This window comes from Tribolium madens, unplaced genomic scaffold (genome assembly GCF_015345945.1).
Source record: "Tribolium madens isolate multiple individuals breed KSU strain unplaced genomic scaffold, Tmad_KSU_1.1 Scaffold_2;HRSCAF=44;Tcas5.2_LGX, whole genome shotgun sequence".
Lineage (NCBI taxonomy): Eukaryota > Metazoa > Arthropoda > Insecta > Coleoptera > Tenebrionidae > Tribolium > Tribolium madens.
In genome coordinates, this window is record NW_025400995.1 from 3,824,035 (window position 1) to 3,968,213 (window position 144,179).

At 32.7% G+C, this 144,179-nt stretch overlaps 11 protein-coding genes across 16 annotated transcripts in view; 4 read left to right on the forward strand and 7 right to left on the reverse strand.

Moving 5' to 3' along the window:
• The window catches only part of LOC123006557 (vitellogenin-like), a 5,784-nt gene extending 5,136 nt beyond the window's left edge, over window positions 1-648 (forward strand). The window contains exon 5 of the mRNA XM_044401130.1: window positions 1-648. This exon is cut by the window's left edge and continues 438 nt beyond it. Within this exon, the coding sequence (XP_044257065.1) occupies window positions 1-557 (557 nt within the window). The 3' untranslated portion in view covers window positions 558-648.
• Window positions 649-5,044: 4,396 nt separating this feature from the next.
• Window positions 5,045-73,782, reverse strand: LOC123006258. Its single transcript, XM_044400607.1, has 15 exons — window positions 73,660-73,782; window positions 22,567-22,871; window positions 20,885-21,046; window positions 19,253-19,436; window positions 16,353-16,496; window positions 13,070-13,185; window positions 10,192-10,375; window positions 9,889-10,017; window positions 9,452-9,591; window positions 7,502-7,685; window positions 7,206-7,447; window positions 6,654-7,157; window positions 6,481-6,609; window positions 6,291-6,435; window positions 5,045-6,239 (listed from the first exon to the last, which is right to left on the reverse strand). The coding sequence occupies exons 2-15, from the start codon at window positions 22,679-22,681 to the stop codon at window positions 6,023-6,025; spliced, it is 2,595 nt and encodes an 864-aa protein (XP_044256542.1). The 5' UTR covers window positions 22,682-22,871; window positions 73,660-73,782; the 3' UTR covers window positions 5,045-6,022.
• A 9,596-nt stretch (window positions 73,783-83,378) lies between these two features.
• LOC123006449 (lysine-specific demethylase lid) lies at window positions 83,379-91,089 on the reverse strand. Of its 3 annotated transcripts, none has more exons than XM_044400940.1 (12): window positions 91,071-91,089; window positions 89,648-89,907; window positions 89,371-89,448; window positions 89,179-89,317; window positions 88,971-89,128; window positions 88,788-88,922; window positions 87,908-88,063; window positions 87,580-87,858; window positions 86,955-87,532; window positions 86,656-86,893; window positions 84,350-86,605; window positions 83,379-84,299 (listed from the first exon to the last, which is right to left on the reverse strand). In XM_044400940.1, exons 2-12 carry the CDS (start codon window positions 89,879-89,881, stop codon window positions 83,826-83,828), a joined length of 4,725 nt encoding a protein of 1,574 aa, XP_044256875.1. In that variant the 5' UTR covers window positions 89,882-89,907; window positions 91,071-91,089; the 3' UTR covers window positions 83,379-83,825. The 3 variants fall into 3 exon arrangements, with proteins under 3 accessions (XP_044256875.1, XP_044256874.1, XP_044256873.1); XM_044400939.1 differs by lacking the exon at window positions 91,071-91,089 and adding an exon at window positions 90,347-90,474; XM_044400938.1 differs by lacking the exon at window positions 91,071-91,089 and adding an exon at window positions 90,338-90,371.
• Window positions 91,090-91,740: 651 nt separating this feature from the next.
• On the reverse strand, window positions 91,741-92,202 carry LOC123006703 (vicilin-like seed storage protein At2g18540). The gene is made up of 2 exons (XM_044401386.1): window positions 92,126-92,202; window positions 91,741-92,055 (listed from the first exon to the last, which is right to left on the reverse strand). The coding sequence occupies exons 1-2, from the start codon at window positions 92,141-92,143 to the stop codon at window positions 91,741-91,743; spliced, it is 333 nt and encodes a 110-aa protein (XP_044257321.1). The 5' UTR covers window positions 92,144-92,202.
• A 282-nt stretch (window positions 92,203-92,484) lies between these two features.
• Window positions 92,485-98,994, reverse strand: LOC123006288. Of its 3 annotated transcripts, none has more exons than XM_044400663.1 (10): window positions 98,884-98,994; window positions 97,866-98,067; window positions 97,504-97,585; window positions 97,204-97,308; window positions 94,571-96,801; window positions 94,219-94,473; window positions 92,977-93,174; window positions 92,862-92,926; window positions 92,653-92,810; window positions 92,485-92,602 (listed from the first exon to the last, which is right to left on the reverse strand). In XM_044400663.1, the coding sequence occupies exons 1-10, from the start codon at window positions 98,908-98,910 to the stop codon at window positions 92,524-92,526; spliced, it is 3,402 nt and encodes a 1,133-aa protein (XP_044256598.1). In that variant the 5' UTR covers window positions 98,911-98,994; the 3' UTR covers window positions 92,485-92,523. The 3 variants fall into 3 exon arrangements, with proteins under 3 accessions (XP_044256598.1, XP_044256600.1, XP_044256599.1); XM_044400665.1 differs by lacking the exon at window positions 98,884-98,994 and adding an exon at window positions 97,416-97,441 and having other exon boundaries at window positions 97,866-97,917; XM_044400664.1 differs by lacking the exon at window positions 94,219-94,473.
• Window positions 98,995-100,833: 1,839 nt separating this feature from the next.
• Window positions 100,834-110,396, reverse strand: LOC123006786 (chromodomain-helicase-DNA-binding protein 1). Its single transcript, XM_044401557.1, has 16 exons — window positions 110,258-110,396; window positions 109,070-109,161; window positions 106,740-106,887; window positions 105,661-106,683; window positions 105,494-105,607; window positions 105,260-105,424; window positions 105,064-105,206; window positions 104,873-105,010; window positions 103,849-104,818; window positions 103,335-103,793; window positions 102,366-103,286; window positions 102,130-102,308; window positions 101,968-102,079; window positions 101,782-101,912; window positions 101,442-101,726; window positions 100,834-101,392 (listed from the first exon to the last, which is right to left on the reverse strand). Exons 1-16 carry the CDS (start codon window positions 110,264-110,266, stop codon window positions 101,173-101,175), a joined length of 5,109 nt encoding a protein of 1,702 aa, XP_044257492.1. The 5' UTR covers window positions 110,267-110,396; the 3' UTR covers window positions 100,834-101,172.
• On the reverse strand, window positions 109,357-116,618 carry LOC123006787 (SHC-transforming protein 1). Of its 2 annotated transcripts, XR_006412832.1 has the most exons (8): window positions 116,115-116,618; window positions 115,937-116,007; window positions 115,650-115,884; window positions 115,437-115,597; window positions 113,123-113,388; window positions 112,835-113,070; window positions 112,601-112,781; window positions 109,357-112,518 (listed from the first exon to the last, which is right to left on the reverse strand). XR_006412832.1 is itself a non-coding variant. In XM_044401558.1 (7 exons), exons 1-7 carry the CDS (start codon window positions 116,199-116,201, stop codon window positions 112,653-112,655), a joined length of 1,185 nt encoding a protein of 394 aa, XP_044257493.1. In that variant the 5' UTR covers window positions 116,202-116,618; the 3' UTR covers window positions 109,357-112,652. The 2 variants fall into 2 exon arrangements, 1 of the variants encoding a protein (XP_044257493.1); XM_044401558.1 differs by having other exon boundaries at window positions 109,357-112,781.
• Window positions 116,619-121,287: 4,669 nt separating this feature from the next.
• Window positions 121,288-125,814, reverse strand: LOC123006374. Its single transcript, XM_044400805.1, has 4 exons — window positions 125,657-125,814; window positions 123,882-124,031; window positions 121,739-122,090; window positions 121,288-121,587 (listed from the first exon to the last, which is right to left on the reverse strand). The coding sequence occupies exons 1-4, from the start codon at window positions 125,727-125,729 to the stop codon at window positions 121,401-121,403; spliced, it is 762 nt and encodes a 253-aa protein (XP_044256740.1). The 5' UTR covers window positions 125,730-125,814; the 3' UTR covers window positions 121,288-121,400.
• A 780-nt stretch (window positions 125,815-126,594) lies between these two features.
• Window positions 126,595-130,152, forward strand: LOC123006631 (FK506-binding protein 5-like). The gene is made up of 4 exons (XM_044401253.1): window positions 126,595-126,697; window positions 127,321-127,400; window positions 127,840-128,097; window positions 128,598-130,152. Exons 2-4 carry the CDS (start codon window positions 127,328-127,330, stop codon window positions 130,019-130,021), a joined length of 1,755 nt encoding a protein of 584 aa, XP_044257188.1. The 5' UTR covers window positions 126,595-126,697; window positions 127,321-127,327; the 3' UTR covers window positions 130,022-130,152.
• Window positions 130,153-130,684: 532 nt separating this feature from the next.
• Window positions 130,685-133,006, forward strand: LOC123006633. Its single transcript, XM_044401255.1, has 3 exons — window positions 130,685-130,828; window positions 130,879-131,142; window positions 132,567-133,006. Exons 1-3 carry the CDS (start codon window positions 130,762-130,764, stop codon window positions 133,004-133,006), a joined length of 771 nt encoding a protein of 256 aa, XP_044257190.1. The 5' UTR covers window positions 130,685-130,761.
• Window positions 133,007-133,259: 253 nt separating this feature from the next.
• On the forward strand, window positions 133,260-135,723 carry LOC123006632. Its single transcript, XM_044401254.1, has 5 exons — window positions 133,260-133,381; window positions 133,444-133,645; window positions 134,839-135,075; window positions 135,124-135,216; window positions 135,264-135,723. The coding sequence occupies exons 2-5, from the start codon at window positions 133,513-133,515 to the stop codon at window positions 135,575-135,577; spliced, it is 777 nt and encodes a 258-aa protein (XP_044257189.1). The 5' UTR covers window positions 133,260-133,381; window positions 133,444-133,512; the 3' UTR covers window positions 135,578-135,723.
• Window positions 135,724-144,179: the final 8,456 nt, after the last annotated feature.

A 144,179-nucleotide genomic window follows, 5' to 3' on the forward strand; every position in this document is an offset into this window, starting at 1 on the left:
GTGTTCGCGCCAAACTCGAAATCACTGATGACAAATTCCGCGATGCATCCCGTGGCATTTGCGGCACCTTTACCAACGAGCAAGAAACCGACTTTACCCACCCTGGCAACTGCATCATCCACAACCCTGAAGTCTTTGTCGCCACTAACACCATCCCTGAAAAACAACGCACAAAGAGGATGAACGAAATGATGATGATTCAAGCCGAGGAGAAAAAATGCTACCGCAAATCCGTGCAATATGCTAAAATTGTTTCAGCACAAGACTCTGGAATTATGGGTGGTGAGATGTCCGCCCGGAGTGGAGTCATGTATAGGACGCAGTATGCGCTATCAGGGGGTCAAACCTGCTTCAGCATTTTACCACTTCCGGTTTGTAAAGAGGGATACAAGCAAGTCGAGAGTCTCAACAGACCTGTTCCGGCACACTGTGTGGAATCATCGCAACTTGCGAGGTCGCTGAGAAGCCAGATCGATCAGGGTGCTAATCCTAGTTTTAAATCGAAGCCGCAACATAGGGAAGTTATGATGCAGATGGCGAAAAGATGCGAAGCTTAGATGGGAGAGGCTGGAAAAATTGTAGATAGATATTTATATGAGCATTCCTAAAATGTAAAAAAAAAATAATAAAAAAATTTTGGACCATTTATGTTTTTGTTTCTTTCATCACAAACAAGATAAACTTTCACGACCAAACCAAATTATGTTTACAATTAAACATAACTCACTAAAAATCTTATTAAGGATACCACTTTAAAAAGTGGAATTAGAGACGTTAAAACCTAAAATCATTATTCAACTACGGATTACGATTCGAAAATTGAAAATTAACCTATTATACTTGGCAGAGGTGCAGCGGGGGGTTCAAAAATTGAAATTTTGTATTCAATTATTTTCGAAGTTGTCATGTCATGTCGAAGTTGACATATTTTCCTTTTTCTATTTTGTAAAATGCGGCAAAACTGTACCTTAAACGTTATAATGTTATATAACACATATGTATGCATAAAATGTTCCGAGAAATCGATTAGCGTTGCGAAAATTGCAAGATTCTTGATCGTTTAGAAGTTATAGTTGAGTTAATAACTTGGATATTTTTGACTTTATCATATTAAAATCATCTTTAATGACAATTAAGCTCACACCACATCGTGTTTTTTGAAATCACGTTTAAATGTGTGTCCGCAATATTTTACATAGGTAACTACCTCCTGTAAACTCTATCTCTGGCTACGCTACTGATATTTCGAATTTCTTAATAACTAAACTTGATTTTCGGTACCTGAAGCTAATAACTCCAAATCTATTATCAATAGCTCCTTTCTGTTGTACCATTGGAAAGTATAATTTCATATCATATAAAAAAGATCATTGTTTTCAATAAATTTTTATTGAGAAAATCTGTAGTGAAAGCTAAAATAATCAAAATCTACAGTATGTTTCCGGATTGAGTTTACAACATTATTTATTATTCTGAAAAGTTAATTTTTCTTTTGATTAATTTTTTTTCTAATTTAAATGAATTTAAACTATTTTAATTTTAAAAACTCATTACTCAATAACTATTAGGCTGATTTCCTTCAAATAATAACCATTCTAAAGGGATGGCCTTGCCCTTTAGGGTGATATGAAATTTGAAATTAAATATTGGCAAACTTTTCTTCGAACAGTGTTCGAAGAAGTTCGATGTAAATCGAAATAATCTAAGAAAAACCCTACGAGTAATTTTTTTCATCATTACCATCGTGTAGAGCATCTCTTTATTAGTTGTAATCCAAATTTTGAAAAGAATATACCGAGTAGTTTTCAAGATATGATTTTTTGAAGTTGATCAGTGATCATTTTTAGAACAAAAAAACTCTTTATTTGCATTAATTAGTACGCAGACACTCTTTGTTTCTTTTAAGTAAACAAACAGTTTTTGGTTATTCTACTTAGAACAAAGAAGGTGCAATTGACCATTTTTAAGCAAAAGAAGAGTCTTAAAACAAATACTTTTATAAAAATGCAATTTTAAGTAAGATTAACATGCATTTCTCCTACATGGCGCAATACCTGAACAGCAAACCTTAACTTCAAAAAATCATATCTTAAAAACTACTCGGTATATTATTTTAAAAATTTGGATTCTTATTAATAAAAAGATGCTCTATACGATGGTGACAAAGAAAAAAAAATTACTCGTAGGGTTTTTCTTAGATTACTTCGATTTACTTTGAACATCTTCGAACACTGTTCGAAGAAAAGTTTGCCAATATTCAATTTCAAATTGAATATCATTCTAAAGGGCAAGTCCATCCCTTTAGAATGGTCTTTATTTGAAGGAAATTGGCTTAATAGTTATTGAGTAATAAGTATTTTAAATTCATTTAAATTAGAAAAAAATGATTTAGTTCAAAGTATATGAACTTTTTGAAATTTTTTTTTAGTGCATGAGATAAATCTCACTGAGACGAACAAAATGATGATCAAGTTGTCACGAGATGACTTCTTTTTTGTCGCCCTGTGTTATTAAATCCTATCACATTGGCGGTTTTAATTATTTGACAACTATATGTGTCACTTAATTAATTTATTAATTGATAGTAGGTACTTGTTAAAAATGATTTTGGTTTTTATCTTAAAGTTGTTTCTTTGAGTTGTTATTTATTAAAATTATGCTTTTCACAAACATTTTTGTTATTTAACTTCCGTAAACTCTTTTGTTAAAGTGACATCATTGTCAAAATAATAAAACCGCCAATGTGATAGGAATTAAAAAGCAGAGAAAAATTATTTTAAGTCCAAAATCAAGAGAAAAATGAGGTTTTCTTTTCTACCGAGTTAGAATAATGAAATTTTAATTACAGATTTGCTCGTTTTAAGTAAAGCAAAAAAAAAGTTTTTCCTTTGGAGTTTTGGCGTAAAATTAAAGATTTTTTTTTTCCTCTTGTAAACTCAATCCGGGGTCATACTGTTTACTTCTAAACGAAGAATTTTGTGGAAAATATTTCCGATGAATAAAGCTTTCATGCTTTTATGTTTATGCTCTTATGCGCTTATATTCTCTCATTATGCCTATTCCCCTATTAGAATTCGAGAATAACTGCTGATTACCTAAGGTCGAACCGAATCATCTGCCTGCCGGAAGCAAGAACTTAAATATTGCTTCAATCTTAAATATTGGTTTTAATGTGGAAAGGGCTAGTAATGTTTGACCACAATTCCCACATGGGAACTTGAGCCGATCTTTATTTATTTAAAATGATTTTTTGATTTTATAGCTTTTTTGAAGTTATTGTTCACATTGATTGTTCTCGCTTCTATGAAATCAAGAGCTGTGACTCGAGACCTCATTTATCCCTAGTGTGTGTAACCTAAGTTTCATTTTAGCAAGCCCTACAGCGTATCTCCGGTAGAGGCAAGGGACCATAATAATCTCTCGCCGATTCATAGAGTCTGCTGTTTAATATACATGGCAACAGACAACAGTTCGCCCTTCCGTGACCACTATTAGTTGATAGGATAATTTAATTAAAAATTAGTTGTATGCTCTGGCCGGCTAAACCTAATTAAATAGCGAATTTTGTCACGTATGTCATCCCTTTTTGTAAATAAGTTTGGGGAGTAGCGTAGCCGCAGCGTAAGTAAAGGTTCTCAAGGCTGCTTTTAGCGGCTGTAGCAAATCTACGTGAGCGATCTCAGGAGATCCGTTAAGTTACTACGCTACCAAAAGAACGCTTACAGCTCGAGTTTAGCTAGTATAAGTCTTGTTTTTTGCACCGGTTGACATTTATCTCCCCATTTAGACACCAACCGAGAAATTCGAACAATAAATTGCTGAAAAACTTAGATTGACAAAAAGTAAAGTTGATGATGATAATCCTTGAGCCGAAGGCATGTGACGAATGCCAACACGTAATTCATTACACCGCAGGGTTAGAATAAATGAAAAATTTACAAAATGGGCGCACTTATTAATCATCGCGACGGCGCCGAGTAAATTAGAAACGAGGAAAATTTAATTTTCAAACTATCACTGGCGAGGAAAACTTAGGGGCTTGTGAACATTGACGTGATTTATTCTAAGAATCGCTCAAATCTAACATTCGTGGAAGAAAACGAAGGTTGATAATAAGAAAACTATCAATAATCAAAAGCCAGAAGGCAAGCATTCAGACCCATTACGTCTCTGACAGGTGCATTACTACCGTTATTTACGGTTTTCTTCGAAACACGTTTAAAACATGACAAGTAGCGGCACTTCCTAGAAATAATTAAAAAAAAAACAAAAGTGCACAAAAATAAATATTGATTTTGTGTCTTTCAAAACGAACTTTTTAGCATGTCTACAACTCTGTTTTCTTGGATTCCAGTTTTAATCAATGAATTAAGGAAAAGTAACGCTAATCATTCCTTTAATGTTTCTCAAAGTTAGTGGGTGAAGAACGGTAAACAGACTAATCCCAACTGTCGGCTTAAACTGGATTAAATCTTCTTAAGAAGGGTTACTTCATGTCGGTAGATTCGCAGAGGGTCTATGGGTGTGCAATTTTATAAGAAAGTAAGTTCATCTCATTTTCCGGAGTATTTAAGAAATTTAAAAGAAGCGATCACGAACCTTAACCCAAATTCGGCTTAAAAACAAAGTACCCATTTTTAGTTGTAGTGTGAGAAGTATAACCGGTTTTAGACCAAAAACCGGTTTTTGAGTGCTAATTAGAACCGGTTTACCAATTTTGCAATCTTCACCCCTCTGATATTCTCAAGACTGTTGCATTCGTTTTGGGGATTTGTGGTTGAAAATTCGATCAGTTGTTTGCAGTTTCGTCCATTTTCGAAGCAACGCAAGCAGAATGGCAACATTGACATAAGACAATGCGTTATGCTAATATTATTATTGCGCCTTTGTGCAGCGAACATGTAAATTTGATCGTAACTGAAAATATCTTGTCGTTTCGACTTTCATAAGGAATATTCAAATGGTGTGTCACCTGTGGGATATAACTGTCTCAAAATCAGGAATCACCCGTTTTGACACTTTTAGGGGTAATGAAATAAAAAGACAGGTTGCTAGTTGGGTTTATTGCAAAACAAATGCATTTTCGAAGAATGTGTTCTCATATAATATATCTCATAATTGACACAAACCTAATAACATTACAACAGAATTGTGCAGTGCTATTAACACATCAACAGCTGCTCAATTTGTAACAAAAACGGCACAAAAAATAGGCTACAATTTCAAGATTATATCGCGATGTTTGCCTTTTTTAAGTTTACTTATGCTAATGTCGCGTACAATAAGTGGCATGCGAATTTAAGCTCCTTGTAAATACTTATAAAATACAACAAAAAAAATATAACTAAGTACTTAAGTACATTTTTTTCATACTCTAGTAGTAAGCTTCTACCGATAATGATATAATTCTAATAACTAAAAATTCACTAGAGATTACTAAAATGCATCAAAATTGAAATTTTTGCATTTACGTTATACTAGTTGACCTGGAAAATCATTGTTTTATCATTCTTTTCCTATTCATCCAATTTTTTCCAATTTTGTGTATGATTATTGCTTTACATTTACTGATTTTATGTGACCGTAATTTCAAATAGTTATATCACAGACAGATGAATAGACATATGTCAAGAATGAATATCATTCTTTAGAGACATCATAGACATTTACACATCCAAAATTCAATAAGAAAATAAATTGAAGAAAAAATGTGAGTTTTGTAGGAACTTTTACCACAGACATTCGGAGATTAAGGTAGGATAAATAACGTATTGGACAGCCCTGGTATTGGTTTATTAAATTTTGGATGTATATTGTTTGGCATTCAAATTGAGCAGATGTTTAGAAAAATACAGCCTCAAAGGCATATTTTTCGTTTATATACAATATATTTAATTAAAATAAGTACAAAATCTGCATGGTAGTCTACATTGTCTAGGGTAGATGTTTATTTCTGAATAACATTAATTCATCATGTGCAAATAAATACGATCACTAGAGCGTTGTTTTGTCGTTGCAATGTTCATCTATTTAATCCACTAGGTCCACACCAAAAACACAGTTTGCTTAGGATTAAAAGCATATATAGAAGGCCCATAAAATTAGGTTCAAGGTAGTCTGTTGATGACACAGCATTGGGTGCAGCAGATGGCGCTCCAACAAATCGCGTATTGGCGCGGACCACTTGCGATTTCCATTTTATCTTGAATTGGGGTAAAGTTCTACTTAGCGTAAACAATCTGAAAAGATTAAATAAGCAAGTGGAAACAAGATCCAAAAAAAACACAAACCTAACAACAACCGTGTTTAACTTCCAAGGTAATAAATAGAGCTTGTGGTTATCCCTTGAGCAAAATGTGTGGATTTGGTCTCCTAAATGCTGGTTGTTTGTCGGGGAGTACTCGTGGATACTGATGTTCCAAGCAGTGCAAGGACCTAAATGAAGAAATCAGAACCGGTTATGCGACCGGTTTCACTTACGGTTTTGATTGGAAGTAATATCTAGTTCTAATTGGCGTTCCACGTTGGAGTGCAGAGTCCAAGTGCAGCTTTGCTGATAGAAGTGGTTTAAGTTCTCCGGTGGTGTCAGATTTTTCATCGTAATTTCACCTGTGGAGGGAATTTAGTTTCGGTGGCGAGTCGTCGAGACGTACCTGAATGGATTGTGTAGATATGTTGACCGCAAATCGTGTCGGTATTGAAAGTATAAGACGCGGAAAATCCGAATCCCTTTTTCGTCCAAGTGTAGTGGGCGACCGAGTAGATTACCGTAAGTGAGCCCCACGTACGGGCGCTCACCGGCAGCCCCTCGCTCTGAAAGCTGCCACAGAGGCAAGCGATGTTCAAATTGTTATCGGCGAGGAGCATGAGATGATCAATAGTTTTCAAGGGGCTGCTTGAAACACAGCGACAGCCATTATCGCCGCATTGTGTCACACAGCTCGGCTCTTTCGACATCTTCTCGATACTTTGGACTTTTATGGTGATGCTTTGGTTGCTGCTAGGAACAAACTGTTGGCGGCATGATAAAGGACCGTCAATATTCCAGTATAAGTGTTGAGTGCCCGGATTATCTATCATGCCCGCAAGAGGACTATTAACTCCGTTGAATTTCACGTCGCATAGACCGTTAGGCTGCATGGTTCCACTAATTTGTTCTGAAACACACCAGCTACAACACCGCTTTAACTTTACGAATATTCTACCATCGTGAAAAAAATAAGCGCCGGCCAAAAATTCCGCCTCGTTTGTTGAGAGTGGCGCTGTGGGTCTTTTAAATGTGATTATCATAGTGTTGCCCGTTGATAAGTATGTCTTTTGCTCGACAGAACGGCTGTCATGATCTCGAGCTTGTTTCACGACGGGACTACATATTCTGTCCATGATGCTCCTCTTGTCTTCAACTTTATTGTCTATTATTTCGATTACGGACTTACATAAGGTAGTCCTAAAACGTTTCTGACAGATTAATGGTGTCCCTTCTAGCCCCACAATTTTTTACCTTAATCGATAATTAAAGAAAGAAACATGAACCACGTCGGTTTGACGGCCTTGGAATACTAAACGGCAAATTGGATGCCATTCGTGTTCCCTTGTATCGAAATGACCAGACCTCGTGTTATTTCCGGATATAAGAATGTCACAGCCTGAAGACTCCGGAGTCGACATTACCGTCTCGTTCAGCGCTAAAATTTTGCAATTGTGGAAAATTTTAATTTTGCCTGTATTCAATCCATTTTGTCATATAGCGAGGGGCCGTTATCTTTGGAACTAGTTTCACAAATTTTGGAATTTAATCGGAATTGCTTGGTGTTATTTGGAATTACTGGAATTATTTAAGAATTACTGTAATTCTTTTTAGAAATACTGGATTTTTTTCTGGAATTACTAGAATTCTTTTAAGAATTATCGGAAATTACATACTTAGAAATGACTATTATAATGATGGCGCAGTTGTACTTGAGTCTGCTGCGCAGGCGCTGTGCACCATTTTACCGAAGCCGAACGATAAGCTGGAATACAGAGATTGTGACGTCATAGCTATCAACGAGTTAATCATATGCCATGATGGACAAAAATCAACAAATATCAAATTAACGTTAATTTCACTTACCAATTAATAAAGTAAAAATCGCTAATAATTTTTGTAATTTTTTGTGTGAGATTTTATTTGTAAACGCTTTTTACTAATTTTGCCATGAAATATTAAAAAATTGTGATACAAATTTTTTACCTAATTTGTTAATATAATTACCACATTTGGCGCACGTTTCTAAAATTTTGTGATTTTTATAGACATGATACAATTTTTTTATCAGCTATCGTTGATCTTTACATTTTACAACTTTGATAATGTTCGCCTATTAAACTCTTGAATTTTCAGTCACAATGAAATTTTTACGATGTATGCTTTTCATCCATTTTCTTTTTAAATTTTCACCTTTAGGAAACTTAAAACATGAGGGCATATTCCAATACCTATTAATTCATTGAGTAAACTTTAAAAATACAGAATGTTATAGATTTGTAAAGGAGACTAGCGAGTGCGAATTGCACCAGAAGATATTTAAAAAACGCCAGAGACTACAGATGAATATGTGAATTCCTTGAACTAAAATATCGACCACAGAAAAAAATAATATTTATTTTAATGTCAATAAAAGAATTAGCCTCATATCAATAATTCGCAGTAAAACAATTTTGTTTGAAATAACTAATAAATATTTTTTGATTATTTAATTTTGTAAAATGCTTATTTTAACAATAGAATTTATACATTTGGGCACTATTTGTAATTAATTAACAACTTAATTTGTCATTTCTGACAAAATATAATCCTGAAAAATTTATTAATGAGTGAACCTTAAAAATAGGTGCTTGTAATTTCTTTTCTAAATTACGTTGAATTTCTTATTACAACTATCAGAATTATTTTGGAATTACAGAAGTTATTTTGGAAATACGAAAAATAAGTTGGAATTATACTAACTAATTTAGAATTACAGGAATTAATTTGAAAACAATGGAATTACTTGGAATTACTGGAATTTCTCTAGATTTTTTTGGAATTACTGGAATTTCGATGGAACTATTTTGGAATTGGAATTAGTTGTAAGCATTTCTTTCAAGTTAACGGCCCCTCGTCATATGGTAATGTATGATGCTTTAGCCCAGAAAAGAATAGGGCAATGTTATTTTCCAAGGTAATTACGTTTCCACAACGGAATAAAATATGCCACAAGGTTTAGTTTCTCGCTGTTATTTACATTTCACAATTTGGCAACCTGCTGGCAGGATAATGAAGGGTGAACGTAGACGTATGAAATGAAGGTTCCTACATAGTTAAAGGTAGGGTTTGAATTTACTCAACTGAACAATAGAGACAACCTGACAATATTCTGTATGAATAAGCATAGAAAGATTTCGTTCGTGTTATTAAAAAATTACTCACGAAGAATGAGATTGGACATGGTGGTCCTTACGGTGGAGTGAGTGACGGTGGTTGGAGCCTCCGTGGTGTGCGATTTCTCGAAAAATTTCAGTGTGGCAACAAATCCGTTATAATCAAAGTGGGGTTTTTGTGGTCCGGACCTGAAAAGAGTTGTATTTGAAGTTGTTTAAAATTTCATTTCAAGATTAAGAATATGTGCAAGGGGTCGGCTCAGTGATCCATAATACGTGCAATATCAAGTGCGCCTTCAGACAGGTTTGAGATAATCGATGAACCGCGAAGGAAAGTGTTGGTTCGAAATTAAAGTGAAATTAAATTTGAACGTCGTCAGTTCATTTCGGGTCGACTGTACAGTTTCATTTCCGGTCGGGAATAGTCATAATGAAGTCGTAAGAGCGCCAACTAAAATAATTTCTACGTCCCATCTAATAGTTTACCTGAACTCTATGAGTAAATTTAATCCGGAATATTCTAAAGTTTTGCGTTGGTTACCACATAAAGTTGTAAGCAGAGGACTACTTGTTGTCGAGCCTTGGTAAATCGATATGTAATCTGTTTTGCAATTCCTGTAACAAGTTCATTTTATTATTAATCTATTTTAAGTCTCCGCCGCCAAATCTGGAGCGCCTTTTCGGGAAAAGTAATTAAACAAAATTCAACTGTTTTGGTCAGTTTGTTTCTATTAGCTGCGCAAATAAAGGCCCATGTGAAGTAAATTGATAAAACTTGTATAAACTTACTGCGGTAACAGTAGTGCTGTGAAACTAATGCGTACTTGAATGTTCTCATTGCTAGTTGTGATGTGGTATTTGCATTGTCGATGGGGTGGATACACTCCGGGGTAACTCGGACTTGCCAATACACAAGGGTCTCCTCCTTGCTCAGACTTGTTACAAGCAAAATCTTGATACAACCAGTCACAATCTGCAAAATTCAACACATGCTCTTTTTACTCATTTGCTATAATTAAATAACGACTCTCTAGCTGATAACTCAAATGTGACCCGAGTTTATAACTCTGTTTTCTCATTCCGACAAAATGCCTTTTTTCAAATACTCACACCGCAACATAACTTCACACTCTCTGCTCTAACAACAAATAACAAACTTCGGATAACCGAATTTTGGATAAAACACAAAAATATATAAAATCGTCATTTATATCTAACGTCGAAGGCGTCAAACTTTTCCTCTTATTTTTATAAGCACGTGCCGCACCCTCTACACCCTGTGCCAAAAATAACGAGAAAACTATTTGAGATATTGCTGCCGAGCAAAATTTATATCTTATAAAAGCGAACGATTTTCTAATTCCCAAACACTTGGTATTCTCAAAATAAACGAATGGCATTTGATTTTAACTTAGAGTAACATTAGACGAGTTAATCTGTCAAAGTTGAACGTCGGTAAGTCCGAGGTTAGCAACTGGTACTGTGTGATGAGATTTTTAAGTGGTGAGTGCCACTTTTAAAATTTATAGACGAACTAAACTGTCTTCGTCTAAGTTATTGCGATCGATTTTGTCTTCGGTGAAACTTAAAGTGTTGTCTTCCGACTCCTAACACCCCGGTAGTGATACGAAAGGGGTGCAATTGTTTAAGCGTAAATACATAGGACGTTGCGTGGAGCGCAATGATACGCGCTTTGTCTTGCTTGTATAGAACGGATTGAGCATGAACCGTTTATCAACTTGTTCAAACTTGCGCTATGTAAAAAATAGCATCAATCACTTGAAATGTTGGTGTAAGTTTATGAGGAAATAAAAGCTCTAGTCATTTATAAACACTTGTAGAAAATTTCATAATAAGAAATATATTAAAAACAAACATCTCGGGCTAAAGGCGAGTAAAGTGAGTTTTAATAATGAAAAGAGTTTTGAATAAGAAGTTGTGAAAACTTAAGGGTGCTACAAATGTGGTCTGAGTTGGAGAAATTGTTCGTTGTGTAAGAGGAAGTTCCAACAAAGGAAAACCGACTTTGCGGTGTCAAGCTAATACTCGGTTATAACAATAATTAACTCTACTTATTACTGTTTGATTATTTGTTAAAACTAATGTATTATCTAAATATGAAGAGTTATCACAAAGTTTCGAGTTGAAAAGCAAGCTTTGAATTCTGCTTTCTCTGTTCGATTTCTAATCCAAGTCACCCACGTAACTTTAGTGACAGTAATAAATTGACTATGAATTTTCAAAAAATTAATAAAAATAATAGAAGTAACACATTTTTGTCAGCATTGAGAGTAAAAAAAAACTAGAAAGGGCTTTGTTTGCAGAGAAAATGTGCTGATTGTGGTTTAATTTGGCGATTCACGTGTCGAGCTGCGATTACATTTTCCTTTGGTGCGTAGAGTAATTGTTTTATATAGTCGGAGAAGAAAGCTGAAAGATTTAATCAATTGCTTAAAGGCCGGATGCATAAAATTTATTTCAATGATGCTTTTGTCCGGAAATAAATTTAACAAATTTAATTAAACCGAAGTTGGAACTAAAACGAAATAATTTGTTTGAGAGGACACGCCATCCTTTCAAAGGGTTGCCTCCAATATCAACCCATACCGCAAAAAACAAACAGAAGGGGAAAGCAAATATCAACCAAAAGAATACGATTATAAAATAGAAAGTAAAAAAATATTTAGGTAGCGTTTCGCACGTGCGAAGGTGAAAGCTTGAAACACCTGGCGCTTTTTTCAGAGACATGGCTTTAATCTGAACACACTTGTACTTCTCGTTTGCAAAGTGCATATGAAAAATGATATTCGCGTAATAAAAGAACGACACGTTCTTACCACTAAGGCAATATTTACGACACTCTCTTTAAATTGAACAAAAAGAGTTTTTTTCCGCTCAAGCAAAAGTGCCATAAAATTTGAAATTGATTCAAAAACGTTTAGTATAGACACTTATTAAAAAAAAATCTATTCGATTTTTTAAAAAGCAACAAGAAGCTGAACGAGAAGATCACACGAAATAAGAACCTTAACGATCAGAATGAAAAGAAAACATTTTTTCTTTTCACCAACATTCAAAAATCATTGTTAAAAAAGGATTGATTCGTTATATTGTTATATGATAAGTTTGAGGTGTGGTTGATGTAAACTAGCAAATTCTTTATTGCAGTTATTTCATTTAGTGATTTTTTCTGTTGGCGGGTGTTGTGTGAGGAAATTAAAGGAGCACCATGAAATGCTTTGAAGATAAATATTGTGAGTATCCGATAATTCCAAAAACTAACTTTCTCATATCTCTAATGACTTCTTTCGAAACTAATCTAAAACTCAATCACAACCAAAAGTTTCGTTCAATAACAACGGCTGCTCGAATCGAGTTTAAAACAATTTCGGTGTAAGCTGCGGAATTATTGCAAGGTATAAGTGAAAAATTAAAAAGAGGAGAAATTGAAGTTGGCCCATCTCAAGAAATGCGTAAAATTTCATGAAGTAGCTTGTGCTTCCTCACCTTGGAAGTTTCCTCAAATGGCGGTGTCTTTTAAATAAGATTATTATAAGAAAAAGCTCCTTATAATAAATTAACATATAAATTACGTAACAGCTCAAGTTTGTGGCCGAAATTTGAAGGAAGTTAGGGGCAAACAAGGAATATTAATATTTTTGCTTACCTGTATTTTGGAGCTTCATTCCTCCTCGCGGTTGGTACCCCAACCCGTCGCTATTATTTATTGATGTAAAACTAAAATATGCCAAGAATTGGGAACGCCTAGTCTTCTCTGTTATCCTGAAAATAAAATCCCCAAATCGTTAATCACTCAAACATAAAAAACTTATCCTTCACCAACATGTAAATGTTGGTCTTAAGCCCCGACTTTAATTACTTCTTAATTAAACTAATGCAACATATATATTTGCCGGCGTAAATGAAAGTAATTAAACTGAAGTAACATTGTTTTAATTTGTAGGCAATTAGGCCGCGCAAAAAGGATAATTACTTAAACCATCCGAACTTTACCTTCTCTTTCATTACTCTATATTCGTCGAAACTCGACCATTTGAGGTATTCCATTTCCTTTTATACAATTTTATTATAATCTAATAAAAAGTTCAAATCAAATTATTAAGGGACGGGGAATTTTGATTAGGGTGACAAATTATCAAAAGCAAGAAGTTATAAATGCTATTTGAGACAAGTTTAGCTCCCAATTGCACTCAATCATTTCGCACAAATCGAGTTTTCACCCTCGTTAGTAACCAAATCGGTCTTCTCCACAACAAATAAAAATATCTGTATGTTTTCTTCACACATTTGGTTCATTTATTTATAAAGGAAACCCTCTAAGTAATAAGTTAAATTATTTTTGAAACAACGTTCAGTTCATAAAAACCATTTTAGGGGTGTTCTGTTCACTTTGTCGTAAAATTCCTCATCTACTAAATGGGAAATACGTGTTTTAAAATTTATTTTATTATAAAGACTAGTACATAAAGCTTTTAATTAATCGAACAAAATAAGTAATATAAATATTAGGTTTAGTTTTAGATTAGTGTAGAATGCAGACGACAGTCAACAGTCATTAATAGTTTTCTCTCTTTCTTTTTATTCTTGTTTTTGCTGTAATAAGAGATAAAAAAGGTATTTGTGGGTGATCACTGATCAGTAATCAGTAATCATCCTTATTTTAATTTAAAATCACGCATGGCAATTGTTTTTTTATTTACACTAGTAAATTGTTTATTTCTTTTCCCGGTCAGATAAGGTCAGGGAGTTGGAGGAAACGTTGAATAAATTAGGTCAATTATATTCTGCTCTGGTGTACTATAACGCTCCAACTTCGTTTAGGCTTTAAAAATTTAGGAATCTTTTAAGATGGCAGTTATTTGCATACATTTTACACTTTGTATTTGATAATTTTTTATAGAACCAGATAAACAAATACTTGATTCACTGTTTTAAAAAAATTGTATGATTTTTAAAGAATGCAATGCAGTGCGACCATAGTGTGTTAGTAATTATTAATGGGTTGGCTGGTCAGTATTGCAACTGATTGAAAATAAATGAAAATATAAATGTAATTTGCTGTCATTTAATTATTTGCGTTTATGGGTTTTTCTATTTATTTAGCCGTTTCGCTATTTGAGCTTTATTCAATAGTCGTGTTCTTTGATAGGATGTAGTAATGTAAAAGTAGTAAGACTCCTAAACTAGATAGATACATTTAAGCCAACTACAGAAATTATGTGCCTTGCGGGATAAACAGAAATTGGATAAGGAAATTAGCAGCTGCAAAAACATACCGCCGCTACGTACACTAACAAAACAGCAATTTCACGATAGATAGAAAGTACCTAAAATAATAATTAAAAAACGCAGATCTGACGTAAATAAAATACAAAATTGCACGTAATGAGATAATAGCAAATTTATTTACGTTGGGGGATACTAAGGAAAATTCATTATGATGCAGTTTGCATTGTACGCCGTGGACAAAATGCGATAAAAATTGTAGGAAAGGGTCAAGCGAGCTTGTAATTAGTTTTGTGAGCTTGCGAATTCGCAACGTTTTCTATTTCTCCAACTTTGTATTTTCGCCAAACTTTGGAAATCGTTGCCGGATTCTTCGAGCTCATAACGAAATCTGAAAAGTTTGTTTTTTCGCTTGTGCTTTATCAAAAAATTTTCATTACGACAATGTTGAATTACCCCAATTTCATTAATGGCTCTGCGAAATATTTATTATATCGATCACGTTGCGGATTCAGAGGACCTCATTAAGAATTCAAGGTAAATTAGGGCTTTATTGCTGAAGAGCATTCAAACCCAATAGTCACACCAGATGCCCTAGCTGAACAGAAACACATTAACCCCGAAATTTGCACCCAGTTTGGACCATAAAATTATTTTCAATTAGTTTCCAAGCAACACTTCGCTGTGATATTTTTGTTTGCGTGCTTTTTCACATTAAAGTCAAATTTCATCTAAGGAATCTCAAATGCCGCAAACAAAATAATAGCAAATTCACATAAAATATATAATAAGGACAACAATTACTCAAATTTCCACCGACATGAATATTTCAATGCGTTATGCTCTCGTTTAATTTTTCGTTTTATGATGTCATTGTTTTACGGCAGCGAGCAGCTTCAAGCACTGCAGTTATTTTGTATCTACTTTGTTTCTGACTTTATCTTGCCAGATTATATTTTAGTATCAAGCGGTGAACGATTTAAAATCGTTTATTTTAAATCATTCGCCCCACTCTTCTCGTCTCAACCCACACTACCCCACGATATTTCAACAAATGGTGGTGGGAAACCGTATATATATAGCTACCACTATCAAAATCCGTTCAAAGTAAATTTTTACCAGATTTTTTTAATACTAGATTGCCTGTCGGCCGCTGACATAAATATAATTTTGTCTAAAATGTGATTCCGCATTTAACAGTTGAATAAGCGAACAAAATTAAAAGATAAATTTTAAAACGCAGGACATTGTAATTTATGAGCGTCGATGATTTGTGGTTCGAGGCACTGTAAAAAATCTCAATTTCCATTATTATTGGTAATTTTGAATTAACAATTGTAGAAAATGTGGCAAAAAAATTAAAAATCAGGTTAAGACAGTTAAATTAAAAAAGTCCACCGCACAGTTTAAAAGATATTTTAATCAAGATTAGTGTTTTTTACGGATCTTCTCATTTTTCCAAATTAAGGTTTTAATATTGCTGTTGTCACGTTTTAAAGAATGCTCGAGTTTTTCCAAGATTTTTTCTAAAACGACGATATGATTTATCTGGTGATAAGGCGAGCTCAGGGCAACTTGTTGACTGTTTAAAATTTTGTTGAGGTTTATTTATGCTCCGAGTAGCTGTTTCCTATAAAGTTGGCCTTTGTTTTTCCACTATTGTTTCGAAATATAATTGTCTTGGTGTATTAAAAGCAACTTACTGGAATAATAACGTAGCCAATCCATCGTCAGCGAAGAAAACGACTGGCGGAGCATATCTTTCGTTACTCCCACAAATCTGGTTGTCACCGGGGCTATATTGTGGCTCGGTCCCTCCGGCAAGTTGCAGAAAACCACCCACACAACTGAAAAAAATTACTTTAGCCAACGAATATTTAATTGGAGTCGCGGTCTTAAGCTTTTACCCGAGAGTAAAATACTCAAATCGGGATTAAAAGAGAAAAGTTTATTTTCCAGGATTGTTGCGAACGTCTCCCAAATTGTATTTGTTACCTATTATAGAATAAACTTTTGAATGCGTCACAACAAAAAGCATTTTAATCTAATTCTACTTAAAAACAATTTTAACTACATATTTATTTTTAGTTAGAATCTGTGTAAAAAATTGTTCATGCGGAACCCAGAATACCATTTTTGCCGACTTCCTTTTCTGAAGAAATGTAATTATCACTGGCACGGCAAATTAATGTATTTGCACTTTAAGTGTTTCCCTCGAATAAAATCAATAATTTTTACCTAAAAATAAATGAGTGTAGTACGATAGTGCGAGAGTTGTTGAGTGCAAAACGCGGCATCTTCAACCCTCCTAAAAAACTTATTAAATATATCCCTATCTCGAGCAACAATACAATTTCCTGTGGGATAGCAACGTGTAGTAATACGATATATTTCAAATATTTATTTATTGTCTCCCAAATTGAGACGTGAATTTTTCACCAACTAATGTCTATTACAAACAAATGAATACCGGAACTAATTACTTAGTAAATTATTAAAACCGGAAACGACAAGTGTACGATAACATCAGACATATTTTTTAAATATTAGCGAACTGAAATATATCATCCAAAAGTAGACTTTCTTGTCATATATATCTTGGTATTTCCTTCCTCTGAGAAGAGCTTTAGGAAACGCAATAACTCGAAGAATTGTTATGGGCTTTGGAAGGTGCAAGGTTAGAAAATGCGGTTACTGAAAAAGAGGAGATGAGACAAGGGCGGGTCGTTTGCCTGAAAACTGAAACATACTTGTCTCGTTTAAAAGGCGGAGACAGGTTGATAACGTTGGCCAATATAAGGGTCCTGGTGAAAGAGATCACCGGGAATTTTAAAAATGTGTTTTTGCTCAAAACTATTTTATTTAAATTGGATTTCTTACAAAAGTCTCGACAAAAGTTTAAACTGAATTAGCAGGTACACTATTTTCAATGTTTTTTTGTAATTTTAAAACAGTATTTATTGCAAAAATATTTATTTTAAATCTTGATAAGCGATTGTAAATTTAAGAAATGTCTTCTTTGCGTCGCCGAGATGTTTCGGTTGACCCAGAAAAATAACGAGGCGTAAAAAGAAATTCTTATCACTGCGGTAAAGTGTTTAATTAAAAAAGCTCCCGTATTGTGTAAGTTGCGCCCTCTAAATCAAACAATGGTGGCTCACCGGAAGCCAGAATTTTATGGCAGATCATTATCCCCGAGAAAGTATTAAACATGCCATTCATGATGCGAATTCACTCTTCCAAATGGCAAAGCTTTCTAAAGTTCATTTGTGTCATAAATAAAGTTTTATTGTAAATTTTAAACCATATGCTAATTTGAAACAACACTTTTCATTGTTTCCATTTTATGAAATTTATTAAGAATGGAGCAAATAGAACTTGAGTGAAGTTCCGTTTATTACCGAATTCTTTACAGCTAGTCAACCAACGAAAACCATCAAAAAACAATGTGTTTGCTAGATTTACGCTCTTTAAGCTTGCACCTGCTCGCCTCTAAGTAATTTCTGAGCGTTACAATTAGAAAAAGGCTATATGTTACACTCTGAGAGAGCAAAATATGGTCAATTTTTTTGCTCATCTCGTAAATTACGACGGAAACACTTAAAATACTGGAAACAATTGTAAACTTGAAAAGTTTACGAGAAAAATGCTAAAGTACTCAATGAAACTATAACTGTATCGGACGCGGAAATTTTCAACATTCTACTTTATTAGAAGTTTTTTAAATTGTGGTTTGCAAAATTAATATCTGTTACAACTTGTATTGTAATTACTATTGTATTTGAAACTGAATAAATATTTAATATGTAACAGTAATTTAAATTGAAACCTTGATGTTTAATAAACAAAATGTTATTTCCTCTCCAACATAAAACAAAAGTCAACTTTTCAATTCGTTTTCATTAAAATGTTTAATAAACCGCTGATAAAATTTTCAAATTTTAAGTGCTTTAAATGTGTCAGATCATTTGGAAAAAACGAAATAGACATCAAATAACGCAACAATTTTCTAGTTTTAGAGTGAAATGTGTCGGTCATTTTGTAAATACATAAACACACTCTTTTCAAAACACCCTTCCGGCTACAAACATGTTTACAATCATTTGAAAAAAAATTTTGTTTGCCAAGGAACTTACCTTATAACTAAATTATCGACATTTACAAGCTTTCAAATTTTTGATTTTAAGACAACAAAACATAATTTATATTGATGCAAAATTAGTTACTCAAGTAAATATAAGAGCCTGGAGGCGAGTTGAAATGTTTATATGCAACAAAATCCCTAACGTAACACTAAAATAACAAAATGTATTTATTATTTTAAACTCGGGCTCGTGTACAAATAAAATGTTCAAATAAACTCCCGGCGCATCCACCATTTGTGAATCAAATCAAATAACCTGTATTAAAAAGTTTAGAATATTCCAGGCATACCGACATAAGATTTGTATCGGTATGCCGCTAAACCTGAAACTAAACTCACTCACAACAATTGGAACAATCCGAATTCGAAATATTCGCATTCGCGACAATTTTGGTTGAATAATATGTTAGCTAACTTTGTAACACCATGTGTTATAACAGTAAAATTTATTTCTCTGACCTGGTGCCGTTATGTTTCCCAGCATTTACAAGTCTATAAATCTGAACTTCTATTCGTTGAGTTGAAGATGGAATAAATGTATACCAACAGGCGTCGGGGCCCTCCAATGAGGGCGACTTAATCTGGCCGAAAGTTTTGCCGGACCTTGCCATCAATTCGCTTGAAATTATCGTCACATTACACACTGAAACAAACAATTCACCAATTAACCACACACCACAAGCCGTTTACTACATTTTGACAAACATAATTAATTAATCCCGCATTGATAGTTACATTACACGTACGTGCGCTACAAATAATCCGCCTTTTTATTAATGACAAATTAAAAATAACACAAACAATAATTCAACACTGATTAACAACGCGGAAATTCGAAATATAAAGCCCTCGTGACAACACTGTACCGGAAGTCCATGACAGGTTTTACACCCTTCCTAAATATTCCTATAAAATATTAAATAAAAATTATGAATTTTTTTTGAGTTAAGAAAAGCAATTAATTAATTATATCAAACATAGAGCTGAGTTTTTAACAATGTGTAGAGTTGTATTTTTCTATAATTAATAATAAATATGCTAGAACTTGAGAAACATGTTTTTGCGTCATCCTGCACTTTAATTATTCTATATTTTATTTAGAGTGTTTACTCGTTGAAGTTGCATTAAAGCACTTAATAATTTCAAGAAACAAATTCCGTGTGGTTTAATTTAAAAACGTGTTTACCTAGCGTTCCTCAAGAAAATTTGAAGTGGGATAACGCGTTTTCGTGGCATTAATCTTATTTCTTGCGTCTTTCGGTTTCCGATTCAGCAACTAATTAATTGGTGTCAAGTTAGGGTCTTTGCCAGTATGCTGTTTGAGGAATGTCTGAATGATTTTGATTGAGTCTTCGCTGGTACCTAGATCAATGTGAGCCTTACGCTATATATTAATTTAGCAGCTTATTAATACGAATGTGACATTTCTAGATAATACCGTTAATTGACATTTAGGGTTGATCATTAATTTTCTCGGACATTACGTTACAAAATGTTTGAAGTTACTGAAAATCAAAATTGATTGCTACTAATTAATGCCATAACGAAGTATATAATTAATGCTTTTAATTAATATACCGGGTAGTTCAATGAGTGTTTTTAATGGAAACGAGAGAGCTTGTGAGTACACAAAATGGATATTTGCACTGATGCACGCCCCCATACCGCCCACAACTTGTCACATCATTTTATAGCCCATTTGATGGGGAATGTATGTATAAGAGAACACCAAGCTGCTAAAGGCTTTCATTCAACCCCTGATGATTAATTAAACACCGACACTAAACTCTAGCAAAAACTTTATTAAAAAGTATATAAAGCTACAAACTGGACCAAATGAAATCGTTAGCTAAATAATTATTAAAAATTTTGTGTGGTGTATTTGACAACCCGGTTTTAGAAGGTGATAGAGCTTGGAGTTGTGGCTTCCAGCTCATATAAGAGAACATAAATTTCTCGTTTCAGCGTAAAATATTCAGAAAGACAGAGCAATTTTATGTTTTGTTTTTGTGTTATTGCAGGAATTTATTTCGCGTGCCATTAAAATTGTTAAAAAATTGCAAATATCAAATTAAGGGTGATGTTACATACTGTGATTGCAGTGTTCCTCCAGACCACATTGTGTGCAGCGATTTGGGGCACTTTTTCCACAATGGCATCCCCCATCTGGCACGCAACAAGCACATTGGTGGTCGGTTCGGTTCCAGGGGCACGAACAACCCTTCGCCTCTTGCGTCCATAAATCTATCTGACCTGAAAAAAATTGATGAGCATATTAAAATTGGTCTTACATCCGAGTTTAAGAGGATCGGTGAGCGCAATTTAGATTGTAAGAGTTCTGCTGGAATGTAACAAATTTATTGGATAATATTCCAAAATTTGATTAAAATTCAAGCAATTTAATACTGCGCCAGCTAGTGATACTACTGCAAATAAAAGAGGCAATAAAGAAACGTAGAATACCTTTCCTTTCAATTTCGTAAATTGTTCCAATCTGATTTTTTCAATAATTTAACTTCTTATATCCCCTTGTCAAACTTTAAATAAACTTTTTAAATTTCATTTATGATTTACAAATCTCTTTCATTAGGGGAAATTGCCAGTGATGGATCGGAGTGTCAAGCAATTTATGTTGCGATGTAAGGGCTATTTTTCAACTAAAATATGCCAAAAAAAGAAATCTGCCTCATAAATAACATCGATGAAAAAATCCTGAAAGTGACTCAATAAAAATTACTTGGAAATTATTCCTAAATTTGCGCATTAATAAGTCATTTTAAGACAATCCATGCCGACGAGAGGGGAAAAACAACAAAAATTGAACGCATGAAATACGCAGAAAGGACGAGAAATAAAATACGCTAAAACCGGAAATAAATTTACTTTGAAAATTTATTATATGCATGCATAAAATATAGATTTTGGTTTAATTTTTTCAAAGAGATCAGTTGTTTATTTACATGTCAGCGACATTATTTAGTGCAGTGTGAGTCCGAAATAAATAAAAATTGACCTCAGATTTATAAGTAGTGATTAGATAATAACTTAGCAAAGTATTGGGTCTGCTGTTGAAGGCAAAGATGAGGAGTCTGTTTGTCATGATAATGACATCAGAGTCCAGTTGTTCCGATAACTAAAGGAAATAATAGTCTAAAGGGAGGCTTAATTAATTGTCCTAGGAAAAACAACAAATGCTCTCTTTATACATCCCTAGGGCTACTGACAATAACAGACGCTCCAAATATTGTTAATTAAATTTATTATTTGTTGGCATTGAAAAACCTCTCGCACTCGTACATGCTACACCACTTCTCTGAACGTTTTATTGAACCATATAAGTGTAAATGCTTTTCTATTATGCTATAAATTTATCTAACACACTGATAAGATTTTGATAGTGCATTTGCCTTTTTGCCTGAAATTTATGCTCACTTTACGACCATGCTATGATTCGTAAAGACCCGGCAAATGTTCCGTTATTTCGTTACGTCATTTATCATGCAACTGAGACAGTTTCCTTACTCAATTAATAATCAACCACCCCATATGTAATGCCTGTGACAGACGCTAGCTTCATTCCAAGCCCATCCGCTAGATAATTCCGCAAAATCTACCCATTTTTCCCCTACCTTATTAATAATATATAGGGTGTTCTATCTAAAAATACGAGCTGAAATATCTCGGAAACAGAGAGGGGAATTAAAATTGCATAAACGCGTCTTTCTGACTTTAAAGGAATCATATTTATGTACATTGCTAAAAGCTTTACTTACTGTTTCCGCCTACGTATATGGGTGTCCACATGAGTTGGGCAGAAATGGGCGGAAGATTTTGGAACCATAAGAACCATAAAAGGAGTGCGTAGCTTGCCGATGTTGAGGAAGCCATGAGTGGCTTCCTCCTTATTTTCAAAACTTCACACTATCTTCACTCCTCAAAAAATGCCATTTTCTACAATCCCAATTTGATTTTGACATTAGACAGGAAGTCCATTGTAAAACAACATCGACACTTTTCGTTTGACGTGATTTCCATACAAAACCTTTGATGTTTTACATTTCCTTTCAATAAAGCGAACCTAAAACAGAGAAAACATGCATAGAGAAAGATTTACTCGTAACAAAAGAGATTTAAATCTATGCTATTATCCGTTCGACCCTCGCTTCTACATTCCAACATTGATCTCCCGTATCACCAAAATAATTACTTTTGGTCTTGGTTGGAAAGTGCGTCGACGCACAAAATGCTTGAGCTTTGCTTTTACAAATTAGTTAATAATTATGAAGTATTCAGTAATTGTTACGACGAGAAAAAGCTCCTTTGTCAAATATTTTACTAAATAACTAAGCCGACAAAACAACAAACGTAACTGACACAAGATGAAATCTACTCAAATTTCTGCTCTAGTAATATTTCAAGAATAGATGAATTATTATTACGATCTAGAATCAGTCAAACAAGTTGATTAGTCTTCTGTTAATTTGCAATAATTAGTACAAAGCAGACTAGTATATCAAAGTAACGAGCTTTGTGATTAAAGCTCTACACCAAAAAAATTGTGTGCGGTCAACAGTATTATTTGAATTGAATTGAATTATTTTTAGTGCGTGGCATAAATCTTTTTTAAAAAGTTAAACAAGAATTCCTAAAAATAATGTAGAAATTAAAAAATCTGGTAAAAACATTCAGACTTTATACTCGGAAATTTGATAAATATAGGTTTAATTTAATAACATAAAATTGAAATTGCCTATATTGCATCCAAAACTACAAATTTCGCCGTAAGTGATAAATTTACAAATTTTAAAATATTTTTTCAAACCTATATGCCGTATTGTAGAGGAGTGTTTGTCGTTGGTCACAATGGTGTTTCACTTTTTGCAAAAACTCCTTTAGTTTCGCCGTAATCGGCGGTTTAGAAGTTTAAAAAATAATTTGGAGTTGAAACCTAAGTCACCTTCGCTTTTTTATAGTTTTGCACAACAAAAAAATTTACTAAATAACTTATTAAATAAGAATATCTGACAAACCTGATTAGGTTTTGTTGCATATTTTGAATTCCAAGTGCTATTAGTGGAACTAATTAGTAATTAATCTGTAGGAAACCGCATAAACGTAGGATTTGCGTAGTCCTCGATGTGATGTTAGTTTGTCAAAGTCAAACAGTTGGTTACGCTACTAAGCATTCTGTAGTTCAAATATTTGTGAGAACTCTTTCAAATCATAGTTAAACTGACCTATTTACTACCTTCATTGGTGACTTTGTCTGTAAGAAGATCAAGCTGGAAGCAGAGAGTCCTATTTTGAAATTTGACAAAGTTGTATAAGTTAGAGTGCGCGACATCGAGTCGTGACAAATTTGTAGCTTGAGGCATTTGCTTGATAGTTATATCTCCCTCGTAGAACCTGAACTTTCTGTTTAAACAATACACAAAATAGAATTTTATTTGAAAATAGCAATCCGATTTTGAATTCATGTTTTCACACAGGTTATTAAAAAATAGCTGAAACTGTTGCAAGTTCAGTAAATCCAAATTAAATTGATTTCCACTTGAACCTGTCAGAGCAGATGAAACAGAATGCAAATGGCAGTTAGTTTAGTACACTTTTTATTCCGTTCGAGTTTGTTGCAGTGAAGTGAATTCGGAGATAAACAAGTAGGCAGTGTCAGACTTAAAACATTTTATTATGATTTATGATCGTGTGTATACCATCTTTTAGTCTTGAAAGTATATAAATTTTTTGAATGTCTCCTTAGTCGGATATCTTTAGCTTTTGCGGACACATTGTTTACATCTTATATGTTAGGTTTTCAATGGCATTTTCTAATTGCGTCTTAAGGCAACACATAAATTGAGGGTAATAATTCTCGTTCTTTTACTGTTAAGTCCCATAAAGTCGAAGGAGGAAGGAAGGATGTTTCAAGTTGCGAAGCAAAAGGACCATTAAAACTAGGTGAACTTTTTTATCCTCCACGCGATACTTTTATATTTGATAAAATCAGAGCCACCCCAAAAGTTTTAATCCAATTCGGATGAATATAATGAATTGTTGACCAGAAAATCTCAACCAGACTGATATTTCTTCACCCTTTCGTTAGTCCGGAATTGTCTTAAAAGGGATTACGAATCATCTAACTCGAATCTAAATTGAAATTTTCCGGATTAGAGTAAGAAAAGTTGATCAATAAACTCCGTGTCAAATAGTCACCATGTCAGTGATATGTTGATATTAAAAAGAAGATAACATCGACAAAAACCATGTGACATTTTCTGTAATTTAGCTTCGAATGAAATTAGTGTCATACGTAATCGAGTTATTGAATGGGAGACAGAGATCTGCAGATTGCGGATTTTTGCATGAATGAATTGGGACGTGAAAATAGATGACAGGATTATATTTGATGATATCTTGATAATAAATCAGCTTTTTTCACGAGGGGCAAAAAATATTTAGCACGACATGCCCACAATGCAGCCTTATAACAACACAACATAGGGATTCCCTTAGAAGCCACCAAATAATTTAACTGAGATACACGCCGTATAATTTCCGCTTCCCTTTTGCAATTATGGAACTTTTAGTTGAATCTTTTCCCTGAAAACGGGACGAAAAACATACACGTTAAGCGGAAACTATGAGCGCTTTGGAGAATTTTAATACAATTTTTTAACGTCTCTTTAGTATTCATAGATTCCACCACTTATGCTTCACGTAATCTGTCATATTCCCTAGCCTAGAGACATAAGACGGTGCAGAACATATATAAATATTTTACAACAAATCCAATTATTCGAAACAATTATAAACATTCTGTCTTTCAAGTTTCAAATCGAATCATTTGTTGCAAAAATGAGAAAAATAACTCAACCCTTGCAGTAAAATCCCCCTTTATTTTTTGAATCTGTTTTTCCGCTTTGTTCATGTAAAGTGAAAAAGTATGTTATCTAGACCAAAGGTGATTGACACTTTCAAACTAGAGAGCTATTGTTTTGAAATACGTCTACCCTATTTATACCGTAAGGTGGTAACATCGAGCACCCTTGGTGTGTTTCGTGCTGTGACAAATTCCTTGCTCGAGGCTCGAGGCTCGAGGTTTGTGTAGCGTGATTTTCTGCACGTACAAGTCCAACAATATGTAATTATTCGACATTTCACCTGAAAAATTTGTTAAATGCACGACTCTCCTATTTTTATTAATAGCTGGAAACTAGCGTTGAAGGAGATTTTTCAAATGATTGGAGTCTAAAAATGCTCACGCAAGAGCGTAATTATCATCACAATTGACTGTAAAAGCACCTTGAGCCATTTCTTCTTACTCTTAAAACATAATATGCTGAAATTCTGAACAGACAGATATTAAATTAATTAGTTATAAAGTTTTTTTGATTTTTTGAGATAATTTTTTCCTCCTAAGTGAAAAACTACGACATGGATGGTAAGACTGTCTATGTCACAAACTCCATTTAAAATATTTTTTCTTAAAAAGTTTTGAGAGCCCTATAAAAAACTTCTGATTCTTTCCAGTTAATATTTCGGGGAATTCGCCTAGTTATTATGATAGGATTCGAGATGGTAAGATAAATTATAGTCGTATTATTTGAAAAGGCAGAATAACAGCTAGTAAATGTGAAATTTATTCATCGGCTATAGTTAAAGTGGAGTTCGTGATTGTTTATGTGTAAAGTTATATTGAAATTTGATTTTGAGATGTATTGTCTTAGCGTTGTCGATCAATGTTTGTGTGTGTACATAGTGTTGGGTTTAGATTTAGTATCCAGTTAGATGTGCAAAGTTTTCATTAAATCATGTAGAAAAGATGAATACTCAGAATACTGTTTTTAGGAGACTGAACTCTGTAAGAGTATGTTGGAATAAATCCGATAAAATGAGTTTTCGAAATACGTGAGTTGGAGTTGGTGAAAGTGTTGGCAGATGGAATTATGTTTTACTGAATGTTCTAAAAATAAATATTTTTCTACTGCAAAAATGTATAAAAGGTGGAAAGGTCGTATTTATCGCACGTGTTTTTAGTCGATAAAGTCTTTTTACAAATTTTTCGATGAAAGAAAGTATACACAATACCGAAAAAATATAAATCAAAATTTGTTTGTCCCGTGGAAAATGTAAAAAAGCTATTATGACTTCTGCATGGTGATTTCTTTTCAAAGCTTTAAAGAACTGATCAAAGGGATGAAAGAACAAACAGTTTGAGGCAAAAGAGGATGAGTAGAAATCGGCATGAAGCTTACACAATTGCGGGTCATTAGATGATTACCTGAAAACAATTTAAGTTCTGTTTGAACGAAAACTTCTGCTTATGAAAACATAAAGGTTGGAAGTTTTCAGTTTTAATAATTAATCTGAATTAAGGTTTCGACAGGAGAAGTTTGCGGAGTATTTAATGTTTGAATGTTCATTGATTTTGAGATGTGGTGGGGGTCTGAAGTTGGCGGTATTGTTGTCTCGCTTCGCAAATTCTTCGGTAAATTTGTTTGTCTCGAAATAGTCAATTAAAAGTAAAGTGTTTTGTGATGTGTCGGCTTAGAGTGCCTATTATGAACTTGTGTTAATAAGTCTGGTATTTATTAATGAAATGAGGAAGGTAATAGTAACGAAAAGGAGATTGTTCAAATTAATTGATATAGAAGTGTTACATTATAATCAAGATAAATTAAAGTCATTAAATTTAAATCAAAACAGGGAATATGATTAGGTGTTAGAAGATGCAGGATACATTGTGTCAAGGACAAAATGCGTAGCTGCTTTGCTAAATTCCCCCGGCATCAGTAATAAGGAAATTTTGCTCTAGATGGTTTAATGAATTAATCAAATTTAATTATCTATCCTAGGCGTGCATCCCAAATTCTAAACTTCTAATCACACTAGACAGGTATTCCCGTCTCGCGCTTGATGCTTATATAGAATATATTTAATATCAGACTAACACCAAATAATCTACTTACATCTATGTAACATCATGTAAGGTTTTTCATCTAATTACGAACTACTTAAATAGTAAAGCAAGCAGGTCTACATTAAAGAAATTGAAGCTAGGAAGTCACTTAAAATATTACAAAATAATACAAATGATCATCAAAAACAATACGTTATTCTCCCATCTGTCAACTGCCATTTTTATTTTATCCTCCTTTCAACCAGCATCTGATGTTTTGATGCAGCATTGAATTATTTATATTTGTTAGGGCTTTAAACCCTGCCTTTTATACTTGCATAGGATTCCAAAAAGTTTGGAATCATTTCGCTATTACCTACGTATTATCGATCATCCCAAACAAAATATAAGCAAATTCGCCTTCTTATCTTCTGTAACAACGTAAACTAAGATTGCAACCACTTTAAAAGCTTGTCAAGAGAACATCATCCTCTTATTGCATTATACGTATACGAATTTTTCCTTACACAACATATATATCTAAATCTAATTCTCCACATTTCTGTATCTACCTATAGATATAGAGATAAAGGTTACTCTCAAACCTTTCAAGATTAGCAAAATACCGGTTTGATTGTTCGCATTCAAAACTGGTTTGTGAGTCGTTCTGAAACCAAAACCTGTTTTCCGGGAGCAAAGTTGTGGAAGTTGTTATATAAATCAAGGGCGTGCGTACCTTAACACTTTAGATTAATATCTTTTGGAAATCGTTCGATTAAAAACAAACCCTTAGCGTTAGAGAAAAAAACAAGAAATCCAATAAAATTAGTCAGAAAAGTTTTGGAAAAAATGTGTTACGTTCAGCAGTCACCCTAATGTTAGCGTTGCTATGCCGGATCTGCGTCAAAAGCGCGACTTCCGGACCGCTTTTCTAAAAAGTCGCAAATTCAATTTACTGAAAATTGCTACTCTCTGGTTTACAGTGTTTTTATACAGTGGTATGCCTTGAAGCGATGTTCGCAGAGGCGGTTAATTTTGTCAAAATTCACTTTAATGTCATTAGGAAGTTCTCAAATTTAAAGTTTTGTTTGTGTTACCTTTATGAAAAAGGGTCAAGTTTGATATCTCGCAGTTAATTAAATCATTGCATTTATCTCGAAAGTGTTGTGGATATAGTAAGCGTGAACTAACATAACAATAAGAAGGTTTCATGAAACTTTAATGTATGCAAAACATACACGGGAGTTAACTAATTAGAGCCAAACATCTGTGATGTCTACAAAATTTCCATTTTCCAATTTCTAACCGACAGGCATGAGCATTAGCAATTCCGTTAGTTAACTTCAAAATGTCATTAATCAATATAACAATCGGATACGTAAGGATCAATCCCAACTTCGCAACTAAACGAAAACTTACATTTCAATATAGCTTTGATCTTACAAATAGGCCGAAATGTGCGATGGATAATATGTTGAACAAAGTGAAAGTCCAAATTCAGATAGTGTTCCCAGCTTCGATTCCTACCAGACTTTGTTCTCAAAGTTTCACTAGCATTTCGCTAAAACTTCACAACTTTGCCATCTCGATTAAAATTTTCGATACGATTTTTATTTCACACAGACTTAAAATTGCCTCGCTTTTTAACCTTCACAAACAACATCTCTAACAAATGTCACAGCTCTTGAGTATTTCTTAAAACAAGAAGAATTTTTGATGCCCAAACTCGAAAGCGTTCTCGGAATATAAAAGTGAATATTATGCAACTTTGTAATCCGTAATGTAGTTGCAGAAAAGTTTCTAACTAAAGCATAATATACAAGCTTTAATAAAAAAAAAACAGAAAGCTCCAACGATTTGTTTAGTCGTTTTACTGAAAGGAATAATTAATTTAAAGTTACATCCATATGTGTTTTTCAAAATTTAATTAGATTCTGGTCAACACACTATTCTGAACACTAACTATAATTAATAATTTGAGAAAATGCTCAAAATTACATGTTTACTCGTCAACTACTCATCAACAAATTATTTTATTGTTGTGTAGTGTTGCATAAAATTTTGTTGTTCAGTGAAGTCTACGTGCACGGTAAATCTAGGAATTTATTCTGACACGTGGAATAATTTGTTTGCACGAAATGAAGCTCCAAATAAACTTCTTTGCCGCAGTTAAAACGATTCGCCTAATTATTAATAGGTTTGATTTATGTTAACTTTCTTTTTAGCCGGTTTACAATAACGGCCAAAGAGAAAAATAAAATACAAATTCTCGAGAAAAACATCAAGTAATAAGTCAGCCGTATAAAAGCTTATTTCTAGTTTTATAAGAAAGTAAATTTTTGCTAAAATAATGCTTGTTGTCGTTTGAGATGTTTTAAAATCAGTTTTTCAAGTTGCTTTTAATGCACCTTGTGATAAAAACCGTTTTTTTTTAAAAAGTTAACTAACTTTAAAAAATGAAAGCAAGCTCTTAATTACACGCTTTGTAAAAATTGTAAAATGTCGTTAAACGTAACTTTATAAAAGTCTTGTTTAAATGTCTTAAACCTAGTTAAAACTAAACGTTGATGGGAAATTTCGGGTACGTAGTGGTTGGTAAGCGTTTTAGATTCAGGATAAGGATATCGACATTTCACCGGTGGTGAAGTTAAATGTTTCAAAACTTCATTTCTGTCATTAAAGCTTTACAAAGTGACGACTTTAAACTGTTACTCGTTTATAATTAAAAAAGTTTTTATGTAAAAGTTTCAAAAACCATCAATATGGACAAAAGCAAATTGAAGATAAATTTGTGTATCAGTTGGTGTTTTATCATTTGGATAAATATCGTTTTGTCTTGGTAATACGATACTGGCGCTGGGACAAATTCTAAGAAAGAAGGATTATTTATTGCTTGAATATCCAGCGTCTTCCATCAAACCAATTCGGAATTATTAAAAAGAAAATCGCATTTGTGGCCCCTATTTTTCGGATTATAATTCTCCCAGGGAGAAATAGAAGATGTATTATGTCCATACGGACACACCCTTATTCGTGACCTTAAATCTTGAATTTGTCGGAAAATGACGAAAATCGTTATTTAACCATTCACATTGTAGACAATGAAAACGATGAGCAAACAATGTAAACGGCGTGTAGGCTATGCAAATTAGGAGAAGAGAATATAAGTTTGACAGTCGGAGGTTAAGTGTCGCCGCGTTTTAGCACCTCGTATTACTTTGTCATTGTGTAACAACTTCAGTTATCGGCTTCATGCTCGCTTAATGTTTTCACCAATTCTTTGATACACAACGCAAAATTAATTTAAAAAATGTACAGCGCACTAGTGTCTTTTACAGTATGGAAATTTTGATTAAGTTCGTAAATTCGGTGTCCCTTTACCAAAACATTTTTTGCTTGAATGCGACATTGCGCCTTTGCTTTTGACTCACTGTAAAATTTTGTGTTAGACGTCAACAAAACCATCCTTTCAACATTTTGCTTTATTACGTGCATCTGTTTTTGACTGACGTAAGAAATTTAAAAGTTTTGAGAGTGTAAAGCGCAAACCGCTTATACCAACTCGTTTAAAGTCAAATATTTTTGCAATAATCACAAAAATTACATTCAAAAGAAAGTATTAAATTACTGCTTTTAAGCAGCATTATTTACTAGTCAAGCTACATGTCAACCAGAAATTTGTTTATTTTCAGAAAATATAGCTATTAGAAGAACAAGATTTTAAAACTATAAAACTGGTGTTGTCTTCAAAATTATTTCCAATACTAATATTGAATAAAAAATTTTACTAAATTCAGAAATTGTTATAAAGAAATGTGTCAAAATAAAGTCAAAATTAACAAAATGACAAGATAAGAGTATTTTATGTACTTATGAAATACATTGTCATTGACGACGTACTTTATAACGTATATAACGTATATTAAATGCAACATAAGAGGTAAGCTTATGCATGACAGAAACAATATAAGATATTAGTGTTGCAAAAAAATATATTGATGAGAATTTACCTCACGGCTAGATTAATCCACATATAACTAATACTAATCCTCTTTGTATTTATATTTACAAAAAAATAAGTATAGATTCAAACCCTTTAAGTATTTATTAAAACTGGTTTCAAAACACTCGAAAAAAAAATAGATTTGAAAAAGCTACTAAACCGGCTTTGACCCATTTTTTGTTCATATTTAAAATACAGATTACATGTGGTGTTGTTTATTTCTAAAACTACAAAAATCCTTTCATCACATTTGAAACAATTTTGTCGTTAAATATTTAAATACAGCATCAACAATAGGTCGTGCTCTCATTTGTTGCAAATTCATTAGCTTTCAGAAGCATGTATTATTAATTATAAAGCACTTAACTGAACAACAGAGCATAACTGACAGATTATTGTTGAATCTACTAACAGTCGTATTATAGATATAAACCTTTGACCTTTATCATTTGTTAAAGATGATCAACTAACCTTTATAAAAATATTTTAATGAAAATGTAAATGTGAAATATGGTGGAGCCCTCGGTTGCTATAAATAACGTTTAAGCAGCTTGCAGGGGGACAATTAGCGCAAAAATGATAAAATATACTTTAAAAAAGAACAATGCAAAACGCTAATTGCGTTAAAAGCCTTCTAGTTAAAAAAATATTAATTTTATTCAAATGTTTATTTATGGTACTGTTAGAAGTGCTGTTTCAGCACTCATGTCTGGCAAATATTATTGTTCTATAGTTTTCGTAATTTTGGCTCAATTGCGTGCAAAGTTTCTACTTTTTGTTTGTAATTTATTAGGATTTTGGTTTTAAAGATGGATAACCAAATTAGTTTGCGTTCAATGAAACAATTATTCTCTTGCTGGTCCATTGCGCGATGATAATAAATAATAGAATTTTTGTAGGTCGGGCAAACTCATGGAAATGTTTGGTTACCGGCAAAGTTATGTCTAAAGTTTGCTTTTTGGCTTTGATATCGAGGTCAGCCAAAAGTTCCGTTTTGATTTAAATAAAAATAATGAATTATTGGTCAGGAAGTAAAAAGCTGTTATTGTCTAAAATCGTTTCGTTGTATGTTTGAATAGGTCTTAAAAGTTCCCGTCGGGTAAGAAGTAAACAAAAATTTGAAAATCTTCCAAAGTCACTAAAACTTTTATTCTTTTATTCAAATAAGAAATTACGACACTTTGAATTCGCATTCAGTCGTGTTTATAATTAAAACTGTACAATGTTAAGAAACTTTCCTGTTTTTAAACTATCTTTCAATAACAATGCAATTTAATTTAATTGAATCTTCTTTTCTAGCAGATTATCATCGTAAAATATAGGTCAGGTTAATGTTACGCGTTTTTTGGCACCTTTGTTACAAAAAGATATTTGTATATCCATGTTTTTGACACGTTCTAATACGTTACTGTGTTGTTTACATTTGTAAAAATAAACCAAGATGCTTTTCCTCAGAGGCTAAAAGACGAAAACGGATAATAAGAAAAATAATTAGGAAGTGAATTTCAGTGGATTATTTTAATTAGGGAATTAAAACACCCACAGTTCTTGACAAATTCTTTCTTTAGAGAAAACACTGTTACAAAATTTTATTAAATATTGATTAAAAGTTTAGTTTAAGATCTCCCCAGTGGTGCATTTGAGCGAAGAGATATTCATTTGAGTCTTTGGCAGTATCAGGAAATTAAGATCTGCCAATGAAGCCATATAAACTGTCGCAATAGTTTATTTAGTTTCTTTATGAGCAATTATTTATCATGATAGAGGCCAATAAGGCGGCTTTGTTTGAAAATAACCAGCCACACATCAATGTTTTAATGATGCTTAAACTGTAATTAGATTGGAGAATATTGGAGTTTTAATTGAGAGCCGTATAATGGTACCAAGTACCGTTTTATCAGCTTTAGTCGCAACGGTACTGTAATAAAACGTAATCTTTAAGACCGCAGTAACGTCTTTGTTCAGCTATTGATTTTCGCATTTACTTCCCAAATGTTAATTATTTTGTTCGGCTTCTCTTTAATTTTGTCGCTTCATAATCTGTGCGGTTACGTCCAACATCATCTTGAAATATTTACGACTTCTAACCGAGTCTATAAAAATTATTACCCTTTTATTACGCCAAGCACATGCTTGCTCTTCTTTATTTACTATTATAACACCATAAAAATATTCACACGTAGGTTAAATTGAAACATCACAACGAAAAAGGGCAAATGACAGTTTCCAAACTTTTTTAAATAAAAATTATATTACAGTTCTTGCTTCTTATATTCATATGAATAATTTCAAATAATAATTTAGACTAAATCTATCGTTAATTGTTTTGCAATATAAGGGATTCCAAAGCTGGGTCCCTTTAATCCCATCTATTCGAAACTATTCACTCGCCACTTTCTATGTCTGTCGCTGTCCTAATTCGTTTCGAATTGTTTAAAAAATAAGAAAGACGTTTTCAGGGCCTTTGTGTTTCTTCAGATCTTTTTATATGGTTAGAGCGTGAAAGTTTTCCTTTTGTTTTCACGTCATTCCTTCATTTGGACTCGCGTGATCGACGTCAACTTCCCACACTTTCCCTTGGAGGCCACTCATATCATTTCCTAATTTGATTTTTGGGGATATAATAACTAATACGTCCAAATTATAGTCTACCTCTACCTATACAAAATTCGTTTTTTCACATTTTAACCTCAAGATCACAACATCTAATTTTAGATTCATTGAAAATTAGTGATATTTGAAGGGCAAAATCGGACAATTTTGTTAACTAAGAAAGGGAGAACAACCTAAATAAGTAGAACATATAGAATGAATTTTGTTAACAGTTTGATTAAGATGTTTTTGGTTCGATGTGCGAAGTGCAATGTCTTTTAGACTAAGTGATTGATGAGTCTGGTTTACGAAGTGTATCTAAGACTCTCGATGTTTGATTGTTGGATATTTCGGTAATTTATTATGTCTTATATGTCTTTTGGTTGAAAAGTTTTCATACTTCACTTACTACAAGTTCGCCTTGTAGCTGTATTGAAAAATATATAGGTATGTCAATTCTGTTTATTACATAAAAGCCTTCAGCGATGTGTTCGCGTTCGATTTCAAATTTTCGTCTGACATCTCGCAACGGATGCTTTCTTGAATTTGTAGATTTACATTACAAATAAACTCTTTTTGTGTTCGAAAGATAAATTTTTCCCAACTTTGGGGGAGTGAAACTTCATTCGCGATTTGCTTTTATAAACCAATCACAAACAGGATAACAATGCGTGAATTTTACACGAATTACAATTACAAACATGTTTTTCAGAAATACAACCGTAAAATTGCTCATTTCCACACATGTGGCCTCCTAATTAAAAAATGTACTAAGTTTACTAATTCTTTTTTAGGTCAATGAGCAAAATGTCCAGTTTTTTTGAAATGAATGAAAAATAAAACCCACTACACAAACATAAACGATAAACGAAGGTATTATTCGCTAGATTTATTGTAAACAAGCTACGGCTTACCGAAATAGAAAGTCAATAGACCTGCCATAGCATAAATAACATCCACACATTATACCAAAAATTTGAATCGAAAAATCGCTTACACAATAAACCAGTTTTCATGAAATTTTCTTGCGCTGTTAGTTGATTTTATTCATCAAGAGAAAACAAGTCTAAAGCCACTGATTAAAATAAGCATAATTTTATTATAATAACACTGCTGAAAATTTAGACTGTTATCAAACACTCAAAGATCTGTTATTTCTCTATCTTTGTACCTTTTTAGAGCTTAGCTTAAATAAGCAAATTTCAATAAAGTGAAATTCTTTGTTTCTTGTTCCTTTTGTTACGTAGCAAAAAAAAAATTGATAAATTCTAATTTGGGAGAAACTAACGCAAAACAAACGTATTCACTGTACTTATGTTTGAATGAGCCGTTGTTTCAACTTAATCGACGCAAAATAACTTTTAATGTAATCAAATGTCAGCCCCTCTTGCTTTAGGTCGTAGAGTTGGTTCCCGTTAATCTCTGTAAGTACAATACTTTATTAAAAGGTGTGAGTCGAGTTGGTTCCCCGTTTCCAGGTGAGGGACGAATTGGTTCCCACATGAGCCGGGAGGTATAAAAGATTATTATTGCTTCGCATAATAATAACCTATAACAAAATACATTTGTTCATTTTATATGAACAATTTTTTTTATAGGGAAATTCTCAATTTTGTGTTTTGCACTCAATGCATTGCAATTTGAAAACAAAACACTTACTGTGTGAAAAAAAATACATATCATTTTCAAGTCCAGAAATCATGAAATGTACCAATGCCCATGTAAGTGTGTAAAATGTGTGTATGCGTTCTTGTTGTCAATTCCGGTGTAGTATGTACATTGAATTTTTCGCAAAACACATAGCCGGCGGTTAAAATTTCATTCCTGTTTTTTCATAATTTAATCCCCTTGATCACCGAGAACCAATAATTTGACCATGATTGGGAAACAACCCGGTTATCATTAGAGAGAATTATAGAATTTGGGATCAAACTCGACTCTTTCCTTGCTTTTAAAGGGGATGTTCCCGTGAAAATAATTCTAAAATAAGACGTATTTTTTAAGTTAAATTTAACCCAATTCTGTTATTTTCGTTGATTTATTATCCTAATCCGAAATATGTAAGTGAATAGCCCACTTCACCTAAGTAAATTCTAGAATGCAAGCCTTGTATGAAGAATTTTATGAAAGTCTATATAGTGACCAAAACAATTTCGTTCCTTCGCCTTTTGTTAACGTTATCTCGGTTACATTTAGGCAGTGAAGAAGCCACAAACATTTGATCAACATAAATTTGGACTTATCAAATGGCGTTGTGGAACTTGACAATTTTCATCTTCTGAATGGAGTTTATGTGCTCCATTGGGTACATCATGGCAGGAAGCAGCTCGAGGGAGCTGTTAAATATTACATATAGGTACAACACTGGACACCAAAAAAATATTGACAAGACCTTTTTCTCCATTTGCAATATACTAATAGAAATAGACCAAAAAAAATTCATGGGTAACCGGAGCATCAAATTTAGACAACTATATAAAATTTTATTTTAATACGTCTAATACACTTATCATTATGTTTATTGCCAATTTGGGGCCATCGTTAAATTTGGACGTGGAAACTCTCAACTTATGATTACTGTTTTATACTGTTTTATTAGTGTTTTAATTTGTTGTTCTAATTATACTAAAGCAAAATTAAATGTACAAACACCAATAATATCGTACTTAGACTACTAAAGCCACCGATTGATTAAAAAAATCCATTAAATATGCTTAAATTAGTCCGTAATCAGAAACCGGTTTTAAATTAACCGGTTCCAAAACTAACACTTTACAAACTGGTTTTTAATTAGGTTTAAACCTATTTTAACATCTTTAACAGTTCATGAAACTAGTCTGCATTGATTATTATAAATATATAAATATATAAATATTTGAATAATTGAAGGCGATATCAGGCCATCGATTGATTTGAAATTTAAATGTCGGATTCTAACGTGAAATAAAGGCAAACTTTATAACTCCAAAGGGAAACAGTGTTTTCAATTCACACTAAAACTCCTGCAGTAATGGTGATACATTGCAGGGTCAGTTCCTGGCGGTAAAAAAATAGTAACTCCGTTGGCAATACAAAACTAAAATTTGGTTGGTCGGTTTTCACTTGTTTGTGTTTGTGTTTTCGTCAGTTTCAAAGTAATTTAAAGTTCCGTAAAAGGGCAAATGGTTTACGTTTTACTTGAGTAAATAATTATGATATGATGAAGTAATGTTCACTTGACACTTGTTTTTCTTGTGGCAAATGGATTTTTTTAATCACACTGTTCAATGTAATGGCTTTATTGTATTTTTAAGTTTGTTTGAGAATAGTCGTATTATTGTTGTGTCATGAGATCGATTGAGGCTGTCAGATAAGGTTTCAATTGGGAAACCTAATAATGGCTAATAATGTGACGGTCTTCACGTTGATTTGTTATACGACCCGATAATAGTTTCTCAGCAACCAATACAAATTCTAATTCGTCCTATCAAAGTAATTCTAGACCAAACATGATCTAGAATAAAGTTTCTCTGCCAAACAAAATAATCATTTGCCAACTTTCTTATTTCACATACATGTAATAAAAAATTCGGTTGTTTTTATTTCTGGCAAGACTTGGAATAAGCTTTCTTTTAAAATTCGCTTACTTCGCATTTTCTCAACGCGAGGATCGATGTGTCAGAATTTATTTAAAAATAACAAGAATTGACGAAGATGTTTACAGCTTATAACTTTTTTATTATTCAGTGAAACGCAAATATTTAAAAACTTCCTATACATCGAAAATAATTGAATCGAGACTTTGACTTACATCAAAATTAATGATTTCGCATTTTTTAATATAAAATTTATACAAACATAAATGAATATACAACCTTACTTTCTCAAAGTTGATAAAAGAAATACGAAAATATTTGTAGCGGTTGTTAAAAGATCGTAAATATGAAGAAGCAGTAAGGATAATTTACTAAAATCACAAACGATATTGAAAACCGTGTAGATGATATTTAGTTCGCTAGTCCTTTTGAAGAAGATGAAATAATTTTCGTTTTGAAGCTTGGAAAAAATTGATAATCACTCAAAGTTGAATTCCGAATAAAATTTCTTTTAAATTTTCACCGTGTAAAAGTCTTTTGAAATATTGAAACGAAGTAATTTTTATGTATTCCTCTACAGCTTGATTCTAAATATAGTATCTTTGATAAACTCGTTAGATCAGAAGAATATCAATACATAATTATCAAGAAGCAATTCACCGGTTGGTTTTAAAATAAAGTTCGATCAACAATTTGAATAAAATAATATTAAATATAAATGTTATCTGTGGTAAAATTTAATTAAAATCAACCATAATTTTGTTGTTCTCGATACTGAATCAACTTACTGAGCAACTATTTATTTTCCACACAAAAAACGTTTCGCCTGTTTCGGTCCTAAATAGTTTCCACATAATAATGCGATCGTTAACGTTATTTGCTACAATCGTGATAAAAGACGATAGTTTGCACAACACTTAAAAAATAAACAAGATCTTTCTTTAAAACTTTAACATAATTGTTTTTATAATAATAATATAATAGCAAATCGTCACTGTCAAAGTAGCTGAATAGTGCCGGAATAAATTTATTAAAACATGCATAAAATTATTAAACATGTATCAGATTTGCTAAACTCAATGGCCTGGAAAAATTACTTTCAAAAGACGGAGAATAAATTATGAAAAATTTATGAAATAAATTACAAAGTAAAGCATAACAAAGTTTCCTTAATAAATGGTTAATAACAATAAAATTGTGTTTTTTATTTTATTTCCAACAAAGTCGACGTGACGTTCATTTCACTGAAAATTATATTTATAGTAGGTGGGTGTATTTAATTCAACTTTTTTATAAACAGACAAATATTTCTCTGTATTTAAACGTTGCAAGGTGATTGGTTATACTACTTGTAGTAGGTGATTGATTGCAAGCATTAAGATGGTAAGATGCAGCTCATAAAGTTGAAGGAAATCAACAAATAATTACAAAGATGTAGGGTTGAAAGCAGTAAAATTTGCCAAGGGTCGGTAATTCCCCGTGGCTGTTGAGTACTTTTGGAGCTTCATAAGGGTAAATAATAAGTTTTGAAATGACAAAAAAATATTTTGGTTTGGACCTTTTCTCGAATTATTTATTAATTAATGGGGCAACCTGTTTTTGAGTAGGGTAATGTTGTGGGCTCAAGTGAATGAATGCTTTGCTAAATCTGTCGATTTCCCAATGGTAGCAAAAATCCCTATTTAGATTTGTTGCTTTTAATCCTGTGAGGGATTTACCCTCACAGAGGTCTTGCTAAGTGATATCTTGCAAATAAGTTTTTTTTATTATAACCCAAACCACTATTTATATTTTAGAAGCTCAACCTGATGTAGATACATAAGCGTTCCTACATAGCCCAAAACTTCATCCCATTTATCTTGACGAATCCCCCGGCGAAATCCCATCGCCTCCACGGAAGCCGACTACCCCAAGCTCTGCCCCTGGCCGCCACCGCCCCCTCCCCGCCATTGCGCTATCCACAACCGCACGACCGTAACTACTGCTCTTCGATCGATTAACGCCAAACTTTTTCATCTTCATACCTGTAACTTCCGCACCGACCATTTATATTCATATTAACCCATCTCTAATAACATCGACACTTCGAAGGAGATAAAAGTAACCCCCAACTACATTAGTTATTAATGAACGAGCCAGAGCACTAAGAACTTACACAAACATCAACATTCCCTATCCCATACTACTACTCGTAGACTAATCTGCGAGTAAACAGTACATTCACAACTCAAACCAGCCTTTTTACATATCGAAATCAATACATGCAAGACCTACGTTAACTTGTTTATTCTCGCATTACAACGATGCGTCCCAACATTTTTCTCGGGGTTGCAAACTAATAAATTTATCAACTCAAACCGGTTCTCAACCAGCACCCGAAGTTTTTACTATAAAAACGCTGCTTGACTAGTTTAACTAGTTTGTAATTAAAAACTGGTTTTAGTAATAAAAAACTTACTTTTAAATTGGAGTTAAACTAGGTGTATCCACAAAAAATATAAAACCTGTAGCGCTATTTAGTTACAGAGTTATGGCTGCGGTGCGGTTTATAAATAACTAATTAAGTAATTACAGTGTAAGGCCGTAAATGGTATTTAGGCCATCAATATGAACAAAAACTATAGTAGAAAGCAACGAATTTAGAATTAATAAGAAAATGGAGCAATCTGTAAAGTAAACTGACGACACAACTGGCATGAATCAAACTTAGGTCGTTACGTTTAATCACATTAATTGATTAAACCTTCCTATGCGCCTATACTTCTAAAGCGAGTAATTTCATAATTAAAAGTCTGTAAATTTACTGTGTAGTAGTGTGTGATATCTAAAACCGGACTGCTATTTCGCGTTAAATTCTCCAAGAACTCTATGAAGTTGAAAAGAGGAAATGCGAAAGTGATGCGTACAAGCAAATTTAGAAAGTGCCGGTGTTAAAAAATAGTAATCCGTTTTGCAAATGAATAATAAATTGTTAATCAAACCTAACAAAAAACGTCTATAGCCACCTTTTATTTTGTTGACTAGTTTCATTAGTGTGCAAAATAGAAATAAGCTCAATCCGATTTTAAACTGTAAATTCTGAGACAAAATACATGTCCAGGAAACAAGAAAAATCGTTAACCGCTTCAGTTGTCTTCATTTATTCGAATAGGTTTTGAGCATCGAATTTCTATTTTGTGTAACCGGAAGCCGTGACCACTTATAGTTCGAAAACTTCGACCTGTTATCAGTTTTCGTTTCATCGAAAAACAAAAATAAACTTACTTCCTTATAATCTCTTATTGTGCTTCACAAAAACTGAAGTAATATTCTTTAGTAAAACTCAGAGTAACAATACTAAATTTAAAAGTAGTAATTTAAAAAATAATGTATTAATTAATAATAAAAAACCTTTTACTTTAATTCTTAGCAATAATGTGTTGCCTCTTCTATTTATTATTCAGAGGTAATTGGTATTTTAGCTTCTAAATATGATATCATTCAGTTATCACAACGGCATTTTCAGATTAGTTTAAAATAAATTAGATTAACGTTAATTCCTGCTCAGTTTTTAAATGTAGCAAAAAACAAAAATAAAAGCTGCACTTCGGCGTATTTTTATTGTTTTAGATTTTGGTTTATAATATTCAAATTAAAATTTTATGCAAACATTGTTAAAACATAAAATTTCTTGCTTCAGATTATGAACATTAAAAAACATGTTTTGATAAAAGAATTCAACGAAGAGTAATTTTAACACAATCAACAAGATTATCAGCCAAACTTAATTAAGACATTAATTGTGAATAAATTTGGTCGGAAATTGCTTGATGATACACCTTCCGGATTCTTCTTTAACATTGTTAACTTATAATTAGGAGGAAATATAAGAGTCAAATTTAAGCCGCATTTTGTGGGAATGGAAGTTAAATGATAAGTAGGAATTTATTGAAACAATATTTAATTTTGTTTCTTGTCAATTAGTGTTAACATAATTAATGTATTTTGCATAAATTTTACGCCTAAAAGCGTTTATATAGTTTGCGGTTGTATTTAACGACGTTAGCTGTAACGAAATCAACAAAATGAATTACGTCATTAACTGAAAATACATTTTGAAGAAAATCGAATTTTCTTTGGCACAGTTTTATTCAAAAAATTAATATTTGATGACTCGATAGATAGTGCTAGAGAACAGTTAGTGAAGTTAATAAATAAATGTCGTAAAATATTCAGGTATACCCCGATCAGATGTACCGTTGATTGAATGTTAGCTGTCAAACAAGAGCAAACATCGTACGTGCCTCATCACGTATAACAATCAAATAATTTTTGCTCAATTCAATCCACTCTTAATGAAGTGAAGTCAAACCACAATATTTATATTGTAATTTGAAAATTGGAATTTGGCCGAAAATTGCGGATAATGCAGCTTCCGGTCCTTTCTTCAACATCGTTAATTTACAAGAGATCATGCTGATGCGGTTGTCCAACCGCTCCACAAATTTAAATTAATCAATAGATGTGAAATATTCACGTTTAACCTGAATTGTGATTTTACAAAACGCCATAACGCCAAATGTCAACGTACGTGACTAATCAATAAAACGATAGAGATTGAAAGATTCCACGTTGCTAATTTCGGATGATATTGCTGCGAATTTTCAAATTTTGTACTTATTATGACTAACAAATTGGTTTCGAATAGCTGCTTAACGGCTCATAAAACTCTAAGAGATCAATACGTAATGTTCATAAAATATTTACGCTTAAGCTCATCTCAACTGATCACGATTGGGCATAATGGTGGAACAACGCTAATGTCAACCTACGTGACTAATCAAAAGCTACGGTAACGACCATGTTTTCCCCCTACAAACTCCCTCAACATAGATTTTTAACGCATAACGAAATTTATTTCCCACAAATTGAGTCATGTCTTTTAATTAAAATAAGAGTATAAACAAAACCACAACTACTAAATTCTCCAAATAGAAAAGCGTTTTTATGCTTGTATAGAATTTTGATTGGGCAAACAAACATAAAAGCCATTTTCCAGTTATGTGTAGTCAGCTCTAATGATAAATCAAAACGATAAAATAATATTGAACAATAATGTAAGTGGCTAATCAAGCGTTTTATTTCTTTTTCAGTAAGACTTGATTCAAGATAAAAGTTCCGACTTTTCCAATTTGCAACAGTTCTGTCTAGTAAACATAATTTTATGTGTCACATCACATTTTAACTTTTGTCATTTTTGTTTAGTGTAAATGTTCACACTGTGATAACAAGCATAAACTTAGTAATAGGAAAAAATGCCAAAAATTCTAATGTTATTACAAATTTGTGAATCATTTTAGAGTCTGTATATTTAATACAAAATAAAACTAAAACTCCGTTTTATGTACCGAAAATAAAATTCAATACTTTTCAAAAATATCCGGCGCCAATTCACCTATAAAAATTATTATAATTTTAAATTTTGCCAAAATTGACATGGTTTCAACGTTATTTCTTTTTGCGCGGTCCTAAAAAATTATTTTAGAAGATTTATTAGATTTTGAATAAAACACTATAATTTTCCAAAAAATTAAACACATTACATGTTAATACTATTATTTGTTGTTTTACTTTACGTGAAAATGAAATAAATAAAAAACATTAAAAATTTGCCCGGCGCATCCACCATTTGTGAAATAATAAAATAACATATTCCTGCTATTAATTACACAAAAAAATAGTTATTGTTAAAATTTTAGTGTTGTTAATTTTTAAATTACGGCTTTTCTAATTAATTTAATTAAATTATAATCTTTCTTTATAATGTTTTTAAAAATAGTCGTCTGTGATGTAACCATTATAAGCGAGCATTAAGAAAAAAGATCTATTTCATCTAAGTTTAAACTAAAACAGAGTATTCTCACTATCATGCAGCTATTTTTTAGTGTCAATTTATTATTGACAAATTAAATTTTACAATAATTTAATTCAAAACTAGATTATTGAGATGCTTTATGCTATGTTATACACGAAATAATACATATTAGTGTAGTGCTTCTATTATTTATAAATAATTACTATTTTAAAGTTAGGTGTTATTCTGGTAAAAAATGTCTAGAGAATCGTTTTTAATTTAGATAGTAAAAAATTGATCTGTTTTGTGTGGTTGAATCTTAGTGCGAAAAAGTAGAAAGAATATTTAGATAAATATATTTGTGAATTTTGAGGTTCGTTTCTTGGTTCGAAAAATGTGGCATTTGGTTTAAATGGGATGTGCGAAAAATAAAGTGCAGCAGCCATTCTATCGTGAATATTTTACAGGCAACCGCTTAGAAACATCAACTTTTATTCAAGACAACACAGTATTTGCAAGATTATGGTAGAAATGTTCCATATTTATTTATTTTATTTACTACTAACTCTTTCCCTACAAAGAAAAATCGTTAAGATCGAGTGCATTTTTCTTGGGCGAAATGGAGCGGCGTTCGCAATCCATACAACCCTTCCTGTCACTGTAATTTTTCAGGCCGAAACAACGTGCTACCTAAATATATCTACTTTATTTAGGGTCCAAACATGTCACATCTACTCCAATTATTAATTGATTTTAAGGTAAGCAGATGGCTGGAAACGCTTTTTCATGCCGCATTTAATAGCCCTATCTGTGTTCATCTTAATTGCATATTTTAACAACAACAATGCAAACTAAGTTTCTACATGCAGGAAGTTGGTGGTAACAAGTGTACAAGGCCTGTTCACAACCAGAACTTAGACGCTTTCAAATAAAAACCAAACATATGTTCTGTAAATTCTGTCGCAAATATTAATTGAAAAATAAACTTTTCTTTAATTATTTTAGACGAGATTATAAAGTATTTTGTCTGATACAAGCAATGTTCTCATTTTATTGTTAATAAAAAAGAACAGAAAACTTTTAATAAAAATAAATTGAACTTCAATTTAAAACCTAGACATACCTACAAATGATATAAAAGTTCCTCAAACATTTTTAAAATATGTCCTTTTGCATGTTTCTCTAAGACATTATATTTACTGCATCTTGAATTCAGAAAGTATTAAATTTACAATTCCAGTGAAACACGAGAAAAATTAAATTAAAATGTCATTTGAAGTAGACTATGCATTACTTTGTTTCCGACTTTGTTATTTACTAAACATAATTAACTCTGAAAATAAAAACTAAAAGCAGAATTGTTTAACCTGATTAATTCGATTAAAACTGGATTTTTTTAAATTAAAACCTAGAATGCCTGAGGTTATAGAATAACGGCAATATACAGGATGTGTCAGAACTCGCGCCCCAGAAAAAAATTTCAAGTTAGATAAGATTTGAATTTTTTTATGTCTACTTAATAATACTGATGATCTTGTATATGTTTTTTTTATAATTAGTTCAGGTACTAAAATTTTACCAATGAAAGCCACAAATAACATTAAACATCTACAGTCTAAGATACAGCTTTCTTATTTCTTCTTCTAATAGCCAGTAGCAAAAAAATTTGGAAAACAAATACAGTCAAAGTGCAAAATTTAAATTCTCATAACCTCGAGATTTTAATAGATTTTTAACGTTTTTTCCATGTTCCTGGTATCTTACCTTACATTTTTCTTTGGGGCGCAAGTTCTGGCGCACCTGTAGATAAGATAATTAAAAGCGTTTGGTTTCAATTTTCTATTATTATTCTTATTTGTTTAATTTTTTGATTAAAATTGTATAACTTATACCGCCAAATCATTTTCTCCTGCAGCTGAAATATTTGTATAATTTTTATTGCATTACGAAAATTCAATTTAAATTTCATTCGTAATTTCTTAGATTAGACGAAGTTTTATAGATGCTTCTCATCGGCAATATCGGAGAGTACTGAAAGAGCCCGTATTTGTCTTAATTTTTATTAGAAGTTTCAGCTTGGAAGGTGAAATCAGAGGATAGAGAATAACCCTTATTGCTATGCAAATTGTTCAGAGTCGGCTCAAGACACTATAGCGCCCTTTGAATTGAAAAATTTGGAATAAAGAAAAGAAACAACGTTATCTCCTCTGCTATCAATCATTGGCGGGTTAATTTAGTCGTGGCTGTCTCCGGGAGTCTGAATAGCAGATATGAAATGTTGTTGGCGATCGGTTTAATTTCGACGAGGCCGGCTCTGGGGTAGTAATATATTCGCGAGCGCGACTAAAGGGATTTAAGGGTGTCTGGTGTGGGTTTGGCTGTTCTGCAATCGTTTCCGACCCATTGCCCCATTATCGGACTGAGCCATCTTTTCTGCCTTATGCTCCTCTGCAGATACGAATCGCCCAACCTGAATTTTATTCAGCTTCACAATCAACATCACCGACTTTTCCTGAAAAGCGTAATTTTGATATCGAACTTATTACATCTATTTAGTTTTATTCTCCGAGCCACTGGCGTAAATCACTTTTTCAAACCTTTCAACAAGAAGCCGCACTTCATTTAACACGGGATTATGTCAATAAATCCAACAGCCAAATAGATCAAACGTCGACGCCAAATCAACGAAGGAAAAATCGAATACAAACATGGAAATGGAAATGATCATCTCAAATGAATCAAAATCCACATTTTTCTTAGTCTGAGTTAAAAGCAAAAACCGGAAAACCGGTTATTCAACACAGCAAAATCTAAGAAGATTTAAAAAACCGGTTTTTCACAAACCGGTTTTTCCATCATTTTCCATCACAATTTAATTATTTAATTACAAAAAATTGTTTAAAATATTATTAATTCCGACTAAATGAAAATATGGGTTTAGATGTGTTCAAACCAATGAAGCCGCAAATGTTCGATTATGTTGTAACAGATGAGTAAAAAACAATCCATGATCAAATAGACAATTGATTAATTTGAATTATATGGCACTTTGAAGCCAAATTAATTTAAAAACTATACAAATTAGTATCGTACCTCTGTGCCTATTTAATCCCTCCCGCAGCAAAGCAATTAACAATGAACCTCTAGCGAATCTAAATTTGCATTGAGTGCGGTTATTGGTTTCAAACTATGCAATATTTTCATGCGAATGTGATTTTAAAATACATTTAAAATTTCTGTTTTAGCAAATTCTGTTGCCAGGTATGGTAAAGATCGACGAAATTTAATATTTTTGGTTCAAACGGAAATAAGATTCGACTGATATCTGCATAACAATAAAAGCAAGTCTCTTTGAAAACCTGCCAGTTCTTCAGAAGACGCACCCTAATAAAAATTGTTATACCAACTCCCTCAGGAAGCATTTTAGTACTCATGTTTGAAAGTTTTCGTTCTCGGTTAAAACAATAAAAGTAAAAAACTCAGCTTATTTAATTGATGTATAATTTTTGTATTAAAAAATAAAGATGACACCCTTTACGATGTGTAGCAAAACATATTTGATAAATTCTCATTTGGTGAGACAGCCATCACCCCAAATTAGATTTTAATGTATTGGAAAACACGTTATCGGTCCCTTGCTTAACTGTTTTACTGATATTTTACAAAAACGTTATTCGCCCAATAAAATTATGATTGATTTCCTTCAAATCTCCTAATTGCCTTAATACAATAAAATAAGACAGCGATGTATGCAGAATGTATTTTGCTGGATTAAATTGATGATAGCTTGCATCTATGGATGCAAGTCTAATTTGAAGATGCAGTCATTTGTGAGATATCTGTAAGCACTATTCCGACAGGAACTCGACCTATTGGATAGAATCAACAATTTCCGTCCTGCTTTTCCAAACCAAACGTTTGCTACAACCCTCGTAATCTATCCCCAGGGCTAAAATTCACAGAAGGCAAACTTCCGACCGGCCCTATTGGCGTCCACTTCAAATGACAAAGTATTCTTGTAATTTTAAATTCCCAAATTTGTCAAATTTATGACCAGACAATAGACTCGGTCATTATTAAATTCAATTTTCAACATAAAAATGAAAATGGTTTTATTTCCGATTTTCTTTTATTCTCTCTACACATTCTGCTTCTCGGTCAACTACAACGCTAATCCTGCTTAAAGGAATTTGTTCGGTCACTTTCTACGCTTTTAAAACTTATACCAGATTAAGCAACTCTCAATGCGTTCAATATGTTCAGCATGAGTACATAATCACTCCTGTTTACGTCTACTAAAAAAAATCCCAATAAATTGAAACTTGAGTAACAAAAGTATAGAATACTTTTCATAAATAAATTACGAGTTAATATTTTATTCAATGGTTGTGTAGGGTAAGAATAAGAGCCTATAATTTGTATAGTGTTGTTACATTTAAATATAAATTTGCCCATGCAAGTTTAATGTAATTTGGGGTTATTTTTGATCAGAAGTGTGTAGGGAGCAAAGATAAAGTGTTGTGTGAGTGTTTACATATTTATGAAGTGTAACGATAAAACTATAAGTTTTTTATAACGTTTAAGACATTTACATATCCCCAAGCAGCTTGTTTCTTTACCTTTACCCAAAGTTTTCGGTTGAATAAGTTGGGTACAGATAGATGCTTCGGTATTTTCTAATCCTTATCTCGCTTTAAAGTGTTTTTCAACTTTATAAAGGTGTATACAAAGAGTCACAGTTAAGCTTCTTAAAAATTCTGACCAGAGCAAAAATATTAGCATTCAAAAGATATCACATTGGAGAAGGGCTTTCAATAATTTATACCATAAACTGGATTTTCTTTTGTTATGCTAACGTTATGTTTACGGTACGTTTTGAAGAAATATTTTTCGAATAAAACGGATTTGATTGCTACAAGAAGTGCTAAATGTAAATTTTCAAATAGTCCATTTACACATCCGGGTAACAACCAATTTATGTCAACATTTAAAACAATTTTGTAATGCATATTATGCCTGTCTAGCCCACATAACTTTTATCATATCGCATAAAACACCGCATTGGTAGATACATTAATCGATTAGTGCTGCATTATGCTCTCTTTCATGCCCTACTCTCGAAAGAGAACAAACACATTTAGTTCTCCATTTACAGAAAATATTCATTTGCAAAATTATGTTCGTTTTCGGTGACCATATTGCTTTTAATAATGTTTTTTCTACCAAATTATATGCTATTTATGTATCAGTAAAGAAACCCTTAATAAATTCCATCATCAGTGCCGGGGTTTACCAACCCATTCTCAAAAGTAAACAAAAAGCACCTGATTCATTAGTGCTATCGCTTGCCCCAATTAAACAACGTCAAAACTTTTATTATTTTATTAACAAGAAGAATTTTAATATCAATTCACAATGGGAATTTGTGTCAACCCAATTCTTGCAGAAAACGCTTGTAATATTTCTTTTAATCAAGAGTGCACTTCATAAATGACTTTGATAGAACTAAATGGTTGGCAATAATCAACCTAAGTGAGCACAATACCCAGAGGAATTCCACGAGATCTACCCTCACTTAATTTTTCTATTTAGAAATACATAAAAGATAAAGTATTTATTACTTCTCCGGAAAACTTGGACGAGTTAAAACAACGATTCCGTGAATCTGTAGATAGTATTACGACATGGCAATATCTTTAGTTTTCACTCGAGTTCATTCCGTCGTAGGAAAATAAGAACGAAATGTTTATTTTCGACACTAATATTGCAATTTAATGGCCGCCTGTTTGTATTTATATATTATGCCCAAAGCCCGCTTTAAAATTGTGAATGTGCTGTAATACGCAAAAATATTATATTTATAGTTACATTAATGCATTATATTTTATTAAAAGCTCTTAATATAACTTTTTATGATAATTCACTCAAATAGACGTCCATTACATTTAATGGAAAACACCGCTCAGTTACAATTAGGACCCTTTTGAGAGAATCGTAACAATACAAGCATACATTATAGAACATGAAGAATGATTCATTAATTGAAACATTTTAGAAGTTATTACCGCCAACAAAGTTCTTTCCTACTTTCACACTGTTTATGTCGCCGGGTTATGGAGTAAATGTCTGGTTGTATGCTTAAGTTCAACAAATTAAAAACGAATTGCTCAAACGTAAAATGGTGGATGCGCCGGGAAAAATATTATGAATTCGTTGTCATTATAATTTTTTAAATAAAACATTTTGCATCACAAAATTAAAATTGAATATTTTAAAATGAGTTCTTGTAACGTTTTGAATCTTTTATAAATTTTTCTGTAGATAGAATTTCAAATGTAATGTCTATTCGATTGAGCATCGTTAAATAAATTAGGCACATCTTGATCGGATCGTTGTCTGTCACAATTCTCTAACATTAAAATTTCAATAAATTCAAAGTCTGAGCAAAAAAGTAAATCCCCAAAACTATAATACTCGTAGTTTTGATTGCTTGGTGAAAATTGAAACAGCCGCATTGGCATTTTCGCAAATTGAATTCCATCAACTGATTTTTGTCTTCTTTGCTTCATATTCAGATTTTCTTGATTACATCGTAGAATAGGTTAAATGAATCTCCTGCTTTATTTATTCATGAGAACATAAGGATATTTGAAACAAGGTCACTCCCTCATTCCTCTTTTCTGCATTCGTTCGTAAATTTTCAGATTAGTGTCACGCCGACATATCCCGGCAAAAAACTATAATTAGATTAACATGGAAATTAATCAAGGGGAGAATGTCCTATTTTGCAAAAACACTGAAAGTTTGAATCTGTACAGAAATTCTTCAAGGGTAAGAATATCACTTCGATGTCGAACGGATAGAGTTCGAGTAGTTGGAAACTATCCAAGCAATATTCACAGATGGGATGAATTGTTTGTAGCTAAAGCAGTATACATCTTTCTCAATTTTAAAGCTTACACGCTCTAAGCGTAAGATTGTTATTGAGCCTTTGTGGCGCAATGTATATCTGACAACACAATCTTTTCCATACTCGAGATTCAATTGCTTTCTTTGATTACAATCGGTTTGTGTTTATGAAAATATTGTGAGAGCAACTAAATGAAGAAATAATCTCTAAAGTCCTGTGCAAATTGTGAAAGTGCATACATAATGGACGCGCATGACGGACGATAATTGAGGTCTACCGGTTCTTTGCACATGCATTTGAGTCGGAGTGGTTGTTTTGGTGTCTAATGCTCTCGCTAAGTGGCTAGAATGTAGCGATTTTTATCAGTTCTCTAATTTAATTACTTTAAACTTCTTCCGTTATATAAAATCACACCTTATTATAATATGGTGCAATTAATCGTGTACTACAATCATAGTATTTTTGTGTATAAGTTAATTTTTTCTCTGTGCACAGGCTTTTTCACTAGTATCCAAATGCAAGTATAAAATAAAAATCCTAAGTGTTTTACGAGTTGATGAGTTACCTTGGCCAGGACCTCATCGTGATAAAACGTCAACTTTGTTTCGGAGTTATAATCATCACACACTTTTAGCTGGGAAACTTTAAACCTCTGGATAATAATAACGAGCTTCTTGAAATATTTATGGTTGAATGAGAGTACTATGACTGCATTACATATTCAGATTATAAATTTTTGTTGGCGAGATGAGTAAAACAAACTCATCTGAAATTTATGTATTGTGTTTATTGTGAGATGAAATGAAAGCAAATAAAGTGAAATGCAGTCTATTTTAGTTTGGGAACGGTTTGAGGCTTTTCTTGACAACGTCTATGTACATACATATACATTAACTTCCACAACTGGAAATAATGAAAACAATAAATCTCGAGGTTTCTTCGTTAAGAAAGCAGAATTACCATGAATTTAGTGTAAATAAGGCGAAAATGCAATCTAAACCCGGTCGTTATCATCATTGTTTCGTAACATTTCACTTATAATAACAATTTATTATTTAAGCAAACAAACGACAATCAGAAAACCAGCAGGACACCATACCAAGATAAAATCCCGCAATTCTACCAACTTGATTAAAATTACAAAATTCAGATTAAAGATGGTATATTTATCAAACTGAATTCGAATATATCACTAACTTTTACACCTTTTCCATTATTTATAACCGCTTTGACAATTTAATGTTCAAACAGCAGAAATCACAAAATATCTTTCAGTCGAAACAAAATGAAATATTAACGCAAAGCCCCTTGTTCCTTATTTTATATAAACGGTAAGCCTTAAAAACACATATATCACCCACATTCCTTCTTACGACACAACAAAAAAAAACTGTCATTTTCTAATTTCATATTTGCTCAAATTTCTTCTGAAATACTTAAACTGTTTCAAAATATTTGATGCCAAAAGCTTGTAATCCCAGGTTACAGTTATTAAAGTATCAAATTTTAAGCGCTTTTTGCTTGATGAATTTTTATTACTAATTAAATAATAACTAAAAAGCCAAATTATACCAGAGGAACTTTTTGAAATGGAAACTAGATATTAACTACACTAAAAGCCAAAAATTAGTTTACTGGGTTTATTTTTATAAACCACTATAATTTTCAAAGTTGAATCAAAGAAACCAAACAAGTTGTTTAGATTTTATCACTTTTACGAGCAGAAAATTGTACTTCTCTTTGCAGACTAAAGCAAAGTTTTGTTGTTTTGCAGCGAGTAGCGCTCTAATGCAGTGTTCTAATTGCACCTAACTCTTCTGAATCTTTTATTAAACAGAAAACTCCAGTAAAAAACCTCAACTATATTTCATGATAAAGATGTAAAATTATTTTTGATTTATGCGATTGCAGGGTTCTATAATAGCAAATCGATAAGAACTTCACAACCTGGAGGGCACTTTAAAAAATATTTAAATTAGTTTGCCGTATATTTAAGAGTTCTTGTAACTAACTTGTAATATTTAACGACTTAAGAGCTAGTTCGTCACAAACAGAATATATAAAAGCATGAAGAGGATGGTTAAAAGCTAATTTGCTGTGAACTTATTTTTATTGAAGTTACTTCGGGCTGTTAGCTGAATTGAGAAACGTAACACTCATGTAAAACTTGTTAAATAGTTTTAACCACAAACAATTTGTGGCTTTTAGGCATTACAATCCAAATAACTGGAAGAGATAAAAGGAAAGAAATACTATCGGAAATTCAAGCTGGATCAAAGAACACTATTAAATCATGCAATAAAAACGTAATATCCTCATGATAAATAAGGAAAAACAAGAAAAGTATAAATAACACAATAGACACTTATGAACGATTTTTCTTCTTAAACTTATAACCCTAACACGATTATTACTATTGATCACTTTCGAACGACTTTGTGCATTGTTTTGGTAATTAACGTGTAGATAAAAATTACGTCGTGCTCATTTTTCATAGTTGTGCCATTCACCCGTAAAAATTGAGGACAATAGTGACCCAAAAAAGAACGTGAATTTTCCCACAAGACAGAAAATAACAATAGTTGGAGATTGTTCGAGACCAGAATGTAAAAACTTCAGTAGACTAAAAAAGAATCTCAAAACGGCTACCTTGGATAATATCACAAAGTTTGTGATTTGAAATTAATGCTAAATTGGTCCGTTTCTTGTACGTTAAGCACTTAATTCAACAGTTGCTTTGCTCTTTTGACCGCAAACACGCTTGAACTTGTACTTACTCTAGCATGAAATCAAATCCTAGATGTTTTCGAAAATATTCAGTTTTTTGTGTAAAACTAGAACAGTTTAGTGTGGCATTACTTCGAAAATTCGGTCCGCTCTACGACACATATAATGTTATAAAACTCACTCGAAGCGCGACGATTTTGTCGCAAAAGCGTCAATAGTTTCAGGAGAACGTCTGGCGTCAGGTTAAAACGGACGCAACAAAGACGTCACTACCATCATTTCCACATTTGTCATAATTACATCCGAAGTAGTTTAGGAAATGGGAAAAGAATCGAACTTTGAACGATATTCGATTAGTGCTTGTTTTCGCCTATTTCTTATTAAAATTCAGATATAAGGGATGCTGAATTGGCGTTTTCCACATCGCCCAAAAAACACTATTGATTATTGAGTTCGATACGGGACGTTCAACATTTTTGGCTCGTTAAACGGAAATCACAATTAACACCCGCTATTTTACCTCATTTTCGCATAACTCATTCTACATATCTAATATGTAGTACCAAAAACGCAACTGTTTCCACATTTTAAAACTTCCTCGTACATTGCGAAATCTAGGCTTCATAACTAAATTTAAACAAGTTATTGTGCGGCTTAAACCACAGCCATTAAACAAAAATTAAAAAGCGGCAAAGTTAAATGCAACAAAAACAAATTTCAAACCGGTTTTAACGAATTAAATTGTTGCAAAAAAATTGTTCAAGTTAAAATTAAAAATTGTTTTCTGTGTTATTAATAAATACTCGACCCAGGAATTCCAATTAATTATGAACGAAATATAAGTGATGAAAACTTAAAAATGACAAATTGACTACTGATTGCAATTTTTGACTTGTTAACAGGAAGTTTTGATTAGAGGGTGGCAAGTGTTGTTTACCCATATTAATTGAGTTCTCCTGTAATAATCGCTAAATGAATGCGAATTAAAATGAATAATAGAACGAATTGTGCATTTGTATAGTAAAATCCTTTAAATTTTAATGCCAACTGGGCAAATCTCTTTTCAATAATTTCAGTCAAATTTAGTTCGAAATGTATTTTCCGTCCCAACTGATTCCATAAAGAGCATTATTGATGACACCGTACCTATTTACTTGGATCAGGAAAATGGTAATCAATGTGATAATAAATTGTAATTCAAGTATAATCGTTGAACATATTTTATGAAATTTTCTGTTTCCTTCTTGTCAAAAAAAGAATAGAACACCTTCATTTTTCTACTTTGTATTCCGTGGTGACGTTTTACATTAGGTTATTAATGAAGTCGGTGACGCGTTGAGACGCTACGAGACGCTCAGTGACTATATTGGCTCCAGTTAATAAACAAAAAGTAATTTTGATAAATTGATCGAATTATTGGCTGTCTTAGAAGAATTTATTGGGTGTAGCCGACATGCACTTTTCCAATAAGTGCAACGTAACCTGCATGAAAAAGTTATGTTTGACAACAAAGTTATGAATTAAATTTGCCAATCGTCTTGAAGTTTAAGTGTGATTTAGGTAAATATTTTTAAGTTGGATTTGAAGTTGACAGGTAGTGTTTGAGTCAGTAGGGCACGGTCGATTTCCGAAGTTTCCAATCTGGAAGTAATGCTCGAACCTGTCAATACAAACTATTGTATTTGAAAATTAAATTGGGAACTATTATGTAACAAACTTGGTCAGTTCTAAACTTCAGCTCCCGATAATCGATAGACAGCAGAATGCAAATAAATGGCAAAGTTCTTTGTGAAGTAAATGAGTTGGTTATTTTGTCAAGATGGCAAGGTAATGACTCTTAATGACTCGCTATGCTTGGCTTGAAATTCGTTTTGGAAATTGCCGCTAGTGAAGGCTGTCTGATATTAGAACAACGAAACCAATCCCGTTGGGCAAAAATATCTATTCCCTGTTTAAAACCCATTAATAGCTAGTAAATTACGTCGTCTGATAATTTCAATTTGTAAATTCGAGGAGGTACAGGGCCGCGAAACAAACTGCACTCCCTCTCTCTTGGTATTCTATTCCCGTTATCCTATCTCTTGCTACAATTTCTACTCGTGCTGATTTGCACTGTCACGCTCATTGTGAACACGTAAATGCATCATTGTAGAGGGAAAGATATTGAAATTGCAAGAGACGAATGAGTGAACAGAGACGAAACCGGTAAAATTATTCCACCCCTCGTCAGAAAAGAATCAATGATAAAACACCAACAGGAAAAGAACAATTTGCCGATTTTCTTATTAACAGACAAATTTTTACGACAACAAAACCAACATTAAGCCACCATAAATCCAAAAACTGTCACACACAGATCGAGATTATGTATGGCACTCTGAAGGACTCAGGTTTTGCCTTGCAAACAAACAGCAAGCTCACTTATCTTCATCAGTATAAATCGAATTTTTAAGTGTTGCCACACCACTCTTCCAGCCACAAGAAAAAAATTAAAATTTCACAAATTCGTTGTTTTTGTTCTATAAATATTTTTTAATTACATTCTTCGTAAATTAATAAAACCAGGCCCGTGCTTGGTTTCCACAAACTCTATTTTAATGTGATTGCTATTAGCAAAATAAACCAAACAAAAACCGGTTTTCTATGAGACTAGTGGATACACATGTTATATCACAAATAAACAAATTTTTAGTTTGATCTAAACAGGAGCCCGACATTGGAAAAATATTCGTTACGGTAGATTAAAACGTGCATCTGCGTACTTTACTGAACAGGAATATGAAACCAAAAGTTCCTTTTTTTTAACTCATCACCTCCGAGATGATGCAAGACGTACGCAGTTAAAACTTAAATAAGTAATAATGTTAATTTTTACGATTTTTTTAAGTTATATAATAAATATGTCTCAGAACTAATATAAAACTTGATTCCTTTCTAAAAAAATTGTACAAACCTCTTGTAAGAATAATTTTCCCGCACTTAAATTGTTAAAAAACTATTTAACTTTGTAAGCAAATCACCTAATGTTATAATGTTATAATATTATTTATTCAAGAACAGGTTACTAAAGCAGAAAAACTGAATTAACTATTATTTGCATCAAGTTTTAATTAACACTGGCAAACCATCAAAATTTGCATCAATTGTTGAAGTTGCAGTTAGTGTTTCCGTTCACTTTTTGTTGTCTCCGCTTTTCATCATTAATAAGCAAACCTCTGACTTGGTAATTCGCAACCAATCTGGACTAATCAAATAAATGTATCGGTTGAATGACATTTTCGTAAATAAACGATTGTCAAGCGATTTAAATTTCAGGGAAATTCAGACTGAACATGAGCAAATTGAATAACCTATACACAGGTAATTGACAAGAAAATAATTTGACGGAAAAGGAAAAGTAGATGCTTGGTAAACGCATCTGGGGAACCTAAACACGACTCGTCTGAAGAATAAAACCTTTTTTCCTCATGCACAACTCTTCCAAAATTGAACTTTCATTGGATAAAAACGACGAAAAATGTTCCTGGGTCACAGGACACGACACGATCTTTTCTGATATGAAACAAGGAGCACGAAATTTTCCTCCCACATTCACTCTATTTATCGCATGGTAATTAAGTTTCAAACTTAACCACGATGTAGCGGAAAATGAACAATTATCTTAACACATAATTAGAAACCATTAAGATGACATTAATAGTGACGATAACAATTATTGTCATCCTTGTTACAATTATCCTTCTTGCATCTTAAAAATGGTTCAACTTCTGTATTTCCTAGAAACATTACAGTCCGGACGGAATCTCAAGAAAACACGAAAACAATGTTAGTTTTCCGCATCCAAAGTATTTTCCGTTCAACGTAGAAAATAACTACTGAATATATCCATTAATTAGATGATTATGTTTACAGGCATAATAAAACGAAGCGAAGGGAATTTAATCCTTATTAAGAGGCGAATTAAAGATAAATGTAGCGGATCAGGTGCGCTTTTCGTGATATTACGCCCAAAATTACCTATTCATATTAAAGTTTTTAACGATTTTAACATTTTTAACCAACAATTTGTGCTTTCATAAAGTGACATTGTTTGCACTACAAAAACCGAATTGTAATCTAACGAACTAAAAGCGGTTTCAAGTAAAATATAATAAATGCACTACTTTGATAAGAACAATAATGTTCCGTCCAATTACGCTGCTAGCTTGTTTTTGTTTGTCCTTGTGGGCTTGAGATTACGAACCCATTTAACCGGAAAGTATCTCACCCCAAACTTAGTTTCTAAAGTTAGAATCATTGTCTGACATTGCTATTAATATCGCACAAATTGCATATTTGGAAATTTCGTCATGACGTGTTAAACTTCTGACGTCGTTCACCTCGTGAATAATGAAAAAACCCAATTTACGTGATATGTCTAAATAAAATATACGTCTTGATGCGATCGTTAACTCTCATCAACCCAAACACCATTAAATCTGCAGAGGGTAAAATATTCGCTAATTGCGTCATTGCAGCCAAATAAAATATATATGTATAAAGCTGTTTTTTTGTATTTATGACAAAATTTGGAATTGGAGTGACGTGAGTTTTACATTTTTTGCTCGGGGTTTTATTTATTTTTAAGAACAGTTAGATGGATGACTTTAATCAAAGTATTGCAGTGTTACATATCTAGGGTTTGTATGTGGCTTGGTTAAACCAGTCACATATGGACGGATCTATCGAGATTTCCAACATTAGCCACGATTGTATACAACGTGCATAATTCCCGGATACATAGATTATAGATTACAAATTATGGTAACCATATATCTCCATTTCTATTACATACATCCGAATAGCCGAACACAAAAGATTTGATTTGAAAAACTAACTTTTTTAATAAGTTTTTAATATTCCATAATTCACTGAGAATGCGTTAGAATTATGAGACATTCGCGTAATTATAGCCAATTGTCGCATTGTCATGATAAAATTAATTGAACTTTGCAACTGTATGATCAAAGAACATTTTATGCTTATTGTTCGTTTCCGACCTGTCCGAAATAAAACGACTAGTTTTCTGAAAGACAAAGACATAATTTGAAGTTTTATGAAAATGCTCAACAGCAGCTACAATGCTACAAAAGATCCATATATTCGCCATCTTGACGCCATATTCATCTGTCCACTCTCATAAACTCCCCGACACTGCATTTGCAACAGGAATTTCGAAATGAAATGAAATGAAATGAAATAAAATAATTACGTCATGTAAGGAAACAATCTAGACATAACTAATAAGAAATAAATTACTTTTAAATCAAATTTGTATTGAAGATTCCGTTCACAGCAGCGTTTCTAATTTTTGCTAAAACTTAAGATTGAATATTTGACAAAAATTCGTTTTTAATTGACTTTGATTTGAATTGGAACTTATTTCAAGTAAGCAGTTGATAATTGCTTTGCAGTTTCGTTTAGTAAAACCTAAATCTCTTTATAATTAGATCCGAAGTAGTGATCGTACAGTTTATGACTTCGCAAGTTTAATTATCTCAGAGCAAAAAGTAAAATACCAGCTTCTATTTACTTGCATTATTAAATGGAAAAAAGCAAATTTATCTCTATTTGTAAATGTAAAGTCCAATTTATCATTAATCCGTAATAATCAACCACAGACCCGGAAGAATTCAGCGAAATATTAAATGCTTTGTAGGTATTTGATATTAAATCTCCTAACAATGTCCTCCTACACATAAAAGATTTTTCAATCTTCTCTCAGTAATAATTATTCTACTTATTTTAGACCGAATAGCTTGAAAAAATTTTCCGGAAACTCATTGCTCTGGTATTTATAATTTGTACCACATTCATACAAAACACAATAGATTTTTCACATTCCTACACACTTTGTCGAGATAATTCACATCAGTGCCGCTGAATGAATTTGGCCACATTATCAATGAAGATTACCAAAAACTTCAATAAAAGCTTTTAATCGATATCAAATTCGTGCAAGAGTTTCTTTTCTTTATGGAAAGTCAAAAAATTCCGATTCTCGTCGACATTCGATGAAATGCGCGATTTACCCAATTATTTTTCGAAGTTTATGTAACAATTGACAATATATTTAGTTGGAGCCACCAAGTTTACAATGTTTAGAGGTAACTATTGTGACTGGGTCTGAGCTACTTAATCGAACATTTCTAAGCGGATTACTGATTCTATACAGCTAGTGTGACATTCAAAATGGAAAATTAAACCTTATTTGCAAAGGATGTGAAATACATAAACCTCTTCGCTATCCTTGCTTTTATTATCAGAAATTTAATGCCACATATTCAGCAAATTTTGAGTTATTATGTACACAGGAATACACTGAGGACAACAGGACTAAACACAACTGTTCAAAATAAGTTTAAAAGAAAATTTTTGCAATTATACTGATTGCTACAGCAAAATTTTGGTTCAAATTTCCAATAAATTTGTAGAATGAGTTACAAACAAATTGTAAAACAATAAGACACTGTTTATTCTTAACACCAACTAAATCTAAAAACTAAAAAATATGTGTATCAAAAGCTAAAATTGATAAAACCAATTATGTTGGTAAATTAATTTTGTATAAATATACGAGTAAATCCAATATCGTCGTGATTTATAATTTTTGTCAGTATTTTAAGCCGTCAATATGAATTTCTAATGATTATTAATTGAAACAATTTTTATTGGTATCAAAACTGTCACCATCTGTTAAATAATGTTTATTGAATGCAGTTAAGCTAGCATAAATCAATGCAAAAATATTGCTATTCTGACTCATTCTGTATAAGCATATATATTTTTTATGGTATTAAAATTTCTTTACAATTAGACTCAATAAATTAGCGTATTTATCGCACTGTTTAAAAAATAAGTAAACAAGTTATCTGCATTAGGATTATATACATTATTAATTGACAAATCGATAATTCGCTGTTGGTAAATTGATGATGAATAAAACATGGGTGGTAAGTAATTATTTACAACTGAAAATATTTAAGCCATATAAGCGCTTGAAACATTTAAGTTTATTCTATTTTTACTAAAGAAAGCTGTAAGATATTTTTCATGCAATTTTCCTTTATTGACAAAACTAAGTTTGTAAAGTTGTGTTTAAATTGCTAAATTATAACAGAAAGCTGCAGTAAAATAAAATTAAAAAACACTCATATAATGGCGCATAACCCGAAGGAACTAAAAGAAAAATAACTCGAACTCCAAACGTCGCTACCCAATAAAAAACGCAGATTAATTAATTTAATGACTTTAGTTGGCTCTTCATTTAGTAACTAAACTTTAAAAACATTACAAATGCTTCTATATTTTTTAATAAAAGTCAAAGCTTTGTACACAGCGTGACTAATTCGAAAAATTAAAATAAAAATAGGGCAAAGAAACTAACAAGCGCTAAATTATCATTTAAAAAAGTGAGAGAAAACTGGTTTAACAGAAAACAAACAATACTTTATTGTCAAGAATCAGTGTAATAAGAAAAATATGACGCCACCTTAATTCTCTCATTTTGAAGCTTTTAATGGGGTTGTCAGATCATTAAAAAATAAAACGTCATGTTTGCAGATATTTAAAACGAAATACTTCGTTGTCATCCATCACAGTTCTGTGTTAAAATAAACCATTTGTGAGTTTCGCTTTTGAAACAATTTGCATTTTTCTATGTCACTCAAAACTTAGCAGATGGTAAAATACATCTTGATCTATTATCACATTTTTAAGGTTCGAATTCGGATAAAATGAAGAAAAAATAAATCACTTTTAGTGGGTTGGCTAATGAGAGTCGTTAATTAATTCGGCTTTCCTAGTCTAATAAAATTGTAATTTCAATTTATTCATTCCGTTAATCTATTCGATTGTAGGAAATTAATTTATGATTTTTTTCGTAATTTTACATCAACTAATTACATTTTTAATTGCGATGCGTTAATTTCCCATTTATATGCAGAACCTAAAGCTAAATGCTAATTCCGAAGTAGAACAAAAGAAAAGTTTGCTTAAATAAAAGTATTCTCAAATCGTAGATTTATAAAGAGTTGTTTTCAAATAAGTGCAAACTTCCACATTTGATTAAACTTTTGGGCACGACTTTGTATCGAATTTCGTCGAGACAAACAGGCTGTAAAAAATGTAAACGAGCTTTATTTGCCGTTTAGCTTTTACCTGAATCTAATCTAAAGCTGTGCAAGTGTACTCTCTAAAATTGTGTTTGTGGTGTAGCCATTTTACGAGCAAAAGTAATTGTCAGTTGTAATATATTCCTTTTTGGAGTAATTGTTCAGTGTCCGGCAAGTTGTTGTGAAACAAAAGCAATTGTAGGCTGTTTTAATTAAAAATAAATCCTCCAGTTTCATAACCCCCACCTGTAGGTACTGTCCTTTGGTTTGTGTTGTAGCTGAATTCAATTTTTATGTTGGCAATTATGAAAGTGGTTAGACGTCAGTCGTGCTGAATATATAAATTTCAAAATCGTGCAAAAACTGTAAACGTTCGTTTTATCAGAGGAATGGGAAACGCGAATATCTTTAACATTGTTGCTTGACAGTAACGAAAGCGTCGTAACGCGATGTAGATGTATGATTAAATGGAACAGATAAAATGGGAAACAGTATGTTGGATTGGGATGAAATTCCCGTGACGTGAAAAATGTTACCTTGTCATTGTGAGTTGGTAACAATGCGCTGGAGTTGATTACCTTGGCAAGTCACTAAGACTCGGAACAGGAGCAATAAAAGGAAAAACCATCAACGAATAAACGAGACAGATTAAATGCACAAAACAAGATTTTTTCACTATTTATTTTCACAATCTAAAGCCAATCACATTCATTTTACAAAAACTGTCACCACATGTAATCCAACACAAAAAAATTGCAACGCAACGCAAACAGTGCAAAAGTCTTTTATCTGTAGTGCTAACATCAGAAAAGAGAAAATGTAAGTGTTGACACTCCCAGATGAGACGGTGATCTTAAGGACAGCAAGAAACAATTTCACAGCTTCTAAACCACATAACGTAAAAAAGTGATCTAAAAATAATTTACAGAAATCTAAATCCTGAAAAATTATTTCGACCACCATATTCAAAATATGTTTAAAATAAGTTTTTAAACAATAACATTTGCTTTGATTTCTCTAAATTGGTTAAGTAAAACTATAGTTTATTTCACTAATTAATTAGTTGTGTCCACGGCATTTACATATTAAATGATTTTTTGTAATATAATTATTTAATTAGTTGGAATTGGAAAACATTAATTTTTCAAAAAAAAAAAAAATAAAATAAAATAAAGCCAGCAGAAAAATTGCTTGTTTTATTTATTTTATTCAATACATATTATGATTTTGTGTTTTTTGAATTTTGAAATACACAATACTACCTATTTAAACTTTAAATTTAAAATTTAAAGTCTTGAAGTTACTAAACGCTATGAAAAAATATGCCTTTGTGAAAATAGTCCACAATAAAAAAGAAAATCGTTATAAAAATTTACTCTCAAAAAGTGATCTTGAGGCTAAGACTGAAATTAATCTACTCGGCAAACCTCGGTACGTTTTAAATACATTTTTGTTTTAAACAAATTTCGCATTTTTATTTAAAAAAATATTTACAGAGCATTCTTAATTGCAAGCAAATTTTAATTCGCAAATAAGTGACAATTTAATTCGGACTTGTGTAGTCCTAAATTAAATTTTATTTCGCTTTTTCTAGATCGATTAATGGAAAATTGAAATTATAAAAAATAATAAACATATCAGGTGAATCGGAAGATTGTTTAATCAAACAATGACCTTTTACATCAAAACTGTTACGAAATGGGTTTTTGTGAATCTTTCCATTTTTTGAGGAAATTATTACAATAACGAGTCAGTCTTAGCCAAACTCCCGTAGGAGTTACTTGAATTGTAATAATTATTTAAATAAATTACTTGTTCCGTAGTTCAGTGCGAAATTGTTTAGAAATGGAGGCTGCATTATCAGTGCGTGCGTGTTGGGTATTTTTGAGTGCCTAGTAGACATTTAGTACTGCGCGATTTTTAAAATTTCCAGTGATTAGTGAGTACTAATGGAGGAATGGAAAAAACAATCGTGCTACAAGGATCCGGATTTTAAGGGTAAGTCAATAATACCTTTTAATTTTTTAGAAAAATCATATTTAAATTTTATTTAATACATATTTTCAACTGATTTAATAACACATTAAACTGATTTTGTGTTTCTTTATTTTCAGTAGGTCCGTTTAAGAAGCAGAGGCGAATTGCTACAAAGGGTAGCAGAAGAAGATGCCATATAAGGTTAGTGCATTTTAATTTTTTATTTTGTTGTCTATCGCAAAGTAAAGTGTATGAATTTGTGATTTTTGAGTGCAACAGTAAGTATTTATTAAATTATGAATAGAAATTAATTATGTTTTAGATAAAATGTATTATTTCTCAAATTCTTTTCCATTTGTAGAAGACGAGATTGCTAGCAAACAATTTAAAAGTAAATCTTAAAATTTTAAAATTAAATTCAAATTTAATTATTGAGATTTAAAAATCAGCCCTTTAAAAAAAAAAAGTTGACGGCGTATAAGTTGGTGAAGTGCGGCGAATGCTCAAAGAATTGGCGTAGCCTCAAACCCATTTTTATTTTGAACAAATTTTACATTTTCATTTTGAACAAAAAGTACCCTGTGGAGCGTTTTACAAAGCATTTTGAATTGGAATCAAATTTTAATTCGTGTTTGCCAATGTAAAGTAGCTGACAACTTAATTCGGATTACTTTAGTGTTGAATTAAATTTTACTTCGCTTTTTTAAATCGATTAATGGCAAATTAAAATTTCATTGTAATTGAAGATTTTGTAAACTATCCCAGTAAAAGCATCTGTCGAAAAATGTTGACATTTATTTTTTGACATTTGACATTTTCTATGTCTATTTAATGATACTGATGATCTTGTATAGTTTTTTTTATAATAATTTAGTAAAAGTACAAAAATTTTGCCAATAAAAGCCACAAATAACATTAAATAGAGTTACAATTTAGGATACAGCTTCCTTGTTTCCTGTTCCAATAGCCTGTAGCAAAAAAACTTGGAAAATTATTTTTCCAACAGAAATAAATAGAGTCAAAGTGCAAAATTTAAACTTTTATAATTTTGAAACTTTTATAGATATGATTTTTTTTACATTTTTTTTTTCGGTATTTTACCTTACATGGGGCATTTTTCTCTGGGGCGCGAGTTCTGGCGCATTCAACCTACTCGTCAACTTATAACGCGTCAACTGCTCATTTTTTTAACATATAGGTACCACTTCGAATATTGTTGTGTATTTTGTAATCACCCTAAATTATATAATTACATCACTGTATTTTTATGTCTTCAAAGGTGAGAAAAGAACACGTTAAATTAGAATTATTATTTATTACGTATTACGAGGGCTTGGGTGGTAATATCAAAGCCTAAGGGCTGTAAATCAGAGCTAGGCGACCAGAGCGTAAAGCGTGGAATTTGTAAAGTAATAATAATTATTTTCTTCTGGGTGTTGATGAAATATTCATCCTTGTCACACATCACTAACCCTTCATCAATTAACGTTAAGTTGGTTGTAAATCAAGCGTTAACTTTCATTGAGAAATTATTGACATAACGTTCTCGTCTGTCGCTTAGGAACTGAGCAAAGATCCATCTTAAAATATTTCAGGAATGACCGGAGAAAATTGAAAAGTTGCAGCCTCCGAGTGCGGTGTGATTTTAATTTAGTTTTTTACACAAAGGAAGCTTAACTGCACATGAAACTTATAAAGATCCAAGAAGGCGTATATTCTAAGAGAAAGGAATCTTTTTACAAAAAACTACTTAATCAAACTTTTATCTGAATGCAAAAGAATTTACACGTCACTTATAATTGGATAAGCGCTTCATCACTCCTTTTTGCAACTAATTTCCAACTTGCCGCAAACATATTGTAATCTAATAAGTAATAACAAAATACAAAACGCGTTTGATAAATAGTTATTTCGACTTGAGTTTTATGCGACAGATTGAAATGTCAAGCATTGTCTGCATTCCAATTCTCAAGTTGTTTACACAGAGAGAATTGGAACAGCATCACAGGGACCGATTAGAACTGCAAAATTGACGAAAAAAGTAAATGGATTTCAAATATATTGACTCAGAGCTTGAAAAAATATCAACACAATTTTGTAAACGCATTTCAACACACCATTCAATCAATAAATTTCTATAAGAAAAATTCCAAACTACCTCAATTGGTGACAAATTAGGACTCGAAGTATAATCCCTCTTGTGATATAAGACTATTACACCCTCTTTAACAAGCCCTAATATATTTGTACAACGCGTCAAAGATTTCAAAGAATTCCTTACATCTATTGTAATTCTAATTATGTTCCAGCAACACACAAGAGTAATTATTCTTACGATATCGCGTTAATTGAAAGGATTAAAAGCTAAAAATATTTTGACTGAAATAATTAATGAGAGATTTTAATTAAAAACCATCAAAATAATTAAATTACAGTGTTTGAAACTCGAACCATTTGTAAATCTCTAAAATAAGCATTTGATTCAGTTACACCTGACACGAGCATTTCCCAACAAACTCATAATAATCCTAATGTTGAAGTACAATACACTAGACCACTTACAGGTTTTAGGAGTTGCTATGTCATATTACGTCATCCGCAACTGCTTAAAATTATCAAGTCATGAAAAATATAACGGTAATTTTAACTTATAAGGAGTTATAACTTTTATCAAGAGTGTGCATTGTTAGGATCGTGACTATAAAACACATCCTTCGTATACAAGTCACCGAGAAAATTTATTTTCAATTTTAGACTTTCGGGTAGAGTCTATTACTAAAATGAGAAATTATTTTTGTCAGTTTTATGGCAGTAAATTGTTTTTGTGAAGCACTAAAAAACTGCATTTGATTAAGAACACAATCATAACTTTAATTAATAAATGGGAAATGATCTAATAAATGAGGTAAACTGAATTTACACATTTTGAAATTATTTAATAAAATTATCTAATTAATGTTTGCACTAAGTCTTTACATAATATTCTTATTTACGTTTCATTCCTTTAAATGTGCTTAAATTTCCATTTCCATTTAAAATAGTTTAAGGAATAAACAAGTTTTCACTACCAAAATTAAGTATGACTTGTATTAAATCACCATTTATAAATTTCTAACTTGTAATTTTCAAAACAGTTTTTCCAAGAGGATTAATTATTTTCAAATTAACTAAGTGAGATTTTAATTAATAATAAAACTACGACACATTCGCTACTAATTAACTGGTGAAGAAGTTATTTTCTATATGAGTGAGTTGAAATGTGACTAAAAGCAAGAAAATAAAAAAAAAGATTATTTTGAGCGCAAGGTTTCATTGTGTTTAGTTCATCATAGTTGAGAAACAAGTTAATTAATGAGAAAAGCAGATTGTGCATCATATGCAGTAGCAAAAAGTGTTATTATCTTTACTTGAGTCTTTGTTGGTAACTCGTGATGAAAACACGCTACATTCGCGAGAAAATCCGATAATTTGAAAATTCTCGTCTGTCCGGCTTAAATCATAATTTTCAATTCATATAAAATAAACAATAAACAAAAGGTGTTTTCTAGGTGTTGCTGTTTACTTGCATCTATTTTGTTTCATTAGTAGCGCTTTAGGGTATTTATTTATGCAGGTTTTTTAATGAACACCTCAGTTGAATCATAACGGAAGTAGGGTAAAAGCATAACTGGAATCGTTTTAATTTTCTGTGTAAATTTCATTTCGCCGTTATGGAAGCTCATCAGCTATCGCGAACATAATTTCGTAGGCGCGGTTTTTACTTGGTTTTACTTGGATCATGATCGCTGCCCTTAATTGCGATTCGCATTTTGATTAATTCATGACGTAGCCATCGCATATTCATAAAAGCTGCTCTGGCATAAGAACTAAAATTTGTTATCACTCGCAACGATGAAATGGAAATTTAATTAGCCAAAAATGCGGACTCGACAACACTATATGCACCTTACAACAATATTTGCTACTCCTCACAGCTAAATTTTAACTGATAAATTTTTCAGCAGCATTAACAATTCACCCTTGTATGAAACCATTATTACACTGCACAATCTGTACCCTCGGCTCTTCATCCACCACTCGCACCTTACACTTATCTCGTAAATTCCGCAAGGCTGAGCCAAATCAACCCTTCCACATATTTGCACGAACTCAACTTTTTTACAATTTCAACACATATGTTCACCCTGTGGACACAAACAAAGAAAATTTTAACTTAATTATTTACAATTTAAATTCACAACTTTTTCAAATTTTGATTAAACTACTCGATGAGGAATAAAAATTATTAAAACATGTTCTTATTACCAACCCAGGAAAAATAGTAATTATAATGTGGCGTGCAAAAACATTAAAATAAAATTTGCATAATTAATTGATAAGTTCATTCATAATTTTAAATATAAAATGCAAATTGGGGAAGTTACTAGGATCTTGCGTTAGATAATTGAATTTAAATTATTTTACATAAATTTGTCATGAATGTACCGAGAGTTCATTTGACACTAACCAATTATTAACAAACAAAATGCTGTTTGCGTGTTTCATTCATTAACTCAATATAAAACTTGAAAAGAAAATTAGTGAAACCTCCAGCTAAAATCAGCGGAGTGTAATAACGCCTTAAGTGAAACGTAATTTTAATTGACCGGCGAAGCCACATGTTATTTGATATAAAGTTTAAAAAATAAATTAATTGCCCCCGGATATGTTAGAGTTTTGATTTGATGTTGAATGAAAAAACTTTTTGATCTGCATTTTGTAACAAAACATTGTTGTTAAAAACGCAAACCTTTATTCGTTTGATATCCCGCTTTATTTTAAATTTGTAATAAATAATTAACAACATGAGCATGTAGCGTGTTTGAGGGAGAATAAAATAATTAAATAAAACTGAGTTTTGTGAAAATATGATACATTATCTCATTGAGATGAAGCATTTAGGGAAACAATGTGATCAGAAGCAAACAAAATCAATTTTTACAATATTTTTTTTAAACTTCTAATTTCCTTCATTCATCGATAACTATCGAATCAATTAACTGGCTTTCAATTATAAAGCCATTGTCTGTACAACTTCGATAAGAAAATTAGTTCGAGACAATTAAACAATAGACGGATCAGTCACACTGATAACAATTTTGCATGGAATTAGGCGCGGAACAATTTATGTTTCCGTGCACCTCGGGCATAGTTTTCGACCACAAACTTGCGAATTACGATATATTCGCATTCAAGTTCGGTGCCAGTTTTTGTTCGGTCGTTGCCTTGGCACAGTGCTCGCTCGTGTATGAATTCCTTAAGGACCGACCAGTTGCTACTCTTTTACGCATAATTCTGCAAAATTTTAACAAACACGCTCACTCATAATTTATTTATTTCACCTGTCTCGAACCCAAACATGGGTTATATCTTAGCTAACCGTGATAAACAGGTGACATTTTAGCACAACCCACTGCATCCTACTTTTAGCCCATTCTATAGATTATAGCACCGCAACAGCCCCATCTGTATCAAATTTAATTAAATTTTCTTGACGATAATGGACAGTTCACATATTTATATTTAATTAATAATTACAGGAACAGTATCGTAATGGATCAAATGTAAATAACATTCGATAATGTTGTGTTGTTACACTGAAGTAAGTGTTATGGCGCCGCTCCACCAAGTCCATTACGAGCTTGTCGTAGAAGAGAGCCAACATAATGTATTAATGACTTTAATTAATACATTATGGCGAAAATGGACATTTTCACTTTGCAAGATCTATTTAGGACAGTAACGTGTCCCATCTAACAGCGCTGCCAACATAAAATTAAGAGAAATTGTTTACCTAATCCAACTACTTTTACAACACAACACATGATACATTTCCCCGAATGAAACGCATATTTGTGGCGAAAAAATTGGGGACAAGATATTTCCAAGATTAAATTGACAACCAGAGAATGGTATTTTTGGAATGCTGTAATCGCAGTATATCTCTCTCTTGGAATGGAATTATTAAAGTGGCTGGAATTATTGAGGAAATATATAAATATGAATTACTTTTATATATGTCCATGTGACATTCCATAATCGAAAAAAATAATCATTTTAAAATAAACCGAAGGTGAGACCAATATTTTAACTGTGCGCTAATCGAACACAAAACATTTATTTTTTCGTCACCAGTTAATCTGACCCATTTATACAAGCTGTTCCGCCTAAACCCCACATTAAAAATATTGGGAGTTCTATCAATGATATTTATCTAAAATTTTATTTGTAGCCATAATCGGTTAGGTTCTGCCAATGAAAATATTTTCAAGATGGTGACACTTCCTGTTACACCGGAAGGGGATATTAACTTCGTAATTTTAAATAAAAGTTTTTTATTGCGTTTTTGGATTACTCAAGTGATTTTGAGAGAGTTTTCATTGGCCTTCCATATACCTAAGTTTAACCGTTTTCAAAATACTTAGATCTTTTTAAAATTTTTTGAATTTGAATCTTCCTATTTAAAAATCGATAACTACCATTTTTTTTATTATGTTAAAACCGTATTTGGGTATACGAGAGAGAAAGGTTAGATATTTCCTTTTGGTGCATTCATAATTGGAAAAATAATTCACAAACCGCCAAAATGTAAGGTTACGTTTAGGAAACTTCAAATACTCTTAACTCAATTTTTCTAGATGAAACACCACAATTTTTTTTCACTAATAAATGCAGGAGAATTTAGTTCTGTTTCGATCTGTATTAACATTCCCTATACCTATGTTTGATAGTTTTCAAATTATAGTAACTTCTTTTGATATTGTGAGAAATTCATAGGTTGTCATAGAAATAAGAAAAAAAATAGAATATCAAAGATATTCAAATTGAAATTAAATAAATTTAAATTGTATTCACGAAAAGAATAACACAATAGTGAAAAAAAACTTTGCGTTTTTTCAGTGAGAAATATTTCCATGGCAAACTATCATGGATAGTATTGAATTTCTTCCATTGTAAAAAAAAATGTCAAAATAACTTGGAAATCATAAATTTAGGTATAGGGAATGTTGATACGGATCGATGCAGAATTAAATTCTCTTTCATTTAGTAAAGAAAAAATTGGGGCCTTCCATTTGAAAAACATCAGTTACGAGTATTTGAAGTTTCCCAAACGTAACCTTAAATTTTGGGGTTTTGTTAATTATTTTTCCAATTATAAATACACGAAAAAAAGATCTAACCTTTCTTTTTCATATGCCCAAATACGATTTCAAAATAATTAAAAATTGTAGAGTTAACGATTTTTAGAGAAGAAGATGCAAATTAAAAAATTTCAAAAAACGGTTAAATTTAGGTATAAGAAAGTCTGATAAAAACTCCCTCAAAATCACTTGTGTGATCCAAAAACGTAATAAAAATATAACTTTGAGTTGATACATATTTCCGGCGTAGTCGAAAGTACTGCCATCTTGAAAAATGGAGCAGGATCTAAACGATTATGGCTATAGTCAAAATTTTCGATAAATATCACACCCAATACTTCTAATGTGGTCTTTAGCCAGAACAGCCTGTATATTATAATTTTACGTTTTACTTCAATTTAATGACTGCATCAAACGTAAAATTACTCTTCACCAACAGGCGGATCGGTAAAAAACACAGCAAATTATTATATCAATAAAAAACACCAATACATTTAAAAAAGATTTTATTACACAGATACATTTATTATACGAATGGCAAAATTTGCTTCTGTTCAATGCTATTTTATAAAATGATGGAATTAAGCTTTGTGAAATAGAATCGCAATTTCCGTTCTAGCTCGTTAGATTTGTTTTAGTGATAAAAGGGATTGTAAGATGAATTGAATGAGCATATGTAACGAACATGTTATATGATGGTAGGTTTTTCATAATAATGACTTTTACGACTTTATCCGTTTCGGAACTCCTTGAACCGCCTTAATATGAATAATGTGGTATCTGAGAAGAGTGCCATCAAAAAATATCATTTCGAATGTGTTGTAATATATTTTAGCACTCGAATTTTCCGCCAAAAGGGTTTAAGTCTGCGAAATTTATGCGCCTATATATGTAGCAACATTATTTATTCCGCAACACGGCAACACAACAACACTAAAATTCGGGCAACATGCCATAAATTATGTTCTCTCAAGAATTGACTTATAGATGAAACGCTAACGCCGACCAACCTGACGACAATGCGGTTTCTGTTACCAAAGCTGAGCTTAAAGCAGCTGATCGTGGGAATCAAGAGGGAAAATTTTTCACGTAACTAAGTTAATCTGCTCTAAATAAAGAATGATAATGGAAAGAGAACGCTTTGTCTAATTTGCGCCATAAAGATCTTAAAACAAAGTTAATTTGAACAGATCTTTACGGACTTAAGACTGCCAGCTCGGTAAATAAGAATACAAATGAACGAATCTTCAAGTTAATTTTTAAAAGTACGTGCCATAAACATACATACGTGCCATAAACTACTACGTATTAATGAAATACAGCTGAGAGAGGAGGCAAATGCTAAAAACTGCCCCTTTCTGCTATAATTTATAAACTCGAAGACGTGTTAAGTGTAGATGGCGTGCAGTTAAGAAACAATGACTCATTAAGAGTAAAAGGAAGTGGAAGGTGGAATTGTTCGACTAAAGCCATCTCGAATCTAGTTAAAAAATTCCCACATAAACTGCAAGAATATTGCTGTATTTTATTGCCGCATCCTGGTTAAACAGATACAAAAATGGCAACTTAATAAAATAAACGAGTAAAGTAGTCAGAACAATAACACCAGAAATAAATAAATGTGTAGCTTGAGTAATGTTATCGTTACGTATTCCGAATGCATGAATTTAATAAACGTAAATTTAAGGCTAAACTAACTTTGACACTTACTGAACCCTCTAACCACAATAAGTGATTTACAACTTGTTTGCGTATTTTGCAGGCCACCGAAATTTAACATACTAATGATGACAGCTGCGACCGAAAAACTCGAGAGCGCATTTAGACCTTTTATTGGGAGCGTTACGCTAATTTCTTTAATTAAACACGCCTGATTAAACACCGGACACTAGTTTACCCCAAAATCAACCTATAAAAGCTTTACTGCTCTATTTTCCTGTGCATCAGAATGTTAACTTTCTTCGAAATTAAACTGAAAATGTACCACTCAGACTATTTTCATTTCAGATCTGATTAAGAAAAAGACTGAAAGCAAAGCTATTTTTCTTTTTGAGTGCATCTTTCAATCCAACTCGACCCATTTCCAAGGTTATTAGTTGTATTACGGAAGTGTTTTACGTTTTACAATTTTTGCTTAATTATGTTAAAATCTTTTAGCCTACGTAAGTAAATAAACATCGAAATTTTATGTAAATTTCATTTAATTTACAGTAAAAAGGTTGTTTTTTAATATTGTTGCACAGTCAAATCTGTATTTGTTTTCAGCAATTTTTTTTCTTTTAGTTTTACTGCCTTCATTAATAATATTTTTTCTTCTACGAAAGCCTTATTTTTAAGTTTATTAGTTACGTTACTGCCAGTAATAGCAAACCAATTCTAGGTTTACGTCGGGTTTGGCCTGAGTCTGGCCTCAAACCGATTTTCCTGCTAAGTTCCAAAATTTGATTGAGTAAAAATCTGTCAACATAATGGTTAGGAAATTGGCTATAATCTGGCACATTTGGGGTGGAATTGCGGTTAATTATGGCTCTTGTTGGGAAAGTGGGACTGTCAATAATCGAGCGGAAATGGAAAAAGTGCAGCCAAGCCATTTGTCTTGTTGCACTTTTTCTGGTTTAAGGTGGTATAAATGTGGCTCCCGTCGCGCACAGAAGCATTAGCATAGACATTGGGTATATATTATGCCACCCGAAGCTTAATTCGTTTTGAATTTGAAGTTCACCCTTTGGTGTATTTGGGTAAAGTTGTGCGTAAGTTTGTAAAAGTGGTGTAAATGCCAACTACGGAATGAAATGTTTTTGCCGTAATGGCATTTGGCATTTTGCCGCATGTCGGTCGTAAGTTGAAACTTGCCGAACCACAGAATCAGACGTAAAAACAATATTGACCTCAGCTCGGAAAACCGGCTTATCCGGCGTCACTTTCCAACCAAATTTCAATCGGATTTGTGCGAAAAAGGAGGCAATTTTGAAAAAAACGTGCCTCAAGAGATAGCTTTGTGCATCTCGACCAGACTTACCCTATTAAATCATTGATGAGAGGGAATGTTTACAATAGGTTGAGAACACTGGAAACGTGACATTGAAAATCGTCGGCTGAATAAGACCTTCCACGCGCGATTTTCATCAGAAACTGACTCACCCGACGTTCTTCTCGATGTCGTGGCTAGCGCAAGCGCCGCGACGCTCTGCTGTGCGACGCTGCTAATCAGGTCTGCTGAAAGATGTACTTTGCAACCCACCACCCGAACCAAGAACCATGCCCCTCACCAATTAACGAAAGCTTCACTAACCGCTAAGTGACGTGTACAAAGTGACGGCGGTTTGTTATCACTTATCAGTGTTGTTCCGCAGCTACATTCAGTGCGTACTGAAATCAAAGTTGCCCATGCAGGTACTGATTTCAATAAAATTGTACTGCACTTTAATTTGAAACTTTGTTACAAAACAAATTACAAACATACATTTTCATTGAAAAAAATTTATAACGTGAAAAACATCAAATATTAATCTATTACCTAACAATAACAAATAAATGTAAGTTTTTTTTTTACAAAGATCAGTTTTTTTCAAACTTAAGAGTTACAAAGATTTCTAAGAGGTTTCCATTTTTGTTCTTCACCATAAAGTTGTAGGAAATTTACTAACACTAAAATTGCACCAACTGTTTTAAAGTCAAGTCTGTTTCAAATTTTGCTCTTATTTAAAGAGAAATATGAAAAGCCCCTTTCAGCAGAAGCAAATAAATGAGATAAACTTACTTTAACTACACGCATTAAATTATAGAACATTGGTTCATCAAGAAGGTTTTTATATTTTTAACCTTGTCCAAAATTATTATATTAAAGATTAAATTATTAAATTAATTAAAATTTTTATTTTAGTATTTATAACTAAATTACCACATTCAGTGTGTGGTGACAAGTTTATAAATTTAGCATTTCATGAGTGTAGAGCGTATTATAAATGTATAAATTTGCTTCTAAGTTTGGATCATCAAATGGATGATCCAAACTTATAAGCAAATTTAAATATTTGTCTTCAAAATTAAATATTCCTTTAATTTGACTGCAGAATTTTTTTGATTTTTTATTTTAGACAAAATTGTACCCGCTTAAAAACAGGCTTTACAATAAGTTGGTGTGTACTGCAATAAGATAGTGTAATACTGATGTACTGATTTTTCAGTCATTGACCTGTAATTAGTAGTGCAGGAACAATCACAGGACAGTTGTGGTATGTTATCGATGGTCAGTAAATAAAAAAATATGCATATATCCACAACGTATAACATTGGAAGCAATTTTTTGTGGTCAAGATGAAACAGACTTCGAAATAACACCTGAAATGTGACCATAGCAGGGCGTTTCGCTACCTGCACAAAACTATGAACATAATATCCATCATCGTATTAGACTTCTGGCATGTTAAGAGGACACATACACTGCTTCAACGCAATTTCATACGTTCCACTTGCAATATTGCTAAAATTTCCGCACCTGCTGCTCACAAACAACATTCTCGTGTAATTTCATTACTTTTTTGCTTTACATGACTCTACAAACACTAAAACATATTTGAATAAGACTGAAAGTAATGTTTACGGCTCCCTTGAGAACTATCCGAGGAAATAAGCTAAATTTAAATTAGTTAACTCAAAAACTACAACTTTCTAAAGTATACAGTGTGTCCCCGGATAGGTAAAGCAAATCTTGTAAAAGATAAAAAAAATTGATTCAAATTTTCATTTTTTGGGGCTTAGCCCTGCTTGGTTAAAGATTAATGTAACACAATTTTAATTTTAAAAAATCAAGTATGCTTTGACAATTTTCACAAAAACTAGTTTTCTGTAAAGTGCCTTTTATGTGACAAATAGACAAAAAGTTATTAAGAAATAACTATTTATGAAATAAGTTACGAAATGGAAGTCTTTTAAACACGCGACGTGAAATTGACCAACGAGGCGAACGCCGAGTTGTTCAACACGTCAAGTGCCTAGTCACTTCTTTTGCAACATGAATTTTTTTTAAATAAATGGAAAATGTGACATTTGACGTTGTCAAATTGACAGAATTGCAAAGTTGCCTACTTATTATTTATAAGCAATAATTTGCGAAAAAATATCGAAAAATTTGTGCACATAATTTGGAAATATGAGTAATTCCGATGTGATTTCTGATATCGAAAATGCAGCAGAAGCCGCAATGAATACTCTTTATACCAGAGAGATTAAAATCTATGTATCAAGCAACTTACCACAAATTTGAAATTTAGTGCAAAAAGAAAAATTTCGTTACCATCACGAAAAAGGTAGTTTTGGCCTCTCAAGCTTCAAAGATTTGGAAGACACAGCCTCGTGTTTGCCAATTTCTTCTACGTCTTCACGTGTTGAAATATCGCAAAGAATCAAAATTGTCAAAATATCCCGGCTACAACCTCATCAAATGTTCAATTTTCTAATATTCATAATTGTACTTTCAACATGTATAATTATTATAAACAAACAATAGGCAGTTTATTTTGTGTTTTTTTGACAATATTTGCTGGGTTTCTTTTGAAATAAAAAATGACGTTACATGACATTTCTTTTAGCCATTCGAGCCTAAAAGTATGTCATTTCGAAACCATAACAACAATCTAAATATTAACTTTATATGATGATTGTAGAAAAAGTTGTTTAGAATCAACATTTAGGCCTGTATTCCAAATTTGAAAATCATCAACCAATTATGATTTTTTGTTTTTTTCTGCGGAAATTACTTCGTAATCGTTTTAAAATTAGGTCATTTACCTATGCATTAATTTGCGGGCGTAAATAGTGTCTTTTGCGCCCTAAGTCCTAAAAAACCAGCAATTATTATTGAAATATGTAGTTACAAACAATTAGATAATACCTAATAATAAAACCTTAAAAACTAAAAAAAAAATAACAAAATAATTTGTTTACATCTTCTTCAAAGTCAACAATTGACTTTGCTGTATATTTCATAGAATAATGGAACCAAAAGGTAGATGAGCAAAATTTCTGCGACTCTGCTTGGAAAATAAACAAGTAAAACGTTTTCGTAGCAAAAATTCATTGAAAGTTTTTTCATAGATTTCTCTTGATTTTCGTGGCAATAACTCAAGTGTTACAGTTTTCGCTTCTTCGGCTAAAATAGCTTTTCTTCTTGTTTTTCGTTTTCGGACATATTTTTATCACAAATTCAACTTCTTGAAAAAACACGTCAATAATTTTTTTGTATTTTGTTTTTATTTATTTGCATCACAGTAGCAACCAACAACAACTCGATTTTTCAGAACGAATCGTGCCATTTTTTTTCAAAGCTTAAAGGTGGATTTTACAAAAAATCTTATTTGCATTTTTGGCGTGAACGGCAATTTTGGCCCTTTAGCGTCTTATAAACCCTCGGCCTTTTGCGCCTCGGGCTTATAATTCCGCCGCCAGCCAAAATCGCCTCCTTCACGCCCTTAATACAAAAACAGCTTTAATTTATTAACAGAAACGTCAACAATTTATTTAGTACCAATAATAGTAATAATCTACATGTATTTTTTTTATTCGTAGTAAAAGAACTGTTAAAAATAAAATTCTTTGATTTGTGAATTAACAAACATATAAAAATGAAAAATCATACTTGGCAGATGATTCTGAAATTTGGTATACGGTCCTAAATGTTGATTCTAAACAACTTTTCTTAATAACTTTTTGTTGTATTTGCCACAGAAAAGCTACGATACTCTAGAAAAAAAGATTTTTTTTTTAATTTTCAAGGGAAAACTAAAATTATTTTAGAAATTAGTCTTTAACCAAGTAGGACTGAGCCCCAAAAAATAAAAATTTAAATTAAGAATTTCTTAACTTTTATAAAACTCGTTTCACTTATCCGGGGGCACACTGTATAATCATTTATTAATAATAAACTTCTACACTTTAAAACTTTTAAATGAATTAAAATCGATTAGGCGATAAACATCGAAAGTTTGCATGCATTATAATATATTGTGCTAGAGAAGACTCACGAAGTAATAAAAAACTTTTCCTAAGTTATAGAGAAATGTCAGAATTAATAGATTTATCTAATAGGTATTTCAGCAGGTGCACTTCATCCAGGAAAAACTCGCACAAGCGGAGCGTCCTGCTGAAAGCACTTAGAATTTTATTGTTGCAGTAGGACTTTCGTCTCGAATCTCGAAATTCAAAAATTACATTTAATTATTTCTTCACCCTAACTCAAACACTGTCAAAAAATTGAAAAAAAATCAATCATAACTATTGCCAGTTAACTATTTCCATATTATTAATTATTACATTTTTGGAATAAATTAATTTTTGCTTTATTGTAATTATTTTTGTTATTAAGTATTAATTAACCTCTGACAATGTGTAATTCACAAAACCAAATTAGCGCCAGTGACATTTATCGAAATAAAATTATACGAAATTTTTAACATATTGCAAACGCAACGCTCAATTTGTAGAGTAACAACAGCCTGGCGGTTAAAATTCGTTTGATTCATCGCTGACAGTTTAATTGGCAAGTTGGCGGAGTTTCCGGGAAAAAGTCAAGAAGTTAGAGATATTTGTTTGCCATAGTATAAAAACTTTGTCCGCGATTTAGCAGTTAGGCCGAATTTTATTTTGTAAATAGGTAATAAAATCGTAAAAGTTTTAATTGTAGTTTGATTGTGTTATAAAATGTTTGAAGTTGTCAGTTGTCGCGGAGAAAGCCAGCAAACAGTGGCGCCTTCCAAGCGAGAGAATTGAAAATAAAATATCGCAGACTAATACATCTTTTGAAAAATACTTGAAATAACATCGCTGCCAAAATTCCCCTTGTTCGAGACTCTACAAAGTGCTATCGACTTGTCGAATGACTTCCTAACATCTCCGACAGGATTTCGTGTCAATTATGAATTAAAACAGCTGACAGGTACTTCAACGAGGCTTGTAAATAATTTTTTGCATATTTCCAATTTTCGTAAATAGTTTCGAGGGAAATAGAGATTCGCAAACGGGGTTTTCTCGGTGCAATGGTAGTGGTGTAATGCAAGTATATTGGTTTTATAATAACCAATCTGAGTTTCGCTTAATTTTCAGAAGTAGGATAGTCCCCAACAGACCCAACTACTTCTAATCTAGTTATTCTCATCCGATTTACTATTTGTACTTCAAAACACCAACGATTCTTCTTCTCACTAGAGCTTTGTCTTACTCTAATTACAGACCACTTTACAGTTCGAGAACAAAAGAAACAAAGGTCAAAAGCGATTTATCAAAAATAAATTTATTTGATTTTTCGCAGGAGGATAATCAATCGAGTTGACATTAAACGACTCCTGTGAAAATACCGTCGAACCTTAAGTCACTTTCAGTGATCTAGTTGAAATAAGGGTCTTTAGTGTGTGTCACACCGTGCAACAAGGGACCTCTGGATCTACTTCCACCTTCCTGTTTCAACTGTGCTCTGGATCTGTCATCGATTTAACACTGACCGCAGGCAATGTTCCGCTTTGTTTTTCCTCAAGACTTCGTAAAGCTTTATGATAACGCCAAAGTATTAAATCAGATGTTCGAACTTTTACACAAGCTAATTTTCAAACGGGGAGATAAAAGAACAATCAGTTTAAAAGGCATCGATATTGGCATCGATGCTCCAAATACCCGAATTGGAAACTGTCTCTAAAAGATTAACGTTAACTGATGCTTATGATTTTCATTAAATTTATTACAATTGCAAATATTAAAAGGAATCGTAAAACGGCGACGTACCATTTTGACATTTCCGTTTCTACGTAATTGGCTGGAAACAACATACATGCAGAATCAATTAAGGAAGGAAATTTTTGCTCTTTCTCCATTTAGAATCAGTTTTCATTTCATATCGATAAAAATTTATTCCAACAAAAAATCAGCATTAAATAAATTCATTAAAAGATTCTGCACAAGATTACAAGTTTTTGTTAGGTTCCACCATTTTTCGACTACACTTTTTACATTATATATTATTTAAAGGTTGGGACCGTACATAATATATAGGGTGTCCCAGCGATTTAAAAAAGTCCATTAAAATGACCTTTAAATGGTAAAATTAAAAAAAATATATAGGTCATTGATAGTTACTAATCTAGTCTATTGCCTAAAATTATTTTCAACTATACAGTGTGTCTCAAAAATAAGTTACAATACAAACTTGTGTTTTTTTAAATAAAACACTATATATCTCTTAGTGTTTTTGGATGTAGATTTTTATGACAGTGTTTTTACGCTTTATTGGTCGATTTTGCTTACTTTTAAAAACAAGACGGTTTTTTGACGAAAACATGCACTTTCTAAGAATTTATTACACAAAAAAGCTATAACGTTGTAACATTTTTTTAGTGTGTTGCATTTGCAAAGATAAAAAAATGAAGGTCTTGGTTAAAAGTTCATTAACTTAAAAATTTTAAATGAACACCCTATTTATTGTTTTTGCATTTAAAACATTATTAAATTGTCTTTATAACATTATTACTTGTAGTTGTTTATAATCAATAACTAAAAGGATATTTAAAGTTAAACATTAAAAAAAATAATTACTATTGTTTCAGTAGCCAAAAAGTGCACAGTTGCACAAGAGAGGGAAGAAATATAATTTAAAAATCACATTTGTGTTAAACTGAATTCATTATTCTTTATTTTTACAAAAAAAATAATTCAAATTTCAGTATCTATAACGACTTTTACAATCTCTCGATAAATCAACGGATAAGTGGTCCGTGGTGGAATTACTGTGGTTGCTATAGTATCAACAATGCCCAGATATTGATAGGCATTGCTGCTACAATTAATATGGAATGTTAAATATCTCTTCATTTATCAATTCTAGACAAAAGTTAATTTTTTTTAGATAGACAATTTATCAATCTATTAGATGCAAAAATAAAAAATAGGGTGTTCCATTTAATTTTTTTAAGTTATTTAACTTTTAACAAACTTTTTAATTTATTAATATTTACAAATGCAAAACACTAAAAAGTTCTGTACTTTCTTCTTATTAGAAGTAAGAAGAAAATTGTTCTAGCTGTCTTAGTTTTCGTGTAATATATTTTCAAAAAGTGCATGTTTTTGTCAAAAAAACCGTCTTATTTTTAAAATTAAGCAAAATCGACCAATAAAAAAACATTGTCATAAAAATCTACATCCAAAACTGCTAAGAAACATATGGTGTTTCATTTAAAAAACACAAATTTGTATTGTAACTTGTTTTTGGGACATGCTGTATGGTTGAAAATAATTTTAGGTGATGCACTAGATTAGTATCAATCAAGTGTCAATGCCCTATACATTTTTTTTTAAATTTTACCATTCAAAGGTCACTAATGATCTTTTTCATCTCGCTGAGACAGTCTGTATAAATCATAAATATAAACAATCAAACTTTTTCAATAGTTCAATAATTGTGGTGTGCAATAAAAAAAATAAAAGCTGACTGATGAATGTTAAAATACTTTTGTTTACTCTCTGGAATAATAATTTTTTCTAGATTTAATTTAACACTTTTAGACGAACATCATTTCTTAATAAATTATTCACATCATTAGCTAATCTGATCTTGTTTCTAGAAATTTACAAATAAAATGAATTTTTAATTTTAATTTAAATCCCATTTATAACAATACGTACCTATATGTATACCACCTTTGCCTTCTAATGAAACATTCCCTGGTTTGTTTATGTATTCAATTAACGGAAGGTTGAATAAATATGAAATGTATACTGAAAGCCACAAATTTTTCACTAAAGCTGTACAAATAACTGTCAATTTATTGAATCCATCATTGTAAATTAATACATGCGTTTGTTAAGCTTTGTTGCAGGAACGTGACCGCAATGGAAGATTTCTAGTTATGCCAAAACTGATCAAAAACATGCAGATACAGACGATTTTTTTAATGATTTTTTTCCCGTCGGCAAAAGCTGGCGAGGACAATAAGTCAGAGTTTTTATTAAAACGTCCGAGCGACACCATGCCCTTATTAATTTAAGTAAGAAATTATGAAACTCATTTGGAATTTCCAAGATGCTTTGTATCACATCTCGTGGGAAATGGGAATGCCGGTGGAGTCTCCTCAGGGTAATGTTAAATGACCTGAAACACGGCTTTCCTATGATCTCTATAACAATTGCTACTTTTTATGTTTCGTGTCGTTTTGATAAAAATTTCAGCGGTTCTATCGATTCCATTTGCGAAATGTAGTTTGCGTTCGGGGAGATTTTTATGTATTGAAAGGATGAAGACTAATGTTTCAAACAAGTGTCGCTTGCAATTACACCTGCACTCGGCAAAGAAAAGTCAATATTGGTGTCAACTCTAAGCATAATTCATTTAAATGCGTGGAAAATGTCACATAACTAAATGACGCGATCGATGGGAATGAAATATTCAAAATTTGAATAAACGTGGCATTTTAATAAGCTACTATTTATCACCCTCACCACCAGCTAAACTCCCTTAGATTTGTTATCGATCCTAGGATGTCGCCCGCAATCTCAGAATTAAATAACATCATGCATCTACATACATTTGTACAACACATTAATTAAAACTCAAAAAATTACATTTATTGTTTATTATATTCTAAAATAACACGTCATTATTAATAGATAATTGTTAGTGCTGCAACCAACAATACATAACTGAACAAATTTATAAATATCAGCATATACATAGTACGTTTTATCAGACAGAAAAATTAACTTTGAGAAAGCACAATTGTGTAAACAATAACTCCCTTCGTGCAGCCAAAAAAATTAACATTTGTCACATCAAAAACGTTGTAGGAACAAGAATGCCTTTGTAAGTACAAACATTTCTCTAAAGCCATGGCTTAAATATTGTTACAAACTTCGCGGGTAAAGTAAGTTCGGTAAAGAAGTAAAAACTCGCTACAATTTATTCGAAAAAGTTCTTTTGAAAAGATCAATGCGCGTGTAAAATCTCGTAATAAAAGCGTTCAGAAGGCGGTATTAAGTTCAAATCGAGTGGTTGCTAAACCTAGAACGCCACCTTTCATTTACCATTGAACACATTATATGCAGTAGAAGTTCGCAAGATGGTGCGAGAGGACAAATATGAATCCTTTCTTCTCATTTTCCCTCAAGTACAGAAGGCGTTCAAGTCTGAAAATTTACAGGCTGAACTTCTTCAACTAACCACCCCATTTAGGGGAGGAAGGAAAATTTATGGTGATGTCATTAGAAGAAAAAAGGGAACAAAACATTCTCACAACGTAATCATCGCATATGTTCCGAATAAATCTAGGTATTTTAGAACAACTGAAAACTTTATAAAACAAACTAGCTTTAACATCGTCTCTGGACTGATTTTGTATAGTTGTGAAATTAATTTAAAAACAAGGCAAAACTTTTAAAAATGTGTGCTGAACAAGCCCATATAACTATACCTTTGAAAGTAGGTCAAAATCTTTAAAAAACAAAATGTTCTGAGGAGGTCTTACTTGTAGTAACACGGTCCAGTTATTATGATGCATGGAAATATGCGCTTCATTACGTTGAATCAATACGTGAAAACCGCAAGTCCGTAGGGCCAATAACAAGGAAGCTGTGTCTTGATCAATAATAATAAAAGTATAGTTGTTTGAATTTGAGGAGGAAATTGAAGCAGCCCTCTGGTGGTGAAGTATTAGACTGTTGTGGGGGAATAACCTTGGCGCCATTTTGTAAAGAAAACCAACCTTAGTATCCAAAAGTATTTATTGACAAAAGAAATTGCAAAGACAATAAAGTTAAATATTAATACTTATATCTACTTAACATAATGACAAAAGAAAAAATATAAAAATATACATAATCTCTAAAGCGCAAAACGGTGCATATTCAGTAAAATAAAATAAATAAAGTTTCTTATGGATAATTTAACCACAGTTCACTTGATCATTTGATAAAAAAGATGTAAGAATAACAAAAAAATTATGAACTGTAGGTAAATTTGAGGAATAAATAGCGCATCAACTACGTAGATTTAACAACAAAACCATAAAGAAAGTATATAATAAAAAGTGTAAAAATGATAATGATACATGAAAATATTTTTACATCTCTTATCGTAGATTATCACAACTGAACATTGTATACATTATCTATACTAAAATACTTGTATCAGTCCTCGTCGGACAATTATGACTAAAATTTGCACTGAACAGAGTCTTTCGAAGTGGAAGGCTGGGATAAAGTGGAACAATCAGAACTGATAGATGAAAAACTATCGACGGTATTGAGTGTTCCGTAAGTATTTTGTGAGCAGGTCATACAAATGTAATCTTCATCTTCACATATATCCTGCGCGGATAAACCAACACAGGCCATGTGAAACCACTTATCACACCCACCGTCACATTGAACCCAATCGACGTTCTCTCCCAACGGCTTCAAACAACCTGTTGCAGCGCAACTATCTTCGTCCTCGTCCTCCGAACCTGTGGACTGACGTCGGCGGCCCTTGCGTCGAGTACCTTCTTTCTTCCCTTGTGTTTCTTTGGTTTTCGGTTTGGACTTCTGTTTATCGTCATTTCTCACGAGTTTGGACTTCTTCATCATCTCGATCTCATCCGATCGACGCTTACGACCGCGCTTCGACGGAGCATTCTTTGAATGCATCTACATTTCAAGTTAAAATTGATAACGCTATAAATAAAACTCATACTCACATCAAAATCGATCAAAATAGCTTCCTTTTCCGGATCCCGCGATGCTTGAAGCAACTTCCAAAGTTGGAAAATTTCATCCAGATAAACCTCAAGCAAATCCCCTTCCATTAACAACTCCTCAATCTGCTTCCTGATATCTGAAGCAATTTGCAATTTATATTCACTCGAGTCAAATTTAGGGAAATGGAGGGAGTAGGCGTGTTCTCCCATCCGGTCATCTGCTGAACCATATCCCTTAGAGTCATCTGAAGAATCCGTAACGTTAGTATCATCAGACTTATCATCTTGTGTAACTCCACTAAAGGGTGCTATTTCTTGTACCCTTTGTAACAAATCCGGGTTCTTATAAGCTCGCTTTAGTTCGCTCGAAATAATCTTCTCAGTTCTTTGTCTCGCTGCTGCTTCTGAATATTTCTGACTGAACGATGCAAGTTTGTTTTTAGCTGCTTCAAGTTCTGGTTGTTGAATAAGTTGGCGAGCACGGTCTTGCCAGTTCATAGCGCGTTCAGTCAAACTTTGTAAAGCCTCACCCTCAGGAACTCTAACGAAGAGTTTCTGCAAGGACATCAAGAGAAGAAGTATCGCATCTAGACGTGGACGCTTTGTCCTGTAGCAGTTAGGACAGAGAAATTTGCAGTCTTTAAATCCCAAATGTAGTGCAACACTAGTAAAGTTGCCTTTGTACTTTGAAGACGCGACTTTGGGAAGAGGGACGCAATTTGAATGGAACCAATCCTTGCACAATTCACATTGCATCATCAAGCCAAAAAGACTTCGACCACAGACGCAAAATGAGGCACAGTCGTTCGGATCCATACTTTTTTCTAAATTTGCAGCACGGACAGTTCGTATTAACTCCATTTCATTCTGTTCGGCATCTTTGAATAGTGCTACAACAGTAGCAGGATCCATGTCACTGGTTAGGTTAAAAATGCCATGCTCGTCGTCTTGATTCTTTTTGCGACATTTTGAATTACTGGTGAGTTGTATTCGAGGTGATAAAGCCTCCATTAAGTTACACGATGAGTTTTTCCGAAGAAACGCCCGACTTGTTTTCTCTTTCCAAGCGTTCGCTGTCTCTAAAAACGACTCCAATTTGCTGACTTCAACCAAATGTAACGCCAACTGGTGTCCTTTTTTAATCAACTCCTCCATGTCGTTGAAGTAGGGATAGCATTCAGCAGAATTCATTTCTTCTAATTGACGCAACCAATCTCTAGCTTTATCCATGGCTTCAAAAAGGAACTCTTCAGATGGAAGATACGAATTAATTTGTCCAGCTTCTTTTAATAATTTATCAACCTCAATAAGTACTTCACTTCCGGTATCTTTAAGAATAGCTTTTGCTTTTTCTTCCCATTCTTCGCTTTTGGATAGGAGGGCTTGTAGTTCACTCAATTCGACTTCTATCTCAGGATTTGGTGGTAACTGAGTACCGGTTTTAATAATATTTTTAATTGACTCAAGTCCTAGGACTTCAGTTTTCTTCTTGTAGGACAATACGTCGTTAAGCCAAACACATTGACGTAATCTTATTTTAACACTACGCAAATTCGGAAGTTCTATACATAGATTATTACCTTGACTAATGCATTGCTCTAAATCGGAAAGTGAACATTCACTCAGTTTCATTTCAAGTAAAGCTTTACTAGTTGTTTCGAATTTCTTCGTTTCTTCTAATAAATCTTTAATACTTTTAGCTTCTTCTAAAACACACACTAGGCTATCTAATTCTTCATGGAAAAGAATTAATTCTTTTAACGTCAATTTGTATTTCGTGTCAGATGAGTTTCTTGTCCTTGTACGCATTTTATTTAAATCTAATTGTTGGATAACTCTTGCGCATTTCTCGGCATCTTCTACCGCGTCGGTTAATGTTTGTAGTAAATCACATTTTGGAAATTTCTTGCCGTCTGCTTCATTAAGTAAAGCTTTCAATTCTTGCAATGTCAGTGTTTTGGGAGTTTTCGGATCTAAAGCATCTTTCACGCGATTGACCCAATGATCAAATGATTCAGCTTTAAGTTTTAACGACTTAAGCATTACCGGTAATTCATCTAATGTGTAACGATAACGTAACGTGTAATTCTCTGGATGACAATTACATAAATTTTTGTAATGACGAAGACAAACGAGAATATCCGGTGAACATTTGCATGTTACTGCAGATAGGAAGCATGTCGTTTTGCAATGATCGCATTGCCTTTCGTCATCGGGAAGCAACTCAAAAGCCTCGCGTTCAGCGTTAGACACTCCCTAAGAAGATTAAAATAATAACACTAAAAGCTTACAAACAAAAGACTTACCGCATCGAGGAGCGTCTTTCTTAGTGTTTTCTCAGTTTCGACCATTTGTAGCATGTCTTGATATGTAGCTGCGGCTATCGTCAGACCTAACTTATCCGGATCTAGAGCCATTTTACACACTAACTCATCATGAGAGAATACGCAAAAACGGCGCAAATTCGAATAGTGCAAAATACACTCACGGCCCATCCTCAACCAATCAGCTGGTGCGAAATTGACAGCCTCGGCAAAGTTATACCTATCAAAATAAACAAACAACTCCAAATCTGTAACAAAAAATTATATTTGGTTAAGGTTACCCCTGGTTGAACCCCGCATGATAAGCCCGAGGAAATGTCACGACAAACTCCCCCGCATGCTGATCCGTGCGATAAACAGGAACTCCAGCTTTCATCAGAATATTCGGATTCATTATTGTGACTAACTGATGTAGTAAATCGGGTTGTGAGTGAAAAAGTTCAGGAGCGGCCGACTTCATTGTCTCCTCGAAGGCTTCGGCCATTTTCCCAGGAACTCCATACCAAGTTTTGGCTTCGCCCCAATGGAGATAATTAATAGAATAGCTCCAATGGTCTTCGTTGTGCCAACAGAACGTCGCGAAACACATCCCGACGTACATCCACGGGACTTTCATCCCGGAGATATCTGCATTGATATACCCCAAAACCGAGTTTTCCAAAACCGGGAGGTTGTTCAAATTCCACCCAGAATCGGCATACTCCTTATCCCCGGGTAGGAGATTTAGAGACGTTTTGGTTGGAAAACCCGACCCATGATCCATAGTGTGAAGATCAGCGCCATATTCAACTGTCACATCTTCATCGATTGAAGACACGATGCGCCAGAATTCTTTCTCGACGACATTCGTGGGTACCATCTAAACCAATTTCAGTGCAAAAAAACTAAATTTTGTAAAATACATACATGAACCGGCATGTTGAAATACTCGGATTTAAATTGGTCGGCCATATCGCCGAATTGTTGCAGAGTGTATTCTCTTTGGGCTTGCTCGAAACCGAAGGCTTCCATTGGTTTGGACACTTCTTCAGCCACACATTTAGGACAGCGCCAGTCACCTTTAGGAATCTCGTTTAAAGGTGGCATTAGACAAAATGTGTGGTAACTGTCGTCGCAACCATCACACAATAGCATATACTCTTCAGAATCGCCGCGGTTACAGTTGTGACAGACGTATTTTGCCAACTGTTAAAAAAAAATTTACTACAGGCATAAACAGTTAGGTGTAACTTACAGGATCGAAGTCGTAGTTGACAGTTTTGTTATTTCTTCTTTCCTCCTCTTTCTCCTTACTAATGGCCATTTTTGGACCGGCGCCATAGAATTGTAGGCGTTTTAATTCTTTGTTGTCATCTTTACATTCTTCTTTTACATCGTCTTCGACTTTTGGCTGAAAACACGGTTTTGAAACCGTTTCTCTGACCAGAGCATGCAAGTCGTTATTGACCGAAAAGTGCAATATTCGTTATTTTACATTTTATTTCAAAAATAAAAACCCAATACTAACCATAACCAGTTAAAAAAAAATACACTTGCAAAAAATTGGAAAATAGAATCTTCTCATTTTATTTGTTTTACTGGTATTGTTTTCATGTAAAAGCAGTCTCATAGTAATATAAAAGTTTAGAAAATGGTGTCAATTTCAATGATTTTCAAAAAAAAAAAAAATCAAGTGAAGTCAATAAAGTTAGAAAATATGTGACAGCCGAAAAAGTAATTTTTATTATACTTCCAGGAAAAAAAAAATACTTATGCAATCTTGTGATAAATCGATAGGACGCATTCTTTATTTATTTAAAATAAAAACACGTAACTTACAATAATAAAGCAAAATATTTCTGAAATAAATAAACACTGTGGGTGTGTCTTGATACCGACAACTGTATCAGCTGCCATTTGCGTCTTCCAAAGATAAGAAAACATTACAACAAGTGACAAGAGGTGTGACCTAATCACACTTGGATTTTCACTTGTAATAAGATACTCACCTCTTTAATAATAAAAAATACTTGCCTGTGTTTTTTTTTACTTTCAGACCAACAAAAAAATAAGCGAATATTGCGTCATTTACTGTCAATAACTTTTTTCCAATTAAAAAAATAAAAAATTATTACGTCAGCTTCAAATCGTTTAGATCGTCGGGCGTGTTTCTCAGGTGGTGGTTTAATAGCCATTCGTCCCACAATCCCGTGCGGTTTATAGTCTTTATCAGCCTTTTCGCTTTCTTCATTTATAGGTGATGCCATTTTCTAGAGAATTGCAATTAAGAAGGTCCAAATCTGATAAAATTTACTTACAAAATTCAAAGTTTTCCCTTGTTTGAAAAGATCAAAGGGATAAAGTAACCTTTCGTAATGGGTTTTTAGTATTGTGCCTATACTTTTACCAGATGGGTACCCCATAGAAACCGAAATTTTTGACCATTTCCTATCTTTGGTTACTTGATCAAAACCACCTAATAATGCAAAAGTCTAACAAAAAAATTACCTAGTAATTTGTAATTACCTTGACTTTGAACAATGCTGTGTAACGTGTATAGGTCAATACAACGTTTTTCTACCATAGGAATTTTCAATGTGGAACCTTGCAGTTCCCAGAACTTGGCGATTTGGTCGAGGAAATTTAATTTGACGCGAGTTTTAGCCTACGAACGTTACAAAATTAAAGTCAAAACGTTATTAAATTGGGGTAAAGTACCTCTAATTCGTTAAGTCTCTGAATTCGTGGCGTAAATCTTAGTTTATCAACGTCAACGGCAAAAGGCGGTTGCCAATTCTAGAAAAAATAATATTTGTATTAAAAATCTGTAACAAATATGGTGGCTAAGCAGCCATAGAACCTCATGTTTCACTTGATTGCTAATGGAATTCTAAATAAAAATAGCTGAGGTTCCTGAGAGTGGTTCAAAGTCTATTTGGGTGCGAATTGATTAATAAAGGCGAAATAATTTTGATGGTCTCTTTTTTTGACTTACTGGAGGCGGTTTAATCTTGCAAATGCCCGATCCTTCAGCATATTTCCTGATCTTGTTGATGTACTCAAGTGGATCGTTGAATTCTTCCTCAGTTGGGTGAAAAACAGGAGCTTCTGGTGGTGGTTCAAACTCGAAAGACTCTTCTTTGTAGCCATAGCTCGAGTCTTGCTTTGGGCTAGTATTTTTCGCGTGGTTTTTAGCAGGACTGGTGGGTTTATCCACTTTTGTAGTCATTTTGGATGATTTTACATAATTAAGTCCTGGAAGAAAAACACGCTGGACTTTTTACACGAAACACCAGAAAAGACACGATGGAAGTCACGGCTTAATCATCAGAGCTCGGGAAAAGTTACTTTCCAGAAGATTAGCGAGGTGCTATACCTGGCCGTCACATTAATCACGTTTTATTATTGAATAGGGGGCGATTTGACCCGATTTGCGTACACCACACTTCCCGAACGCCTTTGGGACACTTTTCACATCAATTTGCTCGAATTTCGAGTATTTTTTTTCATTCTGAACTAACACAACAACATTACATGTAATAATATCCCCACCAGCCGTCATCGATTGCTTGAGGATCTTGTGAATAGCAACATAACAAAGATGGTCTACACAGAAATTTATAAATACACCCAACCAGTCGAAAATCCACCTCGGATTACACAAAACACCCTAATTCCTACTTACTACACGCACCTTGCTCCCAGTTCATCCGCAAACACCTCCGACAAACATTTCACACATAAATACCAACTTTTAGGTTAACTAGAAAGGTACGTGACGCATAGCTAACCAGCTAAGGAAGCTAGCTTCAATATGTCGATGTTTAGCAATCGACATGACTAAAAACTCTCTGACTTACTGTAAAACAATTATATCTGGGCTCTGTATTATTGGTTGCATAACCTTTAGGGGGATAATTGCCAATGACCTTTAGGAATTATCCATATTTGTTAAAAGTTTAATCAAATTTACGAAACATACAAAAGTGACATTATTAGGTATGCAATAGGAGGATTTAATTCCCAAATTTTTAATTTACTGCTTAATTTTCGAAAATAATAAAAATGAACAGTGGCGGAGGTTTGACTATTTACGAAAGGGGCGGGGAAGGTTTAATTAGGTCATTGTCTGTCAAAACAAATTTTTCGTTTAAACCTTGAAATTTATTATTTGTAAGGCTGTTAATGCTTTTTTAACTTTTCTAAAATAATATTGTGCAGTTATTTGGATCTTATCGATTTAGAAAGAATTCTGAGATAACTATTTACGCATTATTCATTATAATGTTAAATTAAAAAAAGTTATAAACAATTTTCAAGTTTCACAACCCTTTACTTTCCAGTAAATTAAGCAAACTTCTACTTAGGTGTGGCATTTTTTAATTTAAAACACAGTTTTTAACAAAAAAAAAACTTACCAGCAGAAAACAACTGTGAGCACCAAAACTCAAGATTCTACTATTTCCGCTATATTAAACACCTCTCTTCAGTTACTAATCAAAATACTTGTGTGTGATATGCGATAGGAGAAATAGTTCACTTATGTATTCACCGGTAGTATGATTTAATTGCATATTTTAAGGAATGTTTTTCAAATATGATTATTTTTAAATTTGAATTTTATTGATAATAAAATTTTAAACTGAATTACTACAAGCATTGCTATTATGAAATCATTTCCCAATTTTAAGTTTTGCGTTGCAATGTATGGGTAGTTCTTTTTCTATTAAATAAGTAGCGCATGGCAAGTTTTGTGAATTAAAAAAAATGCCTTATTATTATTTGAACTTAAGTTTTGCGATAACCTGTCAGAATATCTTATTTTTACAAAAAAAAAATAAAAATATGTAATTTAAATTTTCAGCGCCACCTATAAACGGGTAGCGTAACACCATTTTGCGGTATATTTAAATTGTAATCTAGACACGCCCTTCTTAATACAAAACATGTTGTATTTACGTTCAATTTTTTAGGTTTTTCTGTAAACTTTGTAAAAAGTTTAAATAAAACATAGATTTTGCTAATTATTTATTTAATCAACTTTGCTACATTTTAATTTATTTATAGTTATATTATTGGAAAAATGCATTAGTTTTCTTTATTTTCTTCGTCTTTCTTCTGCTGTTCTTTCTTCTGCTGTTCTTTCTTCTGTTCTTCGTTCTTCAAGTCCTCCTGTCTCAATCGCTCCTGTAGCAGCTCTTGCTGCTTCTTTGCTTCTTCAATCAATTGGCGTCTCAGCTCACGCCTGCGTTGCTCAAATCTTATTCTTTCTTCACGGAGACGTTGTTCCATTCGTCTTCTCCGTTCTTCTTCACGACGACGTTGTTCCCGTCTCTCCCTTTCTTCTCGGAAACGTTGTTCTCTTTTCTGCATTTGTTTTCTTTTACGTTCATGTGACGAAGTCTAAAAAGAACCAAAAAAATTGGCATTTACAAAATTCTAGTAACAAGAAAATTAAATAAAATACACTTACATTAGTACCATCAGCCATTTCGACACTTTTTTCACTTAAAAAAATTGACGACTTATTGCGTTGCTGCTAATGTGCAAATGAATGCAATATGAAGAGGGTCTTGATATTTATATATCAACAAAGCATTCAAAGAAAAATTTTAAACAAGTTTCTTATTACACATTACAAAGAAATTGATTTCATATGAGAAAATATTTTAATTTATTTACTCCCTTATTGACAATTTTTCGGCTTTGAAAATCACACCAAAATATTTCAAACTTTATATTTTTAGCAAAGTTAACAAACGATAACAAATTTCTAACTCATTTTCTAAATTTTTAACAACATTAATACTTTGATTACAAATTCATAAAAAATGCAGTTATCAGGTTCTCCTTAAGAATATTTCATTATCGCTATTTTTTCCCTTGGTTGATGGCGTTACCAGTAATGCTCAAAATTTCAGGAAATCGTTTCAAAATTTCGGCATAGTGACTAAAACAAGATATTAAAATTACAAAAATTTCAAAAATGTCTCAATCAACCTGTCATTAAATAAACTTATAGCATTTCTCGGAGTTTCAGATTTGTGATAATCAATTTTAGGTCTGCTCAAATCATATCTCCTTGTGCTCGTCCGAGTTTGCCTCGGTTCGATTCTGGAAGATAAGTTCCCGAGAGATGGAACGCTGGAATCGCTTCTCTAAAACATATTTATTTACACTTCGGTATCTTCAAAATTTTATGTAAATACCCGTTGTTTTTTGGGCATTTTTGTTCTGGCAATGTCGGGCAATCTCTGCTTCATAAATTCGTTATCTGCAATAAAATATTGATTATCTGAGATCAGAAATATTGTCTTCGCTCACTTTCACCTTCTTTATACTGGTCTTGCTTTGCAGCGATTTTTGGAAAATGTGACTTTTCATTATCTTCTCCTAAACCAGAATCGGACTGACTTGGGCAATTGTAGTTCTTTTGGGAATCTGGGAATTTTAGACTCATTTCCAAATCTGGGGCAAACTGGCCGTAACTGTTTGTCCCACTTACTGTCACGGACCATTCGCCTAATAAAATAAAATCGAATCGAAAATGCCCTTCAATAGGATTATTAGCACTTATTTGAGAATATCAATCCAGATATTCGATACAAAAAGATGCAGCCAACTACAAATTTTTCCAACTTTCTTTTCACATTTTTTTAAAATAGAAATATCAAATAGAAGAAATTTAAATTCTATTGGACATTTTGATTTTTAATCACTTTTTTATATTAGTTTCATAATGCGGTTAATTAGCAGTCTAGTTAGAGCTTGCGGTGTTTTTTATTGAACATCTCGCTTTAATTTATTTTCCTGAACTCTTCTCATTTCTAAATAAAACAGTTTTTTGTTGCAGGAGAAAATTATAAACAAGAATAAGTGCTTACAGAAAATCAATAGGTACAAAACGAAAAAAGCAAACTTAAAAATGTGAGATATATATTTTTGATGTCTAGTTTTATGACAGTTCTCAAAGCAGCAATAAAATTTTATTTTGATAGCAAATGTAAGCGTTTAAGACCACAAATTTAAATAAAACAACTTAAAATATGTATTTATTTAATGTTTATTATGTCACAGAGTATAGTTTTTTCAATACCAAAGTCCTCTAAATGTTAAGCATCTCATTAAAATTTCTTTTTTGTATTTTTTGTCGTACACAAGGACAATCAATAAAAGTAATTATTATTCGTGAGGTTCTGTTAACAGGCCAAGGACACCAATTATCTGTTAATCTGTGCAGCATTTTATATTTAGTTTTACCCAAAAGAAATAGAAACATTTATTTTATTAATCAAGGAATTTTGTAAATACCTATTAATTTGAATTGCAGTTAGAAGGGTAAGATTAATATGCAGTCCTAATTTGCAATTTTTTTATTAATTTTCAATATCACTGTTTATTATATTGCGTTACAGAGTGTTTTATATATTACATGACATGTAAAAGTCATTGATTAAAAAATATTATTTATTCGAGGTTATTCACAAAAATATCGTTCTTACGTGTCGATAAAACAAGTGCACTATCAGTAAAAATGATTGCGATACGTAATATCGGATTCCTTACCGAACTGCTTAACTTTTTCCGTTTCGCTAACTTTATGCCTTATTTTCCTCTGGTTATATTTTTTATATCGACCGGTGGTTGGAGGCAAGGTTTTCGTCGGAATTTCACTGCTAGAGGAGCAGTTTCCATTCGATTCATATTTGTCTTTTTTGACAACATCATAAGTGACATTGTTGTAGGCCGATGTCAAGTCATTGTTATTCCCAGTCTCAATTTCTTGCTTGCTTTCATTTTTTTTATCAGCCAATTTATTCCCTAAATAAAATCGATTTATTTTTATAAAGAAAAATTCTACAGTGCTCGGGTTTAAACTACGTGCACTACGGGTCCGCATACTTGGAAAGATTAATACCTTCATCGGAAGTACTATCAGGAGATCCCCGATTGTTATGTAGCATGTAAAACGTAATCCAACCTTTAGGAATCGAAGAAAAGTTTTCGTCTTTGACAACAGCAACGGCCGCTTTGCCTTGGTACGAAGTCTTTTCTTCGGTTGGATTAACTTCGTTATTGTTCGAAATGTCATTTTCTGTTGACGATTGTAAGGACAATTCCTCAGGGATTGCGTCAAATTTTTGACTAAACTTCGGCGGTTTTGCTGACTCAGCTTGAGATTCCTGCACGGGAGATTTGCTGCCACTCACCGACGCCTGTATATCAGGAATATTCAAAGTTTCTATTAATATATTTGCGATGAGTTGGTCTAATTTAGGATCACTGATGGGAACGCAATCCAAGTCTAAAAAAGCCGGTTTTTCGACTTTCTGCTTTTGGTTTATTTTCGGCAACTTCTGATTTATCAGGACCGGAATTCTGGATTTTTTCGACAACTGTTGGCCCAGTTTTTCCGAATTGTCGACACACTCCATGATTTCCAAAATTTCTATCCTTTTATTCGTATTATTAAACTCCGTCTTGTGGTAAATTCTGCGAGGGCCGTAGTCGTAAACATATTCATTTTTGGAAGTGTACAAAGGGGTCAACTTTTCATTTTTATTTTTGACTTTCGGGATCCAATGTTTTTGTTTGGATTTTGTGTAGTTTTCGTCTTTAATTGATTTGCGTTTGACCGATTTTTGGTCATCGATTTTGATTCTTCTAAAAGACTCAATGCTAGGCAGAAGCGGTTTGCTTCGTTTTTTACTTTTTCCATAATTGACTTCAGGGAGTGGTACACTATTTAAATTGATATCGGCACCGTTATCAACGATACAATGAATGTGATTACCATTTTCACTTGCACTAATATAATTACTGTCAGATCTAGATGAACTTTGCTTGCTTCTATTCCTTTCTTCTCTTTTCTGCTGTCTTCTAATAAGCCGGTCTCTAACTTTTTGGGGCAAATGATCCGAAACTGGTTTAAATTCAGTTCGTGCATCGATTTTAATCGGGATAAAAAACGCGGTAGGTTTGCTAGGTTTCTTATCACTATTATCGGGAAGCTCTAACGATATGTCACTTTTGTTAGCAGTCACTTCGTTCTGCATGGGGTCTGTTCGCAGTGACGAAGTGTCTTCTAAACTATCTACTAAACTAACGGTGTCTGATTCCTTATCAGTGGACTCTCCTGATGACATATTAACTTCCATTGAAGAGGTTTGTGGACGTGCCGAAAACCGAGGAACGGCAATTTGGGGAACTTCCGGCGGCTTGGTATAGGGACTACCAGCACCGACATTGCTAATCATGCATTTAACTATCCTACTATGTTGCGAATTGTCCTCACTGTCTTTTCTTTTGAGATAAAAACTCGGAATTTGTTTCACTTGTACGATATTAGATTCACTAGAAACATCACTAGAGTTTTTCACGTCTTGCATCACTTGATTAAAAATTAAGTCCAAAGTTGATTGGCTCAACTGCACGTTTGAGATAACGTTAACGTTGGTAGTACCGATGGTTTGCGTTGCCGTTTCGTTAGCACATCGGAGTTGACACCCCTGATTCGACGCTTCCGTATCTTCAAGAACGTCTTTGTAAATTTCGGATGGAGTTGAATTGTTGTTTGAAGTTTCCGTGTAGTTTGATCTGCTGTTGGTGTAGGCCGAGTCCGAATTGTCCGAAAATGTGGTGTAGCTTGTGTTTGTGTATCGCGTGCTCGTTTCCGTTTCCGTTGTCGTTGTCGTTTTTGGAGTTGTTGTAGTAGTAGTTTTAGTAGTAGTACTGTCCGTCTCGAAATGCCTCTTTTGGTGTTTTGGTGATAATCTTCTCGAGTTGATATTTTTGTGTTGCGGCGAAGTTCTAAATTCGTTGAGAGACCTCTTGCTTTGCGACTTAACGAGATGTTCGGGAGACGAATGAACTGAAGTAAGGGAATGTGTGGATCTTCCCGAATATAATTTTCCGTAAGAATGCTGCCATTCATGGAAACTCCCGGAAAATCGTGTACTTGTTAAAGGTTTAGTGTGGCTCCAGAGTCGTCTTAACAGCGTTGTTTTTCTCATTAAGTCAGGATCGCGTCTCCGATTTAAGTTTGAATCACTCCCAGCCTCCATTTCGCTTCGATAACTGTAGATTTTTGTTTCCGATTGGGCAATTTCGCTGTCTTGTGAGTCGGAGCGTTGTTGAGCCAACATGTGCCTTATAGAGAAACGCATTTTAGTTACTCGTAAAATAAAATATAAATAGGGAAGGATATGGGCTGGGGAAAGTACCCGAGATCTAGTTTTATTATTCCATTACACACGTACTTTTATAGCCTTTAAAATTCTACATAAAAATTTAACAGGGACGCGGCAGACGATTTCAGATCAATATTTCTATTTAACTAAAATAAATTTAGAATGAATTTAAAGAATGTCGCCCGACAATCTGCAAATTTTCTTTAAATAATTAGTAATAAAAAATCCCGCCGGAGATGTGCGTGACCTACACTTTCATCGATTGCTTGCCTTGAAGGAGGGGAATTTCGTCTATACCTACACTGAGTCACCTTTTGCAAAGTCTTAAAATCTAGACTCAGGTTGCAAGAATTCGACTTACTTTCGCATTATCGTTTCCGGTGCGCTCAGTCTTCGTCTCAGCAAGACAGGTGAAAGCATTTCGTTTGAATTGTTTTTGTTCCATTTTTCATCCATCGTGCAATAACTGAAAATTGAACAAAAATTCGACATGCTTCCCTTGCAATAAATAAATAAAATACTATTGATCTATTGACCATAGCGTGATCGGCACGTGTTGAAATGTTGAGTTACCTTTGCCTGCAGGAGCGTACTGAAAACTGAAAAAGCTCGTGTCTCGCCGCAGGAATTTATAGTGCGCAAAGATTAAATGAAGAGTTACCTTTGCGGATTCCAAGCTTTCCGTATCTCTTCAAGGACTTCCTGCAGTGTTAGACTTCTCCTGGCTCGAGTTTGGAAAAATCCTGCCGGTGGTAATAAAAATTAATTTCACTGAAATCACAAATGGTGAAGCGTTCCGCGTGTTTGTGAATTAAATAGAATGCAGGGTCGATATTTGTATGAGTTGAGTGATCCATACTCGATATAGTCGTCTCACTTCTATTTCGTTTTTTCCGAGGAAAGCGTCTTTGTTTTGCAATAGCCACAATTTGTTTATTTTAGTCAAATTTGAGGTCAAGGCTCGTGGTAGCAACTGTTGCACTGATCAAATTAAATCTATTGTTGGCAAGCTCTGTTACTTACCTGATAAATATTTGGTTAAGAAGTTTGAGGACCGCCGATTGGCGGCTTTGAAACGTGGACGAACGGAGAGAAGTGAAGAGCCGTCGCGACGCCAGCAACGAACTGAAAAGCGTCGAGGCGCCGACCTTTCAGGAGGACGTGTAAAAGCTCTTATTGAAAACGGCGGCGACAAGCAGAACACACACAACGGATTTTTGGACACCTGGAATTTCATTATTTTGACTTAATCGAAGAGGGATCGATACGAAGCGGGCTTTTTTTACTTACGAAGGATTGAAGCAAAGATAAGAAACATCTGTGTTATTACATTTTTTGACAAATAGAATTTATTCTGGAAATTTCTGAATAATTTACAGATTAGACAAGAATAGGCTGGATTGATACGAGATTTTCTAAAGCTACTATTTCATTGAATGAATATTTGATTTATGCTTAACAAAAAAAATAGGATTATAATTTTATTCACATCATAGATAAAGAAAAATAAATAAAACGTAGAAGATACAACTGTTTGATAATACATGTTGATAGCTCTTAAAACAAACGGTAATTTATTTACTCTTTGGAAACAAAGTCGTCCCCGATTTCTAAATTTGCGTTAAGTGATATTTCCGGTTCTGTCATACGTTTCTATCAAAAAACGATATATTTAGACTCTAAAATTAATTGTTACGAAAACGGTATCAAACGATGTTATAAATAATACCCTCGGTAATACCAAATATATGAAATTTTACGATGGAACGAATATCGGCAAAATTGCCAGTATTACGACCCATAATTTTAATTGAAGTGCGCTTTTAAGTACTCTTAATACTATTTCTCGAAATTATTATGCGTCTAATTAGTGCCTTAAATACATAACGCAATAAAAATTTCGTTGCTATTAAAATCAAAAATAGGTCTAGACTTAGAAGACCATACTGAAAATAATTTGTTAATTAAAAATAAAAAAACAATTTTTAATACAAGCTCTATCATTACCCTCACTCTAAGGTCTAAATTAATTACGGTATACCTTATTGGAACTGTCGTCACATAACATTTTGCAATTTTTACACTTTAAACCACTCACACATTTAATTGGTTATTTATTTAAAACTACAAAAAGTAAACCATCCAATAAAATTGACTTTGAAATTTCATACTATATAAATTTGATGAAAACTATAAAGATGTGGCGGCCGCGAAATAGACTTACAACTTTTTGAAATAACTCTTTGCATTATCGATATTCAGGAAAGTTGAAGCGGTATCAGTACGTGCTCTTCCCTAAATTATTTGGGTGAAATCAATAAACGAAGGAGGGCTTGTCAACAAATGGGATAATAAGCTCGAATACATAGGTACCTAGGTACCGTATTTTTAAGATTATATAATATTCTTTTAGTTTGGATGCACTTAAAATCCATTAATTTAATTTGATTGTTCAATTTCGCAAAAATGAAAAGCGTTTTTTTATATATAAACACTACGAAAATTTAATTAAAATTTTTGCTAAAAGAGCTCGTCATTATTAACCCCGTGAACTGAACTCATTGTCATAGGGCAATTGTAGTGATTATTAGCAGGAAATTTGCCCAACACTGTGACTGAGGAATAAACACAATTAACTGACGCAAAGTTTATTTTTAATTTTTTTACAGTTTTGCAAATAATGAAATATGAAATTCTTCATACGAATTTCATTTTTACAATCTAATTTAGCACTAATAACATAACTTTGTCTTAATTTGTGGTGCCCTTGTCTTTTCTCAAAAAATGTCTTGAACTTATTTAAATAGTTATGCAATTTAATAATGAATCATACTGGTAGGTACATACATATGTGTTAGAAAGAGTCGATTTTTTTGTTAATTGATTTGTTGTCTCATAGGTAATTTAATCAAAAGATATTCTGACATAATAGCTGATAACTATACTGAAGCTATTTCTGTCAGTCTTTAGTCCAGAGTAAGTTTAAGCAGGTCTGAATGCTGGTGTTAAAGTGTCATTTTCGTAATTAGTTGCACCAAATTCTGTTAATTTATCAAAAGTGCTTGTTCTTGTGCTAAACCACAATAACCAAACTATTATTTCGATCTGTTAGGCATAGGTAAGTATTGAAGTGCGTATTGACAATTATTTTGCACAACAATTCGATCGGTTTGAATAAACAGGTAATAACTGCTTATTACAACTAGAAAAATTTTGACAATTTCAACAAATTAGTTGAAAAATTTTAATTTCGCGCTGACTCGATCGATAAAGCGTCACTTTTTACCGACGGAATCCAAACTGACTTATCAGCGGCAAATTCAAAATCTAAATGTGAACTATTACCGTCTATTGTTACTTATAATTTAATATTTGGGTCTTTTTAGCTAAGTGGTATTTTGTCCTCATCTTAACGTATATGCTTTCTAGTCACGTATGTGTCATTTTTCTCTATTGAATTGTATAATTTATCTGCCGAATTTTGTCTGTTGATCTTTTTAGTAAAGCTGAATTTTAAATTACACTAATACAGAGTGTGTCAGAGAAAAATTTCAAGTAAGATAAGATAAGAACATGAAAATGTTTAAAAAATTCTATGTGTTAAAAAATTTTGACATTTTACATGTCTATTTAATGCTACTGATGATCTTGTATATGTTTTTTAAAAATTATTTAGTAAAGGTACACAAATTTTGCCAATAAAAGCCACAAATAACATTAAAGAGAGTTACAATTTAGGATTCAGCTTCCTCGTTTCCTCTTCTAATAGCCTGTATAAAAAAAACTTGGAAAATTATTTTTCCAACAGAAATAAATAGTCAAAGTGCATAACTTCGAAATTTTTATAGATATTTTTTTTTAACATTTCTCCATGTTTCCCTGGGGTGCAAGTTCTGGCGCACCTGTATAATTTTAACTCAAAAACCGCCAAATAAATTGTTGCGAAAAAAACTAATTGCGTAATGGTTTGGTAGAGATAAGTAAAAGACGGTTTTATCAAAACATATCTATTTCTTATGTATGTACATTTAAGTTGTCATTTACACTGGTTGGATAGGCCTGCACATCAGAAGTGTTGGCATAACACAGCCACCTTTTTTGGATTTATCATAACTGTAATTGAATATAATCCGTACAATCATAGAAATATAATATAAAACATTTGCTAAAGAAAAAAATGCAAGAAATGTGAAAAATCATCGAAATCAAAAACAAACAAACAAAAACTCATAAATAAAAAACAAATATCAATGATTTTTCAAACAATCGAACAGCTCGCATTTTAATCATTCTTATTTGTTATGCACATGTTCCCTAGATTTAGAGAAATCTATTGTGGCCGCCTATCGTATTCGCGTCTGTTATAGTCTCTATCTAACGGACGCCAATCACCAGGTGAAAACCTGTCTCTTGGAAACTGTTCCGGTATATACAAAGGAATTGGTTGAAAGTTAGGACCATAAAATACTGGTGGTCGTTGACCACCCATGGGAGGCATAAGGTCGCGTGGATTCCTCGAATATCTCCAATCCGATTTTCCCTCAGGAGACCTAAACCACAAACTATATTATAACATCACTGCAAATTGTCACATTTTACCTTTTATCGGGACGACCAAAATCACCCCTTTCTCTATGATAACCGCTCTGTCTTTGATAATCAAATCTGTCTCGCTTGTGTTCCGGGAAACGGTCACGTGACTGATTTCCGCTCCACCTTTCATGGTCAGCATGAGACATGGGTTCGTGCCGAAAACTGCCTTTCTGGATACTTGAATTTGGTTTTCGGTTACTTCGGCCGTACCGAGACCATTCTCCTTCCTCCTCTGGCTCATCGCGGCTTTTCTTCTTCTTCTCCTTCTCTTCTTTATCACGTTTGTCTTTCCTAAAACCATTATTATTATCAGCATCATTATTATTCACAGCAAGTTATTATATACTTTTCAGAACGGTGTTTCTTCGATTCCCGTTCTTCTTTATCGTCACCTTCATGACGCCTCTTACTCGTATGTTCTCTTTCATCTTTACTTTCACTTTTTGTTTTTTCTTTACTAGTGCTACCACCCGCATCCTTAAATACGACAAATAAAAATATAAAATTCAGAAAAATATTAAATAAAGGTTACCGGGTCGTTTTTCTTTTCCAATTTTTCAGACTTCTTGCAGGCTCGTTTATATAATTTATACAATTTTTTAGAATCGAATTCAGTAAATTTAGATACAAAGTACCATAAGTTACTGTAAAAATATAGCAATAAAAAGGATTCAATCGTTATTAACTAACAAACCTTCTCCATTCTTTAATTTTTTCTGGATCACTATACTGACTCAAACAGTGAGTGATTTGTTCTCCAATTTGTATTAAACACAACCTAGTATGGTTTACTTGTTCCGCCTCTGACAAAGACTGATCCGGATTATCTAATGCTTTGAGGGCTTTTTTAACAGGCCTCATTTTTTCTTTACACTGAATTAGTAAAAAAATATATTAAAATGATAAAAATCAAACATTTAGAAAACATACCTCGTTAAATATGGCAGGGTCCAAATCACCTAATACGTCTAAAGCCCTTGGTTCATTGTTAGCAGTAAAATGCATTGGTCCAGCAAGTTTCTTCTCTTTCTTCTTATCCTTCTTCTTGTCTTTCTTTTCGCTGTGATGTTTACTCGAACCATCCATTTCTTTCTCATCTTCTTTTTTAAGTACAGATTTGCTCTTTTTGAGAATTGATGATGTTGTACTTGTTGAACTAACAATATTTGTATCATCATTTGAACTAATATCATCATTATCAATAATTTCTTTAGTCAAAGCTTTGGTTTCTTTCGACTTTCGTTGTCTTTTCGGTTTAGACACCCCTTTTTTCTGATCGAGTTGTTTCTTCAATATTTTTAATAAATACTCAGCTCTGGATTGTAAATGTTTAGCTTGTGGCTTCTTATCTTCATTTAGTAAAATTTTATCACCAATTCCCAATGTTGGGTCTAACTTAATCTGTTCCCATGAACCCATGCCGTAGATATAAATCCCTTGAAGTAATTTCGAATCTTCATTAATATCCCATTCGACGTCAAAATGTGCAGGTTTGGTTCTTGCATCTAGCACCCATTTGCTTCTTTCTTCAGGATTTGAAGGCAAAACTTCATCTAAAGGCTCCAATTCCTCTTCACACGCCATCATTGTTTTCGCATTAACTGAAACTCCACCTAACTTAAACGACGGTCCTCTCATCCTCTTCCGACCTCGACTAGCATCATCTTGGGTACTTTCAGTATTTTCTTTGGTGTGTTCACCCATATACGCCCTACAACGTTCGTGGAGAAGCTCCCCCAATTTCCTCAACTCCGCCAAAGGCTTTTCCTGCAGTTCCGCATCACAAGCCACGGCTTCTAACCTCTTCAGTGGCGCGCTGAATTTCTTGTAACTCTTGACAAACCTTCTGATCTAAAACTCAACTTTTACAACAGAAATTAATTTAAACATACGACATACTTCTACGTCGGTGAAATTCTTAATTCTTTCACGATTGGCCAATGGAGGTCGGCCACGTTTTCGCGGCCTTTCCTCGTCACTTTCTTCACCTTCACCGCTTGACCCTCCAGATTCTGCTTCTTCCTTCTTCCGTTTCTTGCGACCTTTCCCGTCTTCGCCATCACTTTCAGATTGGTTGATTTGTTGGAGAGTTTTACGAGAGCGTGGAGGAAGGTATAAGTCTTCCATTTCTTTGGATCTCTCTTCTTCTTCGACTTTCTTTCGAAGTTTTTCCGGAATGATTTCGTCCCAATCCTTGCTTTCTTCATCTGCTGGTGCTTGGGGCGCTGGAGAGGGTTCGGTGTCTTCGTCAAAAGCGGCGAAATTCGCAACTTTGAAGGCTGATAGAAGTTCGTCTCCGGCAAGGGTGGGAGCTTCGTCACGTGTTTCGGCTCTTCGGAGGATTTCGTCAATATCACACTAAAAATATAATTATTAGGACTAGAGGGAAAAGTGAATAGATATTGGAATTTACATTTGGTTCTTCGTCTTTGTCATCTTCGTCCTTGAATAATTCTTCAGCACCAAATTTGAGTATAGCGGTGAGGTCTTCCTTGTTGAAAGGATTATTGTTTGAGGATCCTTTCTTGTCCAATACTGTTCTTCCTGTTGTATCCATTCTTTGTATAACTAGATGATCCAAAACCATTTTTTGTTTGGCACGCTCTACGATTTCTTCTTCTACTGATCGAGCAGTTACTAATCTGTAGATATTGACTTGATTCTTTTGTCCGATTCTATGTGCTCTAGCTTGAGCTTGTAGATCATTTTGGGGATTCCAGTCCGAATCGAATATAATCACAGTATCAGCTGTAGCTAAATTAATACCTAAACCACCGGCACGCGTCGACAACAGAAAACAAAAATCTTGAGATCCTTCGGCATTAAAATGATCGAGTGCTTGTTTTCTAAGTTCACCCTTGATGCCGCCATCTAAACGTTGAAAAGGAAAATGACGTAACTGCAAGTATTCACCTAATATGTCCAACATTCTGACCATTTGAGAAAATATTAACACTCGGTGGCCCGTTTCACGTAAACGTATTAAAAGTTTGTCCAATAACACTAATTTACCGGAACCGCGAAGCAACAATTGCAAATGGTCTTCCTGAGAATTATTTGACTCGTATTCTGTCGGCTTCGTTAATAACGCATGATTACAGCACTTTTTTAATTCTATAACTATATTTAAAAAGGTGTTGGTCGAACCTTTCACACCTTTACGTAACGCGTTATAGTTTTTGGTAAGAATCCACTTATAGTATTGTTTTTGAAGCGTGGTCATTTCCACTCTTAGAATTTGTTCAACTTTTGCCGGTAACGATTTTTCAACGTCTTTTTTCACTCTACGTAAAATAAAAGGCTCAAGTTGTTTATGTAACTTTGAGTAACCTTTCGTCGACGCGTGTTCGTGATCCTTCTCGAAGTCCTCCCATGCTTGGAACCTACACAAAACAGAAAAAAATGCAAAAATGTTATGTGGTTTTCAAAACACTTACTTCTGAGGCATTATAAAATGAAGAAGTGCCCATAACTCCTTCAAACTATTTTGAAGTGGAGTTCCTGTGATCAAGAGTCGATGATTCGTATCAAATTCCATCAGCGCCTTGTAGAGCAACGAATCGTCATTTTTCAACCTGCAGAAAATTTGTTGTTAAAATTTCCATAATATTTTTTGTTTTTCGATTACCTATGTGCCTCATCAACCAACAACACAGCCCAATTTAAACTACCAAGGAATGCTTTGTCTTTGAGGACAATCTCGTAGGTTGTGAGGATCGCATTAAATTTCAGGCGTTTCGAACCTTCATAACTCCACTCGTATTGTCTAATCTGTACCGAAACAACAAAATTTAGAAATTTGAATTGATAATTCTTTTTTTTACCGTATCTCTTGACTGGACATCACCCAAATACGTGACGAAATTCAGTTCCGGGGCCCACTGCGCAAACTCCCGCTGCCATGATGTCATCGTTGATAAGGGCACAACACACAGGAACGGTCCGTGTAATTGGTAGGTGTTGAAGAGATAATACAGAAAGCATATCGTCTGAACAAAAAATAGTTGCCATTAAAATCTAAAAAATCATTGTTGTATTTACCTGTGATTGGTTATTACCTGGATTGTTTTACCCAGGCCCATTTCGTCAGCTAAAATAACCGAATTTTCTTTCGTCCAGGAGTGAATCAACCAGTTCAGACCGTCCATTTGGTAGTCTCGCAACACCAAATTCTTTGACAAAATCAATAATTAACAATCGGAATTTAAAAATTTTGTAAATGTACCTTCTCAATTCCCATCATATACTCCGGTTGAGTCTTCACCTCGTGAAACTTTGGTCGGTACTTGAGGACCTTGCAGTGTTTGGTTGGAGTTTGTTTTGACTGTTCCCGATCTTCAAATTCTTTAATTTTCTTCGGCCACTTCTTTTGAATCAAGACAGAATCCTCCCAGGTAGAATCGGCATAAGGCAAACTTTCCCACTTAATAAAATAATCAGTGCCACCGTCCGGTTTATTATATTTAGCGATAATTCTCTCAACGTTGTTGTAACTTTTTAGCAATTCTTGTGACAACTCCATTTGGCATTCGTAATATTCTATATCTTCCGGTGTGGCATATCTCATCCACTGCTGAATTTCTACCTCTTTCTTAATATAATTTTCCAACTTTTTCATTCCTTTCACTTTTTGTTCTTTTAATGAGTCTTCCGATTCCCAGGTGTTATGTATATGTGCCCAATCCTTCCACTTGATGAGATACTGTTGTTCGGTATTTTCCAAATCGTTCGGATCCACTCCTTCATTTGGATCGCCATTTTCTTCTACGCAATACATTGTTGTAATATTTCCAGTCACCCCTTTCTTCCCTTTTCTTTGTCCCAAAATCTTTTCAATTGTTTCACACTTTTCTTCAGGTACAGGCTCTGATGTTTCAGTATATTCAACTTCTAACAAGTCTTCTGAATCGGTTTTATCATCTTCACTTTCTTCCTTATAACTAACAGAAGCACCCGCGGTTCGTCTTGACACTGTTCTTCTTTTATCTTCATCACTATCAACACTAGAATCATCCGAACTATAGTTCGTTTTGGTTTTAGCTTTTTTCACAGTGGCACGTTTAGCTCCGACTCTTTTACTCGGAGGTGGAATTTCTTTTTCTTCTTCTGATTCAGAAGAACTATCGTCGTTATATTTCCATTCATCACTTTTCCTTTTCTTCTGTTCACTTTTGTTCTGTAATCGGTCTGGTTCTTTACGCGATCGCGAAGATCTTCGAATTCCATAAATGTCGGGATTTTCGTCCCACTATATTAATTCGAAACATTAATAACACGAAAGTTTAAGAATTTTTAATCGGATACCTCTTTCGATTCTGATTTCCTTTTGGATTTAGAGTCCGGTGAATTGTTTGACGTGTTCGAACTGCTGTGTGGACTTGCTTTTTGATCATTTCCGGAACCACCTTCTCCTCCTGAATCAGATCCACTCGAAGAAGACGAACCGGAATCGCTACACCATCAATTTTTTTTATCATTTAAATAGTAAACAAAACTGCAGATATCAGCCGCTTTTGGAAAATACCTTAGGAAATAAGTAAAACACAACATTTTACTGTTTATTTTTTATTAATACAAAAACTCCTCAAATTGACGCTCTTAAATTACTTTCATTATCTGTTAATATGTAAAATGCTTTTACGTCAATCTAGTGATAATTATTATCTTTTTATGACAATAATTGTGTACTAAATATATGTATTAATATACTTATTTAGTAAAAAATATTTATATGCAGATAAATGAAAAACCTGCGTTTTTATCTTCAAATTTTGCACTCTAAAAATTGTAGTTTTGTTAATCATAAAAAATGCAGGCTCAGAATCGATTTCTAACTGGTCTTTACTGAAGTGTTGTATTTGTTTTTAGAGTTTAATCGTTAATATTACAAGGTTAAGTCTATGACCACATGGCCAAGTCAACATTATCTAACATAAATGGAAACGAGTACGTTTAACTGGTCTAACTGTATCGACATTCATCATGCTGTTCTCCAGACAAGATTAAAGCAAATTTTAATTTTTCATTTACCAGCTATCTAAAGAGAAACTCTCCATTTTGTGATGCTCGTCCTTGAAATATATTTGCCTGATTTCGTGGAAGATGGTATACAGGACAAAAGAAATAAAAGCATTAAATTCGTCGTGACGTTTCGATACCTTTATTGTATCTCCTTCAGGCGAAGAATTTTCGTTGGCTGAACATGGGAGGAAATTTAATGGTTTTATTTCCTTTGTCCTGTATATCATCTTCCACGAAATCAGGCAAACTAAAGAGAAATGTTACTTTAATTTCGACATAACTGTATAGATATTAGTTGATATAATATACAACAGATAATAAAATTTAAAGAAGTACTTTCTTATACTTTAACAAACTACATATTACATTTGCTAGTTTTTCTGATTTGCTAATTGCGTAATAATTTTTTATGTACGTGTACTTTATTTTTCAAGAAATTACGTATATGGTAATTTATCAGAAAAGTATAGCGAACAAGTTTACTGTAAATATGTATATGAAGAATTTTCTTGTAATAAGACTATTAATAATGTACGAGCTGAATTGCACTTGAGATAAGTTCATTAATATTTAATTTGAAACTGTCTACCCCACAATATTCCATTTCCTGCTACATATATAGATCTGTTCCCCTAAATTCAAAAATTTTTTTTCAAGAAAATCAAAAGACATTAATATTTTAGTTACACGCTACTACTTTTTCTAATTTGTTACGTGTAATAATATTTATTTCATTTTGTTTAATTAACTCCTCCCGTTGTCATTCGATATACCTCGTTGTCATTTTTATTACACAACCAATGTTATTGATTAGAAGCTTGTCTCTACAGTCAGTTCAAGAAAAAGTTGCTCAAATCAAAATTCATCTTTGCAAATAATTTAAATAAATAACCTTGACATTAAGATTGTTTTTAATCGTAATATAACAAGCACGATATGTACACTTTTAGTTAAATTTCTAAAATCCTATCAATGTAAAGAAAAAATCTCAAAAGGCTAATATGTATTAGAATATCTTAGTTAATACTGAATTGTAATACTGTTAAAGAGACTTCTAATTAAAATTTAGGCAGTTGGTACTAATTGTCGTTTTGTGTCATTATTACAATAGTGATTCATCACAAAGAGTGCTTTATTACTGAGATTATTTCTTCTGTGTTAAAATTTAAAAAAAGAAATAGTTTGTCAAAGCAAATATTTAAGATTCAGTAGGTCTATACGAAATTATTACTTTTGTTTGTACCACTTCTTAGTTCTAGTACTATTGATTATCATATTATCAAACTACAGAGGTGCCATTATATCAATTATACCTCCATTAAAAATAATAATAATAAAATCTATAAAGCATATTTCTAATCAGAGTCAAAATGTTATGTATTTTTTCACTTACCTTTTGATGTTTTCATCTTCATACTCTTACTTTCGTAAAAAAAGCTATTTGCTTTTTATTCAAAAAAATTCCAACCACAAATTTTAAAATTAATAAACAAATTGCATTTTGATTACTTTTAATTAGTAATTTTAATTGGCTGATATCTGCAGGTATGACAAAATTTATGAAAAAAATTAATTCATAAATGGATCCGAATGATCAATGATCAAAATCTTACCTTTCTGATCCAGAGTTATTTGATGATGAATCACTTTTGCTTTCGTTGTCAGATCCAGATCCAGAATTTTCTGAATCTGATACTTCCCCGGTCTAGAAAAAAACACAAAAATTGCCTTTATTTTTAATGAAAATCAAATTAAGTCCCCCCCAAAAACTATTAAATCCTGATGTGACATTTAAGAAAAAATAAGGGCTCCATAATAAACACATTAAAACAATAAAATTGTTTATTTTTTTATATAACACAATAAATACAAAGTAGGTACGTAATAATAAAAATAAACATTTAAAAAATTTCATAATTTAATGTTCTTTAAATGTACAATCATATTCAAAAACAATTTTATATAAGACCTAATTATTACAAGGGCAAGTATCATCAATTTTAAGGTTAAATTTGAATCAACTAATTAAAAAAAAAATCTTTTGCGCTAAAGGTAGGTAAATTCCTTTTCGACATTTTGAATTTTATGTCTCTATTTTGTCAAAGAAGATTTAGAAGAAACCAAATATAAGAATTTTTTCGTTATGGGTCCCGAGGGGTAAAATTTGAACGCCATGACTTTAATTTGGTACTAATTTTTTAAATAAAAGTACGTCTAGATTCTCATAACCGCTCTCAGTAGTACGAATATTAAAACTGAATAAAACGGTAACGTTTTGTAAAGGTTATATTCATCAGTCCGATCAACCCCATGGCAAAAGTGGTGTTAAAAATTGAAATACAAAGTTATTATGAATCAAAAAGCTTAAATTACATATTAAGGCATTTATAAGAAAAGCGGGGTTATTAAAAGAATTGAAAAAGACCCAGAAACGTAGGTTAACATGTCTGAATGCAGTAAGGGACGTTGCAACAATATAAATCCATAACTTTATCTTAAAATTACTCAAAAGGGTCCATCTCAAAAATTGAAAATTTTTGGCTTGGCAGGTCCTTTGGAGTATGGAGAATACAAATATATAAAGAAAAGTGTGGAACACGGTCGACTAGGGTCCCAAATTGAGCAAAAACCACTTGTAAACAAAAATATGTAAGAGAAAAGTGTGTAAAATCTTCTAAGTAATCAGACCACGCCCTTGAGTTCACATTGACGCAGTATTTAAAAAACACGATGTAGTTAACGAAAACGTAATTTTGATCGAACAACAACCCCTAGATTAATATTTAAAGAGATATTCTTACCTCTGGCATCTTGTACCACGTTTATCCTGAATTTCTCGTAATTACTATGAACAAGCACAACAAAAATTTTTGCAAATTAAACGGCAAGTGTCCTTTAATGTTTTCATAACGTTCAATCTCCGCAAAATTAACCCTTTCACCAAAAATTTGGTGATTTAATAATAAAGTTCATGCAACACCACTGATTGACGCCATTTTGTACAACTACGCCGACGAGTTTTAAATGAAAATCACGTTTAATTAAGCTCACAAAACTAGTTAGTCTCTTTTAACTTGTTTATAAAACACACTTTTTAGGTTATATATCACAATTCGCCACTAGATAGGGTTAAGTTAGTTATTATTGATGCCACCATAATTGTATGCGAATGGTGCTCGCAGCCATTTTGACTTTCTATCTGAATCGACAGCGTAGCTAAAAGCGCAAGACGGGGGGCAGGGGAGCCAACCGTGCAAACCGAGGGAATCTCAGCGGGACGCAGAGAGCGCGGGGTAGTATGACATTTCTCTGACGTCACGAGCGTCAACTTTATTCGCTATTACCATAAGGTAAGTTTCGCGTAACATAGAGTCTATTGCATGAGAATTATTTTCCTACGGCCGTTGTCCAATCAAATCTTGTGAAAACGCGGTATCCGTTTCCGGGACTAGGTGCACAAAATCCAAAATTCGTACTAACAAAATTTTACCAACTTTAACATAAGAAAAACCCTATATTCGAACGTTCCAGACTGAAATAAGGTTGAAATTTGTCAAGATTTTATCGAAAATATCGAATTCTAACCTAAAAATCGACACGTAGCACCTGTATTAATTGCACAAAAACCTAATCAATTCAGGAATGTAACAAAGACTTTTGGTTTGTCTCAAGAGCGCCAAATTCAAACGGTTTCTGTGCGATTTAAGGTCACTTGTAGACTATTTCGCAAATTGTGTCTCTATTCTAAAGCGAATTAACAAACATTTTAGTGCATAGTCATGTCTACACGAACGATTTTGGGTACCCGAAAATTTCCAAAAATCGAAAACTGTAAACACGACAATGCTGCAGTCTTGCATTCAAAAGCAGTAAAAAATCAGAATTTTGCATCAAAAATAATGCAACACAGCATAAATAATAGTGCCTATAAATATAAAAACTTCCAAAAGATATATTAATCATTGAAAATCTTCTAAAGCGTTCAAGACATTTTCAAATTCAAGTACGTTTCTGTAGCTAGAGAGCATTGGAAGGGTCTTTTTAGTCATAGATTAACAATTTTATTCTTTACTGGTCCACAATTAATAAAAAAATAGTTTTGTTTTCAAAAAGTTAAAAACATTCTTCAGTTTCTGTTAAAATATCCCAAGTTAGAAAAACTTGAAAGTGATAATCGTCATTGGTTGTTGTAAAAACTTACTAAGAATTAATTAAAAAGGCACAAAATAAGTCAACACAATCAATGCAATAGCAAAAGGCAGAAAATGTCTTTCGAGTGAAATAGGTACTTGGTTGGTGTAAAAATTAATTACCAAGTTTAGATACAAAACACGTAATTGCATTGTTATTAAAAAAAATTGCGGATGACCAGGTCAGGTCAGGTCAACTTCAGAGAGAACAACATTTTATGAACCAGCAGTTTTTAAACCAAACAAGTTTCTACTTTAAAGGTAACTTAATCCATAACATTATCATGTGTTTTTGGGTTGTCAATATTACAACTTAATTTTACATTAGTGATAAAATGGTGTCATGTTTTCAAGTCTTTTACAGATGTATGTAATTTTGAAAAAAGTTTAAATTTTTGTTGTTATTTAAGTTTAGATTTTGTTTAGGTCCATTGTGGTATTTCATACTTTAAGAAGATATAAAAGAAGAAATTGAAAATTCAGTTGGCTCCAAACCGACAAAATTGTTTTATTAGTCCTTTGTCATAAAAAAATAAAATAATTTTTGTCTTAGTTTACTAGTTACTCTCAACAGACAACTATATCGACTTTTTAAATTTAATACCTATAAAATTTTAATCCACTCTTCATGTTCTCCAAACCTGGGATCTATCACATATTGTTGCAATCTTGTATGCACAATTAAAACTATCTAAATCACATCATGTTTGATTAAGAATGAGGCTTTAACTGTTATTATTACACGTTATAAATGCGTAAAAAATTAATACTTCGTTTAAAGTTCATTGAATACTATTGACATGATTATGCTGTGCCATATGGAAAACATAACCGTTTGCCCGGAATAAAGAAAGGGAAATCTCACTAAACAAGTTTAGCAAAAACCATTTCGAATTTTTACTATATGGCATGAAAATCTTTGTACTATAATTTGCTAAACTTGCATTTAAACAATACTAAAACATAGAAACTAGTGCAAGCCAAGTTAATATTCACCAACTAAAAACTATGATATTCTTGGTACTGGGTTGCGAAGAACTAGAACACTTTCAGCTGAGATAATTGGTAGAACATTCTCGCAGTGGAAATTGATAAGATGGCTGACACTATTGAACATCCGATCCCTCGTTCGTATCTATAAAACAAAACAATCAACTAAAACTCAAAAAAAATCAAAGTCGTACTGACCACTCCTTCAGGATCTATCAACAAGAGATGTTTCTTCGTGTCATCTTGAATCCCCGAAAGTACAAACTGCCCTTCCGAATTTGGTGACTCTCGCACAAGAAAATCCCCATCTTTCTGGAGAAGTCTTTCAGCATCTGCTCGACTGATCTGTCCATGGAACCAAATTTCGTGCTGAAGTTCCGCTAAGTGTTCTTCAATACTCCTAACCGGTGGTTGGTGATGCGTTGTAAACGGTTCTAAACGGGCAAAAGTTAAAAACTGTACCAACAGAAATTGTAACCAACTTACGCATATCAAAAACGTCCCTTTCTTTAATCGTAATACTATCATTAACATAATCGTGATGTGGCGTATCGAAAACGGAAATGTCGGAATTAAGGTCTATTAAATTAGGACTTTGGACTGATGGTAAGGTTGTAAATGGTGGCACAACAGAAGGAAGCGGAGGGACAGGTGGAGGACCAACATCGGGAGGTACTTTGCCTGGAAGATCGTTGTAGTAGTCTTTATCGGCGTCGCCACCTGTGGACGTCGACGGCTGACCCATTGCAAGGCTACAATACCACAATCAAACATCGCGACATATAAAAACGGAAAAGTGGTCGCACAAATACCAACTCCTTATCTAAATAAATGTTTAAAACCGAACGATTTATGCATTTCTCCTGCTTGTTAACAAAAAAAAAAGAAATCGTCGATGGTCTAGTTGTAAACAAAATAAAAACACGATATATCTACAATTCGAATGGTAGGTAAGTTACAAAATTAACCATCTTCAAATATTTCACCTCTATGATGACGCAATTTTTTACCTCACTCATGCAGTAAAACATAAGAAAAAAAACACTCAAACGTAATTTCTAATTCTCAAAACACTTTTAACTTTTATATTTAAAAGCAACAATCAAACATAAACAAAAACCAAAATCAGCACATAAACACCACATGCTGAATAATTTGTTATTTAATAAACAAGTGTATTAATCGCAGTATTTTTCGTTGATCGTACATTTATAAATTAAAAAAAGTTCAATTTCATAAATTATTATTTTTATATGTCAAATTGACAAATGTTAAATTTTCTAAAATGTATATTTGGTTGTCTGATCTGAAACCAATTAATATACGAATTTTATCAAGTATTCACGAATATCTTGCATGTTTGATTTGCCTATACTAAGATCGTTCATTAATAGGAATCACTACTATATGATTTCATATTCGTTGTTAATAATGCCCACTAATATTTAAACACTCAACGGAAAAAAAAGACCATTATACTCTTAGAAATTTTGTCTTTATAAAAGAGATCGTGTCAGACATAAAAGCGTTAAAAATTTTGAGAAACTGATACTTTTTACTTAAAAATAGTTAATATTGTAAACAACATAATTGTAACAAAAAGTAGGTTGCGTTTTAGAAAACAGTGATAACAACTGTCAAAAAAAGTATTCAAATACCAAATTTTTATAATATCTGAAATGACATTTTAAACTTTTCGGCTTTCAAATGTTTTTACTTATAATTCGCTTTTTATGTACATACAATGTATACAAATTTCCTAATATTAAACAGAACACAACATGATAAATATAAAACAAAATAATAATTTTATTCCAAGACAAAAAATAAAATACGTTGTGTACAGAATTGTATATTACTATTTTGTTTTAAAATAATAGACAAAACTTTACAGTTATATAAAGATTAGTTACTCCTTTATTAATAGATACAGGAGTAGTAACATACCCTGTAAGGCGATAATCATCAAAATTTTACAGGGTGTTAGATGATGACATACACAATATAAAAGTCTTAAATTGAACCTAAACTACAATTATGTTTTTTTTTTGAAACGACAACAACAGAGATCTGTACGATGTGCACAGCTAGTTAATGGAAAGTTGTATTTTTTTCTCAGTCACGGTTCAAGTTACAAAAAGGTTTATTAAAACTTTTATGGTTTGTACGCCATAATCTAACACCCTGTAAAATTTTGTCTACTGTAGAGTGTGAAATGTTGACATAAAAAATCTTTCTGGTATTTACGTTATTGCTAAATATTTAATTATTAGGTCCTAACATAAATACATACTAATGTATTTTAATTTTATAAAAATTTAAGCACCGATGGATGATTTAAGAGTTTTAATATCGTTTACATGCGAAAAACTTGAAACATTACGTTTTTATAACAATTTTAAAATTTTAAAATCTAGAGACATTTAAGTCTGTTATTAGGTCACCTCAAGTAGCAAAGGAGCAAACAATTCAAAAAAAAAAACACAACAAACTAACTATTATGACAGCGAATTATGAGACATGTTTTAAATAAAAAAACTACCGAGTATTGTTTCCTATTATATAATCTGAAGCAACAATAAATAACAGTTATTATAATTTGTGTAGTAAACGTGTAAAAACAGGGTTTTGACATTAAATTAAAGTCGCCATTTTGTACAACATTACGTCCTTGAAACAAACGTAATATTCGTGTGTATTGATTTTTGTTCAATATTAAAAATAAGGTAAATATGTGTACTGCTTGATAATAAAAACGGTGGTATTAATGCGACCACAATAGTGTTACAAAGTGAGTTACCCAATTTGTGCTGGTTTCATGTATTGTTTAAACCTGAGCTCGAAAGCTTGTCCTATAGTTGCTATAACATCTTTGGCTAAACCACCCCCACATTCTAATACATAGCAGGCTCTAAAGTCGTTCATGTCTTTTGCAATGTAACCAACAAAGTCCATAGTATCCTACAATCTAGCTGGTTACATAATATAACAAATGAAGATTTTTCCGACTTACAATATCGCCCCCTGAAGCAAAGGAAATGTGGGGCATGTCATGACAAGCAATAACTTTATTGTCATCAAGTGAAGTTAAAGATAGATTCGAACTTGACACATTTAGACTAACGTTAGCCCCTGCATGCGTCATATTAGGAACTTCAGCAATGGCTTTTAAGACTTTCTTGTCGATTTTTCGTTTCTTATCGGCCGTTTTTAACCCGGCGGCCTCACAGACTTTATTTATACATTCTCTATAAGCGAAATTGCGTAATTATGAGGGGCTGAGGGGCCGAGAGTACTTACTTGGCAACAGTCGACCGGGTCTTGAAATTGAGGATTTTCATGGAGACTTTCACTTCCAGACATCCAACATACTGGAAAAAAAGAAAAAATTTATATAGGGTGTGACTGCTACATGGAGGAACGACAAAATCAATATTGCGGCTCTACATCGGTTGCAAATTGGATTTTTGACACTTACCCTAACTGCATAAGTCGCTCCTTGCTTCGAAATTAGTTTGTCGGAGTGAATCCACCCATCGAGAGGCTTACTAATAAACGTCGACATTTTCGTTGCGAATTCTTGCGATAAGATGGGTGTGAACCTGCCTGACTAGTTCTTTTCCACTGCTGTTACTCGCTCAAGCGATGAAAATCGACGATATTTCACAAGAAAACTTGCCAATTCACCCAATATGACGTCTACGTCGAAAAGCATCGATTTCCACGGCCAACTACGCAGTACGCACAAATTCCTCACATTCAGCTCGAACTTACGAAACTAGTTTCACAATTTTTTTCTTCATTATTTCGATGCAAACAAAAGAATTTTCGCATTTCTAGACGCTTTCTGGCGCGAATTGCAACATAAATTTATAAATAATTAAACTTCGAGGAGGACATCGCTACGCTCTCAGGTTCACATTGCACACTCCCCTCATTTTGCTTTTGTTTTCTAACCGTTTACGTCATGAACATGGCTCACTTCAATGATATTAATAATATTTAGTAGCGCTGGACTGAAAACTGCGCAACTCGAACCGAAACTACACGAACAAGCCCGATCTGGTTAACAGGAGTCCCCAAAATGGGAGTTTTGTGACGATTAAAAAAATATCCGGCAAAACAATTAAAAAGGTGGTAAAATTTTACACACCGACTGAGAGTGCTCAAATGAAAGCTTGTTTATCCTTTATCTGTGAACTGTGTAAATTCCTTCCAATATTAAAAAGTACGAAAAATGCACTAACAAATTTGACAGTTTTTTAAATGTAGATATGTCTGTCACAACATGGCGGCACGCATAAAGCGCAAGTGTATTTATGTTGTACAACATACTATCATACTTGTATCATAGGATAACTTTGGAAGTTTTGATCTAACTTTGAAAGTTTAAGATATTTTTCTTTGTATCTTTGGGTTATCTATAGTTTCATATGTTAGCTATAAACTTATTTAATTTGATAAGAAAATTATGTGCGTCACCTATTTTGAGATATAAATAAAAATCTAAGCTAAGTGCAATGCATAGAATTAGCCACAAATGCAGGATAATAAGGCTAATGGAAAATACTGTACTTAGTATAGAAAAGGAGATTAAAAAGCATTTTTAAAAACAAAATTTAATTTATATTTAAAAGTACCATAATGATAATTTAAATATTATTAAATTAATATAATAGTAATCAATTCTTTGTTTTACAACATATTTCACAATTAAAAAAATAAAAACAATTAAAAAAAAAATCAATGCAAAAAAATGCTGTGAGGTAAATTTGCTTACTTGACTACGCAGTAGGTAAATTATTGAAAAAATCTAAAGTTAAAAAGTGTATCCAGCAACTTCATGGAAGCCGAAATAGATAGAATAGAGAACAAAATTTGTAAAGACATAAGATTTAATGATGTAACATACTTTTTGCAGTTATTATCACCTATTTTCTACGATGTAAACATTGCAACGTAAAAACTGTAGAAAGCTTTTATAGGCTGTAGTGAGTCTTTGAAAGTGCAGACACTACTATAATGTGTAAAACTAAATGGCAGCATAAATAATGTTCTTTAAAAAGAAAAAGAAATAAGCTACAGAAGGGTCCGCACGATTACCCGCCACTGCGCACAATAACCCCACTTTCCCTTAATTGTCGTTATTATATCAACTTATCAGTGATCAACAGATAAATAAGCTAGGTACTATTTAAACGTAATGCGACCAAGTGTAATTAAAAAAAAAAAATAGCAGTGTGGAAATTAATATAGATATATTAAAAACAATGCCTAAAATAAAAAAAAATATATAAACCCCATTTAAGAAAATAAAGTTTAGCTTATAAAAAACCACAAATAATTATCTCTCAGGTCACTATCATACATTTTATTTTTAAAAGAATTTTTTTGTTTTAATAAATCTTGTAAAATATATACAGGGTACGCCAGAACTCGCACCCCAGAAAAAATGCCATATAAGGTAAGATACCAGGAACATGAGAAAAATTTTATTATAAAAATTTCGAAGTTATGAGAGTTTAAATTTTGCACTTTGACTTTATTTATTTCTGTTGGAAAAATAATTTTCGAAGTTTTTTTGCTACATGATAGTATAGATTTCAAAGTCTACACTTTTAGTTCCGTTTTCTCAGTAGTCCACATTTTGTTGATATATGAAAATACCCTTCCAGCCCAGCGCAACAGTTTTTGTGTTTTGAAAATTTTGCAACTGAATGAAAAGCATGAAAAATAGAACAAAATCTAAAAAATCTGGAAATTTTTTCAAAAAGGTCTTTAAAACAGTAATTTTGGGCTATGTTCATATTGTTTAAAGTAACTGTGGGTGCAGTGTGATGTGCACTAAGTATACTTACGTATAGAAGTATAGTTATGGATGTATACCTAATATCTATACTTCTTCTAAGAGTCAATTATTGTAAATTCATTAAACTCTGATTGAAGCATCAGTAATTGGTTTACCATTGGCAATATTCTGAAAATCAATCATTCGTGATAGAACTGGAGTTGTAATTATAGCGACAAAGTAAATTAGGCATCCTACAGTTCTGTAGACAATCTAAATCTCAATTGACATGCCTTATGCCATATATGCCAAACCAATATTTTAGTGATATTTTAACAACTTTTTATTTTTGACCTTTACCAAAGTTTCTGTTTTGAAAACTTTATTAAACTCTTATATATTAAATTTTTCAAGCCTGGAAAAAAATACAACCCTCTTTTTCATGATGATCGCGTGTGGAGTTAATAGAATGATTTTTGAACGTTTTTTCACCAATGTAAGTAATTAAAATAGTTTAAATATTTGTGTAATTTACATATAGTTTAGTTTTTATACTCGAGCTGACCACTTTCTGCTAAAAATTATCCTGCGTTGTGTGGTGCTTTTTGAATTTTAATTAAGCTACTATGTCCTAATTAAATGTGAACAAAACCCCAACAATAGGTGTGCAGCTAGAGATAATTAAATGAAACATTTGTTTTTCTTTCTTTGATGACGCAAACATCTGCATGAATTGCTTGTATCTTCAATGTCACGGTTTAGGAGAATGTATTTTGTTTGAAATGTCTGCAAAACAAACACAAAGGCCACTGACAAAGACTGTCAAAAAATGAACATATAAAGGAGAGTTAAATACTGCTGCAGTGGCAGCAAAAATGTTTTAAATTATTAGTAAATTTAGACTGATATACCTCGCAGAGGCATTTATTTTTATGACTGCAGTGTTAGCCTGTATATGGGTTGTGTAAATGTAATTTCTCTTTCAAAGCAAACTAATAGAATCATGTCAATAAATGCCAGATCCAGGCGGAATAACAAATAAAATTGTTAAATTGACAGAATAATCGGTTGCTAATCATCATTGATGTGAAATAATAATACGAGAACGTAACGGCCATTAACGTTATTGACAGACATGTTTGTAATTAACGAATTAACAAATCAATAAAAGATTTAAAAAGCTACAAATGTATGAGCATGAATATGTGAAAGAATAATTCAGAAAGTGAAAAGGACGGTAATTTAGGATTAAAAGTGGAAGGATATACAGAAAGCGATTTTAAATAATAAAAATGAAACAGAGCCATTTGATGCGAAACGTTGACAGAAAAACTGTGTTTAATATTCAGCCTGTCATTATTTTTATCATAAATTCGAATAAAGTTTTTATTCTGCAAGTTTCATTTTTCTCCCAGAGTTTCCGTAAATGTCTAGTATTTTTATCGAATCAAGAAAATTCTAGTTCAGAGCCAAGTCTTTTTGTTAGTGAAACTTTTCACCAAAGAAAAAATCAGACAAATTCCTTCATCTTTTTACTAATTGGCTGCAGTAGTTGCAATATTATTTTTACAGATGAAATTACTTTACATTATTTAATAAAAAATTTCATGACAACAATGTGTATTATTATTTACGGATCCCATGAAGTTTCAGCTATACATATTAAATGAAGCGAAGAAGAATCAATAACATCAACATCGTGCAAAAACGGTGTATAAACAATGGGGTTAAATTTTCAGCTCTATGAACAGACGTCTTTTTGGGTTGTTACTAATAACGACAAAAAGTTTGCTTGGCTCTTGCAGCCATTAATGTAATCCATTAACTCTAACCCTGAATTATAAGCCCGTTAAGCACAACGATACTACTTGAACAATCAAAATCGGCCCCGTGAATCTTGTCCTTTTTTTAAATAAATTACTTTCGCGAAATAATTCCGGAGGTAAATAGAATTTGCGTCAAATTTTCCACAAGAATAGAAGTTGCACACTAAAGAAATACTGTCATACAAGCACGCACATTGTCTCGTTAAAAATTTATTTCTTTACACGTCACTTGAGGCAAGGCTTTAGAGGACTATACAGTGTCCCAACGGTGTGACGATGGAATTTTGTGGCTGCCATTAGAGTCATCAAAAATTTAATAAAAGAATATTGTCACTTCTTTTAGAATTATTTTTATTTCGGAGTTATTCCCCATTCAAGGAAGAGAAAATGGTGTTTGAATTTCTGCTTTGTGTCGAACATGTTTACAATTAATATTTTCTAATATTTAGTACATTTTCAAGATTATTATAATTTTTTAATTTGATCCAACAACGTTCTATGAACTTTTCCAGGTTCCCCTAGGAGTGCAAAGAACGTCACTTGATTCAATTCCTCCGTTTCAGCCAATACCAAAAAACCTGTTTTTTTTAGTAGGAGATCGAAGTGGATCGGTGCTTTTGTTCATTGGATGTTGTAACGAGCCACTCTGTAAACCATTTGCAAATTTTTCATTGAATGAAATTTGAGATGTTAAGGAATTAAATATTTTACCGTTTTATTCATCAAAATTTTTAATTAATAAACTTGCACGGTTTAGTTATACATAATTCGCTGCTTGAATTTTTTTACGATTTTAAAACTTGAATGGTTTAGTGTTGAAGGGAAAAAATAAAAAACAGGTATGAAATATTGAAGTGTTCGTAGCCAATTATCCGTTGTTCGATGGGAGGATTTAATGCTTAATTTAGGAAAATTACAATAAGTCAGTGAAGTTAAAATTGAATCAGCAAGAAAATTAATGAGAAATTTAAGTGTCATTGAAATGGTTGAATTGATTTGTTCATCTTTATAGGATTTGAGGAGTAATAAGAATTATAAACAAGAGAATTTTTTATTAAATAAATAATAAACTTATTAATGAAATAAATAAGTATGAGTGATGATTAGGGATTCTGATCAATTTGTGAAGTTTGGGAGTACGTGATGTCTCCTACGAAGATGTCGAAGTTTCAATGCTAGTATTTGTGGCAGGAGTGACAGCTTCAGTATTAGTCTCATTGGTTTCGGGTTTTCCGAAAGTTAGACCTAGTAGATTCCCGAAGAAAACAAGACCTTGTTCTGCCGACTCATTTACAGCGGCTATTAGTTCCTCTTCATTTAGTCCTTCCGATTCGTTCCTGAAATAAGTCACCGCTTGTACAGAACGCGTTATTGATTCCATTCTCCACAACTACTTATTTTGAACAAACTTACGAAAAGTTTAATCAAGGCTTTATATTGCTATTTACGTTCATTTTCTGTTATGTATATGTCAAAGGTTTAACTTACTGCGTCCCATTGTTGCTTCCTTTTTCGGGCTGGAGAAGTGTCGTAAGCGTGGAATTAACACTTTCTTCCAGTTTCATGCCTTCGGGTCCCATCGTAAAACATCCAATATTAAAACTCGTTGTAACATCGCCTAGAAATTTCGGCTCTAATAGTAAACAACCTCGCAGTCCATCATTGTATGGCTGTAAGTCAGAAAAACGGGCACACACTTGCGCTAAATTAGCCAACAGGGCCATACAAGTCGGCTCTGGATTAGGGCCTTTCACTTGCTCACTGTGAAGAAGACTTTCCCCATAGGATACGTTAACAGCAATCCCTTCGTCCTGCGAAATGTATTTCATTCGAACACAACCTAAACATAAAAAATTCAACAATTCCTACAGAATTAACAAAACACTCAAAACTTAATTTGCTATTGAAACTTTTAACGTAGAAATTTTAATTTTAGCCTTCCAGACGTACTTCTAATTATATTACCACCAGTCTTTGCAACTTCACATAAGAACATAAAATAGGTTAAAAATTAATTACAAAAAGCTCAAGTTTAGTTCGAATTTAATAAAATTTGTGTCATTAAGTCATCAGATACTAGAAAAATTAACATAAGATTAAAAAAACTTACAAAGTCAGATTAAAAGTAAGCCAGCTTTTGAATATGTAAAAATAAAATCAATCTTCTGAACGTGTCCCTGCGATGTGAATTGTAAACCACATCTCCCTTTAAAATTTGAAATATAATTAGAGTTCAACTTTTAGAGAGAACTCTCTTAAACTCAAACCATTTTTATTAAAATTATCCAACTTTAGTTAAACCAAACATAGAGCGTTTTGTAATAATTTACAAAGTTTAAAGGAACAAACACAAGTCAAAAGTTACTCCTTATTATAATGGCTGACTTTTGTAATTGCATTAAAAAATATACATAGCAAAATTAAAATGAGGGTAACAGAAAATTACAAATCGTAATTAACAAAATGTTTCTAGGATCAAGTTTCAAAAATTATATTTTTCTACAATCATGAAAAAACTTAAACTTTTCATATTGAAATTAATATGCGAAATTAGTCATTTGTTATTAGGTGCCCAGTCAAAAATCGATCAAAATCTTGTCAAAAATCGAAAAACTCAAATACTTTAAAATTGCTTCAAATGCACTCATAGGTTGGCAAAAGACCCAAAAAAGCGGTAAAACGTTGAGATACGCAGAAACAAATTTTTGAAAAAATTTGTGTATCTATGAATATATTGGATTAGAGCTGAGAAACTGTTGGCGGCGTGGTGGTGTAACGACATAAAATCTAGCTAGGTAATTCCGAGATTTAAAATTCATTAAAGTTAGCAATTTTCAAATTGAAATAAAAGTCAAAAGATGGCGGGCGCATAAGAGCGCAAAATTTTAACATGTGCACATGTTCAAATAAGTATAATAAGAGAAAGAGAAAGCGCATAAATGCATCAAAGCAAATAAGAGAGAGACAGAGCGCATTAACGCATAAGAGCATATGAAAGAGAAAGAGTATAAGAGCATGAAAAAGCAAAAGAGCTTTTTATCGTTATTATCGTTACCCCAAACTTTGTAATTTTTATAAAAAACAATCAAATACTAAAAATTCAAATAAGTGTCGCCTAAGTGCTTTAAAACATATGCAATGTTCTAATAAGTATAATTTTAACTGAATTTTTCTATTCAACAATTCCCAGGAAAAAATAATTGCAATCACATTTTACTAAGGTAATAATAATAGTCACTTACAGATAATCAAGAAAGTAATAATTACTTAGTGATTTTTTATGATAAACACAAAATACAATTGTTTGTAATTATGCAACTCACAATGCTCAGGTTGTTCCTATCTTTCAAGCAAATCTCAAATAAAACCTTTCTTTGTTTTTATAAAAATGTTTTTGTGCTCATACCTGTGATTTTTATTATCACTAGTTAATTAATTAATTAAATGGAAAACAGAATGTGAAACATATACCTATCCTGTTTTATCCTCGTTTCATACCTGCAAGTAGCTCTTAGTTGTGTTAATTTGTAAAATTAAAGTTTTTCACTTTAAATAAAAATTCAATATATGGAAGTGAGTTTCCGTGGGAATTTCTGTTTTTGATATATTGATGACAATTTAATGACCATACCTGGCCCTCCCAAGTCGATGTAGGTCAGATTGAAATCGACGCAGCACATACAAGACGGTCCATCACATTTACAAGTTCTTAGGGCTGTCGAATCTGAATTGTCATCTCTCTGTTCTAAGTCACTTCCTTCATGTCCCCAGTTCCAAAACTCTGGAAAAATTTTGCAAAGCTGAACTTTAATTACACAATAAAACAAAATTTGAAAACAAGAACTTCAAACCTCCGTTATCCAAAAAAAGAAAATTCAGTTTTGTGCAAAATGATAGTTTTGCGCGAAACTCTTTGAAAGGAACAAACAAAGGGTGTCTCTTTCTTTGTACAGCTGTCGTTCTTAACAAAGGATCAAATAAATCAGTGAGATCAACTGAGTGAGAATAATCGAACGAATAATATACAAATTTTGTTTTTAATAAATTATAAATTAATATTCCTGTAACATTTACCTCGGTGTTCAAATTACAACGTAATTAAATAAACTGTTCCTATTGTATCTATTTAAATGTCATTATGAAAGCTTTGTTGATATTACTGGTCGCATGAAAACTAAATAAAGGGACAAATAAATGAGAATCAATTTGACCCTGTCTGTTCTTCGAATATCGCATGTACGATTTATCTATCTAACAAATGTTTGTAACAAATGGTAAAATAAAGAAAGAGTTTTGCGTTGCATCCGGTAATTGACAAAATCAACAAAATTATTAACGAGATTTTGACAAATGCTGTTACTACTAATTGTAACAAAACACTTTTTAAAAAATTCAAACAGGCGTGATTGCTGGCAGTGAATTGGGAAATGAAATCAATTTAGTTGATTAACTATATTGTCACCTTTCACGGGTAACAAAATGAAAATTTTATTTTACTAATTTGTAAGTAATATGATGAAGTGAATCTTGATCTCTTGAAAAACGTCAGAAAATTAATTTTAAACTTAATATGTAACAAGTTTTTTAATTTTAAAATATGGAAAACTTTAATTGGAAAAACTGGTAATCCCTTAAAGCATATTAATAATGTAATAACCTGTTCGAAAAGCTTTTACTGTACTTTCTTCGAGATAAAAGGCCTTGACACATAATTTTTTAGTGAACGATTTCACTTCATCATCATGGTATAATAGCATCTTCTCTTAATTAGTTCATGCTCGAGATTTGAACAATCCATCTCACTTTGATTGATTGAAACTCGTGTACAAATGACAAGAATGATACAAAGCAATCTAATAAGAGAATATATCGATTAATGGTCTTAAATTACTTGTTTCAAGCGAGGGAAATTGCCTGACTGATTTAGATATAGTGTTTATTTGAAGAGACCTTACAACAAAATTTACTGAATCAGAAATTATTTTATTTCTTTTATTTTCATATCTCAAACGAAATAACAAAGTTTCTGTAAGTGTGAACGTCTTTTCCAGAATGCAAAAATAACATTTTGGTAACAAATTATCATATCGTACAATTAGTTCCCGTTTGTTTCCTTTTAGATCTGCTTTGTTATATTAATTAGTACCGGTTTCAATTTCAAGAGTAAAATTTGTTGACTCATATAATAATTAACTTAAAGGCAATGCCACTATGAATCAAATACAAAAAAATCAAATTCTGTTTAACTTACTTTAAATGTGATTCGTTTTAATCTAAGACTGGCTACATACCTAAATCTGAGCGCTTTTCTTAAAAGTACAAGATTGACACGGAGAAAAATCAAGAGTATTATAAGCGTTTGACGAGCTTTTCATGATGTGAAAAAGTTATGTTCTATGAACTCACCTAAGATGTTGGTGGAAGACACGTAAGTGAATGCAACAAGAAGTACAACAAATCGTGATATCACGCAATGCATGGTGCAACGGTTTGAGTTGGTCAGTGCCAACAGTGGCTTAGCTGAGAAACGGTAACCAGACTTTAGTATGCTAGACACGAGGATCTTCGATGGTCTTCGGTCCTTGGCCGTGATGGAGGGCACTAGGTCACCCAGTTCTTCACCTTATTGTCGGTGGCACTGGCCTTTCACAGATTGTGGCACACCTGATTCATACTCTTTATGAAAACGAAACCATGTTTTGTGAAAATTATTAGTTGTGCTGGAAAATGACCTTCCGGCAACACTGAAAGTTCCCTCGGCAAGCATATGCTTGAACAAAGATGCGAAACTCGAGAACTAGAAAACGGCGACAAGCTGCTTACAGTTCTTTCAATTCCTCGACCAATTTTTTATTTGTGACGACATTTTTGTGTTAATTAAGGCAGTTACAAGATTGACTCCAATTATATAATTTTTGCAGAAAGTGGCGATCTTTCACAAGAAATTAAATTATGCTGAAACACTTAAAAAGTTTTCTTCGAATTTAAGCCAAAATACTCAACTCTGCGCTTTTTCATATTATTAAAATGCAAAACAAACTCAAATGTTTTAAGAGATCAAACTAGTGACGCAAAAGTATTAAATGAGTGTAAGTTAATCAAAAAATGGGTGGGCATAATGAATGTATTAGAAGTGACCTACTTAATGCTTTTGTTGCTTTATTTATAATCTAAATTTTTTCTTGAGGACATTACGGATATCCGTTTTTAAATAAAAATGAAATGTAATAATTATTAAAATGAAATTGAATGTTGAAAAAATGCTTTCTATGGTTTACACTGATGTGTACCGGATGAACGTATTGACCTAACTTAGTTGACCGACATTTGGACCCCTCCATGTCTTCCGAAGAGCCGTGAAATAAATTTTATACAGACTTAGAACAACGTTCAAGAAGTGTGGATCAGTATCAGTGAAGTAATTGTAGAGTATAGTGTATTAATTAGGTGAGTGCTTTTGTTTAATAAATCAAATTTTCTAACACAAGTGTTGAACATTTAGCACTTAATTACGAAGAGAGGTATAAACGGACATATTATTATTAAGACCTTTATATCTCAAAACACGAAATGAGATAGCGATTTTGTTTACAAATAGTTGTTTTGGAACAGTTAATTGATTGCAAAAAGCGAATTGGTCGTTTTAAGTTCTTGTGTGGCTATTAAAACTGGGAATTTAGTGTCCTAAAAAGAATTCTTGGCGAGCTTCCGGCTGCAAAATTATTAAGGAAGACAACGATCCATATCAACGAGTACCGTACACTACCGCATTTTGTTTAAACGTTTTGCTGCTTGAAAAAATTAATTAATCGTGTAAAGCCATACGTACCGACAAATGAAAATTCCTGCTCGGATAATCTAATTCAACAATAAATGCTTTTGACATCTTGATTTAGTGTAGTAATTAAAAAAGTATGTGCTTGAAATAAATAGCGTTCACAATAGATTGCATAAATTGGGGAAACTAAGTTTGCGTGATTTCTTTCTGATTTATACTGACAGATGGTGGAGGGTTTTCATGCTGTTAAATGCCCAACTGCATAATACAACTAAACAATTTTTGCTTGCAGGAACAACATGAAATTGTCTTTCATCTTTGAGTTACTGCTGATTTTTATTCTCATTGCGTTCGCCGCTTCAGCCGTTATAGGTAACAATATTATTTTATTTACTTAATACTTACTCTAATAAATAAACCTATAGAGACACTAATAAGAATCTAAATGTAATAATTTAAAATAACGAGAAAACTTTAATGATAATAATTAAATGTTAATAAATTCACGAAAAACCTTAGTGAATGACCATCACTTGAAAATTGAAAACATTAAATTAAATTTTTTCTGGCTTCTGTGAATCAATTTAATTAATAATTTATTACGGTTAATTAAAGCTTTGCTAATTTTCTCAAAAAATAATTAATTACTTATTGGCTGTCAAATCATTGTAATGTTGATGTGTGAAAGCTGTTTCCGGTTGCACAATACGAATAAAACATTTGATAAAAATCTCGCGCCTTTGACGCCCTCAACAATAAAATTTCTAGTTCAAATGTTCCAAACCAGCGACCTGATTGTGACTGTTTCTAGATTCCAAGGCCTTGCACAATACTAAAAGAGCTATAACACGAAAACATGGAAAAATTACTCATAAGAAACGTCAAGATTCCACCTCAAATAAATACTGCAGTTGTTCGACAAAAATCTGCAATTGCTGCAGAGAGTTTAATATACCGGTGGTTTCTTTACAAGGACCTGGATGCGCCTCTCTTCAGTACCTGAAAGGAGATCGTCTTGCAATTTCGATGAGTTTCGGTGAAAGAGTACTTACAAACACTACTATTTCAAGTAAGTGAGTTTTATTTGACTCCTAGCGAAGCAACTTCGTTCAATAACACGACATTTATATTTTTATTACGCTAAATCATCCATTTTTAGATTTCCAATATTGGTTTTAACCTTGTATTTTGCACACAACCGCATTAGGAAACATTAAAATATTAAATTTATCATTATGTTAAAAATAATTTTACCCAAACAATAATGCAATAATTACTTTATATTTGCTTATTTGCGGTAACTAATGAAAATGTTTAATTCATACAAAACAATTGGTATATTGTTTTCATGTTTGTATTCGATTTAGTAAAACATAATTCCATTTTTTGTTTGTTTTACAGTTTCATTTTTCCTATAGGCTAGGACAAACTAGTCAATCAATATCAAATTATATGTTATTTTATTTGTAGAACCAGATAATTATTAATTTTAATGCTCCTATAAAATTAAATAATTTGATTCGAAAAACAAAATATCTACGTTTATTTCTATTTTGTTGATATTTTTAGGTAAAAAGCCTCGACCCGTATGTATGCCTCTTCCTGGCGGAGTTTCAAAATTCTGTGGTCGGGTTTACAACATTGGTCGCAAAGGTGAAGACTTTAAAGCTTGCCTTGGACTCGAACTCCGGGCTTTAAATGACGTCGAAGCAGCTTTACGTGTTTCCTGTTTCCGTTTCGGTCCCAATGGACTTCGCGTCGAACCATCTCAACCTCTTCCCGTCGTAGAAGAAGAAGATAATGACGAAGATGATGACGACGATGATGATGATGATGATGACGACGAAGACGATTATGATTTTGACGACGATGACGATAATGAAATCGATTCGGTTGATTATGGCACGTTTAGTGTTTTCGATGACGATTTTATCGGAGAGTATTTCCAGTCTGAATCGTCAGGAAGTAAGAAAAAAAAAGTGCAAACAACTAAAGCCCCCGTACGTAAAGTGACTCGTAAACCAATCATAACTCCGGCGAAAACCAACAGGAAGCCTATTCGCACGGTGAGGCCTAAGCCAGTTAGTGTCAGGCCTCCGGTAAAAAGTTCGACAAGTTCGACCCCGGCGAAATTGCAAGTAACGCAAGTTTCTCCAATGATGAATGAAGTTACGAGTAATCCGTTTGATATGCAGACCTCTGGCGAGAAAGTTCCCTCATCATCGCACGAATCAATTGCTGCCGTGACTGCTATGCTGCAGGGTCCCGCAGGAGAAGCGATGTCTCAAGCGGCTGCTGAAGTTCCTGCCAGTCCTGCTTCCATAGATACACCCGCGCCAACCGCTACGCAAACTACTCAACAAATGCCGGATATGTCTACAAATGTCTTAACTGAACAGCCAGGATCGATGCCTCAAGGGACTGGATTGAAGGATATTACTGAAGAATCCATTAATCAGAACTTGGAAACGACGACCCTCGAAAACACAGACTCAACTACTACACTTCCAGACAACACAACTAAAGCAATTAATAAAAAGAATAAAAACGAGGAATCGGATGAAGACGATGATGACGACCCGATATCGGAAGTTGTAGGGGAAGTCATTGAAGAGGAAGTTGACAGTGCGGAAACAACCACGAAAGAAGCGATTCAAAACGACAAAGACATTGCGAAACCACTCACCAACAAACATGAGTCTAAAGATGTTGTAGATGATATTGTTGACGGAATGGTTGACACATTCGCTGAAGATGATTCAGAATCGGAAGAAACGTCAACAAATAAAACCAACGCAGAAGTATCCAATGACGATGATGATGATGATGCGGAGGAGGAAGATGATGAAGACGAAGACGAAGATGACTACGAAGACGATGATGACGATGAAGAGGAAGATGAAGAAGAAGCCAGAAAAGCTCGCAGACAAAAAATTAAAAAGATTAGAGGGCGACAAAGTCGTGATATGTGGTTAGCCAGGCTGCATTGGTAATTTTATCAACTCTTCATTTCAGTATTTATTTATTTATTGTTATTTATTTCTACTGTACATATGTAATTAATGCCACTAACTCAATATGCTCAATTTTGTAATACCTGTATTAATAAATATTTATATAATGAGTCGTTTTATTTTTGACCTAATTTTTCCATTTATCAAAAAAATTAATTTATGTACAGTGACATTCACAACATTGAATTCAGACATAAATAAAACAAAAAAATAAAAGCACGTTAAAACAAAATTTATTCCCAATAGACATTCAATGAGTTACATATAATGTCAGTCTTTTGTTGTTGTTTCAAATTTTCAAATACATAACACAAAAAATACATTTGTATGAATAAACAATAAATTCAAGATAAAAAAGACATCCCAAGTGGAATGTAATGTGTGAGCAAATAGGTGTATTGCCTACAGTCGTATTAAATAGTATAAGTTGGAGAGAGGTTTTACCTGTTAACATGAAAACTCTCCTGTGATTCACAATTAGAGACATTTGGTTTTACCGTGATGATGAAAGAAAGAATTTAGAGAAATATTTTCTGTCATAGATAACCGTACTTTCGCTCCACGTATTTTTTAGTAATCGATTAATAAATAAAACTGTATATTGTTTAGAAGAAGAGTTTAGAAAGTGGTACATATGTTTATGCCGGTTCGTTCAGTATCTCAGAAACTGTTCAGTAAACGGTATATTAAACCGTAGTTTGTGAGAACAAACTGGGAAAATGAAATCGTTTGTTCTATTGTGTTTAATTCTGTTAATATGTGGTAAACTATCAGAAGCTGGCAAGGGTAAACTGGTTATTAATTTCTTGTCAGGTCGTTAACAATATGTCACTCAGGTAATAAGAAAGTGTCGACTTCAAAAAACACCACCAGTGTATCGACTAGTAGTCAAGTGACGACCACAACAAGCCGGCCACTATTACCAGGACTAAGATTACCTTGTTCGTGTGTTGAAGGACAATGTGGATGTTGTACGGGTGTCTTATTAGACCAATTTAATCAAAAGGCTTGTCTGAACGTGTCATACGAGCCTGATGACTTTTCTCTCACAGCTATGATGTCTATGAACGGACGTGTGCTTTATAAGAGAACTGTTTCCGGTAATTTATGATTCTGTTTAATCTTTCATTAAGTCGGTTAGTAGTTCATAATTTCTTGCATGTCTTTAACTCACTGTACTTTTTACGTCTGACCTAGACACGCAATTAAGCAACGAGAGACTGCCATCATTACAATCAAACGAAACTTAATTAAAAAACAATTTTATTTGCTAAACTAAGATCAGAGTTGTAATTTTTCACTATAAAGTACCGAAAGTTTAAATCGACTTTTTAAACGATTTAGCGACTATCTCGATGGTAAGTTTTTCAAACTAAGAGTTATGACCCATAATGCTAACCATTTCCTTGAAAAGGGTTTTCCAAATTAAATAGATATTGTTATTTTAGGATTGATTAACGTTTTTGTGAAACATTTAATAATATGTAATGAGAAAAAAAATTGCATTAAAATTTTCAATATTGTATTTTTCGGTAGCTTTGATTACGGTGATATAATTTCGTTAAAACTTCACCTCGGTTTACACAAACTTGGATATTTTACATTTGAAATATTTAGATACGCATGGATGTTAAGCTGGCACATTTTCATAAAATTGCTTATGCAAATACTCTTCGAAAGATATTTCGTGAGGTAATAAATTTCTGTTTGTTGGTTTTTAACTTCGAGACAACGATGGAAATGTATTCTATTCACGGAGTTGTTTATCAGTCATTTTCTTTTGTGGATACTTCCCAAATTAAGCCGACTTTCTTTGATGAAATCAGTTGTTTCTAAGTTATAACAAAAATTATAATTAAAAAAATTAGATGCTTGCGTTTTAAGCAAAAAATAATAGGTAAGCATTTTTGAATATAATTAAGCTGTTTTATTATTCATCACTACAGATTAAAAAGTCGGCTAAGTTTTAAAATTCCTAAGCACTTTAGATAATACTTTTATTCATTTTGTGCTTAAAACTTTACACACATTTTAAGATACAGTATCTCATCTCCCAGACGTGAAAAACTTATGAATATTAAAATCGATTTACAGCCAGCTTTAAGCTGCGTAGACGTAAAAGTATTTTATCAGAATGTATTTACTTTTAATAAAAAATATTTTTAATTTGGCAAAATATTTAAATTTTGATTAAAATTTCGGGTTGGAAACATTGAACTGACAGCTTAATTAAATTTTGCTAGGGTTAAATACTTTTTCTTAAGGTACTTTTGGCTTTTGCATAATCTGACATTTCATAGAAACAATGGCGGTCAAATCGACTTGATTTAATAATTTTTTCAGTTTTTACACAATAAAACATTTCTAGCGTGCTGTTAATTAATCGGGTAACTGTTATAAACAATTTTTCGAAGAGTAAATAAATACAATCTAATTACTTTTATGATTTATGTGAAACACTCCATTTTCGCATTTCTATTTGAAAATAAAACGTAATATTTCTGTATGATGGATTAACCTACAGGTAAAAACCCTCCTCCGATGTGCATTCGACTTCCCCGTTTCCAGTTCATCCGATTCTGCGTCGAGTTTTCAAATATCTATTTCGCAAGTCGTAATATTCACTTGTGTATTGATATGGAGGCAAACTGGGAAGATCTAACTTTAGTTGAATGGTCATTTGACTGTATTCGGATGGGGGCTTCAGGAGTGGCAGTTGTTGGACCGGAGGAGGGAGGAGGGCTTCCTGCAAACCCCGTGGATGTCGTCGATCAAACCAACGAAGATTACGACGACAGCGCTAGGAACGTGCCCCCAAACCACCGAAACGACATAAGAAACCTCACACACTGCAACACACTCGTTCTTGATGAAAGTCTAAAACGTGCAGGACCCAACGCCAATAAGCAACTAATTAAAATAAAGAACTTGCCCAATGGAAATGTTGTAGTGGCTTACGGCTGACTCAAAGACATAAATATATTTAATATGTTTTGTAAATTAAGTCCGTGTAAGTTTAAGTTGCGTGTGGCTGGGGTGTTACGCAACGGTTGCACTTGTGGGACAAATCTCTAGGAATGCAGTCGTTGCGTATCTTATTGGCCTGAATTCACACGAGATAATTTTTTGGTCAAGCGGTCGTTTGAAAATTATATTGATTTAGTTTCCGACTCGGTTTCCGAGTTTGTTGCAATAAACACAGTTGACGTAGTTGTGACGTGGTCTGTGTTCGTAATGTAACTTAGCGAGTCTATTGAGGCGTATAGTTTTCCAACACTTAATTACATTAAATGCTAGTTTGATATGTGAACCACGATAAATGCTTTCTACACGTACTTGGTGGGTAGCCAAGCAAATGTGGTTTATACCCTAAATTCTCCATGTGTGAGATTTCTTTGTAGTATGACATCAACAGTAGTGGAAGACGTCTTGCTGCAATTGACATATCATCGTTTCGGAAACTACCGTTAATGCTAATACGATACAGTGTATCGATCTCGCGTTCAACCATTGTCGACAAATTCATTTTTAATATGAATGGGGCTATTTATGCCTGTCTCGTTGTGGTATTGTGGGCCATCATGAATGGACTTGCCATTCAAGGTAGGACATTTTAATTATTTAAGATATTCATCGATAATCGAAAAATAGTTCGACTAATGAGCACCGTTAGATTAATTAATACCACTCGCTTTTTACTCATAACAAGTTAAATTAATTAGTAGTGATGCGTTTTGTGTAATTAAAAATAAATTATTTGTATAAGTAATTGTTTCATTTTTTTCCATTTAAAATTCCTCGGACACGTAGTAAAAACTTCCTGTGAACGTGTAAATGTGTGTAATGACCTTTGGCGGTGTCATCAAAAATTTAAACATTTATTAATAAAATTTATTATTATTTATAGTCAATTTCCGTTGTCATCATTTGCGAAGAGATCCGCGTACATTTTCACTTTATCAAAATGAAAAGTAAGAGCTTCTAAAAATTTAATTTTGTCCATAAACGTGTTGTGTTCCGAGTTAGTCGTGTATTACTTAGGAAAAGTTCGTTTGCATGGATAAAATAAATTTCTATCATCTGGATCTCGAAAATCCTATTTTGTTAAAAGTTCGTACATATACTTGAAACACCATTACGTGCAATATTTATTTTTAAAACAGTCCCAACGGTAGATAGAGAAATAGCATTTAAATGATTCTCTTCCAAGAGCAAAGAACAAAGCAGCTGCATCTGAATATTTTAAATTTAAATTGTTTTTTCGGATTTAGAAAAAAATTACTAAACTTTTGCTTTTATTGATTTGTCCCCTACACAAGTATTGTGAAATATGTGATATATGTATCTATATACTACATGTGTTGTTATCTTTTGAAAATCCTGCGACCCTGTGAACTCTCACCTGCTTGTAATTTCTCATTCAGAAAACTACATACACTAGTGCCTTAGTATAAATAACTATAAGTATTAAATTTGTCACATTTGGATACTTGTCATATATTTACGAAACTGAACAAAGAAGACACAATAAATTTGTTTTTTCTTAGTTTTTGGACTGACAATTGATTTCATCCCAAATCGTAAATCTGGTGAAATACTGCTTGAAAATGTTCCAAGATACTTTTTAACTATTTATTGATTTAAAGTGTGAAGCATTGACACTGCAAGTAACGCCGCTTCTTGATTTTTATTGGAATCAGTTTAACCGTTTTTTTTTAAGTGTAGTCGGTTGTTTTATTTTTGAGGGTTTTGGTTAAGAGACTGACGTGTTGGCACATTAATACGTTATGTTGCAGAGAGTAATGTAGAATCGATGATGGTGTACTACGATCCCAAAACTCGCATTCCTTTTCGAATGACGTCTATTGAGAACAGCTTGACGAACACGTCAAGTGCGAATGACCAATCATCTACGAAGTCGAGGGGCGTTCTCCGTAGAATTGGTTTTAGGAGTAATGGATGCACTTGTCAGGAGCTAACATGTGGCTGTTGCCTCGGTTTAAAATTAGATCAGTTCAATTTCAACCGAGAGGGTAATTGCTGAAATGGTCGTAAATGTAATTTTTGCATTTATTTTCTAGGCTGTATGAATTTTACTTACGATCCTTTGGAGTTTGCGATTAATATGAACATGTTTATGGATGGAAATTCAATTTACGCCAACTCGGTTTCGGGTAGGTTGATATTTTAGTTTGGGGGGAATGTAATTAGTGTTTTACAGCGAGAAATCCACCACCTCTGTGTATCCCAGTACCGCTTCCCTACATCCCCATATCGATAGAAGGATGTGCGAAATTATTTGATGTTTACACGCCAGGCCAAAATTTACACATGTGTTTTGATTTTGAAACGCGCGTTCAAAAAGCTACTGTTCTGGTATTACATTTCGACTGCATGAGGATGGGAAATGATGGACTTGCGCTGGTTAAACCTGGCGATATGGAAATACTCCCATCTGCCACCACAGAGAATCAGATAGACTCGGATGTTTATGACGAGGTCACGGAAATTAAATACAGTAAACCAAAACCTTAGAATTGTACTTCAAAGCTCGTTCAAGAAAATAGACGATTTATCTCACATCACTCTTCATTATTTATTGATTTAGTTTAAAGTTGTAACGTGAGGTGAATTGCAATCGTTTTATTGATGATTTATTACTCAAATAAAAACTTATAAAACCTAAATCTTCTTTATTCTCACACACATATCGTGATTACGAAAGTAAAACCATTAGACTTAACCACTAAGCTCTGGAGTGCGTGAGTTAGTTTTCACATTTCACACTGTTATTAATTTGACACTGCTTGTATTTATAAATGTCGTCTGAAACTGACAGAATAATCAATATTTTTTAATATTTCCTTCCCATCGTTTGGTAAATCACACAAGACCGCAAGCCTATAAATAAATTAAACACTGCTAAAATTTTTGTTAACAAAATCACTTTCAAAGACTACAATTAGCCGGAATTAACATCATTTAATAATTATTAGCATTAAGTTGAGCAGACAAAAAGAATAATAAATTAGGTGGTTAAACAAGAGTACAACTTGAGGTAGTTCTCTACAGATGGCCCTGTTTACATATTTGATGTTTTAATGGCTAGTTTAGCAGTTTGACACACATTAAATCAAATAATGGCGTCTATTAGCGCGAAACAATAATTTATAATAATACTGTTACCCAACAAATAAATAAGCAATGTCATTAATAGAACAAATACACTGGTATAACTTAGTTTAGCATGTTTATCTTTGTAAGTTTAAAATTTAACATGCTAGCCCATTGCCCGTTGCCTTTCTCTGTTATTCTCCAAAACAACATAAGCTTTACAACATCCACGTTTACGAGCGAAAAATTTTACACACCGGTGTTATGTACTGTTTATGGCACATATTTATTTACGGAAATTAAAGTAACAGCAAATCGTTGATAAAACAAAACTAGAAGTAAAAACAATGGCCAATGATTTCATTTTTCAAACCCCTCACCGCTTTGCGTCCAAATCCTCTTTGTTGAAATATTTAATGATCTTTTCATCTTACGGACTTTTTTCGCCCAGATATTGTAAACAGCGTGTCAATATTGACACTTTTTAGCTGCAGCATTAATTTATTGCTTCAGAAAAATTGACCAAATCCATTGTCACCAAAAAGTGACAGATCGTGTTTCCGGGAATTAAAAAGTCGAAAGTAAAACAAAGCAGTATGATTTCTAAATGATTCAAAGTGTTTGAAGTTCGTGTAATTTTTTTGTTTCGCGTTGAATTCTCTATCTGGGTAAAATTTGTCGCAAAAGTTGTAAGTGGTGTCGTCGCGAGTTAAGTTGTTGGGTATCAATGGTATGATAATTGCGGCGAAACACGGATGAGCATGAAGATCCGCGAAAAGTTGTGCGCGAGTGTAAGCTCCGGAAATGGGCCGAGAGTCGGCCCAAGTTGGTGGAGTTGTGGCATCCTCTCAAGTAATAGACTGGGCGGTCGCAGCTACACATAAATCCCCGTGTCTTCCCCAAGGTGCAGTAGAAAGTCGCGCAATTCACCACCGAAGATGACGCGCTTGAGACATGTGTTATCTAAGGCCCCACACACCAAAATATGAATGCAGATTACTCGTCCTCGACTTTACGATTTGATAGATTTTTACGCCGAGCTGAATACACTTTACGATCAATTATCCATTGCATACCTGTGTTTGTTAGTGATTCTCTTTATGCTGAACGGTGCGGTTAGTGTGGTTAGCTAAATAAACCGGCAGAACCTCGAATATTCCACATTTAACTACAATTCAAAAGATGAATTGGAATTATTACTAAACTTAATTGCGCCTATTTCATTAAATCGCACTTTTTTGGAGAAACAAAGCACACAATGTCACACGTAATTGTTTTTCTAAATGCGTTATTAAGCTTTATAACTAATTCATCTCGTGTCATAAACTCTCTCTGAAAAGAAACTTTATAGCTCGACCCTCATTACAGCAAGCCGAGATTCAGGCAAACAAAATTTCACTTTATGTAAACTGCAAATACTCGTTCATGTCAACTATCGTTTAATTTAATAAAAAATGGAATTATGAATGTCGGGGAGCCAATTGATGAGTTTTATATTCGCGTGGGTTGCGACTGTAAGAAGCCGAGATCTAAAAGCTCTGAGTTTGTGTATCTTGGTAATATTTCTAATGAAGTTCTGTTTAGTATTCCGTTCACGTTTTTGTCTGAATAATGTCAATTAAATCGACTCATCTATATTCAATTAATAGAGGTTTTTGCTCATTTGTTGCGTAAGCCAAAAGGGTTGATTGAAATCGTGCAAATCTAAACTTTAAGACAGATCATCCCGTCAAGCCAAAACTCGTGTTATATGGCTGGGTTTCCGGCAAACTGCAGCATTCTGAAATGATTTATTTGTGTATTTGATTTTCTAGATCAGCACATGCAACTTTTATGTTTAGTAACGTAGTCAGGTTTTAGGTTTGCCGGCATCAAAATTTTATTGGCCCTGTGAGTGTACTCCCAAATTCGACCGATTTAAAGTTGGGATGTCTCCTTCGTCAAATCTCTCCTATTTAGTCGACTTTATAGAGATTTAGTGGTATTGTGAGATGGATCTGCATTCAGATTGCTGCGACGCGTATGGAGTGCTCATATAATGCACGGTTCAACGCTGTTTCAGCCACACATTTAAATGTTTTACGTTTAATAAACATTGAAAGAGAGGTTTTTGAAAACTCCAGTTTTACCGTTACCTCATTCTATTAGGAATAGTCGCGTTTGAGCTAAATATATTTGACAGCAACCTCTAATAAATCTTTAATTCTGTTGAAACTGCAAACAGAAATGTATGTTAGGTTGCCGACGGAGCGTTGAATCGAAAATCGAACGAATCTAAGACAAAATAATAAAATATGTGTTTAATTAAATCAACAGATTACGTTATGGCCCAAAGGTTCAGATTCATTTAAAATGTAGCAATTATTTTAACAAACAATTTTGAAATATTTTTTTCTGCTACGCTATGCAAAGGTTGAATAGAAATGACGTATGATATGATATTGTTTAGGACTGCTCAAATCCCAGAACGTATTATGAACGTTGGTATTCTCGGTTTCTTTACCCACATATTCGCAAATTTTTAAATTATTAGTTTTATATCTTGTCTAGATATTTCTGCTGTATCCTGTTGTTCTCACACATGAAAATATCTTCCCTGCTTTAAAATTCAATTTCAATAATTAATTAATTGGAAAAGCGACACTTTGGATAAGGTAAATAGAGTTGCTCTAGCAAAGATAACTTTGAAGTACAACAATGCATTGCGTGCCAGCGCCTACAAATTAATTATAACTTGTTAGCACTTTGTTAAGGTGTTATCAGCTTTTAATTTTGAGTTAATCCTGGTCACAAATAAATTTCCTGTTGTGTGTGGGGTAAGCGTGTGAAGTTAGGATTAATGTAGGAGATAAAATGAAATCAAAAAGAATATCTTTTTTCATTTAGATTTTGTTGGGAGTCTGCACGAATGTTGATTTTGGTGGTAATAGGATTACATCAAATTAAATTTTTAAGCGGGTGTGTAGATTGAAATAATTTACTGCGACTTTAGTGATTATTGATTGCGAGGATAATTGATAGCTGTTGTAAAATGATGGCGTATCTAGAATATCAACAGCTGTATACACGCAATTAACATATTTCTCGCATCGGTGAACTCTATTTAAAGTAGAGCTAAATGACTGTTCAGAGAAGTGTTCTGCCAGACGAAAACTGTTTTTAATTTCAGGATAAAAGTTTGTTTGACGAATAATTTCATTTTTAATTTTTACGTTACTCCTTAAATCGACATCAATTTTTATTTTAGTAATAACTCGTATTGACCATGACCAAATCCTTACATTTCTTATCAAACATCAAATCAATAAATCGATGTGTAATTGATATAGGAGTAAATAGAAAATTATAGTCTGTTCATCGAAAGAAGTTAAAAATTTAAAACCTTCATTGATTTGATTTATTTTTTATGAAGCTTTTTTCAAATATAATGTATTTGCTGTAATTAATAACCATTTACAATTTTGGCGTAAAGTGTAACCTAAGAACGTGTTTTCATAACTAATATTTGAGAGTAATGTTCAGGCTACCTGAACAGGGAATTTCACGCAAAATAGCCTGAGGCCCTAAATTCATCTATAAATAAAAACAGTGAATCTGTTAATTTAATACTTTTTGAAAAATCGATAATAATGTATTTTGGAGAGTTCACTCTACAAGTTAATTTAATAAATTTAAAAGCGTATATAAACAATTAATTCAAATTAAAAAGTTAGATTAAAATAAATTTGTTCATTTGTGTACTCGTTATTGATAATTTTGTTTAGTTTAGTTAAGTTTTGTACGAAGGTAAGTCAAGCGCAATAAATATGTCTTAAACAGCAATTTATTATTTTAAAAAGAAATAAATACGTATCAGCCTTTCTGTATGCAGTTTAACGACGACTAAAGAACTTTTTATAACTTGACATTACTTAACATATCAGGCTTCGTACAAGCTATAAATCAGTGAGCTAAGTTGAGGATGAATCTTAGCAGCATCAGAGACGACACTATCTCGAAGGAATTTTTAAAAATCTTAGAACGAATTGACGAAATAACCCTCAGATAAAATTCAATGTTCTTTATTGAATATTAAACGTGACAAAAAAGAGCTGTTCCTCTCCTAATCCAATGATCAGAACATCTATCTGTGTCTATTAATACAAAACTGACAAAATTTGATGAATTTTCTAACTCAACATTTCTATGAATATCATTTATATTTTTATTAAGTGGACATTTATATAATTTGTTACAATTAATTGTGAAAACAAATAAAACGGGTGGCATTGCTTGTTGGATAACTTTTGGTAACAACTCGCTCAAATACTGGGTTTTTTCATCCCAGATAGCTCCAATTAAATGGAGTCCATTCACTACAACACATTTATGAGTTTTTTCTCTCACACTTTTAATTTGGAAAAAAATTTCATCGACTGGAACTAATTGTTCTTTACTATAGGCAATTTTAAAAGCTGTTAAAAATGCTTTAGGATTGAAAAAACTACCCAACCAAATACTTTGATCTGGTGCGTTGGAAAATTTTTTAAAATAGTCTAGTCTTTCAATTAAGGCTTTTACAAAACTTGATAAGCAATGAGAACTTGAATGCGATTTTTGCAACCAAAGAGCAGGAGTTTCATTTTTCAAAAGCGAATGACATAGTTGTTCCAGTTCATCTGTCATTAAAGAACTACAATCGACCACTTTTTGCAAGTTTTGAAGTGATATTGTGACTGTTTTGAGCAAATCTTTGTAACATTGAATTTCTTGGAATATTAGTAAACTAACAATAGAATCGTCAATTTTGTTCTCCATGTCACAATCTGGAGGAATTTGATCAAGCAACTCTTTGACAAGCTCTGAAATATTTAGTGTTTCTCTCTCATAAATCATATCGTTGAAGACGGTTTGAATTGATTTCAAAATCAATTTAGATTGCCCGAATCCTCTCATACTTTCATAGTTTTCATGTAAACCAAAAATTTCACTTTGGTTATTTTCAGGCAATTTCTCAATGTGGTTGATGCAATCTTGATAATCCGTTTTATACGGAAGACTAATAATTGTATTTGAACTATTTGTCATAACCGAATTGTTAAGAAAATCACGTACAATAATACCAAAAAGTCTGTTATCCATTTTATTGCTTATATAACCACCGTAAGTACATTTTTCAATAAAATAAACAATTTCTTCTAATGGTTCAAGCCGCTTATTTATAATCCATTGTAACTCTTTTATTGAAATCAAAAAATCACTTTCGGTAAATTCATACAACACATTCCAAGCATAAAGACCAAACTTTTTTCTCTCTTGAAGAACGCAATGTAAAAATGTTAGACTATACAAAAGCCGTACAAAAATGTCATGTCGTCTTGGACACTTTGTAAAAAATTTGGGACAATTAATTGGGTTATCTAAAAACAAATTTGTTATTTTTTGTTTAATCGTGTTTGGTGCTTCTTTTGTAACTCTAACACTGCGTTCCAGTAGCGAAATTGGAAATTTATCTGTTTCGTTTGTTGTAAGCCACAATCTGAAGTTTTCATGAGTGTTGCTATAATCAATTTCTTCCAATTTTATGTCTAGGACCGGAAGATAAGAAGAGAGTAAATGACAGTTTTGTAAGCAAACCCACAATCCCAAAGCTTTGCCTTTTTCAATAACGGGTCGAAAATCGTTTTCTTGTCCTTTTCTAATAGATATCAGAATTAATTTATTATCAAAATGTTTAGTTTTGGCAAAATTTAAAAGAGAGTTAATTAGATCAGTTTCTGGTTGCATGATAAAAATTAATGGAGATAAAATATGTGACTCAATGAAAGAAGCAGCAATGTCAAAAAATGGAGGTTTAACGTATTTGTCACCTAACTCACTTGAAACAAACTTGATAATTGCGCCATGAAGTCGATCAGGTCTTAAACGACTAATAATTAGTAACTTTGTAAAATTACCACTATCAGGAAAAAATTCTTCCTCGGGAGTTACACTATCAAAAATTTTTTTAAAATGTTTTTCATTGTCTACAAAAAACTCCAAGAAATCGGGCATAACTTTATTCAGACAGCAAATATTGTGCCAAATTTTTTGAGATAACCAATTTGGTCCGTTTGATACCTCTACATTCGTTGCATCAGGATTAACAAACAATTCTATTTCTTCCAAACAAATTTTCTGCTTTGCCACTAATAAATTCGTGCAGAGCAGAAACGAGAAAAGTAATTTGTCTCTTTCAAAAATTCCTCTACAAATTTTACAATACAATTCATACGTCAACGTCTCAATTAAACTAGTCCGCCTTTGTGCCAAATTTTTAAACTTTTGGGCTTTTTGTATAGATTCGGAAAACATTTCGATATACCATTTATACGAAAACTGGTACATATGATTAATTTTTGTCAGTTCAAAAATGGTGAAATATAAATTTGTTGCATGTTTGGACACTGTTTCATAACCTACCCTAAATGTATTAAGCGTGATTTCAATTTCAATTAAGGCTTCTTGTTTCTGTTGTATATTTTTCGATAACACTTTAGATTCGTCTAAAATTTGCAAAGCCGCTTCGTCTTCCAGGATATCAGTGGTTGATTCAGAAAGAGTTTTTAGTATTCTCTCCTCTATATTAAAAAGAGCATCTTTGTTACGTTTTCGTTCTGTATTTAAAGTTTTCTTCAGTCTTTTCAAAGTTGGTTTTTCGACTTCGACCACACAAGTTAATAAATGCTCTTCTAAAGAGTGCTTAGTCATACTAAAGTCAACTACTGTAATTCTGTCATAAACTTCAGGACTAAATTTAGGAAATTTCAAATTAGTAGTCATATAAAGCACAAAATGTTGGTTATATTCTATCACGTGTCCCCCAATATCGAGAAATTCAGTTTCATTTTGAAAATAAGTAGCTTTGGTAATCAAATTAATCAAATACGGTTTAATAACCTCGTCAACATTTTCAATCAAAAGAGGAGTACCAGCCATGATACATTCTTTCAATGTAGTAAAATATTCAGGACATGTAAATTTGGTCACTCTTATACCATTTTGTTTCTCATTCATTTTGATCCAAGTGTTTGCTTGCTTTTGGGGGTCTATGTATAAAACCCATCTTTTTGCAAATTTTCCAATAACTCCGTTCTCCAAAAAAAAATTATCGGTAGGTAAACCATTCAGGTGCCACCTATCATAATCCAAATCCTTCTCAAAAGCTTCAATAAACTGATAATTCTCTTTAAATGGAATTTTATTTTCTCGAACGTAATTAAGCAAAATAGATAAAATAGTTTGTCTTTTCTCAGATTTGAAAGGTCCCAAATACGCAATGATTGCACTCGACAATAAAACATCTCCGGGAAGATAAAAATCCTGCTTTTCCAACTGTTCAACAGCATTAGTCCATCTTATTTTTTCTTCGCTCAAACCTCCGATTAGTTTTTGAGCTCGATTCAACTTCTTTTTGCATACATCAACGTCTCGTTGCAATTTCTGCTGTTTGCGCGTTGCTTCTTTGAGGAGAGCGTTCAAGTCAGCTAGTTTCTGCTCAATCCGTGTTACTTGCTCTTTTTTTTCATTCAAAATGGCCATAGTAACGCCATATTCACGTTCAGCTTTTTCTAGCTTTTCCTTCTTAGGCGCTACTTCTTTTGCTACTTTATCATACATATCCATTGCTATAATCCATTTGCATAGACCTTCGGCAGCACTTGATGCTTTTGCTACGGTATGAGGTTTAAAATCTTTGTGGGGTAAGTAATCTTTGCGAATTTTGACCATAATTTCTGGTTTGATATTATCTTTGTCAAAATCTTTGAGAGTTTGTAGAAAGTTCATATCACCTAAAATTCTTTTGCTTGGACCCCAGTAATCTATAATTTTTCGTCCCGTTGAAGGGTCTGGGATTCTATCTGGTTTGACATCTTTTATAACACACACCGCTGCCATTACTAATTTGATAGCATCAGGTGGATTTTTCATTGACTTTACTAAAGTTATATCAGTTGGCTTAAGTGTGTTTAAAGCTGAAATTGCATCTTCTAGAATTGGAATT

Excerpts from the sequence above, each read along its gene's own strand:
- LOC123006258 (XM_044400607.1), bottom strand. The coding sequence starts at position 22,681 with ATGGCTTCCTCAACATCGGCAAGCTACGCACTCCTTTTATGGTTCTTA. Across the intron at positions 13,186-16,352 it reads TTGGCTACGTTATTATTCCA|GATAACAGAGAAGACTAGGC; the intron begins GTAAGTTGCTTT and ends TTTTATTTTCAG. Across the intron at positions 6,610-6,653 it reads TATCTACACAATCCATTCAG|GTGAAATTACGATGAAAAAT; the intron begins GTACGTCTCGAC and ends TTCCCTCCACAG.
- LOC123006449 (XM_044400938.1), bottom strand. The coding sequence starts at position 90,362 with ATGAACTGGGAGCAAGGTGCGTGTA. Across the intron at positions 89,129-89,178 it reads CAGCATTGTTCAAAGTCAAG|GTGGTTTTGATCAAGTAACC; the intron begins GTAATTACAAAT and ends TTGCATTATTAG. Across the intron at positions 87,533-87,579 it reads ATTTCAACATGCCGGTTCAT|ATGGTACCCACGAATGTCGT; the intron begins GTATGTATTTTA and ends AAATTGGTTTAG.
- LOC123006288 (XM_044400663.1), bottom strand. The coding sequence starts at position 98,910 with ATGTTATGTGACGACAGTTCCAATAAG. Across the intron at positions 92,927-92,976 it reads CCAGTATAAAGAAGGTGAAA|ATAACGAATTTATGAAGCAG; the intron begins GTGAGCGAAGAC and ends ATTTTATTGCAG. Across the intron at positions 92,603-92,652 it reads ATAAGTTTATTTAATGACAG|TCACTATGCCGAAATTTTGA; the intron begins GTTGATTGAGAC and ends ATCTTGTTTTAG.
- LOC123006786 (XM_044401557.1), bottom strand. Across the intron at positions 105,207-105,259 it reads ATGTCCAGTCAAGAGATACG|ATTAGACAATACGAGTGGAG; the intron begins GTAAAAAAAAGA and ends GTTTCGGTACAG. Across the intron at positions 104,819-104,872 it reads CATTTTATAATGCCTCAGAA|GTTCCAAGCATGGGAGGACT; the intron begins GTAAGTGTTTTG and ends TGTTTTGTGTAG.
- LOC123006787 (XM_044401558.1), bottom strand. The coding sequence starts at position 116,201 with ATGTCGACGTTTATTAGTAAGCCTCTCGATGGGTGGATTCACTCCGAC. Across the intron at positions 116,008-116,114 it reads GAGCGACTTATGCAGTTAGG|TATGTTGGATGTCTGGAAGT; the intron begins GTAAGTGTCAAA and ends CTTTTTTTCCAG. Across the intron at positions 113,071-113,122 it reads AAGGGACGTTTTTGATATGC|AACCGTTTACAACGCATCAC; the intron begins GTAAGTTGGTTA and ends TTGCCCGTTTAG.
- LOC123006374 (XM_044400805.1), bottom strand. The coding sequence starts at position 125,729 with ATGCATTGCGTGATATCACGATTTGTTGTACTTCTTGTTGCATTCACT. Across the intron at positions 122,091-123,881 it reads CATCGACTTGGGAGGGCCAG|GTTGTGTTCGAATGAAATAC; the intron begins GTATGGTCATTA and ends TTTTATGTTTAG. Across the intron at positions 121,588-121,738 it reads GGAAGCAACAATGGGACGCA|GAACGAATCGGAAGGACTAA; the intron begins GTAAGTTAAACC and ends GACTTATTTCAG.
- LOC123006631 (XM_044401253.1), top strand. The coding sequence starts at position 127,328 with ATGAAATTGTCTTTCATCTTTGAGTTACTGCTGATTTTTATTCTCATT. Across the intron at positions 127,401-127,839 it reads CGCCGCTTCAGCCGTTATAG|ATTCCAAGGCCTTGCACAAT; the intron begins GTAACAATATTA and ends GACTGTTTCTAG. Across the intron at positions 128,098-128,597 it reads TACAAACACTACTATTTCAA|GTAAAAAGCCTCGACCCGTA; the intron begins GTAAGTGAGTTT and ends TGATATTTTTAG.
- LOC123006633 (XM_044401255.1), top strand. The coding sequence starts at position 130,762 with ATGAAATCGTTTGTTCTATTGTGTTTAATTCTGTTAATATGTGGTAAA. Across the intron at positions 130,829-130,878 it reads ACTATCAGAAGCTGGCAAGG|GTAATAAGAAAGTGTCGACT; the intron begins GTAAACTGGTTA and ends TATGTCACTCAG. Across the intron at positions 131,143-132,566 it reads TTATAAGAGAACTGTTTCCG|GTAAAAACCCTCCTCCGATG; the intron begins GTAATTTATGAT and ends ATTAACCTACAG.
- LOC123006632 (XM_044401254.1), top strand. The coding sequence starts at position 133,513 with ATGCTAATACGATACAGTGTATCGATCTCGCGTTCAACCATTGTCGAC. Across the intron at positions 133,646-134,838 it reads GAATGGACTTGCCATTCAAG|AGAGTAATGTAGAATCGATG; the intron begins GTAGGACATTTT and ends GTTATGTTGCAG. Across the intron at positions 135,076-135,123 it reads GTTCAATTTCAACCGAGAGG|GCTGTATGAATTTTACTTAC; the intron begins GTAATTGCTGAA and ends TTTATTTTCTAG.